Source organism: Pelodiscus sinensis, chromosome 32 (genome assembly GCF_052426305.1).
Source record: "Pelodiscus sinensis isolate ZL-2025 chromosome 32, ASM5242630v1, whole genome shotgun sequence".
NCBI lineage: Eukaryota > Metazoa > Chordata > Testudines > Trionychidae > Pelodiscus > Pelodiscus sinensis.
In genome coordinates, this window is record NC_143083.1 from 15661081 (window position 1) to 15793311 (window position 132231).

Sequence of the window (132231 nt, forward strand, 5' to 3'; positions counted from 1 at the left end):
GCAATTGCTGAAGGTGCATTACAGGGATGTGAAATCCCATGTACTCAACTAGCCACTTAAATGGGGCAGCAGGCAGGCAGGGCCATCTGCGTGGCCAGGCTGGAGTGTCCCCCGCCCACGGCAGTTAACCAGGAAAGGGTGATGCTTGCCAGTTAACCATTCACAGCCGTAGGGCATTACCCTGCAGAGCCAATATCTGAATTCACCAGTGGGAACAGAAAAAGGATTCGTCTTTATTTGTGAAGTTTGTTAACAGATGGACTATTAAATGCTAAGCCACCAACAGACTGTGTGGAGCATTGTCCGCTCACAGGTGCCTATGTCAGAGAAACACTGTGATGGCTGGAGCACAGGGAAACATGCAGTTAATCTGCTCCCAAAGAGATCTGAGCCCTGCAGCCCAACAATCACCACCCAGCTCAGCCCCCACCCCCAGTGTAGCGACATTGAAAGAGACTCACAGAACAGTGTGAAATAACTTAACTCTAGTCACATTTCCTCAGTTTGCGTCAAAGCCCTCCCCCAGGTGTCTGTTGTTGTTGAAGAGGGTAAGTAAAGCAGCCCTGCCGAGAGAGACAATGGGGCAGGAAGCCTGTGAGTAGCTCAGCATTGATCAATTGTGAGAGGGAGGAAGGGGGATTCCTGTGGATAGAGGATTTCCCACATCACTGCCACCCACCCGCTCCCCAAGGGGCAGAGCCAGACACACCTCTATTGGCGCTGGGTGGGAATGCACGCTGCCCAGCCTGGGGGAGTTTGTTCAAGGCTCAGAGCTTACAGCCAGTCCATAATTGGCTTCCCACCCCTTGGGTCAGATCAGGTCTCCTCTGGGGTGCCACAGAATCAGGGCACAGGGCTCCTGGGAAGACACGTTCAACAGGAAGGTTCCTGGCTCCCTACATGCTAGTCACTTCCATGGAGATGTCACTTCTCTCTAGCTCCTTGCAGGGCTTCCCAGTAACGTGGACCGTGGGGCAGGCACTTGGACTCTGGGGAAACGCAGCATCTGCACCCTCCAACCCCTCCTGTCCACACCACCTTCTCCCCACATTCACTTTACACACTGCGTAAAGCCAGCAAACCACCACACAGGTTCTAATTGCTCCCTGCACCCTCAGACCTGCCTGGGACAAACACAGCCAGTGACCAAAGACTACCAGCAACAAAGGGGATAAAGTTTACAGGTAGAAAACCCCTCCCACAGCTCTTTAAAAAAGTGAACATTTCAGAGGCTACAACGTAAGTTTGTTTCTTTAAAAAGTGAAGTAACTCAATTGCAAGGATGCCTGAGGACATTCTCGGTGCTACTTTGCAAAACAAAATATCCAGGTGATCTCTTCAGCTACTCGCCACCTGGCAGGAGAGAGAGAGGGAGAAGCCAGTTAGTACCCATACGGGCAGTCATATTTCAAGGGGTGTGCTGGGCCCGGAGGCTCTGCAGTGGTCTAAATGTTCTGTCCAGAGGGAAGGCGGCCTTGTGGTGAAGGCACAGGACTGGAATTCAGGACTCGACCCCGAATTCTGCCACTCTGTGCATGATGTCAGGCAAATCTCTTAGGATCAGTCTGGGAAGGTGCTTTCCAGTGAGGGCAAACAGACATGAGCAGTGCTTGAGCCAGCAGGCTAAACGCAGCGTGCTCACCGCAGCAAGGTCTGAGCCATCGAGTACAGCCCTGCACAATCGCCCGGGTATATACTGATGCGGCTAGCTGGAGTGGCCGCAGCCACCCTGCTATTGTTAGCCAGTGAGCTTAAGAGGGGCTAGCGTGTCTGGTCACCTGCACAGGGAGGCACAGACATGCCCTAAGTCTCAGCCTTGGCTCCCTCTCCAAGGGTGTGTCTAGACTACAGAGTTTTGTCGACAAAACTATACCTGTGTCTGCACTACCACTGAGTTCTGGCGACATAACATCGACAGAACTCAGCAGTTTTGTCGACGCTGGTAAACCTCATTTTACGAGGCATAACACCTTTTGTTGACAGAGTTCTGTCGACAGAAGGTGTTATTGCATCTAGGGTTGTGTCTAGACTACAGGGTTTTGTTGACAAAGCAGCTTGCTTTGTTGACAGAACTGAATGTAGTCTAGACGCTCTTTGTCGACAGAAGCTTTATCGACAGTATCTAGACAGTAGTCTAGATGTACCCCAAGATGGGGAAGATCCTCCTTCCCCCCCCGCCCCGTGTCTACTCCAATTCCTCAGGGCAGTGACTGCATTACGCTGACACTGTGCCTAGCACAGGTATTGCTACAGTCAATCCTTAGAACCTGTTTAAGGACAGAAGGAGCCACCAGATCATCTCGTCTGACCACCTGTGTGCCACAGGCCACCAGCCCTGCCCAGGACCCACACACTAACCCCTACAAGCGGGATTAGAGACTAGACGAGGACGTGCCCCAGTGCTCAAGGCCCTGCAACAGGGTGGCGTGGCTCACCCGAGAAGCCTTTTCCTAGCATTAATGATTTTATCTGCTCCTGAGAGGCCGACCATCCCTTTGATACAATGGCTCTGGATCACCAGCGCACAGACCCTCAAGCAAGAACCTTTGGCTGTTGTTGCCCGTCTGCCTCCAGCAGCTCCCAATGGGGGACTGCCAGACCCCGCAATCGGAATCTGTTACCCAGGGTTTGGGCAGCCTGTGCCCCAGGGAACAGAATTTGACACTCGGAGTAGCAGCCAGGCCTCAGCATGGGATGGGAGAGCAAACTACACCGTGTCCTGTAAATCAAAGCCAGCTGAGGGCTCACGATGTTGCCAGGATGCCTCACCTGGCTCCCCGCTCCTAGTTAGAATTTCTCTGACGGACGTTCTTGTCCTTGTGGTTTGGGGCATTGCTTTTCCTAGGAAAAGGGGAGAGAAGGCAGTGAGATAAGAGCCAAAGAAACGGCCTGGTTGCATAGCATGCTAATGAACCAACTCCTTCCCTGCTGGTGGAGCCTGGTTCGAAAGTGCCCAGATGTAAAGACAGGCACCCGGTGGGTTAAGATTGGGAGCCATGTGAACACAAAAGGAGTCTGCTAAGTTACCGTGCCCAGACACACGACTAAAGACCACACTGATGACAAGATACGGGAAGGCATTTCTGGTAGCCTGTCGGCTTGCCAGGGCAGTGGCTCTCAACCTTTCCAGACCAGATCTTTCAGGAGACTGATTTCTCTTGCATGCCCCCAAGTTCCACCTCGCTTAACTGCTGGCTACACAAGCACGCCATGGACACACTAGGACTCACTTTTACCAGGCAATTATAAACCAATTGGAATAGGAATATTGTGTTTACTTATCAGCTAATAGTGTAAAGGGCACAAACAAGCCACTGTCTGAAATTTTAGTTTGCACTGACTTCACTAGTGCTTTCTATGTAGCCTGGTGTAAGATATACAAATAGCCAGATGAGCTGGCGTACCCCAGAAGACCTGTGTGTACCACAGAGGGTACACGTACCCCTGGCTGAGAGCCACTGGCCTAGGACACTAGCCCGTTTGTTCATGGCCACAAGTGGGCCAAGCACCCCGCTGCATCTGCGGCAGCAGGTCGTGTAAGAAGAGAGCTGGTACTCACAGTGGGGCAGACCCTCCATCATCATCTTCAGGCCCAGGGTTGCATGGTAAGAAGGAAAAAGAAAGATCAGGGTGCAGCCGTTAGCAGGTATCACATCCTGTTCATCCCACCCAGCCACGGGTCCTCACGCCTTGGCAGCCAGCATGGGCTGAAATCACCCGGCAGCTGCCTTTCCATCGGGCACCACAGCTGTCACTGCAGCAGCACACAGGGGTGTGAAGCAGCAAGACAGCTGTACTGCTCCTAGCTGGTCACCTATCTTTTAGCCAGCCATGGGCTTGGCAGTCCCAAGGATGTCCCTTTCTGGGACCCCGGCGCACAGAGAGCTGCCCAGCTCCCCCAACCCGAAGGAATTCTCGCAAAGCAGAGCTCAAGGCCACACTGCTGGGGAGCCGTAAAGCAACGGCTGAGCAGCAGCTCACCAAGGCACTTCCCCAGTCGAGGCTGGAGCGCAAGCAGCGGGCTGGGCCCTCAGTCACTCCAGAGAGGAATTATTCCTCTGGCACTCAGCGGGAGTGACTGGCCCATGCTGGCAGCAGAGCCCAGCGCTGACGCGTACCGGCTGAGGGAGCAGGTGACGATTACGTTCAACTGGACAGCAGGCAGTTGGGCAGGGGGAGCTGTGCCCCGCCCTACACACACTCTGCCAAACACCACGCTCTGGCTACGTCACAAGCACTGTTGCTAGGCAAAGGCATCTCTGGCGTCATCTGACTCACTCAGACCTTTCACCAGTTCACTGGACTCCGCAGCCCTCCAGCAGGAGAGGGCTCTAAGCCACCGTTTCCATGGCCCACATTTCCCCCCTGTGCCACCTGACATCAGGCCCAGGGTGCTGCAAGGGGCACTCTGATGAGGACGTGCAGCTGGTGAAAGGACTGATGCAGAGGGCAGCTAGAGCCGTCCCTACCACTTACCATGTGAGGTGCCACCCAGCAGCAGAGGAGGGAAGAAAGTGGAAAGATAATGCCAGCAGAGACCCGGGGCACAGCCATGTTCTCTGCCTGCCAAGAACCTCCCCTCCCCCCAACACATAAACCTCCAGTGCTGACTCAGTACAAACTTCCTGCAGTTCCCTTCCTCGCAGGGCCATAGGATGAAGCACCCTTGTACAGAGGGGCTGGCTGCAGTGGCCTGCAGCTAGCATCTGGGAACTCATAAGTCCCCATTTAGAAGTTCCTGGTAATCCCTGCTCAGGGCTGCCTAGATTATCCCCCTCCAAGTCACCTAGCAATTACTCTCCGCGATTGGCTACTGCCAATGTGACATCAGCATGTGAGGAAAAGATGGGGATCCAGGTGACTGAGCAGGGACGAGTCTAGCCAGCACAGCTCCATCGAGGCTGTAGCTATCCCTGGCTGGGGCAGGAGGCTCCAAGCTGAGCAGAAATCCCCCGGGAAGCATCTCTGCAAGCAGGGGGAGCCCCCTCTGAAATCCAGGCTCTTGCACTCCCCTCCCCGCCCACATGCTCCAGAATCAGACAGGGCCCCTAAGCCCCAGAGCCAGATGGCTCCAGTGCTCCTTACCATCAAGGACCTCATCCGGCTTTCTCCTCTTTTCATAGATGAAGATGATGGTGACAAGGATCAGCACCTCGGCCACAATGCCCAGGAAGGGCCAGAGAGCTGCCAGGCGGCTGCGAACCCGCAGAGTCACCACGGTGCCATCAGAGCCCAAGTCGTTGGTGGCGTTGCAGTGGTACTCGCCTGGGTCCTTCTCGATGTCCAGGTTAGCAATGTGCAGCTTTGTCTTGTTCCCGCTGGACTCGATGAAGAACTGCTCTGTGCCATTGATGATGGGCTGGAAGCAGGGGGAAGGAAGCAAATGATCAAGGCCAACCTCTCATGGCTAGGCACTGACCACCTTACTGCTGGCAATTCCACCCCATTCGGACGACCCTTCCCCAGGAAGAGAGGTCCACCCACGATGCTCACCTCATTCATCCCATCTTTGAGCTTGTACCAGGTCCACTGACTAACAGGAGGATACGAGCTGCACTTGCAGGTCAGAATGCCTGTGTCCCCTTCGTTCCCATGCTCGGATTTCTTGTAGGCCGTCACATGTGGCTTAACTGCAGAGAAAGGCAGCTCAGACAAGAGGGGTTTGGCCAGCCTCTGTGGACAGCAACTGCTGCTGGCCTGCTACCCAGTGTCATAGGCAAGGTAGCCACACGCTTGTATGGCAATCTGAGAAACAGGCCTGGGCTCGCATCTCTAGCCCCTTTCGTAGAAGGCCAAGTATTCAAGGTGCTTCTCGAGCAGACGATGAGCTAGTCTCATGGCCAACCAATCAACTAATGGACATCATTAGCCCCTACCCGTATTTCCCCAGGGCTCATTCCCTTTGCTCAGGAAGGCAGAGGGTTGATACAACTTTGGTTTTGCTTCCTCAGGCAGGCAAACAGTTTTGTTTACAAGCTGTCAGATTCATACCCTACAAACTGCCTGGTAGGAATCTATCCCATTCCGTCCCCATTTACTACTCGAAGCAGCTCATTCCATGGAGGATAAAAGCTGCCAGAGTGGAGTGACTCGAGGGACCATACCTGCCCCCCCCCGTCAGAGAAGATACTAGAATAGTTACCTGTCACATACACCCTACTGCTCACAGGGGGGTTCATATCGAAGATGCACTCGTACACCCCGGAGCTTTCTGCATTCACGACCCCTATTCTGTAAGAAGAAAGGGATGTCACTAGGGAGACTGAGGGGTGTTACATGGGCCATCACGCTACCAGGAGCAGGCAGACCATCCCATCGTTAGCTCATAGGCTGGAAAGGAACTGCCAACTCCGGGCAGTAGGAAGCAGGGCTAATGTTCCACCTCTGGGTGAGAGAAATAGGCCACATTCCCTGCGCAGGCACCTATATGTTTAGCAGAAACCCAGAGTATGAACCTTCCCCCCTCCTGGATCTAAGAGCTGTCAATTTACAGCATTGCTCACCCAGGTCAGATTGCTTGGTTTTAAGTTCTTGCCTGTACAGAGGAACCTATAAGCCAGCTCCCCTCCCCACGCTTTATGAAAATTGGCTAACGAGTGTAAATATGCCTCTAACTCGAAGATGCTCTGGACAAAATACCTCACATAACCTACCCATTTCAATGTTACAATCTGCTGGATCGGTGTGTCCTCTTGTGGTGCAAGTATCTCTCTTATACGTAAAGTCAGAAATACAAGTATGAGATTGTTTATGGTTTTAAATGTGCTAATGAGAGCCATCAATGGGGGGGAGGGCGCTTAATGACTGGGTGATCAACAAACTTGTGAGGAGCCTTGTTTGTCTGAAGGCCAAACAGTGGTGGGTCTTAGGAAGACTCGTGACCATACGACCTGGTACTGGGATACCAGTCTGACCAGGTACATTTCCATGGAAGGGGGGATATAAATGAAAAAATTCCTGCCCAGGGGGAAGTGTATTTAAACAACAGGAAGCTATCAGTCCTTTTCTCTTCAGCTGGCTGGGGAACAAAGACAACTGGAGACCCAAGTCAGAGTAAAAGATCATCTGACTGGAAGGCTTCCCTGAAATAAACAGTGTTCTGTTTTCAGTAAGTTTTAGTGTATTGAACTGCCTATATGTTTTCCTTCCATTTTAATCCTGTCACTTTGGTCTGTATTCACTTGCAACCACTTAACTGACTGTTTGTACTTAGTGTTTACTATTAAGCCCAGTGTAAAGAACTTGCGTGTGCACCCTCCTCTTGTTGCTAAAGGCGGCTTACCTGAATGAACTTTCAACACATAAAACGCTTATTCAGCGCGAGATGTGTTTATTTGGGATTTGGATCCATTTTGGAGGTTGGTTTCCTGGGTGCTTTGGCCTAGAACTGCGTTCTCTCAGAGCTAAAGCATTTCAGTGTCTGCCTGGCTGTTCAGGGGAGCAGTTGCCAACAGACTGTCTGGTCTCCCCCAGACAAGGCAGGCCCAGCAGAACAGGGTGGTGGGGAGCCCCAGAGAGCTGGTGTCAATGGCATGATCAGCACACCAGGGAACAATCTCAAGGGGTGTTCTGTGACCACACCCCATCACCCTACCCACACCTTCCTATCCCTGCCTCCCTCACCCACCTATGGCTACTCCTACCGCACAGTTATATACCTGTGGCTGGCCTGTGCCAGGAGACTCCGACTCATGGGGCTTAGGGGCTCCGATTATGGTGTAGATATTTGGGCCTGTGTTGGAGCCCAGGCCTTAGGACCCTGTTAGGCTGGTCTAGCCCCTTACCCCAGAAAAGCAAGCCTGAATCAGCTGGCATAGCCTGTGGGTGTCTAATTGCAGTGTAGACACACCCAGCAATCAGACTGAAATGAATGTGGAGCTGTGAACAACAGGACAAAGCTAGTGAGCAAACCAAGGCCCTGAGGCACCAGATGGGAGGTTGCATCTCCATCAGCAGGCTTTTCTCTTTCAGCAAAAGCCTCAGAGGTTAACGTAAAATGAACCCAGCTGAGCAACATTATCCCAAGATGTTACTGAAAACAGTAACTCCAGAGGCACTGTCCCACCTCACGAGACACATTAACCCTTGTGACCACTGCAAATCAGACAGCCAAAGTGGCAGCAGGATGGGTTTAAAAAAGTTACTGGGGGAGTGGCTACTCAGCTCCCACTCACAAACGGCCACCAAGCAAGCGTGCCCTTTGGGTTATGCAGCAGTTTTCAAATAGTAAGAAAATCAGATCAGGGCAGAATAATCCTGCCTGGACCCAGAACCTGCTGTTTGTGTCCGGGGAGGTTTGCAGCGACAGGATGTGATGGCTTAAAGCTGCCTCAACACACACTTTATTCTGCAGTGTGGCATCCCTAGTGCGGGGGGCTGTTACTACATCCACACAATGGGCGGTTTGTTAGTTCTGCTGCACTGAGAGCTTTCCCCCCCTCAAAAGCCACTCAAGCTAAGGAATTGAGGTCACACGAGGGAGGCTGGGTTAGAAATACTTTAATCCTTGTTCAGCTCCCTGTTGCTATGGGGAGAGAGGCACGTCGGCTCTCCCGTACAAAGGGACATGATGCCTCTCCGGCTGGCTGGGCCAGAGCCAAAAGGGGCTGATGGAAATGAGACTGGAAAGCTCACTGCCCCGTTACAATGGGGCTGGTGTGCCAGTTCCTGCTCAACCGCAGCCTGGGAATAGAAAGGCTTGGGCAGTGGTGGTTTAACTAATAGGGCAGCACTCTGCGGACACTGGACAGGACCCTAAAGGGGAGGACGGTGATGGAAAAGCCTCCCCAACGCCAGTGCAGGCAAACAAAACACATCCCAGAGTCTCCTGCCCCACACGCAGCCTGCAGAAGCGGGCCAGTTCACATCCTGTGCAGAGTCTGAGTGCCTACAACCACCCCATCTCCCAGAGCTTATCATAAGGAACCTGGCTATCAGCTCTCCAAAGCCAACCCTTAGAAGGAAGGAGCATAGGCCATTAGATGCCTTTCGTCCACCGGGCTCAGTGGGTTATTCCTACTGGGCAATCCTGGTCTCTCCTGACAGGCGCCACACTGGGAACAGAAAGCAGGCTCCTCATCTCTCTGGCCCCTTGACACCACACAGCTCCTCTGTATGACGCTGTAGCACTAAAACCTCACCCAAACTCGCCCAGTCTTGCAGAGGACTGCCTGGCCTTCAGGGTAAGTTTTAGGACTCTGGGCTTCATCTGAGCACCCACTGGCTGCACTCCGCTTCAGCCCAGGAAATCCAGCAGCAGTCCTTTGAACTATTTCATGAACTCTAGCATGTTTTCCATCAGATGCACGTGGCCCCAGCAGCTACTTGCTTTGAGTGGCGTGCAGGGCATAGCAGGTGAAGAGCTTGCCCCACAATCTTTCTTGGGCGAGTGAGATCTGGCCCACGGGCCATATTTTGCCCACCTCATGCTATAGTTCCTCTCTGGGGCACACTGGCAGGGGCCTTGGGTATAATGGGGTTGACGAAAGTAAATTTCCCTGCTCAGCACTTATGGTGGCATGAGAATGGTCAAGTTTTCTGCAAACAAGAGGGCCATGAGCCTCAATGAATCTTAGTCCTGATAGACCTTAATTTTGGATCCCTCTCTGCATTGCCATCTGGGTAACCTGAAGTATCGGCTGCTTCTGACAGACCTTTTCTCAGAATAGACCAGAGCAAAAACAGTATCCTTCTCCCTCCCCCATGCCCTCAGATACCTACTTGTGGGAGGTATAAGCAGATGTTTCCTTATCTGATGCCAAGATCTTGTCTCCTTTCTTCCATTCATGGCCCAGGATGGATGACTTCGGTTCGGTTATGTTACAGGAAATCACAACGTCCATGCCAGAAGTCACATTTGGGGAGGTTTCTATAATGGGATCTGCATGCACAACAAATCTAAGTTAACATGTGGCATATATATGGGGGCATTTTAGCAGCCATTTCACCTGCCTTAGGACCTTTAGAAACAAACATCTATGATCACTCACCATCTGCATCACAGCTTTTCACTTACCCTGGCTGCTTGTTAAGAAACTGATCAATACCACCAGCAAGGGAGGTGCAGGAAGAGTCAGACAACCAAGTTAAAAAGGCAACTATGTTCTCCTCACACCCCTTAGGGCAGGGGTGGGGAACCTTTTTCAGGTTGGGGGCCACACACAAGTGACACAAAAAACCCAAAACAAATCCTCACTGATATGGCCCCCAACTGAGAAGCAGAAAGACGCTCCCTACATTCCCCTTGCACCCTATAGCCTAGGGGGAACAGGCTAGTAGACTGCGCTTCAGCCCCCATGCAGGGCTGGAACACCATTGTGGGCTCCCCAATACTGGAGGAGAGCCCTAAGCCTTGGGGGCCGGATCCAAGCAAACCAGGGGTCAGAGGCGGCCCCCAGGCCTGAGGTTGCCCACCACTGCCTTAGAGCAAGATAGAATCATTCTCCAAATCCTCCCTAGACAGTTTAGAGCCTCCTGGTCTGTCAGGAGTGGCTGTATTTAACATTCCACTCCAGCTAAGTGCCAATCAAAGAAAAACCTTCCAGGCATATTTAAGCAACTACAAGGGCACAGCTCTATAAGCAATGTTATTTCTTTTTTCTTCCATACTGATCCTGTCAGGTTTAACAGATTTAATTTCACCTGGTGATTCAGTGGAGGACCACCATCCAAAAAGGGGCTGGATAAAAACAAACAGTGCAAGTCTCTAGCACTGGAATCCAGCCAGCACACCTGAAATCTTATACTAGTTTAACAAGAGAATCAGGTCTTGGCTCTGGAGTCCGACAAGAAGGTCGATCTAATCTGCTGTCATCCAACTAAGTCGTCACTAGAGAAAAAATTCTATTCAAAGGGAGAGGAAAGAATCTCTGGGAAAAATAGCTCCATGGACACTAAGCAGCCAGTAAAAACATGAGGTCTTCCCTACTCTCCCACTCACTTCAGCCCTCTGAAGGAACAATTTGCATAGAGCTAAAAAGCACTTAAGATAAAAAAAGCTAAGAACAGGCTCCAACAATATTATCTTCCACTGGATGTCTTTGCATTACCTAGAACATACACAGCATATGCTATAACCATGTACCATCTTAAGTAGTGAGGTTACATTTGATTTCCATGCAGTAGCCCAAGTTTCAGCTACTGAGAGGGAAAAGATCTCTCCTAGCTCAAAAGTTGGACTTTCAACTCTAAGTGAGACACAGTTTGGTCACTTTCACAGTATGGATAATTACAGTCACATTATCAGTGTCACACAGAAACATAAGGCCATTTCAAAAATGGTTGCATTACCAGACACGAAAAAAATTGATGCCCACAGCACATACTGCTAGCAAGGAAGAAAGCATAAAGCAAGACTGGCCACAGGAGCAGGGGCTGGTTTGTCAGCGGCGATAAAGGCAGAGTCTACCAGCAGAATCAAGACTGAATTCTGCGAGTCAGCACTGGGACGAGGCATCTTAGAACAAGCAGCATATTCTAGTTCTTTGGACTACGGAAGGTACAGGATGGTCGTAGGGTGTTTTGGTTGGGAAGTCACAACCCTTTTTGAGCAGGGCCACTGTGGATTGAATCACGGACGGTGAAGGGGGATCACAGGAGGGTAGGAGTCTCAGTTCTACAGCCAGGATGGGAGGGTGAGGATAATTTTCAGGAAGTCACGGGACACAAGTGCGGGGGATGGGCCTAGCAAGACACTCAAGGCATTGCAGTGTCTGAGCAACTACCAAGGCCTCAGTGCGGCCACTCACGTTCGATGACAAAAACGTTAGCCTGGGAACGGATCCACTTGACTTTGGGGTTCTTCGACAAGTGGTTGCGGTCGGGGTCGTTGCTAGCCCGGCACTCATACGTGCCCGAATCGTTGACTGTGAGGTTTGCGATGTAGATGGTGCTGGTAGAGTGCAGGTTATAGGTGGCATTGATTTTGACACGGTCCTGCCGTGCGCCATCCCAGAGCTGAGTATCGGTCTCGTTCGGCTCATCTCCCTCAAACCACCATTGGATCTCAGGGATAGGATTGCCAATCGCCTCACAGTGCAACTCCACACTGTCCTCGGTCAGTTTCTTTTGAGACAGTGGTGACTTTATAAAGCCAGCTATATGAGTTGGAGAGGTATTAGTGCAAAGCGTTAGTGCAAAGAATTCAGCCACAGAGATTTTAGCTCTTTTAAGGTGCAACGTGTTATTGCTTCAGGTAAGCAAGCTTCCCCCTCCCCACCCTCCCACTCTATATCCAGCCATGCTGTTAGGATGTAGTGACCCAAAACAATGCTTTCCACCAACTCTGCTAGTCTGTATTTTATGGGCTACTCCAGAATCAGAGCCCCAAGGCCAGCAGAGAGCAGGGAGTTCAAACACACTACTCAGAGTGGCGCACTGTTCCCACACTCTAGCACCACTGTCTCAGGCACAAGTGTGCCAGGTGGGAAGTCCCTGACAACTTAATGTAAAGCTTACATTGGAATCAAGAGTTTGACCTCCTCTATGCCTCCCCAGAGGTAGGAGGTAAGAAGGAAGAGGCAGTCCCTTCCACAGCACCACAATAGCATCCTGAGTGCCAAGAGCCCTTCTCTCAAAGCTTCCAGCCATAAGGCTCCAGGCTTTTTGAAAGTGGGAAGGATGTTACCAGCCCCATTTTGCAGTTAACTTTTTTGAGGGGAGAAGCAGGTTAAGAAAGAATATGGCTAGCCATGCTCAGTAGCAGAGCTAGGAATAGGATTCTAACTTCCTGGCTTCCAGTCCTGTGCCATATCCACTGGATAGGGTGAATTCTCTTAGGCTAAGCCTACACTGGCATTTACAGCACTACCTTTCAGGCTCAGGCGTATGAAAAGAGCCACACACTCCTCTCAAATGCAGCAAGTTACAGCGCTGTAAAGTGCCAATGTCAATCAAGCTACAGCACTGGGAGCTGCACTCCCAGCGCCATTAGCTATTCCCCTCGTGGAGGCGGTTTACATAGAGCACTGGGAGAGGCTGTGCTTTAAACTTTTTAAGTGTAGCCAAAGCCTGGGTTACATTTAATTCAATTCCAAAGCAACCTCATGTTTCTGGGAGTTTACTGAAGTTGCCACGGGTGTGCAGCTGCAAGTAGTTTAAGGGGTCTGTGCTGAAAATACAGCATGCCACAAGGCTACTATGCAGCAGGATTGTTTAATACATGGGGGGGGGGGGTAGCATTTTCCAGTAGGAAAAAAACAAAAGTATTGCACTGAGTCAGGAGACTAGTTATGCCACTGCCAGCTTCCTCATTACAGCTAGCAAAACTGATGCATAAACCAAATTTCCAAAATTCTTCTCTCTGGGAGCATGATTATTCTGACAGGCAAGTGAGAGACGTTATTACGTTACCATTTTGGGGTAGAATGGGTAAGAAAATGTTGTACCTGGGCTAGTAAATTATGTGGAGATTGAAAGGATACAAAAATGCAAATCTGAGCAACTTGTTTACATTTTCTTTTTACTCTTACAGCGCATGTGCTATGACAGGGTCTCTCTTATCATGGTCTAGAGTTTTCTCCCAGCTGATCGTGCACAAAAGTCACACCCCTGTGGGACATGACTATTATGAAAGTGAGAATGGCTGCAGGATCTCAGCACCAGAAGAAGAGAGCAAACTCTGAATTAATCAAAGATTCGGAAAGTCAGAAATATGGCAGAAAAGGGGATCAGAGGCATGAGAGGTATGCACATTGAGTTTGATTTAAACAATGAAATCTTCCCCCACCTTCTTTAAGGGGAATTGGCAAGTGCTCCAAATGAGTGGAGAAATGCATCAAGCATAATTAAAAAGACACTCAATTTAGATAACAGGAAAGTGGACATGAATCAAGCTATTCCAGGTATTCACTGTTTTAGCATGTTCGGATCAAAACAAAAACCAAACATCTGTAGTGTGTTAATGATAAATTAAGAAATTAATACACAATTCTGTTAGCCACTCTGGGGATTCCCGCTGCCCATCACTTTTTAATCACTAAAAGGATCCTGAAACATAGCAAACAAGACTGTACAAGGAAGAGGGATGGACACAAGTTCCTTTAAAGCTAGAACCAATCAATATCACACCCTGATGTTAGCAGATATTGCTCTCAGTCTTATGCTGCAGTTGCACCTGTGAATTGGGCTCACATGTGCACAACTGACCCAGTAGTTCCCTGTCACACACACCCAGGGTGAGGAACACAGACAAATGAGTCATTTATAGTGTAGTAAAGAACACTTGGTAGAAAGATTTCCACGCTTTCTGTAAAGACACATCCCATGTCAGCCACGTGAGAGACGTGCAAGTTCTGGCCTTGCCTTCACTCACTCCAAAGTCAGTTGACCACAATTTACAAATGGCCAAATCCCAGCTCTCACCCCAGTCATGGTGACCGGGAAGCATTGTTCAGTGTTCCAATTATTGCATCATCTGCCAGCCTTCTCAGCGCTAGCTGGTCTGTTCTGCTTCAGAGATTCTTGCAGACTTGCTCTTAGTCACCCTTCTTAGTCTTTAAAGTGCTACATAGTCCTGTATTTTATTGCGGATAGTTTCAGATATTTCAGCTAAGAAAAAAAGCGCAATTATAATGTGAGATTTAATAACGGCTGCGTGAAGTAGTCAGGGAAATTCACTAGCCCAGGCATGACACTGACTTGCTTACTGCTCATGATACAGAAAACCAAGTAATTTTTACTCAGAACTGGAAAACTCAACTTTGTTAAAGACACATACATCAGGGCTACAGACTCCAGGAGTGGCTAGAGGGCAGGCGTCTGAACATACTTGTTTCTATTATGCTCAAGGTACCAAAGTCCAGAGGACTCACTTCTTTCACCCTTTTCACAATCTGGACATCTCAGCACCAATAGATCTGTAAATCAATAGCCTCACAGCAGTCGGAGCTGCCACATACAGCACCACTCCAGATTATCTGGCTTTAAAATGGGTTCCAGACAATCACTTAACTGTTTGGAGTCTGGAGCTACTGTCCCAGTTGAGAGGCAAGTATTGCTTAAGGGCTGGTCTGCACTTAAAGATTAGACTGACCCAGCTATGTTGCTCAGGTCAACCTAACTCCAGCTGTAGACCCAGCTAGGTTAACAGAAGTAGCTATCCCCTCCATGCCATGGTGCTAGTGTAGACACACCCCAAGTACTATGGGATATGCACCTCCTCCTAGCAAGGCCTTTGAGTCATTTTGCAGGAAATAACCTATTTCTAGAAAAGTCATTTCTGGACTGTGAAGAAACAATGACTGACATCAGCTAAGAATGACCGTGTTGAGTCAGGGGGTTTCAGGAATACTTTAAAACCCCCTCACTGTATGTGTGACATAGGCTTCCTGTACAGTCACTCCAGACTGCAGCTCTCAGGCCTGCCAATGGCAGTGCTACCAGCTACCTCAAATGCCAGGCCTCTCCACAGGAAACCAATTCACCCTTTACATAATTAGCGAACTCCTGAAGGGAGAAATAAGAAAACATCCAGCTGTATAGCTGAGAGCCCCTTTGTTCATGCTCTATCAAGAAAAACCCCTCAACATTTCTTGTGTCACTGAGGCCCAGAAGTCACTGATCTTAGCTTGTTTGGCTCAGACCCCTATTCACCCCTGAATACCTAAACAAGGGGCAACAGAACAGCAACAGTTAATGCAACGTTCTGGGGGCCGTCTGTGCAGTGCAAAGAAACTGCTGTGCTTCACAAGAGTGGGGAGGAAGGGGTGGAATCCAGATGAAGCTTTGAAAGAACAACACCATCTAAGTTTGGGTAGACAGCCAACCTGAAATGTGGAGTGATACTGGTAAACAACTCCCCTGGCAACATCATCTTATAGACACAAGGAGGTTGGGTTTTGTCTTGTTTTAATTTATTTTAGACAGGAGGAAACATTCCCAGAGTTGTTCTAACAAAAAAACAGGATCAGGTCATTCGTCTTCCACGCTGATTCTCACTCCTGCATTCCCGACTGACCCGCAGCAGCTTGCACAAAGGTGATAAAGGAATCCATACACCGTCCTCACCCTTTCCACCACCGTGCCAATTCAACAGCCAACCAGAGAAGAAAAATTTAGCTTAGCCAGGAATAATACTGAGACTTGAAAAGAGGAATAAAAGAAAGTTAAGTTTTTGTTATCTTAATGGATAGCTATTTGTTTTGGTTGTCCCAAATAAAAGGGGCTTTTTGAAGGCAAGGTGGGAAAGGAAAATGTTTAGCTACAAACAATGATACAGTAAGACACCACTCTTTTTGAAGAGTTAATTTGTTTATTCTCAAATTAGATACTAGATGGGTAAAAAATGTGTCTGGTAATATAGTACTATTTTATATGCCAAAACATCCAAGTTTTAATATTAAGAGTATTTTCTTGAATGTACTGTTCTCAGTGATTTGAACAGGGGTTTTAGAGTCTGTCTCTAATCTGATTTCCATATGCAATTTCTGTAATAATTTTTGCTGCCCTTACATTTTTTATGCCTGAATGTGAGTACAGTGAAGTTCTCCCCAGCCCCAAAAGCACTCTACAAAATGCACATCTAGCAAAGGCACCAGAGGATATTACTGTTTTCAAACACCAAGCTTTGCATACTTCTAGCACTAAGGAACTGATGAAAATTCCCATCTATTAAATAATTGAGTATAATTTACTAGCTTTGCAAGGTTTTATTCGCCTGGTCACAAGGGGCAAGTACGTTCCTGTGTCGTGGTTGGCAAACACTTTGGATTTTGCAAGACTGCTTCTTTTTGAATCACAAGCCTGTGATTAAACATTCTTAACTACCTAATTTTGAAGAGTCAAGGAAGTGAGCACCATTCCTGTAAGAGCCTGTCACATTTTAACTACAGCCTGGATAAAGGAGGCCATTAAAATAAAGGTTGCTGCTACACATACAAGTTGACTATAGAGTGTTCAACAAAATAAGTTACTCCAAAATTATTACTTTTAAGTCAGGGGGCCTCTGATTCTTAATTCAAAACAGGCTAGAAACTCAGTAGGTCTGAGGTGTGTCCTCATATGACACCGTTAAGTACTCGCAGTAAGGAAATAATCACCCTTATTTCTTATGGAAGTAACAAAATCCCCTTTGAGCATTAATCTTGGCAAACTGGATGAATTAGAACATAAGATAGCAATCAACAGGGCATATGGCATTCTCTAGAGCTGATAAGAGTTCCTGCTGTCACAGAACATACAGGTACAACTGGCTTCAACTCAATGTTAACTGCTTGGTTTTTATTGGCCCTGGACTAGGAGGGGTAACAAGCAAGCCAAAGAACAGGACATTCTCTGACAAGTAAGAGCTCAAAGTATTGGAGACTGTCATTTTACAGCCTGTTCAATCTCTGCTGTGCCCTACAGAAAAAAGACACATGACCTGCTAAATAACGTTTCTACATGAAAGTCACCTTCATCTAAAAACAGACACTCCCTCTGAGCTGAGGGAGGAGCTGCTGCATTATAACAGCGTCTGCCACACGTAACTGACTCTCTGCCTTCCTTTGGCTAAGCCTCACAGACAGCTGCCTCCTCTCCCAAAGCAGTATATTGACTGTTCAGTACAGAAGATCTCTCTGCTTATAGGGCTGATGCTTGTTCCACAGTTCAAGTGATGTGTGAAGTTTGAGACAATCCAGCTACTGGTGGAGGCTCTGGATACAGTCTCCATACCTCAAAGCCTAGAAGGAGGTTTTACATATATAAAGTCAGGCAGAATCAATGAGTAACTAGGTAAGAGAACTTCAGGGAGTCAGAATTGCTCAGTCTTCCCCATCAATCTGGCAAAAAAGCAGGTTCCAAACGTGCTCACAGGATACTTGTGAGGGATTAGCATGGCCCAGATTTTAGGAGACCACCAATTGTTCCCTCTTATAAGAATAACCAAAAAATTATTTCTTGGCACTGCAAATTTAATGGCGACTTCATATAACAGACAAAAAACTCATTTATCTAAATCTGTTTTAAGACCATGTTACCCATGATGAAGAGATTAGAGAGGAAAAAACACAGAACTGGAGGGACCCTTTAGGACAGTCATCAAGTCCAGTTCCCTGCATTCATGGCAGGACCAAGCACCATCTCAACCACATCAGCTTCTCCTTCCACCCTCATTTTCTTTAGGCTGTGTTTACAATGGCAATCAGCAACAAAACTTTTGTCATTCAGAAATGCTAACCCTTCCTCACCCCCACCCCAAAGACAAAGATTTGCAGGGATCAACTGTCAATGCAAACATCGCTCATGCGGAAGCTAGACTACACTGCCCCACTTTTAGCAACATGGCTGTGACAACAGGGCAATGTCGCTAAAAGCTGTAGGGTACAGTGTAGACCAGTGGTCCCCAACAGTGCCCGCAGGTGCCATGGCGCCCGCCGGGCCATTTCTGTGCGCCCGCCGAGTGATCGGGGCCAGCCCCGCCCCTGGGTGCGCAGTGCATGGGCTGTGCTGACCCCGAGCACACGGTGTATGGGCGTCCCCGCCCCGGGCACACAGCACAAGAGCAGTGCCAGCCCCAGGCGCACAACGCATGGGTGATGCCGGCTCCTGGGCGTGCAGCACCGGCCCCGGGAATGCAGCGCATGGGTGGCACCGGCACTGGGCACGCAGCCTATGGGTGGCCCTGCCCCCGGGTGCGTGTGCAGCCCCGCCCCCAGGCGCCCGGCAGCCCCAAAAGGTTGGGGACCACTGGTGTAGACCAGTGGTCACCAACCAGACCTTGGAGCCTCTGACAAGAGATTCTGACAGGTTTGGCTCTGAAGGCTATCAAGTGCTAGCACTTCAACTGCCTCTCCCTGCTGCTCCTGCCCAGAATCTCAGAGCTGCCCCCTGGGAGCCTCCTGCATGCTGTGCAGGGTGGGAGAGAGGTAGGGGGGCACTGATGTCACTCTGAAGATGGGGGACAGTGTGAGGAAGGTGGGACCTCGGAGAAGTGGCGGGAACAGGGGTATTTGGGTTTGAGGTAGATCCTGGACTGACAAATTCAAAAAGTGATCTTGTGCTTAAAAAGGTTAGAGACCTCTGGTGTAGACAAAGCCTTGCTTGGTGTATTTGATACACCCTTTATTTGTCTATATGTGGGTTTATCACAGCAAAAAAGGAGGGAAAAGATGGGGGAAAAAGGCTGGTTGGAAAAGCCAGATATTGTCATCAGTACAGTATCCAACACTTTTTTTAAAAAGTTAACACACTTGCAAAATGTTTAAAGCTTAGTTGTATTCAATAAGGTAAGGGGGAAAGAGCTATTCATACAGAATCAAAAAAGGAACTGAATAGGGAGAAGAAGAAAATAGCTTGTAACCATTTGCCAAGATGTACTACTGGAATTTGTAAGAGAAGCTAAATCCATGTCCTCAATGAAATCAAGATCATTTTTGACCATTTTTGAGAGAATCAATGTTAGACCCAAGGATTTCAAGTCACTTCTCTTACCTACGCACTCATCAGTATAAACCAGCATGTAAGGCATTTCTATATTAGCTGCTTTAACATTAAGGATTTTTCATCTCAGTCCCATTAACGGAATCAAGCCATAAGAGGAAGGCTGCTGAGATCCATTTAAAGGTTTTGTTTCAAACCAGAGTCACTCTGTAACCTTTGAAGTCCTAATAAAAGAAGCCAGGATATAACTATACTGACATACCACACAGTTCTCAGAGCAACAAGCTACTGAGCTGCCCAAACGATGGCCAGAACTACCCAACATGATTTTTTCCAGGGCTTTGCCTAGCGCCAGCACCCTAACACATGAGACACTGCAATTTCATTCCTTGGGAAAGGAGTTGAAAACACAAAGCTCAGGAAAATCCACATCATTGCAGAAACCCACCATAGCTAAGGGGGCACTGCAGAACTGAATGGTTTATTAAGGAGTCCCCCTCAATGCCTTCCTGATGTAAAGATGTTATCTTCAGCAAGCAGCTTTGACAAAGGAAGGAAGGAAAGTGGCATGTACAGAGACCCCTCTGTTTAAGCAAAAACAAAACAAAAACAGCTGCCCAGACAAAGCTTAATAGTAGGCTAACAAATTTACAGTAAGACCAATGCCTGACAAACTACATCATAGAACAACATTGGCATCAAAAGCCAGATGTAAACTGACCAAAGGACAGACGTGTGACTACAGGGGGCCAACTGGGAATGTTCCCACAAGTTGCTTAGATAGCCCTGTGGCTTGCCAGGCCATTGTTTTTCATGTGTTTCAAAGCACAAATTCATCTGCAGGAGAGAGGCTATACACTAGCCAAAACCTACTGCTTTGTTTGGAGGGGTGGGGGGATTGTGTCTCAAGTCCGATTTCTGAAGCCTCACATGGGAAGTGAGGCTTTTACATACAGCACAAACATTAGCCGTGACATACTGCACTTGGACGACAGACTAGCTTAATTTTGAGAAGCAGTGCACAGTATTAAAATGGAGGGTTAGTGTCAGGCTTTTCTAGAAGAATGCAAGCTCACTACAGATGCATACAGCAAGGGAAGGGAGGAATACAAGTTCCAATTTAATTTGTTGAATAGTGTGTCACAGTCCTCTGGATAGGAAAGACTTGTGGGGGACAAACGAATGCCATTTTCGGTCTTTAATCCTGCTGTATAAACAAGATGCAGTTTGCTCCTAGGCAAGAGCCATTTTATTACTATCCATGCATTTCTCTCCCTCGTGTACTTGCCTCCTCTGAGTTTTCATGAGGTACCAAATATGACTCAGAAAAACCACAAAGATCCCACCCACCGCTACACAACTCGAAATAGGGCAAGACCCAATAACTGCAGAGGACATCCCACTGCTCTGAGCAAGTATTAGGATTGAATTAGAGTCCTGGGTCTTATTTGTTTTCTCAGATTCCCTATGGCCTAAGGCACACCCATAGCCCTGTGTAAATAAATCCAGCAGGCTTCTTTGAGAACAGCACAGAAGGTGGGGAAACTGAAATGTCACAAAGCTTCAGGGAATGCCAAATCCTGGTTCATTTGCAGTCATATTTCTGTCCATGCCCAAAGACCATGCTGTTGCACATCTTCGAAATGGCCACCACACAGGAGTTTCGAGGTACTACTGGTACATTACGAACACCTAAGAAATACATAGGGCAGCACTGTTCCTCCATTAGCAGATTACCAACTGAAGCCCTATATGCACATTTTTTGAAGCCTGCAAATTAGTTAGTACTGACAGACCTTGTGAGATGATGAACTCATGCTCTGATAACTAGATTGGTAAGAGCCACCTTAGTTTTCATTCTTTATTGATTGCTTTATACACACACACACACATGAACATACACACAGAAATGTGAGTGTCAAACCAGCTTCACATTAAAAACAGAAAATGCTAATTAGAGACGAACCTTTTAATGGAGTTTCCATCTGCAAGCAGACTCATGGTCCCCAGGGGGAGGCTGAGAAATGGCTTATAGCATGTCTGGAGTGAGCGGAACATAACTACCCAGCCCATCTAGGATTTCCTTCACAGCTTACTGTGGGGACAGTCTGCAGATGGAGAGCTCACCCTGGAGGAATTATGCACCTCTGCCTCCCCACACTCCTTCAGCCCAGAGCCAGTCTCCTCCACATTCTTAATCCCACCATCACCCTCTTATCCTGGGAAATGGTGGCACACGCTCTCAGGGAAAGAGGATACCCACCCCAGATCTCCCTGTGCTTGGACACACCCCACCCCCTGGGGTGGAGGTAAGGAACAGTCCCACATACATCGGTGCCCCCTGGACACATGCAACACCCAGCTGCACCTCCCCCATTCCGCTCCTCCAGGTCCCTCACCCAGGGACTGCATGGGCCATGCCCCAGGAGGGCTCCCTCTGTTCCCACCGGCCCTGCCCCAGACACCCCCCCACCTCCCACCGCACCCTACCAAGGAGAGGAGTCGCTGAAGCCTGCGGCCCCCAGAGCAGCCCCAGGCCCCCCGCACCAGGGGGTCCCCGGCAGAGCCCTGGGCCCCCCCAACCCTGCTGGGCCTCAGACTCTCCCCCCTCCCGCTGCAGGGTCCCCCATGAGCCCACCCCATGGGACGCCCCACAGGAAGATCCCCCCCTGTCCCGAGAGGGGCCCCCCCCCCAGGCCCGGCCCCCCCCCCGCCCGAGAGGGCCCCCCCCAGGCCCGGCCCCCCCCCGTCCCGAGAGGGCCCCCCCCCAGGCCCGGCCCCCCCCCGCCCCGAGAGGGCCCCCCCCCCAGGCCCGGCCCCCCCCCGCCCCGAGAGGGCCCCCCACAGGCCCGGCCCCCCCCCGTCCCGAGAGGGCCCCCCCCCCACAGGCCCGGCCCCCCCCCGTCCCGAGAGGGCCCCCACAGGCCCGGCCCCCCCCCCCCAGGGGCCCGGCCCGGCCCCCCCCCGTCCCGAGAGGGCCCCCACAGGCCCGGCCCCCCCCCCCCCCCCCCACAGGCCCGGCCCCCCCCCGTCCCGAGAGGGCCCCCACAGGCCCGGCCCCCCCCCCCCCCCCCCACAGGCCCGGCCCCCCCCCGTCCCGAGAGGGCCCCCCCACAGGCCCGGCCCCCCCCCCCAGAGGCCCGGCCCCCCCCCCCGTCCCGAGAGGGGCCCCCCCAGGCCCGCCCCCCCCCCCGTCCCGAGAGGGCCCCCACAGGCCCGGCCCCCCCCCGCCCCCCCCCCACAGGCCCGGCCCCCCCCCGCCCCGAGAGGGCCCCCACAGGCCCGGCCCCCCCCCCCGGCCCGAGAGGCCCCCCCCCGGCCCGGCCCCCCCCAGGCCCGGCCCCCCCCCCCACAGGCCCGGCCCCCCCCGTCCCGAGAGGGCCCCCCCACAGGCCCGGCCCCCCCCCCCGTCCCGAGAGGCCCCCCCCCCCAGAGGCCCGGCCCCCCCCCCCCCCGTCCCGAGAGGGCCCCCCCCCCACAGGCCCGGCCCCCCCCCGTCCCGAGAGGGCCCCCCCCCCACAGGCCCGGCCCCCCCCCGTCCCGAGAGGGCCCCCCCCACAGGCCCGGCCCCCCCCCGTCCCGAGAGGGCCCCCCCCACAGGCCCGGCCCCCCCCCGTCCCGAGAGGGCCCCCCACAGGCCCGGCCCCCCCCCGTCCCGAGAGGGCCCCCCCCACAGGCCCGGCCCCCCCCCGTCCCGAGAGGGCCCCCCCCACAGGCCCGGCCCCCCCCCGTCCCGAGAGGGCCCAGCCCGCTGCAGCGCCCCGGGTCCCGGCCCTACCTGCGGCGGAGGCGCCCGTCACGGCGCCCAGCAGCGCGCCCAGCAGCACCAGCGCCCCGGCCCCGCGCGCCCCCATGGTCGCCGCTCGCTGCCGCTAACCCGCCAAGAGCCGGCGCGCGCCGCCGCCGAGCCAAGTCACCTCGCGCCCGGCCCCGCCCCGCCCCGCCCTTGCGCGCCCCACGGCGGCCAATCAGAGCGCCGCGGACTGGGCGGGGCCCACAAAGCGCCCCGCCCCTCCTGGCGACCGGAGCTCGCCGGGCCAGATCGAGGCAGCGCCCCGCCCACTGACCTTCGACGGCGGGGAAGGACGGAATCCGGGAGGGGACATGTGACCCGCAGGGTCGTGTCCTCGGGGCGCAGGGCGGGGCCGAGCTGAGCGAGGAAAGTCACGTGCGCGTGTGCGCACGAGAGAGGGGGACTATGCAAATGAGGAGGCAGGGCGTGGGGGGAGGGTATAGGAGGGGTACCAAGGGGGGAAGGGGAGAGGGAGGGGCGGGGCCAAGGGGGGAAGGGCAGTGGGGGGGGGCTGAGGCAGGGGGGGGGAGGGGTACCAAGGGGGGAAGGGGAGAGGGAGAGGGTTGAGGCTGGTGGGGGAAGGGCAGTGGGGGGGAGGGGTACCAAGGGGGGAAGGGTATAGGAGGGAGGGGGTTGAGGCAGGTGGGGGGAAGGGCAGTGGGGGGAGGGCTACCAAGGGGGGGCAGGAAGGAGGAGTACCAAGGGGGGGAAGGGCGGAGGGGGAAGGGTATAGGAGGGAGGGGGTTGAGGCAGGTGGGGGGAAGGGCAGAGGGAACAAGGATTTTGGGGGGGGCAGGGAAAGAGCAGACACCCATGTCTGGGCCTGTCTGCCCCTGCCCCAAATCACTTAGAGGCAGCTCAAGTCACAGCAAGGCCCCTAACGAGGCTGACTCAGGACTCCACGCAGCACGGCCTCCATCCCCTGCTGCGGATGAGCCAGACAGAACATGTGGGGGGAGAGCAGAGACTGGCCTTCCTGGTCAGTTTCTGCTGTAGGTCACCCAGCCCCTCTGGGACTAGTGGAGCCATTCCTCCGAACCCCTGGGAGAAGTTCCCTGCCAAAGGGGCAGCTCTGTGCTTCCCCTTTCTGGCAGCAGCTAGCAAGGGGGCGTGAAGCTGAGGGCAGGGGTGGCGTGGAAATACATTTGGTGCCTTGGCAATGGGGAGCCTATAGCTTGACCTCCTCAGGCACTCAGTGTAGCAGATCACTGGTTCCCTTCGCACTGGCAGTCTCATGCCACTTTGCCGACATTGAATGAAGAAGGCATCCCAAATCTTCTGTGATGCTTTTGAGGCACAATGTCCCTGTGTTATAGAAAGGGGAACTGAGGCACAGAGTAGTCAGTACATTGCCTGAGGTCGCACAGCAAATCATCAGCAGAGCTGGGTGCAGATTAAGAAAACTGCAGGAGTCCTGCTGTCCCTCCTCCAGCTCACTATACACAATACTTCCTACACTTCACTGCTGCAATAAACAGTGCTGGCCTTACCATGAGGCAACACCCGAAGCAGCCGCCTCAGGTGTCAGACTGGGGGTGGGGAGGGACACCACTAGTTCACACTTTTTGAACAAGGCATTTTAAGTTGTTAGTTCTCCTTTATTGGGGTAGGTAGCAGAGCAGTTCCATGAGAGGAGTAGAACAGGAAGGAGGCAGAATTGAGACCTTTCAAAGTTTTGGCCCAAGCAAGGGGGCCTGGGGGCGTCATTTGAGCTCCCCTCAGGTGCCAAAATGTTGTGGGCTGGCCCTGGCAATAAAGTACACAGTACAGCCCTTAGCTCCAGACTTGCTTATTGGATGGATTCTTGGGCAGTGATCCATTCATCAGGCATATACAGCAAGGGGGCTTAAAATCCAGGAGCTGTTCTCAACTCTGATCATTTCATTTTTGTACCTTCCCTTGTCTGTTTTAATAATAGGAATGAAGAATCCCTTCAAGAGAGGCTCTGCTTTGGTTTGGAAACACTCTACCCCCAGGGTCTGAAAGTGACACCAGCAATACATGAAGGAGCAAGATTGCCATCTTTCTCCAGGAACGCCCTGACAAAGGCACTCCTGCATTGCTTTTCCATCTGGGATGTTAGAGAGTGTTTATTTTAGTAATCACACACCTCAGAAAGGCAGTAAACTTGAGGAAAGCAAAAGCACCATCAGCTTTCTGTGTAACAAGGCCTGTTGAAGCCGGGTACTCGCCCTTTGTTCCAACCCAGAAAACCAGCTTTGAATTAAAAGACACATAGAAGGAATAAAGATGCTAATTATCTTACCCATTACAAAGATAGCTTCCCCAATTATCACCTCTAATATCATTAGCTCACAGACATTTACCTCCCTCCCTTCCCACCCCCCCGCATCCCCCTTCTGTTCTGAAATGTGATTTGTCCTTTTCATATGTGTTCATTTTTTTAAATTGTCTCCTTTGGTATATATGGTTGTGACTGTTTTCTTCCACTATTTGATCTGAGGAAGTGGGTCTGGCCCACGAAAGCTCATCACCTATTAAACCATCTTGTTAGTCTGTAAAGTGCTACACAGTCCTGTGTTTTGTGTGAGAAGGATTTGTGTGTGGTTTCAAGATTTCCAGCCCCACTACACCTGCCATTTTTAAAGCCAGACTATCAGCCTCCACCCCAGCGTTTATTCTGTCAATTGCTGCCAGCCAGGGGCGGCCTGTGGATGTAAGCAACCTCAGCAGTTGCATTTTACGTGGCGCCCAATGATGACATCACGCCATTGAGGGCTATGGAAGCGGGGGCGCCAATCGCGCATTCCGCCCAGGGCGCCAGATGCCGGCAGCTCTCCTCGAGCCGCTCCTGCTGCCAGCGTGCATGGGGCTGAGCAAGTCAGGGCAGCTAAGCAGATGGATAACACAGCGAGTGGCCCAGGGATGGAGTCTGTCAGAGTGAGACTAACCTCATCTTCTCCAGTAGGCTCAGTGCCAAAAATTCCAACTGTCTTTAAGTTGAATGACAAAGCATTTCAGATGCTCCAGAGCAGCAGCAGCAATTGTTCCTCTTGCTGATCAGCCACCAGCTCCTGGGAGAAGACCTATTCTTTCCCTCCCCACACCCTCCGTGCACCATGTATTTACTGAGGGATCCCTCTATGGCCTTGGTTTGTTCTGTTTTACTGCCTACAGAAGTCTGGAACGCACTGCCACTTTAATTGCTGGTTGCTCGAGGTGGAAGACCACGTGATCCATAGCTAGGATGTTGCTTGTGGCAGGCCAGGATGGGTTCCTAGTGGGGGTTGCCTCAGCAGTGCTTAGCTGTTACTGTAAAAATCCTATGGGAAGCCACATGGATTCTGTGGGCGGTTGAGAAGGAGATCAGACAGATACAACCTCCACTGTGACAGTGTCTGCACCAGCCACGGCTGGGTGGGGAGAGGTTGCTGTAATAGCCTTAAAAACAACCCCCGCCCCCTCCCCAGGTCAAAACCCAAGTAAAGCTAGGTATAGAGGCTGGTGCTCCATGTCACTGGACTTTGGCCGGGTCTGTGTTTGCAGACACCACACGCTTCCTAGGCCTCCTTACAGATTCGCATTCCAGCCAAATTCCAGCTCGTGCCCATTACAATGTTTCTGCCTCCTCCTGTTTTTTTCCATTCATCACTGCCAGCAACACTGTCCTCCCCATACTGATGCTGAATATTAATTGGATCAAGATCAGCCAAAAAGGCGGAACAAGAGTTCTGGAGCCAGCACCTTGGCTCCTAACAGCTGCTCTGGCGCTTTGCTTTTTATCCTCTGCTAGCTGGCCTGCTCTGTAAGTAGCTCTGGGCAGTCCCTCTTGTCTTTGATCCCAGAAGTGGCTGCGTTTTGGTGGGGGAAGGGAGCAAGGGAGCATGCCGGAGGTGCACTTCACCCGTATATCCCCACCCTCATTTTAATGGCTAAATGGGGTGCCCCCACATGTCCCGGCCCCTTGGGCGGTCCTCCTTCCACCCCTTCCCCCCTGCAGGCACTGGTCGCCCCTGGCAGGGAGAGAGGAGATTCTTGTATAGCAAAGTCTGGAACCTGCAGGGTTTGTGGTCGTTGGGAGGGGCACATGCGGGATCAGGACCAGTCATGCCATGTTAAAGGCAAAGCTGTTAGAATACAAGGTCTGGTTTGCAGCAGGAAAAACCTCCCATTAACGGCTAATTTCCCCCCGCACCACCACCACCATCCTGCCTCTCCCCAAAAGTCTCATGCCTGGGGATCTGGTATCCCAGGTCAACAACAAGTCCGACTCCTTTGCATGTCATCTCCAGCGGTGTCTCCTACAGACACGTGTTAAACTTTCGTTTTCCTAGGTCAGTGTGTGCCTCGTCCCCTCAAGAAGAGGCTTTAAGAGATGGGCGCGGCCCTGAACGCGTTTCTCAGCCATGCTCCGTGCCCGGTCTTTTCCCCTGGGGCACCCCACTGGCATCAGAAGATCGCCTGGAAGCCACACTAGATCGTGTCCTTAGAGAATCCAGCCCCGACTCTTCCTCAGGCACTTGGGCACCGCCTGACCGCACACGGCTAACCTGCTGGGCATCGGGGAGCAGAGCCAGCCCAGCTTGAGAACTCTGCCCCAGGGAGTGTGGGCTATAAAAAGCAACATGCACATTCGAGTTCCTTGGCAGGCGAGGGACGCGAGAAGCAAGGGCAGCGCGACACTGGCACTTGATCCAGTCGCCGCTGCTTGACAGGCAGCCCTGGGCGGTGAATGCGCGTGGGAATGCCGGTAAAGCGAGCCCCCCCTTGTAGGGGGTGGAAGTATTTGATCAGCACCAGCATTCCCCAGGGATGTAACGTCCCAGTTAATCAGTTAACCGGGCAAGTGTTGGGTTAACGGCCGTACGGGGCCAGCCCAAAGGTCCATCCAGCCCAGTAGCTGGAATGCTCTTAGCTAACCTGCTGGGCCTCGGGGAGCAGCGCTCTCCTCATGTTTAATTGGTTAACCAGCTAAGCAGGATCTGGGGAGGGCTGCTCCAGGCTCCCAGCCGCCACCAGAGCAGCCCTTGTCGGCAGCAGGCCCAGCTCCTAGCCCCCACCAGGTATCGGTTAACCGGAACCCGTAAGAATCCCCTGCGTAGGGTGATCTTACTGGTGACCTGGTTACCCTTTCTCAGCCCAGGTGTTCCCACATGGTGACCTTCATTTTAACATGACAGTGTCGAGACGGCCTTGTTGCTACACATGAGAACATAAGAACGGCCGTACTGGGTCAGACCAAAGGGCCATCTAGCCCAGTAGCCTGTCTGCCGACAGTGGCCAGCACCAGGTGCCCCAGAGAGGGTGGACCAAAGACAATGATCAAGCGATTTGTCTCCTGCCATCCCTCTCCAGCCTCTGACAAACAGAGGCCAAAGACACCATTTTATCCCCTGGCTAATAGCCTTTTATGGACCTAACCTCCATAAAGCTTTTTATCTAGCTTCTCTTTAAACTCTATTATAGTTCCAGCCTTCACAGCCTCCCCCAGCAAGGAGTTCCACAGGTTGACTATGCGCTGTGTAAAGAAGAACTCTCTTTTATTAGATTTAAACCTGCTACACGCTGCCTTAGGTAGCCATGCCCTCAGATAAGCTAATTATACCAGTGTGATGATGGGCTCATTGAAGAGCTAGGGGCTTTCAGTGCAGTGAAGGATGCTTGTCTTTCAGATCATTCTCATTCCTCCACTTCCTCAGCGACCCTTTCCTTGGTCCTCAGAGCTGCTCTGGTCTTGGCATTATCTGTCTGCCCAGGAGAGAATATTTAAACCGGGGAGGGGGGAGGGAGCACTCTGGTGGGGAGAGTAGAGGGAGCGAAGAGAACAATGCACTGGCCACATAACAAAGTAAAAGGCAGGAGCAAGTTGACTTCAAAGTCTGAAGCCGTCCCTTGGGTTTAGGTCAATTGATCTCATTCCCACCACCCTGGGAAGTTCACGTTGTTTCTGCAGCCAGAGGGCAGGATCAGGACGGATGTAGCCCCCCTGTCAGCGTGGTTATCCCACCAAGCACACAGCCAGGTGCATTATCTGAGGAGAGGCGTTAACTTTCCGCTGAAGCAGACCCCGGCGGGGGCAGGATATGGGAAGCATCGGTCTGCTCCCTGGTTGTATTTCCTGAGACTCAACTCCTGGGTTTGACAGGAACATGCTACAGCAGTTGGCCCTTGAGTTCAACTGTTGAGAGTCAAGCCACGATAAAATCATTAGATCTTAAAAAACAATCGAAGCCGGGGTCTTTTCCTTTGCCTTCCAGTGTTGGGGTGTCCTCACGGTTATGTTTTAGGCCTTTCTCTCTTACCACGAGCCTTAGAAACTGGAACTGGTTTTAAACAAACCAAAAATTGCATCCTATGTGAAATTCTGAGATTTTCCAATTTCATTTCATCCTGCCTTGGGTCTAAGTAGAAGTGCTGAATGTGTCATGACACAGAGCATTCCAGAACATGTTGCCGAGGTCAAAACATGTGTCTGACTTCCATATTTAAATTAGAAGACTAAATGAAACATTTCAGCCTCATCAGAAGAATTGCTTTTATAATTTCCTTTTGAGACTTTCAGAACCAAAAAAAATCCCAAGATGATGCCACCATATTTTGAATTCATTCACACCAGCTTTTGCCAACAGACACGAGTTCCATCGAAAAATCTGCCCAGCTCAGTTAGAATCCTACTTTTCAAAAAAGAAAGGCCAAGATTCTCACGGAGAGTACGTCTACACTGCAGGGGCACCAGAGGAATCCCAGAAAACCCACCGCATCCAAGGAACATGTTTGCACTTTCACTTTTTTTTTGCAGAAGAGCAAACGCTCTTTCGGGGAGTCCTGTGTGCCTCGTTCTATGAGAGATAAGAGCTTCGCTGCAAGAGGAGGGTTTTCCACCATTTGGCCCTGTCTAGAGTGGGCCAAATGGCGGAAAAGCCTCTTCTGGAAAAGCAACTGGAAAAAGCTTCGCAAATTGCCAAGCACAATTGTGTAGCTTTTTCCAAAAAAAACCCTCTGGTGTGGACCTAGCCTGAGACACATGATTCCTAGGGGCTGAGGCTTTAAGGGAAACCCCACAACACACACACGCTACGGCTACACTGTAGCCTTCTTCTAGAAAAGCTTATGCAAATGAAGCGTGACGTGGAATATCACCACGCTTCATTTGCATAATTAATTAGCAACTGCTTTTGCACAAAAAAGAGCTGTGAAAAAATGAGGAAGAATGGCTCTTGTGCAAAAAGGGGTTTTTGCGCAAAAAGAAGCGGTCTACACAGCTCCTTTTTGTGCCAAAGCGTCTACTAATGAATTATGCAAATGAAGCGCAGCAATATTCCACGCCACACTTCATTTGCATAAGCTTTTCCAGAAGAAGGCTCCAGTGTAGCTGTAGCCCTAGTGTGGCCCATGGTAAAATCCTGGGAGTGGGCGACCCAATGTCTCTAGAACTGTGGCTGAACTAGATGTGGAGAGAGAGAAAAGTTAATAATAGGTCTCGAAACCTGGATATTTGCAAAGGTTCTGGATAGAAGTTTTTAAAAATTCATAAGATAACGTCTGTAAAAATAAAGCAAGAAAAAATCCCAGCTGAGAAGGCATCCCAGTCTCAATCCACCTTTCATGAGGTGGGCGAAGAAAGAATGACCAAGGGAAAGAAAAACAAGATAATTCTTGAGCATTTCAAGGGCAGATCTCCAAGCATTTTACAACCAAACTACGTGCCTCAGTTTCCCATTTCTTCACTGCTATTTTGTGGTTTTGATGCATGACTTTCTGAACCTCCCCCTCAAGCGTTTAGGGATTGGATTATCTATTTCTCACCGAACTAAAGGCTCACAGGACAGGACAGCGTCCATCCGTCCCTCCGGAAGGATTCTAGAGTTTCACAGACAATACACATGCAGCACACAGCTGAAATGCAGCCACCTTTGGGGTGGCATGCAGGAGCCAGTTGTACAGCTCCTAGTGAAAAGTCCAGATCAAGGCCCCTGCCCGTGTGAGAGGAAATGTAGGGTCCGGTGCCCCTTCATAGCAAACGGGACCTGGTTTTTTTGTAAAGGATCTCTGAAAAACAAGAGCAGGGATCGTCTTCTGGGTCTGTTTGTACAACCCCTCGCACTGCGGGGCCACGGTCCATGAGCCAGGGCTCCTAGGCACTGTCATTGTAGAAGCAATGGCCGACACACGGGGCAGGCCGAGCTGAGCCGACCCAGCGGTGATTGACAGTGGTTGCATTAACAGGAGCGTTGTGAACGAGACAGAAGTCATTCTTCCACTCTTCTCTGCGCTGATGAGGCCTCAATTGGAGCCTTGTGTCCAGGTCTGGGCACCACATTTCAGGAAAGATGTGGAGAAATTGGAGAAGGGCTGCAGAAGAGCAACAAGGATGATGCAAGGTCTAGAGAACATGAGCTAGGAGGAAAGGCTGAAGGAACTGGGCTTATGTAGCTTAGAAGAGAGAAGACAGAGGGGACGTGAGAGCGGTTTTCAAGTGTCTAAAAGGGCGTCACAAGGAGGAAGGAGACAAATTGTTCCCCTTGGCTCTGAGGGCAGGACAAGAAGCAAGGGGCTGAAACTGCAGCCAGGGGGGCTGAGGTTGGACTTTAGGAAAAACTTCCTGTCAGGGGTGAAACACGGGACTAAACAGCCCAGGGGGGTTGTGGAATCCCCGTCACGGGATATTTCAGAGCAGGTTAGACAGACACCTGGCAGGGACGGGCAAAAGCTTCTTAGTGGGCCAGACCCGGCCCGTCTAGGGCTTTGATCCCGCCCACAAGGCATTTCCAGGCCCTGCCCCCAGTGGGCGTGCCCATCCTGTGGCACCTGTGCCGTGGCCGTGGGCGAAGGAGCTCAGCTCCGCCCCTCGCCCCCACGCAGCCGCTGGAGAGCGCTCTCGCCTGCAGCAGGTGAAGCTGCGCTGGGAGGAGGCAGTGCAGGGGCCGAGGCTCCTCAGCGGCGCCTTGGCCACGTGGTCCGGGGCCGGCCCTGGAAGCTGGAGGCGCTGCTGCCTCACCACGTGGCCACGGCACCTCCAACCTCCGGGGCCGGCCCTGGACCGCGTGGCTGTAGCAGCAGGGCCTCGGGCCGGGATGGGGCTGGGTTGCCGCGGTAGTGGTGCCTCCGGGGCTGGCCCGGGGCTGTGAGCCTGCAGCTGCGGAGCCTCCCTCTGGTTCCCCCTCGTGCCCGGGCCCCCCCCCCCCAAGACCTGGCACCCCCAGCTTGCTCTAACTCCCTCCCTTATTCCTGCTCCCTCCATTTGGCGAGACACCCTACTCCCAGCCTGCTTCTGCACCCCAGCTCCCTCCCAGACCCTGCACCCCATCCCTAGCCTACTTGCGGGCAGCCCTGGCTCACACACTGTACCCCTCAGTTTTGTCCCTACCCCAGAGTCTAAGTAGATCCATAAAATCCACTAACTCCAGAACCCCAGAAAAGTAAAGCTGGTCTAGGGGAAGCCCTGAACCTCATTCCCCCCTTCTCTTCAGCAGGCTGGGGGAGTGGGGTCTAGGCAGGAGGTGGGGTGCAGCAGGGGGCAGGGGTGAAGGTGCAGGGTCCGGGCAGGAGGTGGGGTGCAGCAGGGGGCAGGGGTGAGGGTGCAGGGTCTGGACAGGAGGTGGGGTGCAGCGGGGGGCAGGGGGCAGGGTGCAGGGTGCAGGAGGGGGGGGGCAGGGGGGCAGGGTCTGGGCAGGAGGTGGGGCGGGGGCAGGGGGGCAGGAGGTGGGGTGCAGCAGGGGGCAGGGGGCAGGGTGGGGGCAGGGGGGCAGGGTGGGGTGGGGCAGCAGGGGGCAGGGTCTGGGCAGGAGGTGGGGTGCAGCAGGGGGCAGGGGGCAGGGTCTGGGCAGGAGGTGGGGTGCAGCGGGGGCAGGGTGCAGGGTCTGGGCAGGAGGTGGGGTGCAGCAGGGGGCAGGGGGCAGGGTCTGGGCAGGAGGTGGGGTGCAGCAGGGGGGCAGGGTTTGGGCAGGAGGTGGGGTGCAGCGGGGGCAGGGGGCAGGGTCTGGGCAGGAGGTGGGGTGCAGCGGGGGCAGGGGGCAGGGTCTGGCAGGAGGTGGGGTGCAGCAGGGGCAGGGGGCAGGGTCTGGCAGGAGGTGGGGTGCAGCGGGGGCAGGGTGCAGGGTCTGGGCAGGAGGTGGGGTGCAGCAGGGGGCAGGGGGCAGGGTCTGGGCAGGAGGTGGGGTGCAGCGGGGGCAGGGGGCAGGGTCTGGCAGGAGGTGGGGTGCAGCAGGGGCAGGGGGCAGGGTCTGGCAGGAGGTGGGGTGCAGCAGGGGGCAGGGGGCAGGGTCTGGCAGGAGGTGGGGTGCAGCGGGGGCAGGGGGCAGGGTCTGGGCAGGAGGTGGGGTGCAGCGGGGGCAGGGGGCAGGGTCTGGCAGGAGGTGGGGTGCAGCAGGGGCAGGGGGCAGGGTCTGGCAGGAGGTGGGGTGCAGCGGGGGCAGGGTGCAGGGTCTGGGCAGGAGGTGGGGTGCAGCGGGGGCAGGGGGCAGGGTCTGGCAGGAGGTGAGGTGCAGCAGGGGCAGGGGGCAGGGTCTGGCAGGAGGTGGGGTGCAGCAGGGGGCAGGGGGCAGGGTCTGGCAGGAGGTGGGGTGCAGCGGGGGCAGGGGGCAGGGTCTGGGCAGGAGGTGGGGCGCAGCAGGGGCAGGGGGCAGGGTCTGGCAGGAGGTGGGGTGCAGCAGGGGGCAGGGGGCAGGGTCTGGCAGGAGGTGGGGTGCAGCAGGGGCCTGGGGGTGCAGGGTCTGAGGGGGGTGGGGTGCAGCGGGGGCCTGGGGGTGCAGGGTCTGAGGGGGGTGTCTGTGGGAAAGGGGTGCTTACCTGGTGCAGATCCTGTGGGGGCAGGGGGTTCCAAACAGCCCTCTGCTTGCAGGCACCACCCCCACTATTCCCACTGGTGCAATTCCCAGCCAATGGGGGGGGCGCCTGCTGACAAGTGCTGCTAGCCACCGTGCACAGGGCTGCAGCGGGGCGGGGGTGAGGGTTAATGGCAGCGCACGGAGCCACTTTCCCCTGCAGCCTGAGCCCCACCCCACAGCCTGGGGGCCTGGGCTGCAGCCCCTAAAAAGCCCCTTTCATAATCTGGCCCCATAATAGCCAAGGAAAGAAACGTCCTCCAGCCCCAGCTCACCTGTCCAGCCCCTGTTTCAAGAGCCCAGGCACTAGGGCCTGGTGGATGCTGCCACCCGCAGGGCGGCCCCAGGCCCCCTGAGTTCTGTAGCAACCTGCTCTGCGGACAGGACTGAGCCCGGACCGACCCTGCACGCTCCCGGCCAGCCTCTGCGCCAGGCATGTCACACAAAGCCTGCGGCGGCCACACAAATGAAAGCCGATAGCTCTCAGGGCCACCCAAGGAAATGTCCTTCTATCGGAAAGTCGGAATTATTATCGATTACATCTTAGGGATATTCTGTGGGGTTTTTTCAGGTCTTGTTTGACTAGAATACAAGGACGTGATGTGTAAAATGGCTGTTTGCATCCATGAAGGCTTTAAGGTGCTTCAGCCCCCCCAGTGCTAACCCAGTCGCCCTCCCCCAGAGCCAGGCATCCCCCTCCCGGCCCCCCAGAACCAGGCACCCCCTGCCCCCTCCCCGCTCTAACCCAATCCCCCTCCCCTCCCCCAGAGCCAGGTATCTCCAGCTCCCCCTGTCCTAACCTAATGCCTGGGTCCTGGAGCTGCTGCCGCCATGCGCTTCTCCCTCCAGGCGCCGGGACAGGTGCGCAGAGCGGGCGGCCGTGAGCAGTCCGGGCACGCGGCTCAGAAGCAGCAGGAGCCGCATTTCCTTAATCGAAGAGCCACATGCAGCTCGAGTGCCGCGGGTCGGCCGCCCCCGTTACAAACGTCGTAACCAGGCGGCCGCACTCGGTTCGTTTATAAAGACGTAGTCGTGGGCCGCATGTGTGACACGGCTGCTCTATCCCTTCAAGCCAAGACCCCACTTCCCCCCGCACGCTCAGTCTGGGCTGCGAGAGACACCGAAATGGCTCTGCCCATCAGCCCCAGCCTGGGAGGCAGCGTGTTTTGCTGGGGACTTGGGCACAACAGAATCCAGTTTGATCTTCCACAGCCGACTGTGCTCTGCAGCAACCCGAGGCCATGACCCTGCTCAGCTGTGTCTTCAGCCCAAGAATCTGTAACCTAAGGCCTTTCTCCGCAGCGCATGCCTGGTCCCGCTGGCAGCTAGAATTACTGAGGCACAGACACCAGCCTGGCATAGGAACCAAGCACAGTGGAGTTCAGGTTGTTGTGGGGATCCTGACTAAGACCATCCTTATGAGCTCACACAGCACATCAGGGCCTGTGCATGTAAAATCAATAGTGGGAGTGAAGTGGTAAAAACTAGGCTTAGGGAAAGATTTCTGGGTTTCCTGTAAGTGGTAGGCTTGGACAGGCACCCAGCACAGATTCAAATGCCTCTCAGCCCATTAGCAGAGTACTTACGGCCGGCAGCATGTGTTTCTACTGGTGGTGCACACCCCGCACTGGCCTCAGCACACACAATTTATTCTGCACGTGGATGGAAAAAGCAGGAACGCTGCCCACAAACCCCACATGCAACCACGCATTTGCAAGCAGCAGTCACAGAAGTGACTCAGCGCTTTGTGAATAACCCTCACACGCCCATGCTGGAACAGCTCGGATCCTGTTGATGCACGGGAAACCTGTGCGTTGTCGCCCAGTGAAACTTGGCTGTCAGTAAAATGGAACCCGTGACTCAGCTCCCAGCCCCCTGCGTTCCCGCCCCAAACCCTTTGTTACAGGCACCCTGGAGCACCAGGGCTGCCAAGTGAAGATCGGCAAAAAGCAGAAGTTAAGAGAGGAAGAGCAGGGTGGGGTTAGCAGCCAGACCCAGACACCTCGCTCCAAACACCAGCGGCTGCCCTCTGGAGTCTGGCGAGCTGTGGACTGTAGCTTGTGCTGAGTGCGTGGGGTCCCAGAAAGGGGGGGGAGTGGTGAAGCCACGTGGAGGAGGGGTTAAAAGGGGGAAACAGGAAGGACTGTCCATTAGTGAGGACACTAGACTAATACTTGGGCGACCCAGCATCAACTCCCCACTCGTCTGGGCCTGGGTTCATGGTCGTCCTCAGCCAGCAACATGCCACGTCCTGGGTAACTTTCCACAGAGCCGACCGATTGCCACTGATTCACACCAGGCGACAGCTCCCAGCTGTCAAGAGCTCCAAACAGAAGGGTGGAACTTTCAAAAGGCTGGCTGGGAAAAGTACCTGGAAGCGCTGGAGCCTGCGCACACGCCAGTGGACTTAGTCCTGGTGAAATGGAGCAGGCAGCCCTCCCGACTCACCGCCTCCTATTTACTGAGGCCCACCAGCAAGGCACATCCACTCCTGTTGTCTGGGCCTGGGACCCACTCAATCCTGGGGCTCGGACTTCTACCAGAGCCCCAGGGAGCCAACAGCCTCACCAGGCCCGTGCTCAGGAGGGGCAGGGCTGGTGTTTTATATAGTTGGGATTGTTTTCCAGGGCATTACTTAACTCTGATCAATAGCGAATGTTGCCGAGTCAGCCAGTCCTGGGAGACGGCTTCATAACGCATTGCAGGCAGCTTGGTCTGAACAGGCTCGCCTGACTGTGGAGCTGTTGCATTTTGCCATCTCACCGTTCGTCCCCTTTCGAGATCTAGGAATATGTTGAGCAATAGAGGGCCCAGTCTTGGGGGGCCTCCCCCCTCTCCATTGTGAAAACTGTCCATCCAGGCGGAACCGCCCTCTCTGGAGAGATTTCAGAGCAGGTTGAACAGGCATCTATCAGGGATGCTCTAGAGCAGGGCTACGCAACCTTGGAAGCTCTGGGGGGCCACAATGGTACTCACAGCACGTGCCGGGGGCCGCAAGGTAAGTGTGCTTGCATAGACATGCAAATAGCTTCTTTCACACTGCCGGGCATGAATACAAGGATTAAGGCAAAACTACACAACACGCAGTTCTGCTGCTATTTACCGGATTTCCACCCCGACAGCACTTTTAACGAGCAATGACAGTCCAGGAATTTTACTGCAGAAAACCATTCTATGGACTCGCCCTTATGGAGGGGTTCCCAGTGGAGGCCATGTTCAAAGGATTCCACCCGTGGGCTGCACGTTTAGCCCCCCCGTAAACCCAAACTGCACCATGCGCCACAAACAGGTTGAGTAGCCCTGGTCTAGACGGTGCTTGGTCCTGCTGTGAGGGGACTGGACTTGACCTCTCAAGGTCCCTTCCAGTTCCAGGGAAGAGAAAAGTGTAGGAATCCTATTTTAAACCAGTTAGTGATCCGCAAGAGGAGCTGTCCTCTTCTGCCATGACTGCTGAAGGGACAGGAGCAGAGAACAGGCAAGGGGTTGGATCTCTTGCTGTTCACCTGTACTGCTCATTCCCTCTGAAGCACCTGGCATTGATCACAGCTGGAAGACAGGCTCCTGGGCTAGCTAGTCCATGTTGGTGTTCCTAGGAGGAGGAAGCTGGTCAAGGTTTTCTGAAAGCCCAGATGCAGCACTGTATGAGTGGCAGACAGCCTGTGACCTGAGGGCCACAGGTGGCCCGGCCGGTTCTACATGCGACCTGCAAGACATGTTGTTTACCATTGCTCATGTACAGGCTCCCAGACCCTGCTGGTTTCTGGCACCACAGTGTTTTTTCCTACCCATATTACTAAAGTGACAGAGCATAAAGCAAGGACGCACAAAATGAGGTGTGTGCGGATTGTACGCAACACTGGTGTTCCCCCTGCATCCAATCAAAGCTTTGCTACTGTTCAGTCGGCACACACTGCAAATTGTAGGGACGCAAGCAGAGTTAGCTGTCCCAGAAGACCATCTTGGTTATGACAATTTTGTGGCTGCTGAGAGGGAGGGCTGCTTATCCAGCCCACTCGCTAGCCGAGGATGCCCATTGTCAAGCGTCCTGATTGCACTCACCCAAAGAATTCCAGGAGATTGGGGAGCTGACTTCTCTAATTTAGTGCATTCGACATGGCCTGAGGATTCAGTTCTTCACGCCAGTTCCAACCAACGTGCCTGGTACTGAAGTTAGATTTACCAGCTTGTAATCGTGAGGATGGCTCTTGGAGCATTTTAAAAAAATCCGCATTGTCTATCCTCTAGCTGTCCCATGCGACACAGCTACACCCACAGAGCCTGTACCGAGGCCGCCAGGCTCCAGAAGAGGCCTTGTGTGTGGAAGTGGCTTTCTTACACACTGCATCTCCACCAGGGCCTCTGCAGTCAGAGCTGAGTCAACACCACTCTGTGGCACAGGCTCTGTAGTGTCGAGTAGGGCTGTTAAACAGTGAACTGGGAAGCAGGAGGCTTATTGGTATGCTTGCCAGTTAGTCAGCCCTTGGCAGCCAGCTGCACTGGGCTGGAGCAATCTCCAGCATAGAGGGGCTGGCAGCTAGGCAGTGGGACCTCACTGCTGCGATGGACGGGGAAGCGGGCCGGGCAGTGGGCCCGGAGTTACACAGTGAAGTGTTTTAACATCCTTAGTTGTTGAAGTGCAGAGATAGCCGGCCAGCCCGCCCAGCAGCCTGAGAGCCCCATGGCCACGATCCTGCTAGGGAGATGGGCGAAGGCCTTGGCCCTGCATGGGCGCAGTGCTAGGGGATCTAGTCTGTTCTTATCATTGTAGGCCAGACCATGCAGTCACCAGACAGCAGGGACCTGCTTAGTGGCTGCTCTGTGTCCCCCCCACACCCTAACGCCTTCTCTCATTCACTCAGGGCAGCGTGCACCATGCGCTGCAGAGAAGCCCCTTCCCCTGTCACAGTCACCAAAGGGGTAAAGATAAACACAGTGCTCAGGGCCCACAGGCAAATCACCAAAGCTCAGCAGCAGATTCCCAGAGTGCGCGGCAGCAGCACACCCTAGTGGCCACGTGGCACACAGCCAGTCCCTTAAAGTACTTTATTAAATACTTTGCAAAAAAAAAACCAGAAGCAAAAAGATTGGAAATTAACCCCCCTCCCACCCAGTTAAGAACTAACACCCCCCCCTTGCCTGCAGCCTGGATGTTCTGCCCTGGAACACTTCTCCCCACCCCTGCTAGCTTCACACAATGCTCTGCTGCCCAAAGCGTGGCAACTGCCAGAGAGAGGCTCCGCAGAGCGGCAGAAAGGCCCTAGAGTAAGTGAGCTAGGGAACTAGACTAATGCTGGCTTGGCAGCTTGCTAAGCCCACTGCCCTCAGATGACCCGGATTGGTTCTGCAGAGCCGCACCTGCATGGAAAAACTGAAACTAACAACGAAGCACAGGGGAGGGACCGGTGACCACTCTGATCAATCCCATATCGATTAATTCATCACCAGCTGCAAACTAGCCGTAAGCACACGCATTCCCCAATCTCGCCACCTCTCCCCAACCTCCCAGAAACCTTTAAGACAAAGAGACCCCCTCCAAGCCCCACACATGATTTGCCAGGTTGTCTGTGGCTGTCTCCTTAGTGTAACCAGGCTTGCTGGGTTCCCAGCTCAAGGTGGATTTGTAAACACTCTGCATCTCACCCCCCCTCCCCCCGAAGTTTATAAAACAGGGTTTTTACAAAGACAGTTGTGGTTTTTCCTTTACAGCAGAACAGTCTCCCTGTGAGGTAGAGAGTTAATTTCAGGGCTGACAGATCCTAAATTCAAGCCAGTTTGTGTCCTAGTTGAGGTAAAATTCAATAGTTTATGATAAGTTTTGCAATTGCCAGAAGGGCGTCAGGATTCCTCGTTGCCAGAATCATCCTCATCGCCATAGCAACTGTCTGCCTCCTCCTCCATCTCATCATCCTCGTAGTAGTCGTCGTAGAAGAGGTCTGAGCCTTCATCTGGGGTGGGAGTCTTGGTCTTCACACAGTACTCGGCCAGCGTGGTGGGGACCTTCACACCATCCCGCTCAGCATCCACCTTGGTGCCCAGGACCTGCTTCCTGAAAGGGGCAAGGAGCAGATGAGAACATAGCAAAGACATGGAGCAGTTACTCACTCAAGGTGGCAGGCCAAGAAGTGCCAGTCCACTAGCCCTGCAGGCTAACGTCCATGTTTCACTCGTTCTGCCAACGGGCACTGATGCACACCCACAACTCTAGGGATCAGAAAGCACATTGGGTTCTATGCTCTACAAAGGCACGAGATGGGCGTGGAGAGGCCCAGGAGTCATTTGCTACTCTGTCAGCAGCTCGTCAGGCCTGACATTCGTATTACCCCTAACACACAGTTGTCACAATCAGCACCTGAACTGTCTCCTGTAAGATATCGTTCGAAAGCTAGTTGCTCACTGATCATTACTCTTCCGCGGTGTATGTACAGGGTCCGTGCAAAGCCACAAACAGGTCACAGAAGGAGGATTGGCAAGCTCTACATAAGCCAACTGCCTTTGTCAAAGGAACTGTTTTTGTTCATCTGACCAGCCTAGTGTTCAGGCAAAGGCAATAGAGGTACATTTACATAAAAGGTCAAGCTCCACCCTGAATGATAAGTAAATCAGTTGATTTAATTACAAGACACTTCTATTGTCTACAAAACATAGCAAAGTCTTACGAAAGCTAATGACTGGCGATGTCACGGTGAACTCTATGAGGTAACACTGAGTAAATATCAATACAAAATAATATCACACCTTAAAAACTGGCCAAACAGAGGAAGAAAGATTTTCCCTCTCCACATGCCTGAGGGAAGACAGCTACTTACCAGTCTCTACTGAAACTAAGCAAGGTGTGACCAACAACAGAGCAAGCCCAATTTACACATGAATCAGCAGGGAGATGGGAAGTCCACAGGCATGGAGTTTGGGAAAATACAAAGGAGAGAAGAAGCCATCTTAGCCCAAGGGGCCAGCCTAGAGCTCTTGCAATCTCCTCAAGATGGGTCTTTCAACCAGGGGGAAATGAAGTTGCTAGGAACTGAATCTAAGAAAGAAACCTGCTTAGGCAAAGATCTTTCTGCTAGGAACACAAGGGAAACCAGCATCTTGTATGTCTGGAAGAAATCCACCTGGAACCAAGACTGCTTTGTTAAGCCTTAGTCACTGTAAACGTTTTTCGTTTTTGCTTGTAACCGTTCTACAGCCCTGCACAGACACAAATGTCTACCAATGGATGTGGATATCCACAGACAGGAAACTGGTATCCACAGATCAGGCCTCTACTCTCAGGCGTGTAGTCTAGTGCCGCCACTCCCAGGAGCCAGTGCCCTGTGCCAGCAGCTCCTCCTGGCCATGCAGCTGTACCTCCCCAGCCCTACCACCAGTGGGGCTGTACAACCCCAGACAAGAGATGCAGCTCGGGGGTAAATACAGCCACAGGGCTGAGAGAAGCTGCCAGCACCGGGTGCTGGTTCCTGGAGCGGTGGCACTACATCCTTCACCTTTGGCTGAAAGTATCAGAGGGGTAGCCGTGATAGTCTGAATCTGCAAAAGCGACGAGGAGTCCTGTGGCACCTTACAGACTAACTGAAGTGTAGGAGCATAAGCTTTCGTGGGCAAAGACCCACTTCGTCAGATGCATCTGACTCCTCGTCGCTTTGGCTGAAGTGTCTCCAAGGAACAGGATCAGCGGATACCGATTTCTATCCCCATTTCCGGGTATATATATATTTGTATCTGCGCAGGGCTCTAACCATCTCTACCCTTTTACTTGGTGTCACTAAAGTCATGCCCCGTTAACAAACTCGTTTTGCTGTAATCTAAACCAGCCTAGTGCTGACTTTGGACAGACTCAGCACATGCTTGTCTGCTGCTCCAGCCAGCAGACAAGGGGGAAGACAGCAGCAGCGTGTTTCAAGGCTCCTGAGGTTGTAGGGCAGCGGTGACAAGCTCTCACTGCTCTGGGTCGCACTCTGAACATTCCAGTGGGGCACAGCGTGAAGTAGGGATGTTAAATATCGGTTAATTGAACAGCTGATTAACCTCACGAATTCTTATCAGTGAGTCAACTTTCTATAGGCAGCCCGTCTGGGCGGGGAGGGTTTGAGCCCCCGGACCCGGCAGGAGCAGAAACTGAGTCAGGCTGCCTGCCCACCTGGCTCCTAGTACACTTTAAATGCAGAGCCACATCGGAGGTAGGTCCAGGACCCAGTGCAAGTCGGGGCTGAGCTGGGCTGCTGGCCACCCTGCTAAAAAACTTACTGGCAAGGGGTGGGGAGGAAATGCATGTCATCTATAGCATTAACCTGTAAGCTTTTGCTTATCGGTTCATCGACTCCACTATTACATCCCTAGTGTGAAGGTGTCTGCCTGCCAAAACCAGACTCACTCGACATGTCACTGAGTGAGGCATTACCATCAGTACCATGGCAAGTCTCATGGTGTGAGGGGCCCAGAGCAGGCCTGCCTGTTTGCGCAGAGCTCTGATCCACATCTCTATCTAGTGTGGAAACAAAAACAGCCCAGCCCAGATACTAAGTGTGTGACTCAGATAAAATCTTTCCATTACCATCCTGCCCCTACCACCTCCAAGTTGAGAGCTCTTATTGGTGCTCCCCTAGCACCTTTCAGAGGCCAGCCTCACAACATCCCTCCCATTTTGACCTGAGGTACAGGGAAGGAGAAGAGACTTGCTACAGGCCTCATACTAAGTCAAAGGGCTGAGCAAGGCCTAGATCCTAGGCTTGCAGGGTTTAACAGCAGTTTCTGCTCCAGACCAGCACCTCCCACCTGGCTAGGTCCTTTGTCATGCTTTTGCTAGGCTGCATGCAGGGCAGACTCTGCATCTGAGATCTCTGCATGCTTTCTTCTCTGCAAAACTTCTCATCTTCTGTTACCCCAACCTTGCTGGTAGCAGTGGGCTTTCATGATGTTAACCACAGCGTGCACTACAGCAGGACTATAGCAACAGTGGAACAAGAATCCCTCCTGCATTCAGCCACCTCACAGGTGTTCACCCCAAAATCTGTGCGGGGCCGCTTAGACTCCCAAATAAGGCAGTCTAAAAGCAAGATACTCCTGCCCCTCTTGCTCAAATGCAAGTTCTGACAAGCCACGCACCTGATGATGTCTGTGTACTCCCGATCCTTCCCTTTGCTGTCCTTCCATTTCCTGTACATCACAGAGGCATCCACGTTTGCTGGTGAGAAGGTGTTGGGCTCATTGAGCAGCGAGATCACGCTCAGAAGGATGGTCCTGAAAGAGTTAATAAGTGGTAAGAGCCAAGACAGGAGATTGGCTAACCTGCACCACCCAGATCTGACAGGGACTGGAAATCACAGTATCTTCTGCATGGCCAGGAGTTTAATAGAACACGGACAGTTTGCAAGAGCAGCAGCCACTTCCCTTGTGTATTTCAACAGTGGACACATCCTAACTCCCAGGAGCAGGTCAGACACCATGGCCTTCATAAGCTGAAGGAGTAACTGAATACCAATCAGAAGCCAAGCTGGTCTCAAACCCTTTGCCAGCTTAGGCTGCCTTTCAACAGTGCTGGTATCCAGTCTGTAAGGAACTGATTTGCCTTTGAATTTCAAAAGAAATTAAGTCTAGGTATTTCCCATGACCTCTGGGATTAGGAGCACTTTTCCCAGCTGCTGCCTTTGGGCACCTCCTCCAACCTCTGCATCAGAGCATCTTGCCTCCAGCGCATGCCTCCCTTCCACACACAATCTTACCGTACATTCTGGGTTGGGTTCCATCGCTCGGAAGGTAGCTCCCCGCTCTGCGGGTCATCCACCGGAGGGTGAAGAATTGAAATACAGACATCACCAGTCTGAAAGCACAGAGAAAATCTGTTTGCACAGGCACTGATGTCCCAAATCCGAACACTGCAAACCATCTACAAGCTGTAGGATTTATTTTGCATGTTGTTCCTGATTGCTTGCCTCCCCCTTCTGCTCTTAGGGCTGTGAGGAAAATGCTACCCAGTGACTTGACAAATACCAGAGAACTGAGAGCAACCACTGTCACCAGTGCCCAGAGAATCAGCCATCCTATCTTCAGACCAATCTCCTGGCCTCCCGTAAGCCAGCAGCTCAGGCAGATTTCAGTTAGCCTGAAAGGCCTCACAGAGCAGCTGAACTGTACCGAGATGTGCCTGTAGTCTGAGCCAGTACAGATATGACACCGTGCAGAGAGTCTGTAGGGAGAAGTTCACTTCAGTCATCCTGGCTGTGATGATTTAAAGCACTGATCTAAATCACACCCACTGCCCACCTGCCACCTGCCAGCCCTTAAAGCACTGGAGAGAGCCAGAGTTACTGCACACAGGTAGGGCAGGTAATGGATGGAATGCCCGTGAGTAATTTGTGCAAAACACTGATCTTCTGGGACACTTGTTGAGAAGCTTCCTGCCTGCATGGCCATATCCCCCAGGCTCTGAATGAGGCAAGTACACACAGAACACTGTGAACTCTAAATACTTTCTGCACTTAGCCACAGCAGTTGTCTGTCCATGGAGCTAACAAAGCATGATCACATTCCAGCCAGGTGCTGTGGGCAAACAAGACAAGCATCGGAGACAGCAAGATTGGACAGACTGACTACTTCTGGAACGGATTCCAAAAGAGGTGATCTGTCCGAGACAAGGACCAGCCTGAGCTGGCTGCTGTGTTTTCAGCACTCAACGAGATCGGTACAAAACACCCCAGGAGATCATTCACTTAACCTCACCCCCCAATACAAGCCCCAGGACATCTCAATACAGGTTGGTGTTTGACACAGCATTGAGGTCAATACTCAAAAGTCATCCAGAGGGCTTGGTGCCACTGCGGCAGCTAACTAGAAATCTAATCTGTCCTGGGGAGCACGAGAAGATACTCTGTGTGACGTACCTCATAGATGTTAGGGTGCCACATTTTGGTCAGGAACCTAAAGGCAGGAGGCGAATAGGGATAATCAATAGGAAACCGGAGGCGAGCCTGGGAAGAAAAGCATTCATTAGTAGCAGCTGTGGGGCGAGTGACAGACATGCTGATGCTTCTGGGGGAATTGAAGAACTCAAGTCAAGTCTGTACACAACACCAGATGAGTTGTGAGTACATGCAGCCCAGGTATGCCCCACTGGCGCTCTGCACACAGAGAGGAGACACATTCCTCCCCACTGCACCTCCAGCAAGTAGTGACTAAGAAGTGGGCTGTGCCCACGAAAGCGGATACCACCATCGACATGTTTTGTTAGTCTTAAAGTGCTACCAGACCATTTGTTGTTTTTTTAAGTTAAGCCTTGTCCAGTGGGAGCACCAGCACCATTTTGCACCGCGTAGCTAAATCCAAAGCTACCAGATTCTCTTTACTGCATCAGGGTGGGTGGGGGAGGAAGCATAGTTGAATGGTTAGAGAAAAGGCACAGAAAATTAAAATACTATTCCGAGATGAGTCATAGCAAATCACTAGCTCTGCCTCTTTCCATACCTGTGAAAGGAGGATAATAGCTTCCCTGGGGAAGGGTGTATAATTGGAAGGATATGACCATGCTCATGAGACGCACTGGCAGACAGTGCTATGGAAGGTCAGGCAGAAACCAGCTCTTTCAACTGCCTCAGGTGTTAACAGACCCCAAGAAATCCCTCCCCTTGGAGCACTGCAGCTCAATCCCTGCAGCTTTGCATTGTTGGATGGAGCCAGGTAATCCCCTAGCAAGGGGAGCGCCTTGCTACTCAGCAATACTGGCTTCAATACAGTGATAAGGCCTCCATATACCCCCCATCCCACCACCAACCCCCCCTTCTCCCTCTTCAGGAGAGTTCAGCAGACTACCAGTTCCCTACCATTTCCCCACCACAGGTTTCCCTATGACACCTACTGTTTCCTCCCAGAAGAGGGATGAGTCACTGCTCAAGAGGCCAGCCAGGTATGAGGGAAAAAAAACAAAACAAAACCAAACCACAAGACTCTTGTGGTGATGGAAAGAAATGCTAAGAAGGCCCCAGAAAATTGTGACCCTCCAGACAGTACTTTTGTCATTCAGGCATTAGGGGACTGCCCACAGATCAAATTTTCGCCTTCAATCTATGGAGGTGCGCCTTTGGACATCCACACAGCTTGACAACTAGGTCAGGTTTGCTGGCAGTCACTGTGTTTACTGGAGACATTGCAAGTGGCAAACTTTATTCTTACGGTATTATAATAGCTTAAGGCAAGAACTTCAGGCTTTCTGCCTAACAAGTTCTTCAGGGTTAATTCCTTAGAGACCGGAAATAGCTAACATGGGTTGAGCCTCTCCCCTGCATCTAAAAAAATGGACTCGGTTTAGGTGAGAATTAGGGATGTAAAATCCTTTTTCACCAGTTAGCTGATTAAGCAGGCCAGTGTGGCTGAGGCTGCTCCAGCCAGGACGGGCCTGCTGCACCATGCTATGGGGGCTACTCCAGCTGGGTCCACTGCATCATGGGCAGGGAGCAGCTCCAGTGAGAATCTTCAACTCTGGACGTTGTTCCACAGACTGAAGTGAAGCCAGGTCAACGTGCAGACGAAGAAACAAACAAGAGATCAGCAGAACTGGCACAATAAAACCCAGAATGGCTTGTTCACGGTTGACAGGACTACAGACGTGGGTATAGAAGTTGCTTAGTTTCAAAAGATGATTTCAGTTTGGGGCCTAGACACTAATATAGTCAGGACTAGATAACAGCAAGCACAATTTAGACATTAGGAAGAGCTTACTAACTGTTGGGCAGGTTAAGCCCTGAAAAACTGCCTAGGGAGGTTGTGGAATCTCCATCATTGGAGGTTTCTAAAAGCAGGTTAGACAGACACCTGTCAGGGACATTCTCATGGCAGGACTTGGTCCTGCCATGAGTCCAGAGAACTGGACTTGATAACCACTGGAGTTTTCTTCCTGTTCTATATTTAAAACAATACTATAAACCTAGACTCTGTCTAAAAGTTTCAACTGCTATCACTACAGGTGACAAGAGAACGGAACTAAGAGTAGAGAGCTTTGCTTACCCTTTGCAGAACGTCAAGAAACATTCTGCACTTTTAGAGCAATTCACATTACAGGCTTAAAAGCTCTTAATAAAGATTAAGTCTCTTGGCAAGCAGGTAAGTTTCACCATTTTACAGACATAACAGTCAAGGTTAAATAACTCGCCAAGTTAGTGGATTGTGACAGGAACACAACTCAGGAATCCTAAACCCAGTCATGGTTTCCAACCACATTCCCTCCCAAATGCCAGTAACAGCATAAAGAAAAGATCTGAGGATATTACAGAATGGTGTTGAATAAACTGCTAATCCATGTCAGCAGCAGCTTTAGAAGATAAATGCAGAAGTCAGGGAGCCGGACAATTTAAGAGCTGCTTTGAAGTAAGATCTTAACTTGATTCAATCCTAGGAATATTGGCCCATCCTGGGACAGGTGCTCCCATAGTGTTGTTGTAGCTGTGTCAGTCCCAGGATCTTAGCGAGACCAGAAAGTATCTTTTATTGGACCAAGTTCTGTTGTTAATAGGGATGTTAAATATCGGTTAACTGAATAGTCAATTAACCTCATGAATTCTTATTGGTTACTCAACTACTCTATAGTCCCTGGGGGTGGGACTGGCAGACAGTGTGTTCCAGCCCCACTCCAGAGGAGCCTCCTGCCACTCTGTGCTGCGGCTGCTTCTGTATAAGACACAGCACCATGGGGCAACAAGCAGCCAGTCTTCTAGAGGAGCTGGTTTTTAAACTGCCTTCCCTCATGGATCAGCTCCTGCGTGGCACCCCATACTACTGCCTCTGCTATGGTGGCAGCAGCCCCTGTCCAGGGAGGATTCTGGACCCATTGTGAGCCAAAACTGAGTCGGGGGAATGCCTGCCTTCCTGGCTCCTAATATACTTTTAATACAGAGCAGCAGAAGAGTAGGTCCCAGACTCAGTGCAAGCCGGGACTGAGCTGGGCTGCTGGCCAGCCTGCTAAATAATTTACTGGCAAGGTGGGGGAATGCATGTAGTCTATAGCATTAACCAATAAGTTTTTGCTATCGGTTAATCAGCTATACTATTACATCCCTAGTTGGTATCAGAAAGAAGCTTTGAGCTTTAACAGAGCTCAGGTCTGGGAAACTTTGTCACAGATAAATATAAAAGACATAACAGATTGTTTAGCATAAGTAGTTAACACATTTCAAAGGACTATTCAGGGTGGAGTAGCCCATTAACCTCTATCTAGTAATAAGATTCAGAAGGGTAGCCAAGTTAGTCTAACTAGAAAAACTTAGATAGTCTAGTAGCACCTTAAAGACTAACAAAACACACAGATGGTATCACGAGCTTTTGTGGGTATAACCTACTTCTTCAGATGACATCTACATGTTTTGTTAGTCTTTAAGGTGCTAATCTGAAGAAATGGGTTGTAAGCACGAAGGCTCATGATACCATCAACATGTTTTGTTAGTCTTTAAGGTGTTACTAGACTATTAATTGTTTACGTTTTTCTAGTAATAAGAGAAAGGCATGGGGGGAAGCAGTGGTGGAGAGCGGGTTGTTGGGGATTATAGATTGTTGATCCATGCTCCTTGCACCCCCCCCCCCCCCACAAAAGTAGATGAATGAAACATACTGGCCTTAGATACCATGTTACACTTGAACACAATCAGCTAAACCTCATAGGACATTCTGAAATTAATGCTACTGCTCCCAATCCAAATGATTAACATGAAACAAACAAACAAACCCCCAACAGCCTTAGCTCCACTAGGGATGTTAAGGACTAGCTGACTATCCGATAAGTATTTGCTTATTGGATAGTCAACAGGATAGTTGACTAGTTGCTTCCTCACCACTTGCTGCCGCTGTCAGATAGAGGTAGCAGGGGCGGGGGGGGGAAGGGTCCTGGACTCCATGTGGCGCTGCTGCTTTGAAATGCTGCAGCAGTGTTTCAAAGCAGCAGCACTGCATGGAGCCCGGGGTCAGCTGGGGAGTCCCCAGTTGATCCCAGGCTCCATGCGGCGCTTCCCCTTTGAAACACCGTGGCGGTGTTACAAAGGGGGCAGTGCCACCCTATTGACTAAACAGTCGATGCAAAAATGCATTGACTATTCAATTAGCCAGTTACATGATATTTAACATCCTTAAGCTCCACTGTGATAGTGCTCAGACAAAAACAGCTCAAAGCACTACATTCAAGTGAGCAGTTCTAACATGTCTGCACAAAATCATCACCTCATACCAAAGCTGGTTTTGAAACCCAAACATCTGTTAGGTCTATTGGTCAAAGCTGAAGCTAGAAGAGCTGAGTTTTAGCATAACTATCAGACTTCCTGTGTGACTATAAGCAACTGGCTCAACCTATGTGCCTCAGTCCTCATCTACAAAATGGGACAGGGCCATAGCTGTCTGTAAGCTTGCAGATCCTCAGCTGTTGTGGAGAATTGGAACTTTGTGGCTAATGCAGGTTGACTTAATCCCTAAGAATAGCCGGTCCCCACTGAGAAAGTCCAAGCAAAAAACTGGCAAAGGTACATACTTCAGATGCTAAATATAAATCCTTATGAATTTTGTACATCAGTCCAGCTCTCTAGCAAACTGAACCATCACAATGGGGTCCCGCTTGTAGGCAGAAGCAACAGGGAATCCAAGGATTCAAGTGGACCAGAGACAGGCTTTCACTCAGCTTTCTGATTCGAGGTGAAATCACATGCAGAGTGGTGTGTGGGAAGCCAAGCTGTACCTTTCCTTGCAGAGCCAGAACTCCCATCTGTCAGCATGCAGACCTTCTGTGTACATTAAAGCCATACAGAAAGATGCACAGCTTCAGCAATGTCACTGTACACGTGGGGGTGATACCCTCGCCCTGTGGAGGTTTCCAGAGGCAGGTAGAGGAATGCTAGCACTCCACTCTTGGAAAGGACAGCACAACCACCACAGAAGAAATGGTAAGATTAAGGGTTGCAGCAGACTCTCTGGGGTCCTGGTAAAGCTTGGAAAGTGACCTTTAACAAGCTTTAATGTCAACTAAAATGCTTCTGGCTCCATCAAATAATCCTGTTTCACTGCATGGCATATTCTCACCCCACCCTACCTCGGTGGTTCCAGACCCACAATCCCAACACAGAACCTATTCAGGAAGGCAATCACAGATGAGGTTTAGGACCCTTCTGTAATTACAAACACCACAGGATGCTGCCTTGCTGGGCCATGGGTAACAGCTATTAAAAGATTAGTGTAAAACAGACACATCTGCTTTGCTGCACTGAATTCAGACAAGCTTCCTGTCTCACCCTTCCCAAAATGGGCCTGAATTTGAGCTACAGTTTAATGTCTTCCTTCTCCATTACCCACCACTGTTCTCTGCCAAAGTCAATCCTCAGTCACAAATTTGGTCTTGGGTCAAAGACCTCTGCACAACCACGAGGAAGGGGGATTATTCCCAGGTCTACTGTCCCTTTAAATATGGTACCAACTTGACCTTCATCACAGCTCTTTGTTTGACTATCCTTTTTTGCTTCCCCAGAAAATGAGGGATGAAAATAAGAAGTTGGGGGCTTAGAAACAAGATCCCCCCCCCCGGCTGGCTATTCCCCTCCCCACAGACAGACAAGGCCACGCAGCAAGCTCTGGTCTGGAATAATCCCCTTTATTGTGCTAGAGAGGATCAGAACAAAACCTTCCAGAGACAGAAAGTTCACAAGGGGATCCTTGAAAACAACACTGCTTTGCTAAGAACCATGCACTGTGACATTTACACAAGTTCAAGGAGAAGTTGTCCCTCCCCACACACATGTATCAAAGTGTTGGTCTAGAAGACTCATGTAAAAAGGGGAAGACAAAAGCTGTTGAGGGGATACATGTAAGAACTGTGTTTCCTAGGAGAGACATCAGTCTCTCACACTGACAACCTGGGTACAGAAAGACAAGTCCCACCCCAGCATGAAAGACCAGGTCAGGGAGAAGACTCATCAACAGTTTAGATTGCACATCTGGTATTGCAGTGGCAGATCTGCCTGCTCAGGTACAGGGCAGAGGAGCCTGTCTGGTTCTTGGGCACAGCAGACCTTAGGCTGACTCACTCCTTGGGCTCTTTTCCACCAAGCCATGCCCAGAATTGAGAGAAGGGGGAAGGAAGGAAGGAATCGGAGCAGTTCCCAAATTTCAAAACAGACTCAATATTTATATGCACACCTGAACACGGCACCCAACATACACACTCAGCATAAACCTCCCCATAATGACATCCCCTCCTCCCCCTGGGAGAAGGACCTACATCTATCACCAAGGGCTCGCTAGGCCTGAACAACTCTTCTCCACAGAGAGAGCCGGAGTCCTTTGCCTACATCTTGGAGAAGGGCTGTAGGGGCCGTGACATCGCTAGGAGACCCCAGCAACCCTCCAAACACAGAAGGGAAAGCAGCTTCCAGGGGGCACTTAAGGGGCTTCTTCCAATGGTGTCTCCTCTAGCCAGGGAGCAGGTGGGGAGCAGCCTCCAGAGCTACTGGGAATTAAGACCCAGCCCAGCAGAAATGACAGGGAAAGCGACACCCACCCAAACTGGATCCCTCAGCCCCCCCCAGCTCACTGGCACCCCCCCCGCAGGAAACACCCCCCTCCCCGCCACAGCCCCCCAGAAGAAACCGCCTCACAAGAGCCCCTCAAGTCTCCCGGACACCCCGTGAGCCCGGCCTGAAGGGGGCCCGGAGCACAGGAACCCCTCAGCGCCCAGGGGGCCCCACCCGCCGGCCGGCCCCTCCCAGGAGCAGTATCCCACAGACCCCCCGCAGCCCCCCCCGCAGGCCCCCCCCCACCGGACCCCCAGGGGCAGTGTCCCCCCGCAGGCCCCCCCCCACCGGACCCCCAGGGGCAGTGTCCCCCCGCAGGCCCCCCCCCACCGGACCCCCAGGGGCAGTGTCCCCCCGCAGGCCCCCCCCCACCGGACCCCCAGGGGCAGTGTCCCCCCGCAGGCCCCCCCCCACCGGACCCCCAGGGGCAGCGTCCCCCCGCAGGCCCCCCCCCACCGGACCCCAAGGAGCAGTGTCCCCCCGCAGGCCCCCCCCACCGGACCCCCAGGGGCAGTGTCCCCCCGCAGCCCCCCCCCACCGGACCCCCAGGGGCAGCGTCCCCCCCGCAGGCCCCCCCCCCCCCACCGGACCCCAAGGAGCAGTGTCCCCCCGCAGGCCCCCCCCCCACCGGACCCCCAGGGGCAGCGTCCCCCCGCAGCCCCCCCCCCCCCCCCACCGGACCCCAAGGAGCAGTGTCCCCCCGCAGGCCCCCCCCACCGGACCCCCAGGGGCAGCGTCCCCCCGCAGCCCCCCCCCACCGGACCCCAAGGAGCAGTGTCCCCCCGCAGGCCCCCCCCCACCGGACCCCCAGGGGCAGCGTCCCCCCGCAGGCCCCCCCCCACCGGACCCCAAGGAGCAGTGTCCCCCCGCAGGCCCCCCCCACCGGACCCCCAGGGGCAGCGTCCCCCACCGGGCCCCCCCCACCGGACCCCCAGGGGCAGCGTCCCCCCCCACCGGACCCCCAGGGGCAGCGTCCCCCACCGGGCCCCCCCCCACCGGACCCCCAGGGGCAGTGTCCCCCCCCGCCCCAGGCCCCCCCCACCGGACCCCCAGGGGCAGCGTCCCCCCCCCCCCCCACCCCCCCCCCACCGGACCCCCAGGGGTAGCGTCCCCCACCGGGCCCCCCCCACCGGACCCCAAGGAGCAGTGTCCCCCCCCCCCCACCGGACCCCCAGCGGTCCCCACCTTGAAGTAGCCGCCCTCGTAGTGGGTGTTGGGGGGCCCGAAGATGGCCACCTCCCAGTTGTACAGGTCGCCCTCGTCGGCCAGCGTGACCCGGAAGCCCTCGACGGGCTCCTCCTGCAGCCCCTTCAGCTCCAGCAGCAGCGCCTTGTGCGAGCTGGGCACAGGCCGCGCCATCCCGCCGCCTCGCCTCACGGCCGCTCTGCCGCGCGGGGCACGCCGGGAACGGCTCCGCACCGCTCGCGGGAGGCGGGGCCACACTCCGCCCCAGCGCGCTCGCGCTAACCTATGGCAGGCTGCGGCTCTGCGCGCGGGGGGCGTGGCCGGAGGCGGAGGACTCCAGCTCCCAGCAGCCTTTGCGAGGGAGGCGGGGATTTGTGACTTCATGAAGGGCGGGGGTAGAGGCGGCGCTGGCGCCCCCTGGCGGAGGCGGGGAGATGGCGCCCATTGGGGAGCAGGGGCGCTGTGGGGTCTGCTATGGGGCGGGCTGGGCGCTGGTAGCTGTGACTGGCAGGAGCCAGTATTCGCCCTGGGAGTGGTATTTTTTATAACCAAGCTTCTTGCTCTTCCAGCAGGTACGACCCCCATTTAGCATAGACTGCAATTCAGTGGCTTTAGCATCCTCTGGGCTGCACCAGCCTTCCACCAGCACACTCCCCGGGCCTGCTGCTCTCTGCCATGTCAGCTAGGCCTGGGAACCTCATCGCCCCTGTGCTAACACAGACAGGGGCTGCCCACACTGCAGATGAGGGCCTGCAGGGGCGGGACCTGGAAGTGATGCTGGTGTCAAGATGGGATGTGAAAGTTTAACCAGGTGAGGCTAACTGGTGGGGCTGGAACAGCTCCCTGCCTGTCACAGGCAAAGGCTGCTCTAGCCCCACAGGGGGTCTGTTGCAGGCAGGGGAGGAGCAGCCCCTTCCTGTAGCGGGGTGGGCATTCCACCCCCACGTCCTCCCTTTTAATTAACTAGTTACATATATTTAACTCATTAGCCAATTAAACAGGATTTTACATCCCTAGTGTCACATATGAAGAAGCATTCCTCCCTTTATCTATGAAACAAATGGCTGTGCACAATGCCAGAGGGCAAGAAGGGTACCTGAAACTAGCAGTACCGTCTTTCACTTGCCCTGTGAGACCATGATATTGAGCACCTGTTGCTATTGGAGACCTCCATCCCATTTTTTTGTTGACGCTACAGCAGTCTGGCCAAATACATCTTTAGATAATTATTTACTACCAAGGCCTAAACTGTCATTAGGAACTGTGACCATTCTGTCCCACAGCAGGCTGCATTTCACTAATTGGCAGGGGCATCCTATCTGTATAGAGTTTATAGATAAAGCAGTGGGGAATTTGGATAAAAGATAATAAAATGCCACTCACATCACATAGATGACGATAGCTCTGTATATTCCCCGGCTGTTTGTAATACAGTCACTCTACTGCAGGACAGGGTTTATCAAAAGCAAATGTTTTCAGTTGTGCTGGATTATATACTTGTCAGTTAAGTGGAGCCATTGTTTAGGATTATGACATTTCAATGTCTAACCGTAATGTATTATGAGGGGGTATAATTCAGTGCTCAAGTATACTTTCTAAGTATAGGAAATTGTCCACAACGGAGGACTAGCACAGTAGATATTTACTTTTAAGATCTATCTACCGTAAGAATATAAAAAACTTGATGAGACTGCAGCTAATTTTAGTTGCTACAGTCTACTGAGAGACAAGAAGCTTGTGCTACCCTACTGAATTTGATACTACTTTGTTTGGGTACCTAAAGGAAGTCACTTGAATTCTAGGGTCTCTGCTTCTCCAACTATTAAAATGGATGTTGTACAAATACTCTCTCACCATTTATTGTGAGGTGTAATGACCAAGATTAGCAGACAGCTAGAGAATTTGAGTCTCATCCTGATTTTCAGGAGGCTGGAACTCAGCACTTCCTGAAAATCAGCTCTCTTGGGTGTCCAAATTCACTGGTCACTTTTGAAATTCTTGAGCAATGTTTCTAAATCCCTTGGATAAAAGGGATTAGAGTAGGACAAAGCATCTCTTGGAAACAGCAGCTACATAACAATGTGTTCTATATCAGTACCATATTCAGAGTAGGCTCTTCTCACAACTGAGCACATTGAAACAAGGAACATGTCTGATGGATGAAGGATTTGTGTATATTTCAAGTGGCCTACTTTTTACTCTGACAAAAGGTAGGCAGATAAGCTCCAGTGCTCACAATTCTGTAATATGCAGCGAGAACAACTCAAAACAAACATCTCCTAAAGACCACACCACCTTCCTGGCACCCATCTCACAATAACTCTGTTTCACTAGGAAGAACAGTAAACCCAACTGGAAAATAGGCCTGAGGCATCGCATGCAAGTCAAGAAAAGTGGCCTCTAATTTTGGATGCCCAAATTCTAAGATAAAAAGCCTGATTTGCAGAGCTCCTGTTGGAATTGCTGGTGCTTAGCATCTCTGAAAAAAATGATGCCCGAGATGTTAAACATTGAGCACCCGAAATTAGAAGCCTATTTTCAAAGTCTCCCTTTATTTCTCCCCCTGCTGCCCTTTCCTACAACACAGGGATATTTTTTTAATTCACACAGGGGGCACCTAGAGAAAGCTATAAAATGTAGCACTGTTAGCAATAAAGGCTACCATAGAATAAAAATGTGTATAGCAAAACTAACAGAGATTAAACAGTTTAATGGCCTCTAATACACCAATAATTGAATGACATGAATAATCATAGTTCTAAACTCACAAATAGATATGGTATGGTCCAACCAACAACAATAGTTGAAGGGCTAAGTAAACATAGCAAGGTATATTAGCATAAGGGAATTAGAATTTAGCCTGGTTTTGCTCAAATTCCAGACTTACTAGCAAATCTGTATAATACCAATTTTGCTGTATAGCTTACTAGTCATGTACGATCTCTGCTTGTGAAAGTTCAAGTGACAGGATGCAGTTTAGTAAACTGTGATATGATGAAAAACCCCAGAATAGTTTAATGCTAATACAGGTGTCTGAAATTCAGCCACTGGCCAAATGCAGAACTAGCAAGTGTTTTTGCTGAAATCTCAATTCTTGCCAGATGTGCGTCATCTTGTGTATTTAATGTATTACTTCACATTACTAACAATACTTAAATAGCACTTTAGATCCTCCCAAAGCTGCATTTATTTGTTATACCTCACCACAACTCTCTGAGGTACGTATTACTCCCATTTTAAAGACAGGGAATACACAACTTAAGTGATTTGTCCAAAAAAAAAAAAAAAAAAAATCACAAAATATATCAGTAGCAAAGCCAGGACAACAGCTCAGTAGTCCCTAACTTCTAGTAATGTGCTCAGGCTATAAGGCCTCACTTTTAGCTGGTTTCCTGGATGTTCCCCAAGCTATAACCTCAGCAGAGGTTTACAATAGCTGTAGAAAATAAACAGGCATTTTAAATAGGAGGTTCTTATATACAAGTTCTGATATACAAGCCAGCAGATCAAATGCTACAGTTGGTTGGCATTTAGGTGTTCAGGATGGAGCCAGGAGGTGAATGAGAAATTTAAGATAAGCATTCTTTAGTCAAGTAGATCCTATCCTTTAGGATAGGAACTGGCAGGCCCACTTTGCTCCCTCTGTGGCCTACTCTGGCCACCCAAAGTCGCAGGATTTGATGTATTCCCAGGGTAACGTGCTTCATTTGAAGTCATAGGAAAACACAGCGAGTGTTGTCCCAACTGCAAGGTGTCAGTCAATAGGTTTTACTTTTGCAATGAATAGGGCTGTGGCTCTCTTTAGAAACTCTTCCCTGTTCATGGAGGAGCAAATCTTCCTGTCTAGCAATGCTTTGTCCATGGCCAAAGCCAAACAGTCTGGTCCAAGCTTAGATCCAGCCTCCAAGTAACGGATGGGTACCGAGAAGTCGGTGGCTCCGAGAGCTTCTTCCAGAGTGTCCAGGACTGCCTGGCAAACACTTTCATCTGCTATGCCAGAGCCATCATCCAGTACGTCGTATAAGGTATCAGCTTTTGCCACAAACTCCAGAAGCACAAAACAGCTGAGTACTCCATAGCGGAAGACATCAAAAGGTACTGCCTCGTGGTCCCGACACTGGATCTTCCTCAGCAAAGAAGAAACAACCTCTTCAGGGGCTTCTCCATCTTGGCAGATCTTCTTGAGCAACTCACTGTAGAGTCTTCCATTGACACCTGACTTCTTCCTTCTGCCCCTGGCACTCAGGCACTCATAAGCCATGCTGACGTTGTTGTTAAAAGCAGTCCTGCCACGACACACAATCAAAGAACATATTAGCACACAGGACTGGGGCGGGGAGTGGGGCGGAAGATCCAAGTTACATATCCCTCGCTAAAGCAACTGCTACTAAAACAAAATTGGCTCAAGTTTCAGCATTCCAGACAACAGGGGCACATTTTCTTGCCATGCAAGATGACTTATACTGAACAACATTAAACCCCACCCCCTCTCTCTCTGCCTCTGCTCCATCCTCTTTAATCCAGCTCTGGACAGCAAAGCAGGGTACACAGGTTCACTTACTACTCAGAGTTATAGATACCAACTCTGAAAGTTTGTCCTAGAGTAGTGGCGTAGCCACAAGTGGCCCTGAGCGGGTTGTGGCCCATCCATTTTTTCATGCAGGCCCACCCCCGCAGGTTGGGTAGTCTGGGCAGCCCCTGCTGTGCCTGGCACTCTGGCCAGGAGTGGGGCTGGTGTGCAGTAGTTAGTAGTTAGTCCTGAGCTGCTGACGCTCCAACCTGTGAGCGTGGCTAGGATGTGGTAGCGGACCCCATGCCACTCAGCACTCCAGCCAGGAAGGGGGGCTGGGACATGGGCGCTGACCCCGCTCTGCCGGCGCTCCGACACCTCACTGCTCAGAGTTCTGGCTGGGGAGAGATGCCATGGTGTGGGGCTGACACCCACCCACCCAAAGTCATAGCCCACCCAACTGGGCTCTTTTGGGTATGCGACTGTCCTGCATTTGCCAGGACATGCTCTTTGCTTGAAGATTAATTTTTATATTAGGTGACAGAGCCTCCAGGAATAGCAGCCCTCCCATCAAACTGGTGACCCTACCCAAGGCAGATAAGCATCTCTGGACCCTCACACCCAGTCCCCTGCACCTGCAGCAGTGCCTGCGAGACCAAGGGCAGAAAGGCAAAGGATGACCCAGCCAAAGCTGCTGCAAGCACCCCTGAATCTGCTTCCAGCAGCCCCTACAGGCTGCCACCACCAGGTGTGCGCTCCGGATTTATCAGGATCAGGAAAAGACCAGTGTGAACGCAGCCATGGAGCCTACATGTCCCAGCATGCATTGCGTGCCCGTCACAGACTACGACTCCCAGAATGCTCCACGCGCTCGCCCAGAGACAGAGGGCTGGGGCCTGGCTCGAAGCATGCCGGGAGTTGTAGTCCCGCACCTGTGCGAATGGTGGGCCAGGCGCGCGTACCACAGCGCCCGGCCGAGGCGCTGCTGCTGCCTGTGCAGGTCCCCGGCGCCGCCGGCCCGCGGGCCGCTCAGCACCAGCTTCTCGAAGTAAGTGGCCAGGAAGGAGACGGGCTCCTCGGGCCGGGCCTCCAGCACCTTCAGCAGCGCCTCCCGCACCATGGCCGTCACCCCGGCCTGGAGCAGGAACTCGGCCTCGCTCTCCGGCTCGCGGCCTGCGGCACCCGCCCGAACCGGCTCCACGAGCCCGCTCCCGGTTACCGGGGCTGGCGCTGAGCGCCGCTTCTCGCAGGCCGCCATCTTGGTTGTGGGCAGGGAAGCCACTCTGCCGCCATCTTGACTGTGGGCTACCAATCAGTTGGTGAGGAACCCGCCTGTCCGCCGTATCGCTTACTCGCAGCCAATCAGAGGGTGAAGAAGACCGTTGGTCGCCATCTTGCCCCCTGCATCCAATCAACGGTCGAGGGAGCCTCTGGCGGCCGCCATCTTGTACAATAGCCGGATGATCCGAGAAAGCGCGGGTGCCGCCATCTTGGCTGTGGGCAACGAAGCCTGGTCGCCTCCATCTTAGTTCTGGGACCTTCGCTTCCTGCCTCCCTGGGCCCTCGGGGTCGCCATCCGGCCCCGCCCCGCGTCCGCTCGGCTGCCATAGCGACTGCGGGCAGGCCCCGCCTAGCAACCGGTCCCTATGGACGCTGACCTTTGACCTGGGCTTCTGCATCCGGGGCTCTTTGACCTCTTCCCTCGCGGAGAGCGGGTGGGGCCGAGCAGTCTGGGGAGCCGCGGTGAGTGGGGGGGGCGGTGAGTGAGGGGGGGCGCAGGGAATGGGGGGGCGGTGAGTGAGGGGGGGCCGGGAATGGGGGGGCGCAGGGAAGGGGGGGCGGTGAGTGAGGGGGGGCCGGGAATGGGGGGGCGCAGGGAAGGGGGGGCGGTGAGTGAGGGGGGGGCGGTGGCGGTGAGTGGGGGTGGCCGGGAATGGGGGGGGCGCTGGAAATGCCGGAGTAGCCCCCCCCCCCCCGCGGTCCGAGGCGCCCTGGGCTCCTGTAACTGGCCGTGCCCGGGCCCCAAGGCGGGAGCTGTGGGGGAGGGGAATTGGGGCGAGTCACCGGGCCCTGCCCCCCCCCCGCCGGACGTAGGGCCCCCCCGGAGGGAGGGGGAGGGGCCACCCCGCAGCCAGGGCACCGCCCCTCCCCCCAGCTGAAACTGCCCGGCTCCCAGCCAGGCTCCTCCCGCCTTTGTCTCGCTTCCCGGGCACAAGGTGTCACCTGGTCCCCCCCCCCGCCCCCCCCCCCCCCAGGTTCCAAAGGGAATCGGCCATGGGGGGGGGGCTGTGGCAGCACAGTCCCATCGCCATGGAAACTGAGGCACACACGGGTTACTGTAGGCCGGCAGGACTCCCGTGCAGCAATAAGAGCAATAAAATCCCCTCTTCCCTACAGATTTGCACAAGGGAGTGGGTGTGGCTCCCCCCCCCCCCCCAGGGTACTAGAGACTGTGCCATGTGGCTAATCATAAAGTCCATACTCACAGTCCCTCCTCCTGCTCCGTGGCCCCTTTCCCCATGTCCCTTTGTTTCCCTTCTTTCATGCTGCCTCCTGCGGTTAGACCAGCTCAGTCTGCCTGTGCCCTCCTTTAAAGCTGCATCTGCCATTAGGCCTCTAGCATTGATCACTGGCATTTCTAATCGCCTGAACTGATGCCCCTTCATTGCCTGCGCTAGAATCAGGGGAGGCCCTAGACTAGCTGCCAGCAACTGGTGCCCTAGGCTACCCCTGCCCCCACCTCCAAACCCCTCAACGATATTGAGCCACCATTTGGTGCCCCATTTAACTTGGCGTTCTAGGCGACCGCCTAGTTCGCCTCTATGGATGGGCTGCCCCGGCTAGAACGGAAGGCCCTCGAGGTGGGGAGCTTTCTTTCTTTCATGCTTTATAAAGTGCAGAGTGAGTGCACATGGGGTGCTCTAAACCCCTGCTTTTCCAGGTTGTCTCCAACTCCATGGAAGCAGTGAAAAGTTCTCCAAATTCCCCAGTTAGGAGAAAGCGGAAACGATCTCACCGGCTCCTCAGCCGTGTGCCCGTCCCCCTGGAGTGCTACCGCTGCAACATCTGCAAGAAGGACATCAAGCACCTCTCCAACTTCCAGGAGCACCAGCGCATCCACACGGGCGAGCGGCCCTACCGCTGCGAGACCTGCCAGAAGGACTTCATCCGCTGTGCTGACCTCATCAAGCACCGCCTGGTCCACTCGGACAAGCGGCCCCACCGCTGCCATGCCTGTGGCAAGCACTTCAAGCTGGCTGGGGACCTGGCCAAGCACAGCAAGGTCCATTCGGACGAAGCACCCTTCCAATGCGACGTGTGTGCCAAGAGCTTCAAGCGCACCTCCTGCCTCATCAAGCATCTCCGCATCCACACAGAGGAGAAGCCTTTCAAGTGCCCCCAGTGCAGCAAGAGGTTCAAATGGGAAGCCTCTGTCAAGGAGCATCAGCGCATCCACACGGGTGAGAGGCCCTTCAAGTGTGAGCACTGCACCAAGAGCTTTACCCACTTCTCCACCTTCCTGCAGCACAAGAGAACTCATCAGAACCAGAAGCAGTTCAGCTGCAAACACTGCTCCAGGTCCTTCAACCACAAGTCCAACCTGCTGAAGCACCAGCGCACAGTGCATAGCTAGGGGCATGCAAGTTCTCTGCTCCCGTGCGGCTGTGATCTGTCTGACTCGCTTAGACTGCCCCTGTCTTGGAGTCTGTCCCTACTCTGGGGAAGGCTGGGAATGTGCTGAGAGCCAATACAGAGGCTAGGCCTTCAGGGAGGGAGGCAGAATCTTGACTACATGTGATAAGGAGACTGGGCTTGGGAGCAGCTCAGGTGCCGTGCCGGTTACAGAGCTTCCCGAGGAATGGGATGCTGTGGCAGGGGCTGCTCACCAGGATTTCAGTGGTGCTGTCAGCTGGCTGGACTCCGGTTTACAGTCTGACCAAAGGTTCCTTTGTGATCCCACTTCTACTCCCTTCTGGCTGGTGACACTGTCCAGTTTAGCCCAGGACAGAGATCTTCAGTGCTCCAATCTCAGACCCGAGCAGAGCGCTGTCAGTGATGCTGCATTCTGTCCCGCAGAGGCAACTGATCTTTCCCATTCTACACTACAAATCGCCCTGGGCATCTTTGCTTTTGGTGCTTCTGTTTAGCCCCCCGCCCTTCGTCCCCTCCTCTTGGTTCCAATGCTGTAGGAATGGGTTTGGTGCATCGGGGGTTTTGGTGAAGGGAAGGGGGCCGATAGGGCCTGGTGTGCCCCACTCCTGGCAGTGGAGAAAAATCCCAAAGAGGAAGCAGCCACGTAGTCTGTTTGGTAAGTGTTCCTGTGGCCATAACGCTGCCTGTCGGCGGCTTTAAATCACAAGCTTGTCACTGTCATGTTTCTTATCGCTCACCTACCTCAGCGTGGCAGAGGCCATTGGGGTGAGTTCTGGGAGGCTGTGCAGTAATTGCCTTACTGTGTTCGCCGGTGCCGGGCAAACCATGCAAGCGGGGTGGGGGGTGGAGCTCCGCTCCCCAACAGAAGGGCTGGAGAGCAGAGCTGAGATTGGAGGCATGTGAAGTGCTGGAGACTTTCCCTTCCCCCAATACACGCAGCTGCCAAGGAGAGGTGGGCTCCACCCTAAGGCCGTGTTCCACTGGAAAGTCTTCTCAGGATGTTCCCATGGTCATTAATAAATAAGCTCTGAGTTAGATCTGCAGAATGGGGACTGCACAGCTCATTCCACCTCTGCAGAGCTGGGGGTGAGGGCCACTCAAGGGGGTTTTAATCTAGGGCTGTAAATAACCATTAATGGGTTAAATGATCACAATTATAACATTTAACTGTCAGTGGGCAGACTGGGGCTGGGTCCCTACCCACCACCTGGAGTGATTGGGAGTAGCTGACCCGCCCCCCCACACACACACACCTCTGCCTGGTTGCTCCAGCAACACCAGGGCCCGCCTACCATCTCCACATGGCTGTGGTCAGCTGGTTCATCCAGGCCAAGTTGGAGCACAGCCATGGCCAGAGCCAAGGGCCTGCTGGTCCACAAGGGCCAAGTCAGAGCAGCTGGGGCCCTGCCTGCCACCTTCACATGGCTGGGGTCCCATTGGCCAAGTCAGAGCAGCTGGGGCCCTGCCTGCCACCTTCACATGGCTGGGGTCCCATCGGCCAAGTCAGAGCAGCTGGGGCCCTGCCTGCCACCTTCACATGGCTGGGGTCCCATCGGCCAAGTCAGAGCAGCTGGGGCCCTGCCTGCCACCTTCACATGGCTGGGGTCCCATTGGCCAAGTCAGAGCAGCTGGGGCCCTGCCTGCCACCTTCACATGGCTGGGGTCCCATCGGCTCGATGTTGGGGCCCTGCCTGGCACCCCACACAGCTGGCCAGACTCAGCAAGGGCTGCTCCAGTCTGCTGTCCCAGTAAGAAGTCTAGTAAGCCTAATGTTTATTGGATAACCCTGCAACCTTTTACAGCCTTATTTTAAACAATGGCATTTAAGGTTTGTTTGTTACTTGCCCAGAAGCTAAAGCAATTGGGGGTGGGGAGCCTGACTTGTAAACATGCAGCTGGTTTCTGTTGACTGGGGTGTTAGCGCTTTAGCAATTAGGAAAGTGGGGGATTCTTCTGGAAGCAAACGCTGCTCTGAACTAAACAGTGTCGGTGCAGAGAAAAAGGGGATTTTGGCTTCACCAAAAGGACAGGGAAGGAAATTCCATTGTCTGCACCACAGCATGACTGGGTGGCCATTCCTCCGTTAATCATGGCTGAAAGTGGGTGCTTCCTCTTTAAAGAATAGTTATGAATTTCAGGGTTAAAACTTGTCAGGCTGGCGGGGTTCCCAGAAGGCCTGGCCTCTTCAGCCACAGAAGACTGGCCTTTTGGCTCAGGGCAGCAGGGCCAGTCAGAACCGTACAATAATCTTAGTCCAGTTTCTGGTGGATCACACAGAGGCTGCTCCGCAACATGCCGCTGGGCGGGTGACCTGCCCTCTGCCTGAGAACATAACAGAGGCCATGCTGGGTCAGACCAAAGGTCCATCCAGCTCAGTATCCTGTCTGCCCACAGTGGCCAATGCCAGGTGCCCCAGAGGGAGGGAATCGAACAGGTAAGGAATGATCAAGCCATCTCTCTCCTACCATCCACCTCCACCCTCTGACAGACAGAGGCTAGGGACACCCAGCCTGGCTAATAGCCAAGTTTATCTAGTTCTCTTTTAAACCCTGTTAACTGCCCCCAGTGTGGTCGCTGAGCCCACAAAGTGAGGGGCAGTAGCCTCGCCTCGCTTCCAACAGGGGTCACTATTGGCCCCTGCCTGCTGGATGTGCAGAGGGTCTTCTCCTTTTCTGTGAGTGGGGGTGTGTGGTTGCTGCTCTGAGCTCTGCTGAGTTGTATTTGCTCAAGCTGGGAGGTCAGAGGGTGGAAGGAGCTTGCTGGGCCGGCCCCAGTGCCCGCAGGGTTTCTGAGAGCTCAGTCCAGAGAGTTCTTGGCACAAGGAACAGAGGCTGGAATTGTGGGCTTCATTCCAGGCCCAAGCTGCCACGTTTCCTGCACAACTCAGAACTAGCACTGAGATGGGCTGCAGCCAAGTTGTCCCTTTCTCCTAGGGCCCCAGCCGTCAGCTAGCTCCTGACCTTACTAGGGAGGGAAGCAGTTCTGTTCCGGTTCCCCTTCTGCAGCCCTGGCCCCAACCGGTGCATGCCGGCCGGCAGCCACAAGGAGAAACAGGACCAGGCCTGCCACGTCCAGTGTCCCAGCTGAGTTTTCTGTGCTCTCCTGGCTTCCCCAAGGTGGCTTGTGGGGCTTCATAAAACACCACAGCTCTCCCTGCAGGGACGGGTCAGGCTCACCTTGCTTGGCAGCTGCTTCAGCCACAGCTGTCCTTGGCTGGGCACAGATACTAGGCCGCCTGCAGGAGTAAGAATGTGGGAGGACTGGCCTGTTGAGCCCCAGGGCTGTTCCTCCCTGCCAAGCAGGACAGATGTGTTACTAAAGCCCCTATTGACCGAGTAGGACTAAATGGGCTTTTCTGCTGGCTGCTTCACCTCCACCCTTGCTAGTCAGGGGCACAGGGAGTAACGCCTTGCAGGGCTTACGCCACGCAGCAGGAAGCCGGGTGCAGACTGGCAGAGTTTCCCCAGGGGCCATACATGGGGAATTTCCTTGCCAAGAGGATTATGCGGGAACTAGGGTAGAGAGAAGAGCTGTTGGCCAGGAACCAGCAGGAGAGAATGGGAGTGTAGAGCACAGCTCTGCCCGGTTGCTCCAGCACCAAGAAGAACCTGGGGTTTCTTGAAGGTATTTCTAGGGTTCCCATCTTTCTCCGATCGAGTGAGCAATGCTTCTGTACCAGCCATGACAGCCGGCTTTTCTGTTTGAGCCATCAAGGGGGCATCGAATTGGCAAGCTGCAATTCAGAGCCTCTTGCAAACGCTGAGGGCACCATCGTACCCAGCAGAGGTCAAAATGCCCACAGCAGTGTATTCAGTGGGGCTGTTCTTAAGAGGCCTCCTGCCCCCTCTCCAGCATACGACAGCCCAGTGACAGGCAGACGGTAGGGCCAGAGCAGAGAGAAGTGATACATGCCAAGAAAACCACACCAGGGATGTAAAAACGGCCCCTTTATTCACGTAGCCATTCTCCCTGTACAACAAACGCCGTACGCACAGCAGGTCTCCTGCTGCCTCAGCCTTCAATACGGATTATTCACCAGCAGCCGCGGGAGGGGTTTCTTAGGACATTTGTTTTAAATACACAGATTAACCGACTTCCGTTTCCATCCCGTTTTTGAGATGGGGCTGGCGTGGAAGGAACCAGACAGCGACCCCACAGCCCTCTCCAGGAGGCCTGCAATCCCGTCTCGGAGGGAGAGGCTGTAGCTGCAGCAGATCCAGCGCCTGGAGATGGCTGTAGGGAGCAGCACAGCGCTCCACTGAGCGTTTGTAACTTGTGCATTTGCGAAGCCTCCACTCCGTTCCAAGGGTCTAAGCTGCGGGGTGGGAGCCTATGGCTTGCAGCTTGCCGTGTTCCAGGTCACCCCTCGCTCACTGGTGCTGGTGGGGAGGTGCCATGGCTGGAGCACCAGCTCCCTGCTGTGGGGGCATGGGGGAGCCTAGGAGACCCAATTAAGGCAAGCCATGGGCACAAGTCATCTGCTCCCTGTCCCAGGAACTGCACCAGATAGGTGCCTCCATCCTGCACCTCTCCTCCCACCCAGACTGCACACCCCCACCCTGCGCCTGCACCCTGCCTTCTGCCCAGACCCCTCATCCCGCTCCTGCACCTCCAGCTGCTCCCTGACAGCCCATTGCTGCACACTGAACCCCTCATGTTTGGCCTGGCCCCAGAGTCTGGTCTAGTCCCAGCCCCCCAGAGGAGTGAATCCGGCCCTGAGCCTCAGTGCCTCCCGCCTCCCAAGACGAGCTTGGGGGTAGTGAGGTGACTGTCGAGGCCACGTCTGTGAGGGTTTCTCTCACTCAGTGCAGGTTGGGTTTTTTTGCCTCATTTGTGTGTGGCCTTGGCTGATTTTTCTGCAGGTTATTGGGCCCCAACCCAAGGGGTCTAACCCTGACCCTTGCTCATCCCCAGCCCGTCCTTGGTGCACCTGGAATTCCCTCCTCCCCCCGGAAGCTTGCAGCATATTGGAAACAAAACCAGGAGCAACTGACCCCAGGGACTGTCCGACTGAGAAGCCAGCATAAGGAGGAAGGAGGCAGAATTTCAGACCAGCCCTCTGGACACCGCACCAGCCTCTCACGAGCTGGAAGCTTCAATGAAGAAAGTTTTAAATATACCGTGAGGGGAAAGTCCATCGGTCTGCTTTGGAATCTGCCGTACCCTGACACCGCCGCCTGCTTCAGGTGCCACGTCCCAGCACCAGGCTGGAGAGGAAACCAGGCTGTCAAGGAGTGAAGTGGAGGAAAGGAAAGAGAGCGATCAGCCGAGGGGCTGCTCAGCTCTGCTTTCCCAGATCCTCTGCTTCCGTCCTTGGACAGGTGCAGCCCCAGGGGCCTGGCTGGGTCTAATACTGTACCAGGTGTTCCATAACGACCAGCAAGCTCACCAGTGAAAGGAGTCACGTCGGTCGTCATAATCAGTATTGACCAGCGCCCGGTGACTAAGGGGCGACTCCGGTACCTAGCAGAGGTGTCAGGCAGTCACTAATAATGCAGGTAGGAATTTCGAAGAGGAAAAGAGGGTTTCTCGCTCTGTTTCTCCCAAGCACTGACGAGATGGGAGACGCTTCTCCCCCCAAGAACGGACTGGTCAGCACTCCTGAGTATGACATGGGTGGAGCCGCCTCCACAGGCGCCGTGAGGCAAAGGCCGTGACGATCAGTCCCAGGAGGGAGCCTGCTGTCCCGACGACAATGGCCGAGTCGGTGCCGAAGGTGGCTGCAAAGAGAAGACAAGTTGTCAGTTGCCGAGCTTGAGCCCTTAGTGTAGCTTGGCCTCTACACCTGCCTGGCTAAACCTCACAGCCCAGGTCTCGGTACCGCTGGGCGCTTCCTGGCACTTGAGTAATGCAGCTACTTCCTCTGGGCCTCAAGTTCCCCAGCCTGCGCCCCTGCACTGTGCAGGCAGAGTGAAACCGGCCCTGGGCACCGATTACGTGACAGAGCCTAGGGATCCGGCCCCGGCCAGAGAGCATAAGAGCGGCCATACTGGGTCAGCCTTGGGGTTAATGGAATAGTCGAGTAACCTCATGAATTCTTATCGCTTAGTCGACCATCTATCGTCCCTAGGGCGGGGCCGGCAGCCAGTGCATCTCACTCCCAAGGAGTCCCCTGCCACTGTATCAGAGGCAGCAGGGCAGGGTGCCAGGTGGGAGCTGGTCCGTGAGGGGAGCTCCCCTTGCGGACCGGCTGCCTGTGGCTACCGGTGAGAGTCCGGCTCGGAGGAGACACACACGATCCCAGGGAGCCCCCTCTCTCCGGGGCTGGCCCAGCTGCCCCTGAACACAACGCGCTGTGCATGACTCACCGGCAGACACCGTGATGTGCAGGCTTGCCAGCTGGAGGCTCCTGCTCGGCACGATGCACTTATAGACCCCTTGGTAGGTGAGATCTACGTGGTCAACCGTCAGGGTGGACTTGCCCTCGGACGCCTCCTCCTGGTACTGAGACAGCGCCACGGGGGTTTCCTGCCACCTGACGGCAACACTCTCACCGCACTCTGCCTCGCACGTGATCTTCAGGGCTTCCCCCGTGGTCCCTTCGGGAGGGTCAGGCCTGATCCGAAGGCTGCAGACAGATGCTGTTGCGGGGCTCCTGCCACCTGTGGTCTGCTCGGGCCAGGGGCTCCCTGTCGTAGCCACGCCCGCTGTGGGGCTTGCTGGAGCAGAGCTGGTGTCACTGCGGCGGCTCCAGGGGGTGGCGCTGGGGCGCTGCGGGGCGGTGCTGGACTCGGTGGCGAGGGTCTCGGTGGTCTCCAGGCGGTGGTCAGGGGTGGCTTTGAGACTGGGCTTGTGGGAGGTGACCGTGAGCTCCACAGAGGGGCTCTCTGCAGAAGTCCAGTCTGTGGTTGGGTTCCCTGCAGTAGCCACTAGCCCAGCGATGGGGTTCTCTGTAGTAGCCAGGGACTCGGTGCCAGGATTCTCTTGGCCAGGGACTGACTCAGTTGTGGGCTCCTCTGCCACAGCTGTAAACAGAAGGTTTCGATTACGCTCTTGACACTTGGCTACCAGTGCTCTGTGGCCTGGTCCTTAAGGAGCTGCAGCTATACAAGTCAGGGAAATGGCCCCCTGAACTCTGCTGTTATTGAACACGCTCCAGCTGCTGGTTCATTCCACCCCTCTGAGCCCAGCTCCAGAGAGATGGCTGCATCAGAAATCTCAAGCCCTACCCACTGCTTAGTTGTTCCCTTCATATAATGCAGTGTTTTCACGCAGCAAACAGCCAACCTGTGGAACTCCTTGCTGGAGGATGCGGGGAAGGCCAGGACTTTAACAGAGTTCAAAAAAAGAGCTAGATAAGTTCCTGGAGGAGAATCCATCAATGGCTATTAGCCAGGATGGGCAGGAATCGTGTCCCTGGCCTCTGTTTGCCAGAAGCTGAGAATGGGCCACAGGGGAGGAATCCCGGGATGATTCCCTTTGGTCCGACTCAGTGTGGCTGTTCTCATGTTCACTAAGCATCAGACCCCTCACAGGCATCTCTCATGCCACCAGTGACATCTGGGATTAGGGCCCTCGACAGCAAAAAGGACCAGCACGTACAGGGCCCCTTTCCTTGATCCCTAACTGCACAGGGTGGTTTCCAAGAGGACTCGGGGGCAGAGCCGTCTGGGGCTGGGAGGAAGGCTGCGGGGGGTGGGCTGGAGCCAGGCCCCAGGAGCTGGGGGACTCCTGGAGAGCGGGAAGGGGTTAGGAAAAGGTCTCCACACAGGTGGATTCAGGCCTATCCAGCCTGGCCCCCCTGCTGCCTGGGCATCACAGGCCAGAGTTCACATGGGCAGTAGGGACGTGAATGGTCAACCGGTGCCTGGGAGCAGCAGGACCATTCCCAGGGCTGGAGCTGCTCCTCACTACAGGCAGCCCCCCCCCCCCTTTCATCAGTTAACTAGATCAACGCTGGTTAATGAATTAAATGGGATTTTCACATCCCTAATGAGCAGCCTGGCAGCAGGAGATCCTCACGGCGAGATGGCTGGGGCAGGCTTTGGCAAGGGGCGTTGCCCACCCACCAGACGTACCTTCTGTGCTCACAGTCACTGCTCTCACCCGCTGGAAAGGCCTCTCTGCGCCTGGCGGCAGCAACGCCACCTCACACCTGAACGCCGAGCCCACCGTCACCTTCTCCCCGGGCACCTCCAGCTCCGAGTGGTAACTGAACAGCTCCTCCTCGTCGCTCTCTTCTTTGGCCTCTGTGCCATGCAGCCTCTGGTCCCCCTGATACCAGCTCAGAGTCAAGCTGCTGGGTGGGTACACCTTGCTAATTGAGCAGCGGAGATGGGCCGGCTGCCCCGCCACCAGCGCCCTGGGCTGGGTTTCCAGCTGCAGCGTGTCTGGCAGAGCTGAGGGGAGAATGGCATGTGAGGAAGGGCAGGCTGCCTAGCCACACTATCGACCCTGGGTCGGGGCCCCGGGTGCTGGGCCAGGAGTGGCCACTGGGGAGGGGAGTGAGTGGGACGTTCAATTCCTGCCCCCTCCCCCGAGGAGTCTTCTCCGATCTGTCCAGGGACCAGCGGCCAATTTCACTCCAGAAGCCACAAAACCACCTTTCTGGCGGTTGTTCCAGTGGCTTGGCCAGCCAGGCTGCAGGGTTACAATACAGCCAGTCCCCGAGCTACGAACGCATCGACTTACGACCGTTCGCATTTACGACCAACCTCCTATATGGCCGGAACCCAAGTTACGAACAAAATCCGACTTACGCACAGCACGGCCGTATGTTGGGGAACGGAACCCGACTTACAAGCAGCGCGCGGCCGTACGTCGGGGAACGGAACCTGACTTACGAACAGCGCGGCCGTACGTCGGGGAACGGAACCCGACTTACGAACAGCACGGCCGTGTGTTGGGGAACGGAACCCGACTTACGAGCAGCGCGCGGCCGTACGTCGGGGAACGGAACCTGACTTACGAACAGCGCGGCCGTACGTCGGGGAACGGAACCCGACTTACGAACAGCGCGGCCGTACGTAGGGGAACGGAACCCGACTTACAAACAGCGCGGCCGTACGTCGGGGAACGGAACCCGACTCACGAACAGCGCGAGGCCGTACGTCGGGGAACGGAACCTGACTTACGAACAGCGCGGCCGTACGTCGGGGAACGGAACCCGACTTACGAACAGCGCGGCCGTACGTCGGGGAACAGAACCCGACTCACGAACAGCGCGGCCGTACGTCGGGGAACGGAACCCGACTTACGAACAGCGCGGCCGTACGTCGGGGAACGGAACCCGACTTACGAACAGCGCGGCCGTACGTCGGGGAACGGAACCCGACTTACGAACAGCGCGGCCGTACGTCGGGGAACGGAACCCGACTTACGAACAGCGCGGCCGTACGTCGGGGAACGGAACCCGACTTACGAACAGCGCGGCCGTACGTCGGGGAACGGAACCCGACTTACGAACAGCACGGCCGTACGTCGGGGAACGGAACCCGACTTACGAACAGCACGGCCGTACGTCGGGGAACGGAACCCGACTTACGAACAGCGCGGCCGTACGTCGGGGAACGGAACCCGACTCACGAACAGATCGAGTTACCACCTACTGTCTGTACGTAACTCGTTCGTAAGTCGGGGACTGGCTGTACTTGGCCTGCCTGGAATTCAGGTTCAAACCTTCGGCCAGTCAGCTCAGCCTTTCCTCTTTCCGCGGCAGTGGCAAGGCAGGGAGGCAAAAGCGGGGGCTGGGGCTCGGTAGAGCTCAGCGTGGCCTGGCGCTCCAGCAGTAATTTACAGGGCCTGTGGCTACAGCTGCCCAGGAACTCCAGGCCCTTTTGCATCGCCAGGCCCCCCGGAGCAGTTGCCCCCTTAGGCCTGTCGGGGTCTGCTAGGTAGCCAGAGGTCCATGCAGTGGGGAGGGCCTTTCAAGTTAGACCTTAAACTCCAGGATCTGGTTTTCAGAGGGGCGGGTACTAACAGCTCCCATTCTTTCAGTGGCTGCTGCAGGTGCCCCTCACCTCTGAGAGCCAGGCCTCCTGCCATCCTCCACCCCAGAAGGGCTGCATTTTAGTCATCAGTCCTCATGCTTCAGGACACATAGTGAGCACAGGCACCCCCGGGTGTTGGAGGGCACAACGTGAGGGGTAGGAAGGCTGGATACTTTCCTCTAAGCATCCCGCCTTGGTCAGGGTCAGGATGGCCGCAGAGTTGGGCCACTGGGTTGTAAGTTCCGACATTAGCTGGATTCTGTGAATTGGGCAGGGCGGGTGATACAGGATCAGGCCCCCAAGAGGGACACAGCCGCCCAGTGACCCTGATGTGCCATTTGTTGCACTTCACCCCGGAAGCAGCCCTGCTGGACAGGGATGAGCAGGGGTCTGGCTTTCCTTCCGCTCCAAAGCCTTTGGCAGCACTGTCTGTGCAGGGTCCGTTTGGCTTGTTCCCCAGCACGCTCGGCCATTCCCTCCTGTTTGCCTGGGTCAGGCCTATGGGGCGGTAACAGGCTGTGGCTCAGATGGACTGTCCCCCCGCTGGGCTCCAGTGCGTTTGGCGTCTGGGGTGTGTCAGGCCACAGGGGCTACCTGCACCGAAGCAGGGCACTTACCGTACACTTGAAGATCGACCTGTTCCTGAAGGGAACTCCCTTGGCAATGCCCTATGCAGATCCACGTGCCCTCCATGGCTACGGTGGCATGCGTCACGCTCAGGAGGCTGTAGCTGGGGGTGGAGAGGATGTTCCCCAGACTGGTGTCCAGCCCCTTCCATTGGACCTTCCCATTCGGACAGTCCAGGGAGCAGTTCAACTGAATGGAGCCTCCAACCTCCACCAGCGGCTCCTGGGGCAGCACGGTCAGTTGGCCTGGGTGGGGGGAGAAAAGCGGGAAGCAGCAAGTGGTGAAAACAAGGCTCCTGTGGGGAAGAGCAGTGAGCGCCCAGGGGGAGCTAAGGCAGCTGTTGCCAAGGGAAAGGGAGGCAGAGAGAGTTTGGGTTCAGTTTTCTGCTTTCTGAGCCACTGCGCTCGGGTCACCGTATCAAGCTTGTCTCCACAATCGTTTCCTGTGCCAGAATCCCGGCACTGAGACACCCCCAGAATCCCGGCGCTGAGACACCCCCAGAATCCCGGCACTCCTGGCGCTGAGACACCCCCAGAATCCCGGCACTCCTGGCGCTGAGACATCCCCAGAATCCCGGCACTGAGACACCCCCAGAATCCCGGCACTCCTGGCGCTGAGACACCCCCAGAATCCCGGCACTCCTGGCGCTGAGACACCCCCAGAATCCCGGCACTGAGACACCCCCAGAATCCCGGCACTCCTGGCGCTGAGACACCCCCAGAATCCCGGCACTGAGACACCCCCAGAATCCCGGCACTCCTGGTGCTGAGACACCCCCAGAATCCTAGGACTTCCCGGGTGTGAGCTTTAAAAACCACCAAATGTCACCCAAGTGCACTATAGTGGGCGTGTCGGGAACGCTGCAGATGCAGCCGCTCTGAGGTTAAATTCCGGCCTCAGTGGAGTCAAGGGTGATTTTGCCTTCGTCTTCAAAAGAGGCAGGATTTCTCCCTTCAGCTTCACTTCCCCTCCAGCGGGCTCCGTGGTGGTGACCTCAGCCAGCGGCAAGCGCACAAACAGCCCCTCAGGCCTCCCAGGACAGCAGGGTTGGCTCCTGGGCTGCAGGCTCCGATTCCCCCTCCCCACAACTGGCCTGAGAAGCCGCAGCAGGTTCCTTGCATGCCGAGGGGGCAGCCCGGCAGCGCTGGGCCTCGGGACCCTTCACACGGGACAGACCCCGAGTCTCTACTCCCCACAAAGATTTTACAGGTGGTGATTCAAAAACGATCCCAAACACCGGTCACCCATCACCGGTTAGCCCCCTGCTGGGAGCCAGGCAGCCAGCGTGGAGCAGGAACGGCCAGCCAGAGGCGAGCCATGTGAATGCCACATGCTGATTACATTTATCTCAAGATGCCGAGCCAACCCCACTGCTGCAACGCAGCCACGTCTGGGCGGCACAGCAGCGGTGGAAACTTTGAGCCACGACAACCCTTGACTGTTCTGGAAAGGACCAAGAGGGCAGCAGTCTGCTGTTGACTGACTCCCTGGAGAGCTCAGTGCACAAGATGAAGGTTCCATTTTTTGCAGCAGGCTGTGCGCTTTTGAGTGACAGTGATTCAGAGCAGCTGAGGATCTGGCTTTTAACTCTGCAAGGGCACTTCCCAGGGCTGGGGGGCTCGGAGCACTGAACGCTGGTTTCATGGTTCCAATGTCCAGCTGCTGGACGGCATCACGAGTCACTTAAACTATCGCCAGGGCACAGGGGTCAGAGACACCGAGAGCCAGCAGCTCCCGCAGCATCAGCTGATGGGAATGGGGACTCCGCACTGGAAACTTTCAGGATCAGGAAAGGGAGGTGTCATGTGGGCCGCGGCACATGGGCGAGGAGCGGGTCTGTGAGACCAGCCGTCTATTTCAGCATGACAAGGAGAGCAGCCCGGCTCAGTAGCTCTGTGGGGTGCGGTCTGTATGGATTGCCTCCGGAATGCAGCAACCTCATTGGGACTTTCTAACAAATACCAGCCCTAGCCCTGAATGTGGCTGAGGGCACCGCTACTCACAACCACCGATTCCTTAGGTGCTGAGCTACTGGCACTGTTCTAAGAACTAAGCCAGCTGTTCCCGGAGATTCAGGTGTGTAATCCCATTTGAGATGCAGCCAGAATCTGGGGGTGCAGGTGACGTGTTTTTTCCTCCCTTTCTGAGCCAGTTTTAATAGTCTAAGCTCACAGGGGAACAATCAGGGTCTGAAAGCTCCATGTGCAGTGAAGAGAAAAGGAAGTGGGATTATTGTTTATATTAGCTGCCTGCCTAACACTCCTAGCCACGGACCAGGACCCCACTGTGCCACACCCTGAATAACTGCAGGCCACGTGCACAAGGCTGGAGACAGTCCTGTGAGAGAGTCCCCTCTTCAGCACCCCTATCACAGCCAATCTGGAGCAGGCAAAGAGATCCCTGGGAGCCCTGTGCTCAGATCACTGGGACACAGCTGCACCAGGAGGCAGAGCTGCTGTGGCTGTACCGACAGAGCAGTACCATACAGCAAAGAGGAAGAATTCAAAGCAGGACCCAGGGCCAGAATAGAAGAGCAGGGAACCCCGATCTCTCCAGCCCAGAGAACCTGTGAGCTGCTGTGGTCTCTAGGGAACTTACCTCTGCAGGTCCAGCCCAGGCTGAGAAGCAGGAGGAGAGAAGCTGGTTCCATTGCTTGCCTAGAGGGAAATGTCTTCACTCCAGCTAATCCCTTTGTAACAGGGGTTGGCAGGCAGCTGTTTCCTTCCCTCCCTTCCCAGCAGCTGGCTGGCTGGGCACTGCCTGGGGCCGATCTCTTTCTGAGGAGACATCCCACCCTCAAGCACCTATTTAAGACCGAAATTGGAACCACCCCCCGATAGTAAGAACCAGCCCTCTCATAGCAGGTTCTCAAGGGTCAGCTGGGTATTTCCAGAGGGGGAATTTTAGTCTTACGACATCAGCAAATGGCTTTAACCCCTGAATTCCTGGTTGTGCAGGCTAAGCATTCTGTTCTGTCAGAGATTCCCCCAACATCCCAGCCGCCTCCTACAGGGAAACAAAGGCAAGCTTGCCCAGGTAGGATGGGGGAATTGCAGGACATGGTAAGTTGCCTGATGTCTCCCAAACAAGCTCCCAGATCCTATATAAACATTGCCCTACACAACCCATCCACGCACCGAACCCCTTACATGCCCTCCCCATTCATCCCCCTCCCTAACACATCACCTGATAGGTTGTGTTTTGTCCCTGCCTGCTGCCTAGCTGTGTACACACCTGCCGACAGACATGCGGGTGAAGGGATGAAAATCCCATCCATGCAGTGGATGAGCACTGCGCTGGAGTCAGGAGACCTAGGGCCTATGTCCTGCTTTCCCAGTGACCTTAGGGGAGTCTCCGTGCCTCAGTTTTCTAATCTGTAAAATAGGGGCAATGGTACTGCCCCATCTTTGTGCCGGGCATTGGGAGCCGTAGTTAATAACACGGATCCAAAATGCTGGTGTCCAAAGAGCAGACAGTCACATTTCCCCACCTACCTCAATTTCACAAGAGCACAGAGCATCTGCAAGACTTTAGTGACACTGAGGTGTCTCTATAATAAACAACAGACATTTACAGACACCAGTCGAACTGGTTACAGATGGGACCCCCAGGAATTGCTTTGCTCAGCCCTGAAATGCAGACACCTCTGGGGAAGAATGTCAGCTCTGCATAAAGCAGCTAGGGGCAGAAATTAAAGAACTCGTCCAGCTCATTATAAATCAGTGGCATAAGAAGGGGTGAGCCCTTAAAATAAAGGGCAGCAGGTCACCCGTAAGTTCCTTCTGCAGGAGGCGCTTGAGGAGGTGGGATATCAGAGTTCAGCCCAAGACTCTGGGAATGAAATCCCTTCACATTAGTATCTGGAACCCATTTTCACTGTTGCTCCGAGTTCTGAGCCGTGGCAGGCAGGGTGACGTGTCTGGGAAGAGATTCTGCGAGGACTGAGACGTGAACACTCAGACCTGCCGCGCCCCCGGAGCACCAGGGACTGCAGGAAACTGACTTGATGCTTTTCATGTTTTCAATCATTTCTGAGCAACATAACGAAGGGGGATTGTGAATCTCCCCCAGCCGAGGGGCAGAAGGGAGAACCCAGGGATGCAACCCTGGCCTCTCTGACGTCAATAGGGGTTTTGCAATGGCCTTCAGTGGGGAAGGGAAGACAAATCAGATCTGCTGAGGAAGTGCAAAGCCATTGCTAACTCCTTTTTTGAGTGGCACTCAAAAGCACCTGCCAGTAACAAGGCGGATGGACCCTGTGGCACAGCAAGGCTTAAAGCTGGAAGGCAAAGCTCTGTGCCGTCCGTGGGAGTTACACAGCTACCCTCCCTATGTTCTTGTACCAACGTGTCCCAGACTCTTGGAGGAATGCGATCTGCCAAGTCTGCCAAAGAACGTCTCATTTCCCAGCACATTTTTCCTTGTCAGTTTCACAGAGTCCATGCAACACTAACTCCTCCATCCAGAACACACTGAATCCACTTAAACAACAGTTCTTACTGGGCTGGTCCAGCGCTTGGGCACAAGAGTAGGACACTGAGTTCCATTCCCAGCTCTGTCACGGACACGCTGCGTGGCCCAAGGCCAATCACGTTCCTTTTCTGTGCCTCGGTTTCCCCATCTGCCCAATGATTAACTCGCCTTTGTGGCCTACAGGAAGGCTCTCAATACACAGGGGCTACGTCTACACTGGCATGATTTTCCGAAAATGCTTTTAACGGAAAAGTTTTCCGTTAAAAGCATTTTCAGAAAAGTGCATCTAGATTGGCAGGACGCTTTTCTGGAAAAGCACTTTTTGCGGAAAAGCGTCCGTGGTCAATCTAGACGCGCTTTTCCGCAAAAAAGCCCCAATCGCCATTTTTGCCATCGGGGCTTTTTTGTGGAAAACAGTACTGTGCTGTCTACACTGGCCCTTTTGCGCAAAAGTCTTTCGGAAAAAAACTTTTGCCCGAATGGGAACAGCACAGTATTTCCGGAAAAGCACGGACAATCTTACATGAGATCATCAGTGCTTTTCCGGAAATTCAAGCGGCCAGTGTAGACAACTGGCAAGTTTTTCCGCAAAAGCAGATGATTTTGCGGAAAAACTTGCCAGTCTAGAGACAGTCAGGAAGGATGATCACTGGTATGCAGAGTTTGCCGTCCAGCTGATGCAGAAGCCATGAGGTGAACTCCCGCAGGGCTGCACTAAGAGGGCAGGAGCCAAGGTCTGGCAAGTCTGATCAAGTCCACCCCTTTGGCCAATGCCCGCCTGCGGCCTATCCAACATTCGTACCTTTGCTCATTCTTGTTTTGAATGGGCGAGCAGTGGTGAAGCTGCAAGACTCCAATGCCAGACCTGAAGTAAAAGCCGTTTTCAGGGAATCTGTCATCCCAGTTTGCTACCTCACCTGGTTTTATCACAAATCTTGCAGTATTGGGGGTTTTATGTAAAACCCCAGCACCTGGAGGATGAGCGCCCTCCAGGAGAGGAGCTCAACTTTTATAAAAACGAGTTAATTCTAGATTGCAGGGTTGGGGACAATAGCTTGACAATGCGATCTGAGAGAGACCTAAAGCCTCCAAAACTAGAGGGCAAATGGAAACAGCCGAGCTCCAGGCATACGGTAACTCCTTACACCCCCATCTCTATCTGCAACAGCTCATGTTACTCACAACAGGATTGGCACGTGGGGTTTTGCATGAATGGCTAGAAGAGATCATCTTGGATAGATGTCGGCGGAGGAGAGGGAAGCAATGCTCAGAACATACACTCAGAGAGATGCAGGGCTGGAAGGGTCCACAGGAAGTCATCTAGTGTCCATCTCCTTATTCTAAACCATCCCTGACAGGTGTCTGTCTAACCTGCTCTTAAATATCTCCAGAGATGGAGATTCCACGGCCTCCCTAGGCAACTTATTCCAGTGTTTCGCCACCCGGACAGGAAGTTTTTCCTAAAATCCAACCTAAACCTCCCTTGCTGCAGTTTAAGCCCAAGGAGAACAATTTTTCTGCCTCCTGCTTGATGCACCATAATCCTGAATTCTTTTGACATTTAGCCCCTTAGGAATAAGATACAAAAATTGGGTGGACTTAATGCTGGAGCACTTATGTCAGCCTCACTTCCAATATAAGTTTTGCCCTAGCATGTATGGGGGATCAACTCCTATCTAGTATCCAGACTTTTTGACTTTTCAGTGTGGGCATCAGAGATATTGGGGACAAAACCACCAGTAGGCTGAAATGATACATATCTGCATCATGAATGTCAGTGGTACACGCACACCCGGTAAACAACCGTGATACAACTAGTGCAGAGTCCCATGCCTGGTGAGTCTCACCAGGACCTAGACCTTGGAGGATTCTCCCAGCTGGAGTCATGTCGACTATAGCCCTTGAAGCGAGGATCAGGGCCGGGACCCCCCGCGGTAGAAGGGACGGAAGCATTCTGAGTGCCTTTTACTCTTATATGCGTTGCTCCGCAGTGCTTGCTGATGTGTGCTCTGTAATAGCTGCATAACCACCATTCAGCAACATTAGTAGCACTGATGCCATGAGACTAATAAAGCAAGAGTGTCCCTAATCGACTCTGTTGAAGTGAATCCATAACCCTGTTTGTCCGTGGCCCTGTGAGCTGACATGTAGTAGCACTCTGTATTACTGAAATATGGACACCGATTGGTAAATGTGTTAAAGTCTGTGATCAAACTCAAGGGGAAACAGGTTCTCTCTCGGACGAGAGGGAAGACAAACGGCAGCATGGGCATGCACAGCTCAGACACGCAGCCAAACAGAACCGCTTTCACATGATGCACATTTGGCTGCTCTGTCGTGCATTCAGGGTATGGGCGGAGATGCAGCGCCCTCCTGGATTCCGGTGGCATGTCTGAGCTTCTGCGGGAAGCTGGAAAGCTTGGAGCCCCTATGCAGGGCTAGCAGACCAGGGGAAGGCAGGAAGTGAGGCCCATATGCTGTACTTACTCTGTATTCTCCAAGAGTAAAAGCTCCAAAGTAAAGCAAGCATGGAATCCAAATCAGAAAGCTCCATCTGCATGTGAATTAGCAGGAGGGGATGGGATGCTAGCAGGAAGGGAAGAGCAGGAATCTTCCTGCCTCCTGAAGGAAGCTCAAGGACCTTTGGGAAGGCACTCTGACCCAGGCCTTTGCTGGCCTGGGCTGAAGCCCATAACAGCACAGGGAGCGTTACCTCTGCAGGTGGCTGTGACCACCCCTCCCCACTAGTTCTGGAGGGAGGCCAGGCCCTGCCCTCTCAGGCCCCACCAAGGAAACAGCTGTTGGGGAATTAGCAATCTCTGAGGCACTGGCCCTCTAGGCATCGCCAAGGGCCCACAGTCCAGAGCCCTGGCCCCAGGCAGGGCAGAGCACCACGAGTCTCCTGGCCTCCTAACTCAGGCAGGCGGCTGACAGACACAGACCCTCTTGGCCTAAGGTGGGGCAGCTTTAGGGGATGGGGGACCTGGGCCTATCCTACTCCACTAGCTCCCAGCCCAGGGCCCTACCAGCGCAGATGGGTCCACCAGCGGGTCAGCAGGGAACCAGCCAAACCGTGCTGAATTGAGTTTTGGACACAAAATCAGACTAATATCTGGGGTCCATGAGCCACTCACTTCCTACAAGTCCTTCACGACATACCTCCGTCTATGGGGTCCCTTCATCTCCCCCGGGCACACGGCCAAGGGCAGGCGCAGTGACTCTTCAGTGCCCTCATCAGCTGGCTGTCCTGGCAGCTCCTCCCCTGGAGTCGCAGAGGTCCTCTCTGTGCTCCTGGTCCAGCCATAGGTGGAGGCAGCTGTCTCCTCACCTGCTCCAGGCCAAGTGAGTGGCAAGGCCAGCTTCCTAGTCTTCTTGTCCCACTCCTCTCTTCTGGTCGGGTGGGTGTGGCTTGCCGGGCTCCAGGGGAGGGGTGGGGTTTCCTTCCCATCTGTCTCAGTGGGGGGCCATGCCCTCTCACTGCATCTCCTGGGGCTTCCATACAGGGCTCTACAGCCCAGAATTATATTAGCCTTTTTGACAAGTGCTTTACGCTGCTGAGCAACTTCAGTTTGTGAGGCACCAGGCTTGCCCCCCATCCCGCCTGTCTCTCTTCCCCTGCCCCTCCATTCTTGTCCACCCACCCAAAGCTGGGGCCTACCCAAGTGGGCCCTTCTAGCCATGCCCCTGTTCCCTGGTCTCCTTTCTATGCTTGGCCTTCTCCAGTCCTCTGAGACCTCACCCATCCACCACAGAGAAACGCTAATGGTTCAGATACGGCTTCCCTTAGTTCATGGCCCTAGGCTGAACTTCCTCAGGCTCTAACCTGAATCCATCGAACTTATCTAACCAGTATGTCAAGAGTTCTCTCTCCGGGCTGGCGCTCCTTGCCCCTTGCAGTTCATATGAGTTGTTAAGTATCTAGTCACCATTTGTTGTTGTTCGTCCATCGTATTCGAAGAGGACCTTGACATCTAACGGGTTATGGACTGTTCATGGTGTGTCCGCAAATGGCTGATAAGGCCGATACGGGCACGGAATGTTCTACCACATGTCGGGCAGACGTGTGGGCACCACTGTTGCAGCTTTTGCAACTCTGGCTTTACGGAGTGCTCGCTTCTCTTGTGCTATGGTTGTCCTTCTGGCTTCAGATGTTTGGCAGCCTTGGTAGATCAGCGTGTGCCATGTTGATCGGTCTTGTGCCAGGGTCTCCCAGGAGGTCGTGTCAATATCCAGGGACTTGAGAGAGGCTTTAAGCGTATCTTTGTATCGCTTCTTTTGTCCCCCGTGCGATCGCTTCCCTTGAAACAGCTCACCATAGAAGAGCTGTTTAGGGATGCGATGATCTGGCATCCTTGCAACATGGCCTGCCCAGCGTGTCTGAGCTTTCATCAGCAGGGTGTAAACTGACGGCAGGCCTGCTCTAGAAAGGACTTCTGTGTCTGGCACCTTATCCTGCCACCGGATCCTCAGAAGTCTGCGGAGGCAAATCGTGTGGAAGTGGTTCAGTTGCCTAGCGTGCCTCCTGTATACAGTCCAAGTCTCACTGGTGTACATCAGGGTAGTTAACACTACTGCTCGATAGACTTTAAGCTTTGTAGCAAGGCTTATTCCACGGCGGTCCCACACTTTGGTCAGCAGTCTGCCGAATGCAGAGCTTGCCTTGGCGACTCTGCAGTTGACCTCGATGTCAATTGTCACTGAGCAGGAGAGGGTGCTGCCAAGATATGTAAATTGGTCCACTGCTTGCAGCTTTTGTCCCTTCACTGTGATAGTGGGCACTTGATGCTGAGCTTTTGGAGCTGGCTGGTGCATCACTTCGGTTTTCTTTGTGTTGATGAGAAGGCCGAAGTTGTCGCATGCTGCTGCAAATTTGTCCATGCTGGCTTGCATTTCCTGCTCTGATCCAGCATTCAGGGCGCAGTCATCAGCAAAAAGGAGATCTCGTAACACAGTCTCCTTTATCTTGGTGACAGCCTGGAGTCTTCGCAGGTTAAACAGTTTCCCATTGGTCCTGTATCTCAGTCTGATTCCCAGGGAACTGTTCTGAAAGGCGTCTGACAGCATGGCTGAAAACATTATGCTGAACAGGGTCGGTGCCAGCACACACCCTTGCTTGACGCCGTTTGTGACGGGAAAGGCCTCTGAAGCTTCTCCATCATCCAAAACACCATTTATCTTCCGAGTGAAAACTGGTGCAAAATAGGCATTAAACAGCTCCGCCTTCTTGCTGTTGTCCATTAGCTCTTCTTCCTTGCTAAGCACTTTCCTGCGTCTTCCTCCTGCACCTAAAGAGCCTCTCCTTGTGGATTTTTCTGATCCTTGCTCAGTTTCTCATTTTGTGCCTTATCCCTTCGGAGTTCGTTCCTATACGCTTGTGCTATACTTTTGTAGCAATTCCTTCCTCTGCGCTGCCACGTGTTGTAGGAGTCCTTTTCGAGTTGCAGGGCATTAAAGAGCCCGATGGAGCCATAGTAGCTTTTCACTATTCTTGTCTTTCCTTTGCATCAGAACAGTTTGCTGTTGCACTTTTAATACTTGAGAAACTGCTAGCTTTCCTGAATTCTTTGGACTCCCATGTAGGCCCCTTGGGAAGAAAATGCGCCAGTTCTGATTTAATTACAATCTGCTTTTTTGAAGTCCATTGTCTTTATTCCACCGCTCTCTCCTCAGAATCAAGTAATTATCATTTTATGATCACATTCATTCTAATTGCTTTCGATCTTCAGGTTCAAACCAATTCCTTCCTGTTGGAACCAAGTCTTAAATTGCTGTCCCCTGTTCCTTCCTTCACCTTCTGAAATGTGAAGTAATTGGAGATTTTGGGCTTTGCTCTATTACCTTTTCCAGCAACTCTCTGGGTGGTTACAGTCCCCCGTTGCTACCAGGCCTTGGCAATCGGGTATTTCAATTACTCTAGAAATGCACCACCCACCTCCTCCTCCCAACTGGGTAGGTCCCTATCAAACCTCTACCACAACATGGCCTATTTTGTCCCCCTTTGCTCTCCACCTAGAGATGTAGCAGGGGGATTCCTGGGGGAGCGCTCCTTTCTCCATCACTCTTGGTACAAGGAGTTGCTCCTGGCCAGGGCAGAGATGACTGAATGAGCCTGGATCCACTAAACATCCAGGGCCTCCAATCTAGATCCCTGGAAGATCTTAGTTCCTGGCAGTGGAGACAGGGAGGGCAGCGTTCCTACAGTCCCTTAATGCCACAGTTTGTGCTGTCCAAGTTCACGTTCATCCCTTAGAAAGGTGCCCGGTGGCGTGGACATCACCATGCATTCAGTTCTCTTCTCTGCCACAGGCCCGAGGGGAGTTTCTTCCCCGCCGTAAAGTCCCTTATCCACAGGCCTGGTGCAGTGTAACTGAGATAAACAGTTGTCTAGCTGGATAAACGTGCGTTTCCCAGCTATAGACACTGGGGGGCTCAGAGAGCTTTCCCCAGATGGCCTTCAGGATCACTTCTGCAAGATCCTGACTGGCGGTCCAGTCGCCCCTCAGGGGCTGCCTGCTGTTTCCTGCCTCCATGCTGCCCTCTTTCCATTACCCGACGGGCGTGATGCTGTTTGCCCACAGGAACGTCCAAAGAAGCCTTTGGAAGCTACCAAGGCTTGAGAAGCCTGTGAGTCAGCGACCAGGGAGCTTGCGAACAGGAGCGGCTAACAGGGAGTTTGGAGAGGGAGGTTAGAGGGCGCTAGTGACTCCTGACCTTCTTTAAAACATAACTCTTAGAATAATCTATATTCCAGAGATTTAATAAGCCCAGTTTGTACTTAAACTTATTCATAAAAAAATGGAGACAGAAGCCCAGCAGCAGAGTGGGAGTGTCACATGTATGATTACCTGCCCTATGGGCGGGTGGCATATGTGTACACCCGTTGCAAGGAGCTCCTGACCCTCAGAGACCGAGTTCGGGCTTTGGAGGACAGGGTGGCTGAACTGGAGGAGCTAAGGGAGGTAGAGAGCGAGGTGGATGAGACTTTCTGGGACACTGTAGTACTGTCCCACCTCCTGTCTGAGAGCCCCAGTGCTCTTAAGGAGGATGAAAGTCTCAAGGGAACAGAGCATTCAATGGGAGCAGAGGGAAAGCATCCCGTAGTTGGGACCCTCCTCCCAGAGGATGTTGCAGTATCCTCTCGCACCAAAGGCTCTTGTGTAAATTACATGGCCACGGGATAAGAGGGAAGGTCCCTTCTTGGATTGAGAACTGGTTAAAAGACAGGAAACAAAGGGTAGGAATAAATGGTAAATTTTCAGAATGGAGAGGGGTAACTAGTGGTGTCCCCTAAGGGTCAGTCCTAGGACCAATCCTTTTCAACTTATTCATAAATGATCTGGAGAAAGGGGTAAGCAGTGAGGGTATGTCTACACTACCCCGCTAGTTCGAACTAGCGGGGTAATGTAGGCATACCGCACTTGCAAATGAAGCCCGGGATTTGAATTTCCCGGGCTTCATTTGCATAAGCGGGGAGCCGCCCTTTTTAAAACCCCGCTGGTTCGAACTCCGTGCAGCGCGGCTACATGGGGCTCGAACTAGGTAGTTCGGACTAGGCTTCCTATTCCGAACTACTGGTACACCTAGTCCGAACTACCTAGTTCGAGCCCCATGTAGCCGCGCTGCACGGGGTTCGAACCAGCGGGGTTTTAAAAATGGCGGCTCCCCGCTTATGCAAATGAAGCTCAGGAAATTCAAATCCCGGGCTTCATTTGCAAGTGCGGTATGTCTACATTACCCCGCTAGTTCGAACTAGCGGGGTAGTGTAGACATACCCTGAGGTGGTAAAGTTTGCAGATGATACAAAACTGTTTAGGATAGTCAAGACAGAAGCAGACTGTGAGGGACTCCAAGAAGATCTCACCAAACTGAGTGATTGGGCAACAAAATGGCAAATGAAATTTAATGTGGATAACTGTAAAGTAATGCACATCGGGAAAAATAACCCCAACTATACGTACAGTATGAGGGGGGCTAATTTGGCTATGACAAATCAGGAAAGATCTTGGAGTTATCGTGGATAGTTCTCTGAAAACTTCCACGCAGTGTGCAGCGGCAGTCAAAAAGGCAAATAGGATGCTAGGAATTGTTAAGCAAGGGATAGAAAATAAGACCCAGAATATCTTACTGCCCCTGTATAAAACTATGGGACGCCCACATCTTGAATACTGTGTACAGATGTGGTCTCCTCACCTCAAAAAAGATATTTTGGCCTTGGAAAGGGTTCAGAAAAGGGCAACTAAAATGATTAGGGGTTTGGAATGGGTTCCATATGAGGAGAGGTTAAAGCGACTGGGACTTTTCAGAGGAGACTGAGCGGGGATATGATAGAGGTATATAAAATCATGAGTGGTGTGGAGAGGGCGGATAAAAAAAAAGTTATTTATTAGTTCCCATAATAGAAGAACTAGAGGACACCAAATGAAATTAATGGGTAGCAGGTTTAAAACTAATAAAAAGCTCTTCTTCACACAGCGTATAGTCAACCTGTGGAACTCCTCACCGGAGGAGGCTGTGAAGGCTAGGACTATAACAGAGTTTAAAGAGAAGCTAGATAATTTCATGGAGGTTAGGTCCATAAAAGGCTATTAGCCAGGGGACAGAATTGGTGTCCCTGGCCTCTGTTTGTCAGAGGCTGGAGAGAGATGGCAGGAGACAAATCTCTTGATCATTGTCTTCTGTCCACCCTCTCTGTGGCATCTGGTGCTGGCCTCTGTCGGCAGACAGGCTACTGGGCTAGATGGACCTTTGGTCTGGACCAGTACGGCCGTTCTTATGAAGCATTTACCAAAAAGGCACAATTCCTCCAAAGGAAAATCATCTCCTTTTGGACAATTGTCTTCCCTGACACCCACTTCTGTTTGGACGGGACATGGGGGTTTGCGGACCCCACCCTGAGCGTGCTCTGCCTGTGAGAGGCAGCCTGCGGGTCTGGCAGCTTTATCCCAAAGTGCTTCCAGAAAGCAGAGCTAGGAACCAGCACAGGAGCCAGAGATCAAAACCAGAGCTACAGGTGCTTCCCCGACAACACTGCACTCATGTCTGTACCCTTCAGAGCAGCCTGCAGACGAGACCTGAAGCCTTGTCTGTGCATGCCGCCGTGGGTCAGAGTTCACTGTTGCCATTGCACACTCGAGGTTTGGATCAGGTCACAAGAGGACCTGCCTGCCTTGAATGCTTCAACAGCTCAGCTAGGCAGAAGAAGAAACCAAACTGAGTGAGAGGCTCCAGTCTTGGTACCTGTCGTGAGGCTCTTTCGGGGCACCTGGAACCGTATGCCATTGAGTTACCCCTCTGCCTCAGCAAGAGGGGGATTTGCTGGAGCTTGAACAGGGCAGCCCCTAGCACAGCCTGCAACACACCAGGGCTCCCCCAGTGATTTCAAGGCCAGGGGCTCCAGCTATTGCAGTAGCCCTTTTTGAGTCACTGAGTCCCTAGGCAGTTGCCCTTTCCCTGCCCCCCGTCAGGGGGCCTGTGTGGATGTGGCCCCATAACTGAGCTGCGTATGTGGCCCACAGTGGCAGAGGCTGAGCCACTGAGTGGTACCAGCTCGAGCATCTGAATGCATCTCCCAAGCAAACAAATGCAGCTTTATCCCCGAGCTCTCACTTCCTGTCAGTCTGGCTATCAAAAGAGCAACACAGGGAGCAGGCGATAAGGAACCTGAAGGTGACCTTCCCATTGTCGCGGCTGAGGAGGTGGCCTTGGGCAGGAAGAATTGGTCCGGTCACTCAAGTATGCAACTCTCCAGAAGTGCTGAGGCTGCAAAGATGCATCCTTAAGGCAGGAAGGGAAAGGGACCAAACAGGATCTCAGTTCCCTGTGGGCAAGCAAAGAGCATTTATATACAGGACAGTAGCTGCTCGTGGATAGGGCCCTACCAAATTCATGATCTACTTTGGTCAATTTTATGGTCATGGGATTTAAAAAATGGTAAATGCCATTATTTCAGATATCTGAATATGAAATTTCACGGTGCTGTAATTGTAGGGGTCCTGACGTAAGGAGGAGTTGTGGGGGGGGGGGGGAGAAGGGGAGAGAGAGAAGATGGGAAAATCACATGACTATTGTATGGAGGTTGTGGAACTGCTACTCTTACTTCTGGGCAGCTGGAGAGCAGCAGCTGCTGGCCAGGAATCCAGCTCTGAAGGCAGAGCTACCGCCAGCAGCTGCACAGAAGGATGGCTTGGGATGCTGTTGCCTCCCTTTACTTCTGCACTGCTGCCTGCAGAGCTGGGCCCTCAGTCAGCAACCTGCACTCTGTGGCCACTCTGAAAGCAGCAGTAGAGAAGTAAGGGTGACACAGGTATTTCCACCCCTACTTCTGTTGGCATGGTGCTGCCTTCAGAGCTGAGAAGCCAGCGAACATTACAACCGATCTCTAGTTGCCCAGCTCTGAAGGCAGCACAAAAGGGTGACAATACCATCACCCTCCTAAAATAACTTTGGGACCCTTTTGCAACTCCCTGTTGAGTCAATTTGAGAAACACTGGTCTCCCCCCGAAATCTGTACAGTGCAGGGTAAAAGCATGCACAAGGCCAGATTTCACACCCCGGGACACTTTTGGCATGGCTGTGAAGTTGGTAGGGCCCTACTCATCGAGGAAGGAGGGGGTAGCAGGCAAGAGTTTTTATGAAGGTCAGTAATGAGCTATGGGTGGGAGGTGTCTGGAGTTGGCAACATTACGAGGAATTTCCCTTGACCTCCTCACACACAACCATGCACAGAGATGGTCCTAGCCTCAGTCCCTGTCCTCAGTGCTGATGCTTGGTCTTGTGACCGCTTGGAACTCAGAATCCTAGAACTGGAAGGGACCTCGAGTTCAGTCCAGTCCCTGCCCTCATGGTAGGACTAAGCACCATCCAAATTAACCCTGATAACTATTTAAGAGTAGCTAGATAAACACCTCCACTAATGACGATTCCACAGCCAATTTATTCCAGTGCTTAACCAAGTTAGGAACCTAAGTCTCCCTTGCTACAATTTAAGCCCATTGCTTTTTGTCCTATCATCAGAAGTCAAGGAGAATAATTTTTCTCCCTCACCCCGTAACACCCATTTAGGTACTTGAAAGCTGTTATGTCCCCTCTCTTCTCTTTTCCAAACAAACCCAATTCTTTCAGTCTTCCCTCACAGATCACGTTTTCAAGCAATCATTCTTGTTGATCTTCTCCGGACCCTCTCCAATTTCTTCACATTTTTCTTGAAATGCGGTGTCCAGACCTGGACACAATACTGCAGTTGAGACCCAATCAGCGCAGAGTAGAGCGGAAGAATGACTCCTCCTGTCTTGCTCACAACACTCCTGTTAATGCAGCCCAGAATCGTTTGGGGTTTTTGGGGATGGGGGGGGGGGGGGGGAAAGGGGAGTGTCACACAGCTGACATTTAATTTGTGGTCTAAATGACCCCTAGATCCCTTTCTGCAGTACTCCTTCCCAGTCACGTCCCATTTTGTGTCTGAGACACTGACTGTTCCTTCTTAAGTGGAGGACTTTGCATTTGTCCTTATTAAACGTTATCCTATTTACCTCCGACCATTTCTCCAGTGTGTCAAGATCATCTTGAATGACGACTCTGTCCTCTAAAGTAGTTGCAACTCCTCCCAGGTTGGTATCTTCTGCAAACTTCATAAGCGTACTCTCTCTGCCATCATCTACGTTGCTGATGAAGCTATTGAACAGAATCAGACCCAAAACTGATCCCCGTGGGACCCCACTTGTTCTGTCCTTCCAGCATGACTGTGAACCATTGATCACTATTCCGGGACCTTGGGTGCTCCGAGAGCTGCAGTCCAGTCACTGCAGTAGCTCCAGGAAGCAACAGGGAGTGGCTCTCTATGGAGGCCTCCCCAGAAGGAATATTTCCCCATCACAAAGCTCGACAGCAGAAGGAGACTCTTGGCCCAGAGGGTTCTTATAGAGACTGGAAAGGGCTGTAGTGACTTCCCAGCAGAGAACTCTCAATGCAGGGGGCTTTTGGCAGATAAGATTATTCTTTTCTATTGGCTGGTTGCATAATAATAGACCTTTGACAGTTTACTTTTCTCCTGATGGCAAAGGAAGGCCTCTGTAAACAGCCTGGAATTGGATTGTGTGCAGAATGATTAATGGCTTTTAATGTTCCCTTCCATCCTGTGTTAGCAAATCCATTTCCCGGCTCGCTGTTGCTACTTCTGGGAGATGCAAGGACAGATTCCTATTTATCCTCAGAGCTCTTTGGAATGCCTAGTGCCGTCACCCACCGTGCTGGGGATGAGAAATCACTAATAGGAAACACAGGTCTGTAATCTCAAGGCCAACACCCACTACACTCTTCCCTTGCCCAGCCCTGCTAAGTAGCCTTTCCTGCCATAACACTTGAGATCTTGTCATACCTCAGCTACAGTAAATGCCTCTTTGCTAGCCCGACATCCGCTCCACCTGCCTCAGTCCATTCAAAATGGCTGCTACAATCACTGTCCATGAACATGTCCGTGAGCGCATCACCACTCCCCTTTGAATACCTCCACCAGGTCCCCGTCACATCTAGCCACTTGCCCTCATCTTCATAGCCCTTCACACCTCTGCTCCTCTCTTCATTAGGTCGCCCCCCAATGCTGCTTAGGAGAGGACACCAGCGTTGCTCACGCACTTGGCAGCTGTCCTCACAAGTACATCCGTGCCACGGTCCATGCTGCACTCTGGGTGCGAAACTCCTACCGAGCAGCACAATGTGGCCCTGGACCTCACCCAGGCCTCGTGGTGCTACTGCATTACAGAGACGATGCACCTGGCTTGAATAGTTGTAGGTCTTGGTTAGAGAGCGCAGTTTAATAGCTTCTGCACCCAGGACATTTTCTGTTCTCTGACCTGTGGCTTCAGGTTTCACACAGAGGTTGAATTCAGAAAGCAGAAGTGACGGAATCTGTAATAGGGCAGCTCAGTGTCCCAGCTGGCCTGGGCTCTGCATGTGGAACCTCAAAGCTTGAGAGAAACCCAACAGACTAACCCCAGTTAGCTGAAATGTCAGCTCGATCGCAAGTCAAAACCACGCAGAGAAAATCAGAGGGTATTTGTCACTTTTAATACTCACTGCAGGGAAGATTAATGACAAGCAGAAGCTCAAACAGCCGTGGAATCTTCTCTCTAATCTGGGATTTACATTGTAGTTGAAAATAAGGGTAATTGGACTTTCACATACCACACTTCCTGGAGTCAGTCTAGACTCCCTTAAAGGGCAGAGCCTGGCTGTTAGAGCGGGAATTAACAGAAGAAACTAGGGAATTTCCAGCTCCAGGGTTCCTGGCTGGAATCACTCTAGAACAGGGAGCAAGCAGGGGTAAAAGGTTGCAGTGACATGCCCAAGGTCACAGAGTCAGTGGCACAACTATTAATAGGCCCTCTCTCAACACTTATGTCTGTGCAGTAGCCCCACCACTCTCTCCTCTTCCACGCTAGCCCATGCTGTGCGGGCCCAGTGCTACTCTGACGCAATGTGGTCGGACAGTTGCTTCTATGGTGCTTGTCCATATGGGAAGGTAAGTGTAAGACTTCATCTGCTGTGCATGAACCTCGTTTGTCATTTTCACTTCCAGGTCAGGGGCCCTGTGTTTCCATCGGCATGATACCTCTCCCAAAGTACCCCAGAGAGGTTATGTGCTTAAGGGATGCTATGGTTCGGATTCAGCTGCTCTTGAGTTAAGCAAGCCCAGCCTCTAATTCAGGGCAGGGTGGGGATCAATCACCCCCATACTACATAGGATAGAGGGGTGTGGGTCAGGGAACAGAAGAGGGCTCCCAAATCATGTTGCCTCGAATCTTCTCCATTCATGGGGGGATTTTTTTCCCATCCGTGGGTGGAATACATTGGATGTGCACTGAGGGCTGTACAAATGTCCATCGCTGGTAGAAGACCTAGTTCTGCTAATCAGCTGGGTGGCATTTGAATCTTTGCTGAGTAATCGCACACTGCTCCCAAAGCAAGAAGAGAGGAGAAAGAGGGAGCCTATCAGGGAGGGCGACTAGGTCAGGAGGAAGTGGCAGATGCTGCTGCCAGACTCCAAGGAGCAAGACACTCTTGGGATTACAACCAAGGGACTGCTGATTTTTTAAAGCTAGTTTCAAAGCTTGTTTTCTTGGAAACTGATGACCCTCATCTTTCCAATTGCCCAGAGCAGCAGGGCTCTTGCTGGAAACCAAACTCAAGACAACCCGAACAGGAAGAGGTGAAGAGGCAAATCCACAGTGAAGAGACTATTAGATTGCAATCTGCGATGCTCAGACACCACTGGCACCCAGCTGGAGTGCTGGCAGCCCCAAGGAACTGGAACACTGGTAGGAGAACTGTTAGGCCTTGTCATTGACCTAAGCTACACAACTTCAGCTCCGTGAATAACATAGTTGTAGATCTGCTTACTGGGTATCTTCACAGTGGTAAGTCGACAGCGGATGCTCTGCCATTGACTCCGCTGACTCTTCTCGTTTTGGTGGAGAACTGGAGTATACAGGAGAGCACTTGGTGGTTGATTCATCATATCTGTACTAGATGTGCTAAATCAACCCCCACTGGATCGACTGCTGCCCATCAATCCAGTCCGTAGTGAAGACATGCTCTTATTACCTCTACTGCAGTCAGTCTCTTGTGAAGGTTTGCATAGCAAAGATCTTAGCACAATAGAAAAGGGTGTTCACAATTCCCACATAGACCCTTAATGAGGACCAGCCAGATTGGGTACAAGATAAAAAGCTGATGGGTTGTAATGCTACTTCCCACAATAGGGCTGAGGTTGCCCGGGACTCAGGCCCACATGCCAGTGTGTCACTGGGGGGGGGGGGGGGGGGGTCTCACGTCCTTTTCTTTGGATTCAGGTCACTCTGGGTTTGTTGCCCCCAACCATTTTGCTTTTTTGTGTTTTCCAGCAGATTAAGACCTCAAAAGACAGTGGAAATGGCCACAAATCAGAAGCCACCTACTGGCCCGGGGTGTCCCAACACATCATCCAAAGCAAACCAGTGTCCAGGTGCGCTGGGAAACTTCTTACCCAGCTCTAAGTTGGGAGGTGAATGGCTAGTTCCAGATATCTTGGGATTTCACACAGCTTACTAGTAGCAGCAAAGCAACCTTCAGTGTTGGTTTTGCAACAGATTTGTATTCTCAGCTGAGACAGCTTGAATGGAGTCCCCTGCTTGTTGGCCATGATGGAACACAACTGTTCCTGCCGTAAGAGAGCAGGGTAGCACAAACCCACCTACACCTCATTCTTTTTGGTATGTTACTGAATCTGCTCTCACAAAGCAGCTCTGTACTGCTTTGAACAGTGGTTATTTAAGGGTTTGATTTCTCCTTTAAATGTGTGTTACTGAGGAATAGCACAGAAAGGAGAAGGCTTACTAGGAGAGAGAAAATGGGGTCAACAACATAAATCCTCTCTCGAAGGAAAGGCAAGGGGCAATGTTGCTGTAAGGGAATTCAAAATATTAATAACCTTGCTTGAGAACAATGAGGCTGTAGACATGAAACCACTTACCACTTTAAGTTTTGATCTGAAGGTGGAAAGGAATTTCCTCCCCAGGAAACAAAGTTTCTCCTCCCCAACAATCATGTAGGATTATATCAGGTCTTATCTTACTCCCTTTTAATATTACCATTCCCTACCTTAAGCCCAACCAGGCAGCCCCTCTAGTATCTATCCCTGTAGCTCTAATGTCAGCCAAATAAGCTGAAAGCCAATATAATCGCCTGTATCGTTCAGCATATTGCTTCTGCCAAGCCATCAGCCCTTAGGTCTCGTCTTCACTTAGAGTTAGAATTCAACCTTGAGGGGTTACATCAACTTATCAACTGGTGTTTTGCCAGGAGCCCAAAGTCGTGATCAACTCTGTTAAGAGTCCTTAAGGAAAGGAGCAATTTTCTAGTAAAGATAAAGCCATTTCTGTCCAGGAATGAGCAATGGTCTACAAGAGATTCACACAAGGTTGCCATCTGGCAACTTGATTTTAGGTCAAAGAGACAAGACATTTTCACTAGAAAGGGTTTAAAAAAAAAAGTGGATGGCCGTAAGCATTTTTGTTAAGGTTAGAATTTTCATCGGAAAATAAGGAAGTTTGTTATCTAACTGCCATGAAATTGAAGGGATTTAGGTAGCCACATACCTCAGTCTTTTTAAAATCTCAGTCTAAACTCACTCAACTGGGATTTTGAGAATTTTTCCCCAGTCCAATCATATGTGTGTGGAGCATCTGGTTCTTTCTCTGAGGATACTGCAAAGTAATTTCAGGAGATTAGCACAAAAGTGCAAGCAGCTGCACATCCTGTAAAATATGACCTGCCTTTCCTGCCCATTATGGGACCCCACTCATCATTCAGTTTCAAATCAAGAGCATGTTACTATTGCTCAGGATTATATTGTTTGCTTTAGCACCAGCATCAAATACTCTGAAAAAGATTATTTGAAGGGACATGATCTAAATTAAGCCTGGTGAAAAAAGAACATGATATGGGAGTTTGGAAAGCTGGTGACTTCACATGCCTTGACCACCTGGTCACAGAAACAGGCTCCTGGTAGGTGGATCTAGTGTAGGCAAAAGCAGGAATGATGGATGCTTACATAAATATACTTAACTGCCAATGAGGCCTGTAAAGTACAGGAGAATCTTAGTGAATGCAAATTTGAGGCAATTCACAAGTCATACTAATCAGGATAGGACACTTGATAATTGCAGCATTTCTGCACTGCCCACAGCTACCATTGCTATATCAAACCTTATGTGGTTTCTTGTACTTGTAGGCTGCGTCTAGACTGGCATGATTTTGTAGAAAAGTTTCTGTTAAAAGTATTTCCGCAAAAGCGCGTCTAGATTGGCACAGATGCTTTTGCGCAAAAGCATCCGTGGCCAGTCTAGACGCGATTTTGCACAAGAAAGCCCCGATTGCCATTTTAGCCATCAGGGCTTTTTTGCGCAAAACAGTTCTTCCCTGTCTACACTGGCCCTCGTATTCTTGCGTAAGAGGGCTTTTTCCCCCGAGCGGGAGCGTGAAAGTATTTGAGCAAGAAGCACTGATTTTGTACATTACAAAGTCAGTGCTCTTGCGCAAATTCAAGTGGCCAATGTAGACAGCTGGCAAGTTTTTGCGCAACATCTTGCCAGTCTAGACGCACCCGTAGTGCGGATCTCAGTTATTAAGTAGCAGTACTTCTACACTGAGTACGGCAGCACTTTTCATTCGAGGACTGTAAAACACTTTTCCGTTTTTCTTAGCCTCACGATAGTTGTGGCAAGGCAGGAAAGGGGTAGAAGAAAGGCAGGGCACATTCACTCAAGAGGACAGCAGCTCAGGGCTGATTTACATGCAAACGGTAGGGATACAGATTGTCTGGACACTTTGAGGATCAAAGTTAGTTACTGACCTTAGCTGACCACCCACTTAACTAATAGAACTACACAGACTTGCCCTGAAATAACTAAGTCTGTTTTAGGAAGCTTGGATAGTTCAATTTATGCAAGTGTGTGTGTAGATCAGCCCTCAGTAAGAGCAAGGAGGAAAGAGGCTAGGAGAGCTGATGTGCAGTTCTCCGTTCTAATTCCTAAAGCACACCTCAAAGGATCAAGAAGTTTAGAAGTGAAGCACAGCCACTTCAAAAGCATCACAGGGACAGATTTTTAAAGCCATCTTGTTTCACATGGGTTAGGAGAAGAGTGAGAGTGCAAAGAGGATTTTACTGCAACAGGAAAGTAGCAGTTTAATAAATAACCCATGAGTGGGAGAGATTAGCCAGCTCTAAACACAATTGAAATAAACAAAATACATTTCTTCATTAGCTAAGAACACAAACCAAAGTCACACACAATAGCAAACTCCATTCATTTAAAAAGTGGAGGTGCTGCCATTCTTTATTAAAACTTGCTGTTCCACATGCCTGATCATCAAGAACATTTGCAGCCATCCAGTGCAGAGAAAGACAGAATGAAATAGTAGTGTTTTTGTTTCTAAATTGTAAAACTAAAGCAGAGTGGGAAGGTACTGGTTCTAATGCATTTTAACCCAACAAAATCAGTTTTTAAATTCAAACCCCTGCATCAATGCAGGAGCTGCAGAAGGCCACCTTTCCCTTAACCAGCAGGGGCACTGAAGTGAAAGGTTTTCAGCCACAATTGAGTTTCACCACTGTTACTCATGTGTTTTATGACAATAAGCTGACAAACTTGGGAAACAGTGATGCTGGACAGCCAGTGTCTGGGATCACGCTGCAGGGGTGTTTTTTTTTTTTTAAAAAGGTACTTTTAAAAATATGCAGCTTTTCATATAAAGTAACAAAATTGAGAAAACTAGTTGAAAAATGAATGTTCTCTACAGATTTTTCCAGTTTCTATGGGGAGTGCGACAGAATTATCGGCCCTTCAGAATAACAACATTCTTCATTTGGGTCCTGTAATTCTAGCTCCTTTACAGGCTGGCCAAATCCTTCTCAGTCAAAAGGCAGAATAGGGGATCATCTCCCTACATGTCCAGGGGAAGGAGTCTGTGGGTGAAGTTAAACCATCCCCAGTTTCCTGACAAGGTAGGTGTAATTTTAAAGGATTTTCAAACAAATTTCTATCTGCTGCACTTTTAATAATTAATGGAGTCTCCCATGAAATTCAAATATCCCTGCCACTAGGCTGCATTCAAGCTTCCAGAGTGTATAATTCAGCAGCATTGCCACTTTGGACTTGTGTAGACAAGACTGGATTTAACTATGCCACAGTGATTTCTCCCCATACAGAAAGGGAAATTATAACAGCACAGCACTTTTATAGCAGTACAGCTGTGCCCCACAATGACAATAGTTATACTGGTACCATTTTCAATTTTAGACCAAGCCTTCGAAACTAGTTGCTTCAGGGATTTGCTTGTAAACAGACAGATTTAGGCCAAGAAATATAGTTTGAAGTAACATATCATTTGGGTCCAAGATTTAGTATTATATGTTGTTACATACTCAGTTATAAAAATGTATTGAATTTGTCAGTACAGACTCTGGAGGAATGTAAGTGCTTTGCTGCAGTGCTGAAAACTCAAATCATCACAACATTGTGCTACTAAGGACCAAGAAGTGGAACTAGCCAGAGCAGTTTCCCTATTTAAATCGAGTGAAGGATCAATAAAAAGTCACAGGCAGCAATTATAGTTAAAAGGAAATTAGATTCAGAACATGTCAGTTTTAATAAGCTATTAAATAAAGGGAAATATTTTTTTAAAAATATATAATTTATAATATATATTAAGTTTACAGTTTATTTTGTGGTGTTTCATCAATTATATTTTCCCTCAGTGCCTCAGTATGACCAGTGTTACTTTCATTTTTATGTGGGGGGAGAAAAGCACCTCAGCCAATTTTAAAACAAAATGTATGAATGGGCAGTAGTTTTACCTTGTCCTCAATTTTTTTTTTAAAAAGAAATCTGTAGCTTCACTATACTTCAGAGTGAGGATTTTTTAGATGGGGGGGGGAAGCGAAGGAATTTAAATGGGGTGATTTCCTGTAAGACCTGGTTTTGCTGTGCATGGACAGTACCAGATCTTCCTGATTGTGATTAGGAGACTCTTGAGGCACCGCCAAGATAAGCCTTGAGAAAACTGGAGCCATCATGTTCAGGGAAGCTTTCTGCTAGTTTATTCCCTAACCCTGCAATCGGATTCATGTGGGCAAACTCTTGCTTCCGTATATTGTTCCTCTAAGTTCACTAGTCTTTGCACAACATAAGAGGATGGATCCAGCTGCAGGATTGGAGCCTTGGGTGATACAATTCACAATTAACATTGCCATTTCTTACAGTGGCTAAATCAGGAGAATGAATACTAGGTCACTAGCTCTAACCCTGTCTAGGGGAACAGTGACTCTGAGCTGTTACTGACCAACAGCTATTCAATCGCATGAATTTTGTTTTGTAGAGCTCAGTCCACATCAAACTGTTGACACCATTGACATTAACTGGTCCCACATTGGTAGCCTCACAAGAGGCCATAAAGCGAATAAGCTCTGGAACCTGAACTCCCCACCTCCCTAGCAGCAGTCCCTCCAGGACAGGGTGAGGTACACTAGCGGGGCTAAGTAGAGACGTTCCCCGTACTGTATCTGTGTGGGGTCAGAGGACTTCAGTTGCCAGGGCTGCCCATCTGGCATGTCTCACCAGCTTTAAAATTCATTTAGAAGTAAATGGCACGTCTGAGCCTTGCTGCAAGTTTGATTTGTGACACCAACATCCTAGCAGTTATGCCCTTAGCAGGTTAGCTGTGATTTCCAGTTCCCAATGAATGGGGAGCTAAGTTACCTACTACAAATCTGTGCCAGCTGTAAACTATCCCAAACCACAGCCACTGGACAGAAGACTTCCCTTCATAGAACAATGATTTACCACATCACATCTGCTCTAGTTCAAGCCTCGACTATTTCCAGTGGAGGAATCCACAGCCCCTTTCATTAGCTCTATTGCTTTTGTGTCCACTGGCTTACTGGTTTCTCCTCCTATTTGATTTACATTTTCCCTGTAAGTGCTTAAGCCTATTTCTTCTGACTGATCTCCCAGACTGATGCGAACAATTGTTTCTGCTCCTCTGAATGCCCCCTTATCTATCTGTATATCACTAAGCAACCCTCAAACAAACATGCACGTTTCTCTTGATTATTCCCACACTACTCAGTATCTGAGCCTTTGCTTGGCTTCACTGCTCGTCTCTAAATTAACTCAACCCTAGAGTGGAGGACACCAAGATGTCATTTTTCAGTAAGATGGCTGTCCCCGGTAGACGGTCCAGAAATGCCAAGTGGAATTCAAATCTATAGTCCACTATAATGTAAGTGTTTGTGCTGCAGCCTTTCAGACTGATGGATTGAGCAGAATGGCTGAGCTGTGACTTCTAGACAGCCATTATCAGATAGCAGCAGTCTAGGGGAACTAATATGGTTTTATAAAAGGGCATAACAGGGATGACGCCATTTCTCTGAACTCTGAGAAGTACGTTTTCTAATCTTCCAGTTCCATGAAAGGTTTCTTTGGAAACCTCTCAATCCACTTCCAGAAGAGGGAACTGCAGACAAAACGCTACAAGTAACTGTAGTTGTTCCAAAACAGGAAATTCAAGCTTACTGAGTTCATAACTCACAACTGCCTTTTCACCACCTCGACACTCCTGTGTGAGTTAAGGGCAGAGTGACAGCTGAACCTTTACTTTTGCCACCTCTTTTAGAACAGTGCTAAAACACAATTGCCTGATTTATTATATGGGCTGGAATAGGCAAATTCATCAGACCCTCAAGTAGTAAGAATATATTCAGATGCAGACTGACTAGTCTATTCTACACACTCATTATTCTGTATTCGTGTACCAGACCATCTTGTATTTTCAAGATGAGCTGAATATACAGGCTTGGGCTGCGATTTCTATACCTGCCCAGTCCTCAGCCTGAAGTAGTTTAGCCTATCAAGTACAGGCAGGCCAGAGGCTAGCACTGATTATATTGGGGGAAAAAGACATGTAACTGATGCCTCGGTTCTCTCGCTGTCAGCTCATTCAGTGTATATGAAAAAAGAGGGATAGAATTCTGGCTCCTCACTTTCATTGGCAGATGAATATATGGCAGGTGACACTGAAGTTCACCATTCACATACAAAAGCAGGTTTTCCTTAAGAACTATTCCTTCACATGGTGCAGTCTCTCTTCTTCCTTCAGCACCAAATGGTACAATCTCATTATTTTTTTGCACCATCTGGATGTATTTGGCTTTGAAGGACAATTTTTCCCTCCCTCATTAGCTGTTAGTGGCACAGTCCATTATGTCCCCCGATTCTCACCCCAACTCCAGTCGATACAGTCCATCCTTGGCTTGGAGCTGAAATGCAAGAGATTCACGTTCTCCCCTCCATACTCATACACTACTGTCCTCCAGTAGGGGCTCCTTGCCATCTGATCCTCCAGCCTGTGGGCTGTGGGTGTGGGTCTGGGCTCCATTGCTGTGTTTCTTATGGCTGCCCGATCTCAATGCAAGATTGTGTTCCGGAATGAACAAGGCCACTAGGAGCGACAGCAGGACCGAGCATGCTCCAAAGAGGAAAGGGGGCCCCGGGATAATGCTACTCTGTAAAGCAAAGTACAGGAATGATTAATGCTGTAAGTTGCACTGAAGTGAGAATACAGACAAACAAATATAGTGATGAAGCTGGATAGGATACCTCATCAGTAGGGTTGACCATGACCTTCGTGGCCTTACCCAGGGTTTCTACTTCAGCCATTTCATTCAATTCCACATGGAACAGATAGAAGACAAAGCCATAGAGAGCTGGCCCTAGCCCATTACAGAGCCCCCGAATTCCAGTGATCATCCCCTGAACCACACCTGAGAGAAAAAGTGAAGACAGGGAAGATGTAAGCCTCTGGCTGTCTCAAGAGCATGTCTTTTATAGGCAAAACATCTGTATGCCCAAGAACAGGGTTATGTCCATATCCAGAAGATCTAGTGAACACACACAAATCAATGAATCTTGAAAACAGATCTCAGCTCCTGTGCAGCTGTATCTCCCCACAAACTAAAGAGTCAAGCTGCCATTTCCCAGAGCATGAGTACAGGTAAGTGATGACTTCTTATAGCTGAGCACAGGAGGATGAATTAGAGGCAATATGATCTCATGATTCAGGGCATAAACTCAAAGCAGGTAGATGGTTAAAGAACTTCCTACCTCAAACACACAGATGTTCAGTGTTGCACTTAAGCACTATGGAATGTTATAAAACCCTCTCAAACGTCAGGTATCGATAAAGGCAAATACCAGTCTTGATAGGCTGATGGTGTGAACTAGTTCCTGGAAACCAGTACAGCATACAGGTGCCCATTAAAAGTTCTCATGTTGTCCACATCAGACAATTAACGTCAAGTGATTGACATACATACAACTTCGAAGCCATACCAGAATTCTGCACAGAGAGCACTCAGATGTTCACTGAATTCCACAGGGGTATTCCCTACAGCACCACTAGCATTCCTTCCCCACCATGCAGAAGAGCTAGAAAACTTGCCAGGATAACTGCTGGATAAATTTTAATCCAAACATTAGACAAACGCAACAAGAGTGACATACCCTGCTGGTCGGGATCTGCATTCCTAGATACCATGGCACTGATGGCTGGAAAAGTGATGCTAGACATGGCAGCTACAGCTCCTGCTGCCCACATCATCCTGCAAGAGAGAAAGAAAGCCGCCCTTTAAACCAGTGCTCTTCAATCTTTTTTCGTTTGTGGACCTCTAAAAAAATGTTGCATGGAGATGAAGACGCTTTGGAAGTCTTAACTAGTCTGCAGACCCCCAGGGGTCCGTGAATCACATTAAAAACAGCTGCATTAAGCAGAAAGGAGGAGAGCTTTCCACAGAGATGGAGTATCACAAGCTAAGGCTGGAATCACAGACAAATATCTCCCTCTGGTGGCAAAATGAAAACTGCCTTGGACACAAGCAGCTACCTAAGGAGGGGAGGGGTGAGAAACATGCCAACTGTTTATTTGATATTGCCAATCTTACCAAGGCTGAGACCCAAAGCCATACCAGGCGAGCTGTAGAATCTGGAAGCCTAAGCCCAAGAGGATGGTATTTTTGTTTCCTATTGAACGCATGAGAATCCCCAACACGACTGTCTGGAAAGAGGAAAGGAGGGGATGTTACCAAACTACAATTGGGAGAAAGGAGGCAACATGACTGCACAAGAAAGTGATGTAGAAGAATGAGGCAACTCTCCTTACAGCCAGGTTCATCACACCCGTGAGCCGTCCTGCAGCATGTAACATGCATAGGTAAGGCTTTGCAATGGGATTCTGGCAGTTGCCAATACAATCCTCAAGGACACAAATATTGGTGTATCTTCATGACCAGTGGGCGTGCGAGTAGTACCCAGAGAACGGGGCAGAAAATGGGTTCTCACCTGAGCCAATATGGAGAGGATTCCAACCACACCAATAAAGGCTGCCACAGTCTCTGAGGAAAATCCAATGACCTGCAAAGATACCAGAAGGGGACACTATTTCAGACACAGGGTTTTGTACTGCACGTGAGAAAAGCCACACTATGAGAATAATCTCTAGTCTTACTAATATGTAGTACCAGTAGCTCACACATTAAACTTCTGTACCCTCCACCTCCTCACGGGAAAATGAACATTAAAGCCTCCACAGAGACAAGATGGAGAATGTTCCTTGAGCTAACGAGGTAACTAAGTGAATGGCCACCCTGTCCCAGGTGGGTAAGCATAGAGGGCAGGTGCTAGTGATTAGCCTGGGGACTGCATTCACAAGATACATTAGGGTTGCACAGTTAACCAGCATTCATGGAAATACTGCATTGTCCACAAGAGACAATGGGTTACTGATACAGTTTCACCCTTACTGGGAACTAGCTTCTGGTCAGCACCAGCAACCCAGGACTGCTCGTGTGCAGCCAAGCTGCAAACTCCCACAGCCTAGGATCTCTGGGCAGAAGCTGCCTCCCCCAGGAAGGAAATAGAAGAAATGCTTGAGTACAATGTGCATTACAACCCTTTGATTTCAAAATGTGTATCCTAACCCCACTGACTGACCTGTCGGAGGTACAGAAAGAAACTGGAGTACTGGCCGGCTTCAGGCAGGTAGGAGAGAAAGACAGTAATGCAGATGAGAAGCACAGTGGAATCCTGACCCACTTTGCGGAGAGACTGGAAGAGAAAACACAAACTGGACATTTAATGAGTTAACTAATTAAATGGGATTTTACATCCCTAGACCCAAGCAGCACTTCCCCAGGCTAACAGAAGCAGTGACAAGGTAGGTGTTTTTCCTGACTACACAGAGTATATCTGGAAAGCAATAGGATTTACATTCAAACCATCAGTCACTTCAACCAAAATATTATCTTTATTCAGGGACACAAAGAGCAGTTTTTAGGGCTTATCTCTACTTACCAGGAGAGCTACTCTGCAGAAATCAATTTCCAGAGTTCTAATTAGCAGGTTTAGTAAAGACTCACTAAATCAACTGCTAATCCGACTCTTGTCAGTGCTAGTACTTCACTGGGTTACAAGGAGTAAGGGAAGTTGACAAGAGTTTCCCCCAAAGACCTCCTGCAGTAGGGATGCCGCAGAAATTCGACCTAAGGTAGGTTGACTCCAGCCACACTATTCACTTACCTGGAGTTACGTATCTTAGATTGACTTCCCTCCCCAAATTTAGACCTGGCCTGAGACATTATTTAGCCATGTCCACTGAGAACTGATTTTCCAGCACAGGCGAACTGCTGGACACAGGCAGACATCATCCTTGCACCCGATACAATTATGTTTTAATTCACATCCTTTGTCTCTTGCATGGTGATTCCCTTTATTTTCACCCTCCTATTAGAAGAGCCAACATGGAACTTGGGGAAATCGCTCTAGAAATTAAACTAGAGTGAAAAAACAGCAAGTAGCAAATACTTACTGCAAATGGATCTGCTTGTTCCCAAGAGATGGGAGCTCCCCAAGACACAGGGCGCATCTCTTCTGGCAGAGATTCTGGTACAGCTAGCAGAATGAAGCCAATATCCAGTAGAGCAACCCCTGAAGCCAGCACCACCACCAGTGTGTCACCATAGGTTTGGGACAGGTATGCACCAATTGCTGGACTTGTGACCAGGCTGGCTGCAAAAGTGGCTGACACCTGCAGTGTAAATACAAGTGTTATTAGCATCTTCTTGCCAGTACCTACTCTTTTCTACTCCAAGGCCATCAGCTCCACTAACTCTAGAAGAGCCAAACCACATCAACACAGAAATGTGCTACTATTTCCTGATAGTTCAGGCTAGGCCATGACAATGGGTGATAGAGGCATCTCAGCCAATGCTTAAGGAGTTTTCAGTAATCCTATTATAATACTATGCAAGAATAGTTCAGCAGAAGCCTCAGGTGCACAACCGTTGTTCTATTTGTGTTTGCATGGAGCCAACATGCCACCAGTAACTGGGTCAGGAAATGTACACGAGTTCACAAAAAGCATGGACTAGAGCCACGAGCTGGAGAAAGGGCTATAAAGGACAATACAGCTGGATTTCAGATTTCACAGCACCAGGCTCTGGGGTTGGTTTCTAAACATGTTGCTCCACCTGGAGTTAGGAATGGGATCAGCCATGGACTCAATGCATTGTGAGCAGAGCAAAAGTACAATACACATGGGCCCCTCTTATGAAAGCTCCCCCACCCACCTCTCCAACTCTCTGGATTCTGGAGAGCTGGAGTAATTCTTTAGGGAATAAACTGCTGCAGCATGTCCTTACCAAGCCATAAGCTGTACTGCGTTCATGTTCCTGTGTAATATCAGCAACATAGGCAAAAATCACAGAGAAGGTGACAGCAAAGACTCCAGACATGGAAATGACTGCAAAATACCACCTGAAAGATAGTCCCAGGGTCAGAATTAGAGGGAACCACACGACCAACACAGGAGCTTAATGCTGCTGAACTACAGTCTTCTCCACACCCCTGCTTCAATTTATTTTATTTTACTTCATCCTGACGTGCTCAGAAACACATCTGGGCTCTTTTCTGCTCACACTTCATGGCTTGCAAATCCAGTCCAGACCCATTTTCGGTTGGTCTCGCACAGAAAGGGAATATCAATGTGACTCAGTACTGACACAGTGTTTAGTAATGGGAGAAGGCATTTTTTACGGGCGTTAGAATCCAATGGCGGGACAACGTGGGAAGGAAGCTCGGGGGGAGGGGTCAAGGAAAGGGTGCCTCTTTAGGCTCCTTTTCTTCATCATACAAGCACTTTCAGTCTTCTCCACAGTCACTGACCTTCTAGATCCTCCTAACTCCACCCTCTTAAATGACTACACCTCCAAATTCCCTCTCTTCACATGCTTGCTCATCTTCTGGGTCGATCCCTCCCATATCACTGCATCGTCACATCATCTCCATTACAGGCACAGACTAACCATGGGCTGATCTTCATGAGAGGTATTGGTGCACAAGTGAAGAACACAGTGAGGAGAAGAAAGGACTTCCTGCCCCAGACATCAGAGAGAGCACCAATCAGTGGGGCACTTAAAAAGGACAGCAGACCCTAGAAGAAGAAAGATGGGTTCATATCAGGTACAAATTACACTGCCATCTTCTCTGGTTGTCAATAGGAAAGTAAGAACTGCAATGTAACCAGTACAAATGACAAGAGTAGGTCATACACGGTGCTGGTTTTCTAAGAAAAGCCAAGGTTATCAAAACATGGCATTCATTAGATGGCTGAGTTAAAACGGCTAGATGCTCAGAAATTATTTCTCTTTTCTCTAAGTGCTCAGGTCTTCCTATGCCTGTCTGCACAGCAGGGAGTTGCCCATGCCACAATGCAAAGATGCTGGCAAAGCTCCAAAATGTCAACATTTGCTGCAGTCCAAGGAAAGTTCTGGCTTTACATTGAGACCTGCTGGATGTGAAGAGAGTAGGGATGTAGTCAAATAGTGACTCGACTAGTCGCTTCCCCCCCTTTGCTGCCTCTATCAGAAGAGAGATCAAGTCCATTCAGACCCTGTGATTCCCCATATCTAGAAGTCTCTCAGGCCCATGACAAAACAGGAGAATGAGCTCCTTAAGGTGTACGTGTAATTGTCAGTGCTGCCCTATTCCTGAGGGGGGAAAAAAAAAATCAACGACAGTCATGCTCCTTTTATTGGCATGCTCCTGCTAAAATTGATGCCCAGCTCAAAGATCAGTTCTGCCATGTTAACAAGCAAATTATAATATGATTGTGTCTCAGTGCTTGCCAGCTTCTGTAAATCCCCCATAGGTGTTGGGCAATTCTAACATTTCACCAGATGCTACATGACTCTAATCACTAATTTCCACTGAGAGGGTATGTCTACACTACCCTCCTAGTTCGAACTAGGAGGGTAATGTATGCATACCGCACTTGCTAATGAAGCCTGGGATTTGAATTTCCCGGGCTTCATTAGCATAAGCGGGGAGCCGCCATTTTTAAATCCCCGCTGCTTCGAACCCCGTGCAGCGCGGCTACACGGGGCTCGAACTAGGTAGTTCGGACTAGGGTGCCTATTCCGAACTACCGGTACACCTCGTTTCACGAGGAGTAACGGTAGTTCGGAATAGGAACCTAGTCCGAACTACCTAGTTCGAGCCCCGTGTAGCCGCGCTGCACGGGGTTCGAAGCAGCGGGGATTTAAAAATGGCGGCTCCCCGCTTATGCTAATGAAGCCCGGGAAATTCAAATCCCGGGCTTCATTAGCAAGTGCGGTATGCATACATTACCCCGCTAGTTCGAACTAGCGGGGTAGTGTAGACATACCCTGAGAGAGCTGAGTTTCTATGCTTACATTGTTTTTAATTCCATTACTCGAGTTAACTACCAGTTTTTTGTTTTCTTATGGGCTAGAACAGGGGTAGGCAAATTTTGATGGGGGAACCACCTCAAGTAGTCACAGGCTGCATTTTTCTGTGGAGGGCGTGCAGGGTCTCGTTGATGCAGTAGGGAGCTTGGGGTAGGGGACTGGGATGCGGGGAGGGGGGTCAGAGGGAGTTTGGGTGAAGGAGGGGGTTGTGACCTGGAGGAAGGTAGGAGGGAAGGTAGAGGGGGTTTTGGTGGGGTCCTGGGGCAGGAAGTTAGGATGCAGGGAGAGGATGGATGCCAGAGGCAGGCTCTGGCCAGGAGGACCTTACCAACGCTGCTCCTGGCATGCAGCCCTGCAGGACCCTAAGGCAGGTTCAATGCCTGACAGCAGCCCTAAATCACTCAAAAGGGCTCTCTACAAGGGGGGGAGAGACTTTGCACATGCTCCCATCCCCCAGCAAAATCTCTCAGCTCCTATTGGCTGAAAACAGGCACCCAGAACAGAGAGTCATAAGGAGCAGCTTGCGCCACTCAAAGTGGCATGGGCTGCTTTGTGCCCGTGGGTCCCAGTGGAGTGGTCTGCATATTGGCCTGCAGGCCGTATCTTGCCCACCCCTATCTAGAATCTGGTCACGAGGGTATTTGTGCTGTTTTGGAATGTTATTAGCTGCAAGCACAGTAAGGGGTTTAGGTTTCTTGAGCTATCCAGCAAACTATTAGTTCTATTCAGGAAGAAAATACCTAAATGGGTGAGCATACAGAATCAACTGGGCATGAAAACAGGACTGCCCATCTGCTGTGCTTGCCAATAATGTGTCCACTTGCTCACTGTAGATTAGACTAACCACACTAAACCGCACTCTGATTAGGATGACTTTCCATTGCTCAGATTGGAACAAAGCCCAATGGTAAATGGCCTGGCCACCGTGGTTCTACAGCATTGGTTCTTTAACATGGAAGGAAAGAATTCCTTACCTTAACCCCATGGATCAGGCCATTCATCAGGAATGTATGCTGAGGAAAAGTCCGGTGTAACACCTGTGGAGACCAAGTCAACTATTTTACAGATCTGTCACGATGGTCTGCTGTTCAAGGCCAAGAGATGAAATAAGCCTGCAGCCTAAGTTTGCCCACAGCACTGACACTCCTATTCCCGGGCCACAGTCACCACAGATGCATGCTTTGCTAACAAAGTATATGGAGCCCTACTGTTATTTATGCCATCAGCAGCCACTTCTCCTTGGTACACACTATGAGTGACTGTGTTGGATTTGGGGAGGCAGTGAGCTTGTGGCCACGTTTCTCTAACACTATGAGACCATTTTCAGACAAACATTTCTCCACCACTGCTCCATCTGCCTAATCCCCATTTCTCCTCAACAAGTACTCACCATCTTCCTGTTTTTGTATCCCTCATCTACTTGACTTACTTTTCATACTATTAAACGTACTTCTTTTGAGAACAAGAACTTCTTTGTAACAGATTACTTAGATCCCAGAAATGAGCACGGTACATTAAATTCTAATGTGACTAGTCATACCAGCTGCTGAAAATAAGTTCTGAAAACTGAGAAACCCTCTTGAAGCTGCCAACTTGGAGGTTTCCAGTCACTTAAGTCAAATTCAGGACAAATAACTGAATTGGGAATTCTAGTTTTTGATAAATCTACCCCTTAGTTCTTGGTTTTGTTGTAACATTTCCTTTGTCACCTATATCGGTCATCACAGGAACAAGATAGGTGAGGTAATATATTTTATTTTCACCAACTGAAGTTGGTGAAAGAGAAAAACTTTCAAGCTTACATACAGCTCTTCTAGGCCAGATATGAAGAACAGCTGAGCATAAGCTCTGTCTTCTACCAGAGGTTTGTCCAGCAAGTCATTTTATCTTGTCTCTCACCTTGTCTCAGATCCTAGGACCAACATGGCTACATCACAGTCTGTCACTCCAAACTGAGATCTTGGCAAGGTTCCAGATCAGAAAGATTGTCAAATTGTTGGAAGGGCTCAAAGCAGGGAGTGGTGCTGATAATTCAGAGACAATGCTATCTCTACATCAATATTAAACCAATGTCTCAGCACAGGTGCAAAAGTTGGTCATTGGATCCTCCATTCCATTTCAAATAATATATTCTTCGGTATCTGTCCTAAATTGTTAAGCAATGTTCTTACATGCTTTTAAATAATTGCCATGTTCCAATCAAGATGTGGCTGCAGCAATTCCCATATATAAAGTACTTTCCAAGAAGGAGTTCTACAACTAGAATACTGTAGTTTATAGATTCTGCTTCAGACCCAAACTGCACACAGATCTTCACAGAAATCCTCAATCTCAGCAATGTTAGCCTCAGCACAAGTCAGTAACTCACCGTTAACATTGGGGTCGTGAGTAACCCCCAGGCAAAAAATTCCAGGAAAATAACCACCACTGCATGGTACACACTGGGCTCTCCAATCCCCTGTCGCTGAAAGAAAAAAAATGTGTTAATACCCTGAAAGATGGTTTTGAGCACAAACTGATAACACTATAGCAGGAGATTTTCAAAGGCATAAAGGACAGGTAGATTCCCAAATTATGATTTTCAATGGGAGTGGGGCAGCTAAATGCCCTTTGTGCCTCTGAAAGTCTTCCCTTTAGTTCTTGAGGGACAACCAATTTCCCTGCAAATGCTAACACTGGAATTAGTTACAGAATAAACATCTCCTTGAGTACTAAATCTCAGCTACTGACCCAGGTTTTCCTTTGTTGTGTAGGGTGTATCTGCAAGGTCATAGGCTTGTGGAGAACAGGAGTCACAAGGGATAATAGAAAGCACACAGAGCTGCACTCAGCTATGTCTGGGAACTGCACAGGCCAATCACTCCAAGGCACAGTGTTCCTTTCACAAGAGGGGATTTCTTTTCAGTGCACCTTGCACACACCACAAAGCTCTGCTATCACCAAGACCAGCCCTGATGCACTATAAAATACATCTGTGATTAAACCAAGCTGTTTAAAGTGTTCAAAAGCACCTAAGAAGTTTAGATGCAATTTCTATTCAACTTCATGGGAGATGCAAGTCAGAATCTCCTGTCAGCTGTGGAAAATGTCAGTCCTTGTATGTTTTTTCTAGAGTAGGGATGTTAAATATCAGTTAATTGAATAATTGAGTAACCTCATGAATTCTTCTCGGATAGTCCCTGGGGATGGGTCCGGCAGTCACTGTGCTCTGGCTTCATTCCCAAGGAGCCCCTTGCCACTCCGCACTGCTGCCTCTGTTTCAGAGGCAGCAACATGGAGTGCCAGGCAGGGCTGGTCCATGAGAGGAGCCAGGTTAAAAACAGCTCTCCCCTCATGGACTGGCTCCCTCATGCTTTGCTGCTGCCTCTGATATAGGAGTGGCAGCAGCCCCTGTTAGGGGGGGGTGCGATGGTCTGAGTTCCTGGACCCAGTGTGAGTTGGAACTGAGCCAAGCTGTTTGCCCGTCTACCTCCTAGCAACACTTTAAATGCAGAGCTGCAGCGGGAATAGGTCCTGGGCCCATTGCAAGCCAGGACTGAGACAGGCTGTTGAGAGGGAGGGGGAAGATACATGTAGTCTATAGCATTAACCTATAAGCTTTTGCTTATTGGTTAATCTACTACACTAGTGCATCCCTATTCTACAGTAGACTAACATGCTTCCTAAGTTCCCATTTAGTTTATTTGTGGAATAGTGTGAAAAGTATGCTGGAATTTATAGCATACTGTTACCCAAACATGAGGTAGAATTATTTTAAGAGAGCTACAGCTTAATATAGCTGTAAACACAGCAAGAGAAGACAAGTATATTGAAACCCTGGTTGTTCTGTCAGTTTCAGAACTTTCTTTAACTAGGTTGTAAATCTCATTCAAAGACAAATATCCTTCAAAACTGGGAATACCTAAGGACAATATGGTCATTAAGTGAAGTTATTTTTATTCTGCACAAACTGGACAAACCTTTCTTCTGTTGCTACAAAATGTGAAGGTAGCATTATGCCAACAACGTTGGAGAAAAGTGCTAGTTGCATGGCTATTTAACTCCCCTATCCCATCACGCTGTCTTGGTAGGAAGAGAGAGATACTTTTGTCACAGAAAGTGTTCTCTCTCTCTCTCCCCCCCCTCCCCCTCCCCCTCTCCCTCTCTCCCCTTTCCCCCTCACATCCTTTCCTTATACCTGTCCAACCAAAACGCTGCATGTGGATCTTTTTGACCCTCAGATCTAAACAAAAACCATGTATTCTCCCAATTCATGCAGAGGTTATGCACTCCAGGCAACAGGTAAGCCGTTTCAGGCAGTATGCAACTCTCTGTAACAAGAATTTGTATAGGGCCCAGTGTATAATGCTTGCACAGTCCATGCTGTAACTACCATGTTGGAAAAATGGCAATTAACCACAATTAACTATTGTCCCAATATGATTGTTGCAAGCCCCTTTTTTCTGTCTAGCACTAAATTACAAAATTATTTTAAAACCATATTACTGTAACGAGTTCTGGCCAAATAAATCACCGTTGTGAGTGGGGGCATTGAACTTGGGACATTCAGCACCAAAAGCATAAACCCCAACATCCAAGTTCAAACCATATAGATTTGAAAGAACACAAGTAAAGTTCAGGTTTGAGTTGTTTCCAACTTAAATATTTTCTGTTTTGGCTAGCCCAAACCAGTTTAGCAACTCTGATGACATAGGAAAATGGTTAATCTGCTTCAAATATATTGCGAGATCACTGTACTCAAACAGACTGTCCCCCAGGACAGTGCTATAACTGCCATTTGAAACATTTTGATGGGTGCCTCAGAAACAAGGATTCACTTTATGGAAATGACTGCTTGGTTCCCATGAGAACCAGCATGGGAGAGAAGACCACAACTTAATATCTTGGCCTCTATGAGGGCCAGCATGATGGGAAAGAGATCCCTATTTCAAAAACACTTCTTAATGGAAGGTCCAAAATCCAGAAGACCATCTACAAATGCCAACCAAAGTGTCAACCTACACAGCAATCAGCTGGATTGGGTGCATGTCATTCCACTGGAACCACCACATTGGTGACATCCAAGGTTCAGATCTTCATAGAATGGCTCCAAATTAGATCATAGCTGTGCCTTCCCACATTTAAGATGGCCCCAGAGTGAAAAGTGCAAGAAGCACTCTTGGCTCCCACCTGCATCTCCACACCAGACTGATGCTGTCCAGAGCACAGCTGCAATCTGGGATTCACACCCTGCACAGCAGAAACTAGGCCAGGGCTGCTTATTACTTGCCCATCACTTAGGGCACAAATGGGGAACTTATGGTCTTCAGCTTGCCTGGATCTGGCCAGCTCAGAGTGGGGTCAGGAGGTGGCTCTGAGCCTTGTAGCCTAGATCAAGGTAAACTGCAGGCTGTGTCGGGCCTGCAGGCTATGCCTACCAAGGAGGAAAAGGGCAGAGCTCTGGGAACTTCAGTGAAGAGATGCTCTGTCCCTGTGCTCATTTACAGGCTCCATCCCCGTTGCTCCCACTGACCTGGAATTGTGGCCAGTGAGGGGGAGGGAGCAGTGCCCACAAGTGCAAGGCCACATGGAGCCACCTGCGCCTCTCTCAGGAGCTGTGACAGACCCACACTCCCACCCTGCTTTTGTACCCTACCTCCTGGCCAGATCCCACAACCTAGCAGTCCCCTCCTGCACACTGAACCTCAGTTTTGGCTCCAACCTAGAGCTTACAGGACTCCACAAAAATCTACTAATCCCAGTTCCCCAGAAGTGTTCCTCCAGTTCTGGGGGTGAGCCCTGAGCCTCACTGCCCTCCAAGTAGGGGCTGGGGCGCGAGGTGAGCAAAGCCAGTACCTCTCTTTTCCCCTCCCCCTCACGTAGGGGCCAGGCCAGCGGATTCCCCCCCCCCCCTGCTTCTCACAGGTACGTGCCCCCCCCCCCCCCCCGACTGATTTTTCTGTGGGTCAATGGCCCCCAACCCAAAATAGTTTCCCTGGCACAGACACAGGGATCAACGACACCTGGGGCGCGGGGGCGATTGCACCAGCCAGCAAGAGGAATGCCGCGCAAATGGGCCTGGCAAATCAGCTAGCGCAAATGCCTCCCCCCCAGCCCCCCCCGTGCCCGGCGCCCCTCTCCCACCCGCCCCCCCCCCCCCCCCCCGTGCCCGGCGCCCCTCTCCCACCCGCCCCCCCAGCCCCCCCCCCCGGCGCCGCCCCCCAGCCCCCCCCGTGCCCGGCGCCCCTCTCCCCCCCCCCCAGCCGGTGCCCTGTCCGCTCCCCCCACTCCTCCGCTCGCCCCCCCCGCCGGTGTCCCCCCCGGGCGCACTCACGCTGGCCCCGTCGCGGATGATGATTTTCTTGGCCAGCAGGACGCTGCGGTTGAGCCGCTTCTTCTTCTTCTTCTCGCCGGTCATGGTGCGGCCGGGCCCCTGCTGCTGCCGCCCGGGTTCCGCCGCTGCCCCATCCTCCCCCCGGGGGCCGGGCCGGGCCGGACGGAGCCCGGGGGGGAAGGACTCAGGGCCTCCGGGACCTGCTCCCGCCGGCGGCGGCCCGCTCCGTCCGCTCAGCTCAGCTCCCACGGGCCCGGCCCGACGCCGCCTGTCAGCGCCTCCGCCTCACAGCCGCGCCCGCTGCGCGCGCAGCCGCCTCACCCCATCGCGAGCGACTGAGCCCGCCCCCGGCTGCTTCTGATTCCGGCCCGTTCGCCGTTGGCCACGCCCACCACGACTCAGACGCGCTATTTGATTGTCCTGGCCGTCGATCATTTCGGACTGCCTATCGCAGAGCTCCGCGCCAGCTTTCGCTCTGCCCCATTCGGCGAGCGGGATGGGAGGGCTCCCAGCACAGCCTCGTTTTCTCCACCCCCTCTCAGGATTGGCTCAGCCTCACCGGCGCGTCAGGCAGCCTTGGGCCTCTGATTGGACTAGACTATAGATAGGCGGGGGGGAAAGTGGAATTATCGGATAACCGTCAATAACGGTCGCTCAGATTAGACAGTTTTCTCGGGCTGTTCCACTAACCTACTGGGGAGGTTGTAGGGACGGGAAGGATTGTACCACTGACCCGAAGCGGGGTTAGCTGTACTGTGTCACTGATGTGTTAGGCATGGGAAGACTGTACCACTTATGGGTGGGGGTGTTATAGGCTGTACCACTGAGACCAGTTGTGCCAGTGACCTGGATGAGGGATTTGAGGCGGGAGAGGGAACTGGAGCAGTGCATGCTGGGAACGGCAGCTACTATGGCAGCCCCAAAGGCTGGAGAGATGCATGCTGGGAGCCCTGTAGGCCGTACATGATCACCCTGGTGGCGTACAGCAGTGCATGCTGGGAGCTATCCGTGGAATTGATGGAGCAGTGCATGCTGGGAGCTATCCGTGGAATTGATGGAGCGGTGCATGCTGGGAGCTGTACATACAGCTGCTGATGGAGCAGTGCATGCTGGGAACTGTACATACAGCTGCTGATGGAGCGGTGCATGCTGGGAGCTATCCGTGGAATTGATGGAGCGGTGCATGCTGGGAACTGTACATACAGCTGCTGATGGAGCAGTGCATGCTGGGAGCTGTACATACAGCTGATGGAGCAGTGCATGCTGGGAGCTGTACATAACAGCTGCTGATGGAGCGGTGCATGCTGGGAGCTATACATACAGCTGCTGATGGAGCAGTGCATGCTGGGAGCTGTACATACAGCTGCTGATGGAGCGGTGCATGCTGGGAGGTGTATGTAAAGCTGCTGATGGAGCAGTGCATGCTGGGAGCTGTACATACAGCTGCTGATGGAGCGGTGCATGCTGGGAGCTGTACATAACAGCTGCTGATGGAGCGGTGCATGCTGGGAGCTGTACATATAGCTGCTGATGGAGCGGTGCATGCTGGGAGCTGTACATAACAGCTGCTGATGGAGCAGTGCAGGGCAGGGCTGCTCAACTTGGAAGCTTCAGGCGCCACAATGATACTCACAGCACATGCCGAGAGCGCAACTTAAGTGTGGTTGCATATACATGCAAATATATGCAAATAGCTTCTTTCACACTGCATGAATACAAAGATTAAAGCACGACAACACACAGGTGCCATTTAAGTCAGTTCTGCTGATATTAATCAAATGCAATATTTACCCGATTCCCACCCCATGACCATACTTTTAATTAGCAATGACAGTCTAGGAATTTAACTACTAAAATGCATGTCAAGAGAAGCCCATGATATTGACTACTTTTTTTGTTTTGGCTCCCACCCGTGGGCCACGTGTTGAGACCCACATAAACCCAAACTGCACCATGGGCTGCGGGTTGAGAAGCCCTGGAGCAGTGCACGCTGGGAGCTGCCCATGGAGTTGATGATGGAACAGTGCATGCTGGGAGCCCTAATTTTAATGTGCCACAAAAGGGGATCAGTACAGAGCAGTGCATGTTGTGTGCTGTATATGGAGATAATGATGGAACAATGCTTGCTGGGAGGCCATCCTTATAGGCTATTGGTCCAGCCCACTTGGGTCAAGATGAAGCATTGCAAACTGTGAGCAGTCCTCTAAGTTGTAGTCTTCTCCATTAAATACTGTTTATTTTAGTTATACCATGTAGGCTCTGGAGGATACCAGTGTGCAACCCGCATCTGTGCAGGAGTCAGGGAGCTGCTGCGTGGCTTCTCTTGGTACAAACATAAAGGGGCTAATTGATAGAACTCCTCAGAGTAGGTAAGATGGCTTCTTCCAGACAGCTACCTCAGCTTTTCACTTTAAGCTCCACCTGATCCCTCCTGGCTTTAGTTAGTTCAGTTCTTCTCTCTGCACTACAGTATGATGTATGGTGCTGCCCCCTTCCATGCGGAAATGACTTGTGGGCTGTACAGAACCTCTTGCTTGGTCTGAGGCCAGTTACGTATGTGCCATGGTCTCCCACTTGTTGCCCATCAAACTCCCTCCCCCGCCAGCTTCCGTAAATCCTTCATCAGTTCTTACTGGGTCTTCAGATCTTCCCTTCCGCGAACCTGTTGTTCTCCAATTGTGAATATAGTGACCCTGTTTGAGCTGACAGGAGGGTATTTCACTTGTGACTTTCAGCATTAAAAAGCACAAGCTTGAGCTAAAGGAGTAACGAATAGCTGGCAGCTGTAATTGGCTCTTAACTTCTGCACCATCTGGTAGAGTGGGACAAAGACCCCCACTGTCCTAGAGAAGGTTACATAAGCTCCTCGGGACAGGGAAATATGCAGCACTCTGCCTTTTGTAAAGCAATGTGCTAGAAATGATCACAAGTAAGAGCCAACAGCAAGTCCTCCCAGCTGCCCTTCAGCCTAAACAAACACATCAACAACGAGCCTTGTGATGCAGTGGGCAAGGGGCCAGAGTGACGAAGGGAGGCATATGTGTCCCAAAGCTAATGTAGTGCAGCAAAGCTTAAAATGGTGGAGGATTTATATCCTCAAGTGGGAAGAGCAGTTAAATCTACATGTCTAGTCCTGGAACCCCTTTCATCCTCCATGTGACGTTAGCCAGACTCCTGGTGAGAAAGCTCTCATCACAGAGTCAGATTCCAATGCCGGAAGGGATTGCTGTGATCCTCCAGTAGTCTGATCTACTGTATAACAACAGGCATAGAGCTTTCAAATAATTCTTAGAGCATATACTACCACAAATCAAAAACTAGCCTTGTTAAATATTGCCACTGATGGCAAATCCAGCATAACCTTGGTAAATCATGCCAGTGGTTAATTTCTCTCAGTTAAACATGTACACCTTGTCGCCAGTGAGCATTTGTATCTTTGTCTGCTGGACTAATGAGCCCATTATCAAATAGTTGTTCCCTGTGCAGGATGCTTGTAGATTGTGATCAGTTAAAGACAACTATTATACTCATATTGGCAAGGCCTCTATCATGACTGTATCAGGCTGCCTTTAAAATGGGGTGGTTAACATTCCAAGCAAAAAAAAAAAAAGATAAATAATTGTTAATAATTTAATATTATCAATTATTAACAATGTTTTAATTGTTACATGGAAAGAAACTGTCCTCAAATACCTGCATCCTTTCACCTTTTAGGCTGATACACATCGGAGAGACATCCAGGGGTGATGCAGTCACAGGGTGGAGAAGCTGGTTGTTAGAACATTATTCTAGTTGCTTGAATGTGGACACTGGATCACCACTTACCAGAAAAGCCAAAACGTTCAGCTCTGTGTAGCCAACTTGTATATTCTGTAGAAAAAACCTAGTTTTGATTGAAATTGCTGTTGCTCTAATAATGAATGAGTATCTGGCCTGGTAGTGGAGGAAGATGCCATCTTAGTTCGTTGTGCCAAGGTGAGATAGATACAATACTAGAAACCAAATCTTAAGGGCTGATTGCTCAGTTGATGTAAATCTTATGTGATCCTAGCTCGATCTCTCAGCTTTAGGCTTTAAAGAATTAGATTCTTCTCAGTCAGTGCTGTAAATGTCAATTTCACCACACACACGCGCGCGCACACACACACACACACACACACACACACACACACACAAACAACAACAAAAAATTACACACACAAACAACAACAAAAAATTCCTTTCAGGATGATCAAAATGTACAGAGTGACAGGGTAAGAAAATGACTGCTTGAGAACTTAGAAGAGTTTGATTTAAGGAGATTTGCTCTGCATATTTTGACTTATTCGTAGTTGCTGTGGCCAAATTGTCACCTGGTGTCCAAACTTCTGGTGACAAACCTCTCTGTACTTTGCTAGGCTGGTCCTTGGGATGGTGGTGGACACAGAGTCCGCCACCGTGGGCCATACTCGAAACCCTTCTAGCTTGGTAGAACCTGCCAGAGCTTACACTCCACTGGCACAGCCTTCGATGTGCCAGCTACAGCATGTTACTATTGATGATTCTCGTGCAAGAAGTGGTCAACAATATCATCCAAGTTATGTAGTATCAGAAAAGGAGCTGGGCTGGCCATGTAGCAAGACTGAGAGGCAACAGATGGACAGCGCGTATACTCCATTGGTATCCATGAGACATAAAAAGAACAAGAGGAAGGCATGTTGGGTGGATCCTTTATGGAGGATTCATGGAAGGACATGGACAAGAATCGCACAAAACAGGACAGTGTGGAAAAGTTGCCATCTGCATTGGTGGTGAGACTATTCACATTGCTGAAAAATGTTCCAAGTATTTTGACTTGTGATGTTGCTAATTTGGGTTTTAATGTTTCTTAAGGCTTTAACTTTGCATCTCAGCATCTGCTGTCATTGAATATTTCTTGTATGTCCCCTCCCTCCATAGTCTCCTGCAACTGTGAACATTTAAATGGATAAAAACAAACTAAATGTTTAAAAATAAACATTGATCCTATCCATCGATGTAAAAAAAATTGAATCCTTTCAAAAAGCTACTCATACTGTAAACTGTGAAAGATGAAAAGGAAACCCATCCGTCAGGGCAGCTTTTCAGTTCTGGCACTTTGTTTTCTGTTGTGTTGAAATAATCAAAAAGGCAAGGGGTCTGAAAAGTTCACGCTTCCTATGAAAAGGTCCCACCTATTGAGAAGGGTTTGCAGAAGTTAAAAGTCCAGTCAATTTAAACTCAAAATGCAGGCTTTGGTAAACAAAGCATCAGAATCTAGGACTCTAAATAGAGATGCAGAGAAATTCTTTTGATTCACCTTGCAAGTGGACAGGTAGGTCTTAATACCTCCACCCCAGGGCTGTGTCTAGACTGGCAAGTTTTTCCGCAAAAACTTGCCAGCTATCTACACTGGCCGCTTGAATTTCCGGAAAAGCACTGACGATCTTATGTAAGATCGTCAGTGATTTTCCATAAATACTATGCTGCTCCCATTTGGGCAAAAGTCTTTTTCCGAAAGACTTTTGCCTGAAAGGGCCAGTGTAGACAGCACAGTACTGTTTTCCGCAAAAAAGCCCCGATCGCGAAAATGGCGATTGGCCACGGACGCTTTTCCTCAAAAAGTACTTTTGCGGAAAAGCATCCTGCCAATCTAACGGTGCTTTTCCGAAAATGCTTTTAACAGAAAACTTTTCCGTTAAAAGCATTTTCAGAAATTCATGCCAGTGTAGATGTAGCCCAGGAGTATAAAGGCTCTGGCATGCATGTCTCTGAGGCAATGAAAGCTAGTAGATAGGACATTCAAATAGAATGCAGAGATCTGGGTTCAGTTCCTGGCTCAGCTACTGAACTGCTGTGGGATATGTGGTAAGTCACATCACTTTTCTGGTCTCTGTTTTCTTTCCTCTCCTGCCCTTTGTCTGTCTTCCTATTTACACTGTCAGCATTTTGGGGGATGGATTGTCTCTTAGGGTGTGTCTACACAGCAGGATTTAACTCCAAATAAGTTATGCAAATTGAGCTACATCAATTGTGTAGTTTATTTTGAAATAATTAGGAGTGTCTACACAGCACTTGTTTCAAAATAGAGCACTCTTCCTTTGACTTCCCTTACTCCTTGTACGAGGGTTACAGGAGTCGGAGTAAGAAGTCCTCCAGCTTGACAGTATTCCTACATTATTTCAAAATAAGTGCCTCTTGTAGATGTGGACTAAGTTATTTCAAAATAATGTTAGTTGTTTAGAAATAATGTTGCTGTGTAGATGTACCCTTAGGCTGTGTCTACATTGGCGCTTTTGCGCAAAAACATGCTGCCTGCTTACACTGGCGGGGAGTACTTGCGCAAGAACACTGACGTTCTAATGTGTGAAATCAGGGCTTCTTGCGCAAGAACTATGATGCTCCCGCTCAGGAATAAGTCCTTTTGCGCAACTGTTCTTGTGCAAGAGGCCAGTGTAGACAGGCAACATGAATTTCTTGTGGAATAAAGCCCGATGGCTAAAATGGCCATCGGAGCTTTCTTGCGCAAGAGAGCGTCTACACAGCCATGGATGCTTTTGCGCAAAAGCACATCTCTTGCGCAAAGGCACATGCCAGTGTAGATGCTCTCTTGCGCAAATACTTTAACGCAAAAACTCTTGCGTTAAAAGTATTTGCGCAAAATCCTGCCAATGTAGACATAGCCTTAGAGTACATCTAAACTACATGGCTCTGTCAACAGAGCCATGTAGATTAGTTTACTCGAAAAAGGGAAATGAAGCAGCGATTTAAATAATCGCCGCTTCATTTAAATAAAAATGGCCGCCACGCTGTGCCGATCAGCTGTTTGTCAGCACAGCGCGGCAGTCTAGACGGGGATCTGCCGACCCCAGAACCCCTTGTCGGCAGATCCTGTAAGCTGCCTCAGATAGGTTCAGTTTTGCAAGGAACAAAGTGTTTCTAATTGCCAGCCTCACATGCTCAGCCTGGGATCTGTGATTCCTGCTGGTGTCTTTCCTCCTCTTGTCACATGTAACAACGTTTCTGCTAGGAATGTAAAAAACTTCTAAAAATACGAATTGAATAACCGGCCCCACCAGCCTCCAGACCCTCAGCCCACAGCAGTTTAACTGTTAACCAGAACAGATAACCTATCAACTTATTGGTTAACCGGTTAACCTTTTACATGCCAAGCTTCCACAGGCCAAATCGGACCCTCAGTGATACCCGTGCAAGTGCGCAGTCACTTCTCATAGAACTAACTAACCACTTCTGTTGAAGATGCACAGTAACCCCTTTCTCTCTCCCTTAGCCATGTTGATTCTGCACAGCAGGGGGGAGCAAAAATCAGTTTTCAGTGTGATTCGGTGAGGGTTTATAGCATGACAAGCTCTTCAAGTGTTGCCAAAGAGTAAATGTGATGGCCCCGTTGGGTGTCTGTTAGAGGCAGGTAAAATCCACCCTGCAGAGATAGGGCTTTGCAGTGGGGTTAATTCCTTTTGTCCATTTGTGATTCCTAGTCTAGTGTGCTGCTGCTTTTGCATTCAGTAAATAGGCATTTTTGTCACTGGTTGCCACCGATGGCTGTCAGTAGACACACGCAGAGGGCAGGTTTCTTGCATAAGAATGCACCAGGGTTGCTTTTCACAGTAGCCCTGCTCTGAGCAGGAAACTGGCCTTTTGGAGTTCTGCTGCTGATCTCCCCAATATCAGTGCTCGGCATCTGCATGCAGTGCCAGTCAGTGCTGTGCACAATGTGGGAAATTATCACCTAGAAACCCAACTGGGACCAGGGCCTCGTTGTGGGAGGCACTGCACAGACGCATAATGAGAGACAGGCCCTGCGCAGAAAAGTGTACAAACTAAATAGACAAGATAGGCAAAGGGTAAGGAAAGAAAGTATCTTATGGCTTAAAAACAGGCTGCTTGGCACCCTGGCTAGAAACCCTTGTGCTTTAGGAACTCTCATCCCGGCTAAAATAAATAGGGATGGGAGGGGGGGAGGAGGAAGGGGAAAAGGGGAGGAAAGTCAATCAGAGTGTTCATGTTACAGGAAGCTGTTAGAGAAGGTGCAGATTGTGCTTAAGTTCCCATTGCTTGGTTTTTTAAGTCATTAGGATGTGGGAGGTCGTGTGCTCAGCCATTAGGATGTGGGAGGTTTTGCCCCATCTCTATCAGCTCTGTGTAACATGAACACTCTAATTGACTTTCCCCCCCTTTTCCCCCTTCCTTCCCCCCCTATTTATTTTGGAACTGGACCTTTAATAACTCCATTCATCTGAAGAAGCGGGCTGTGCCCACGAAAGCTCATGCTCCCATCGACAGGTTTTGTTCGTCTTTAAGGTGCTGCAGGACTATTGGTTGTTGTTTTAAGTTTTTCCAGTTACAGACTAACTTGGCTCCCCCTCTGAAGCTTCTCACCGAGGCGTTATCCTTCTCACTCCCACTCCCCACAGCCTCCAGGATTTCCAGAGAAGTGAAAGCCACAGATAAAATGTCAGCAGCATCACGCTGAAGCGGAACCGTCTGCCTCTAGGGGGCGCCCTTCGGCCTTGCTTCCGGACCAGGGCTAGAGCAAGATGCAGGTACTTTGGGCTGGGATTTTCAGAAGTTCCTTAAGCACCCACACAACCAAGACCCCCCCATATTCAGCAAAGCTGCCGTGATGAGGGGACCACAACTGCTCAAAAGCCGGCTGGATGCTGTGCCCTTTTGAAAACCCAGTCCTTCTCAGGGAGGGCGTAACTGGGAGCTGTGGGTGCACGGAGCACTTGAAAATCTGGCCTGAAGCATTTGCGTTTGTTGTAGTGAGGCAGCATGGTCTAGCAGGTGGAGCATTGCCTGGGAGTCAGGAAACCTGGGTTCTTCTGACAAGTCGTTCCACCTCTCTGCAACTGTTCCCCCCTCCCTTTTTGCGTGTTAAAATTGCAGGCTCTTTGGTACCGAAAGTCAGTCTTGTTCTGGGTCTGCGAGGTAGCTGGCACAATGGGCCCTGATTTCAATGAGAACCTTTTGGTGCTACTGCCTTAGACATCATCGTCATTTTGGAGCATCTGGACCCTGGTTGTTTTAACAGTGTGTACTCAGCTTAGTTTATTGCACTGAGACAGGGTCTGCTCAGCGTTTGGGGCCGATTTCCACCTTGACTTCAGTGGGGTTATGTAGGAATTAGAGGGTCCCTCTGTGTCTTAGTTCTGGATCCATTTCTCCATATAATGGACCCTGCCCACCCCCGCTCCAGGACAGGAAACAGTAATAGCTCTTTCTGTTTATCATGCAGAAGGATGCCAAAGCACTTTATAGTCACCCATTAGCACAAACTACCAGGGGAGCTGTTCCGTGCCAGCAATTCAGACCCGCAGAAGCATTTTTAGATAGGGGCAATAAAGCAGAAGCTGTATTTCGAAACCATAGGGAACCTGTTAGGAAGGAGGGTGAAATTAGCCCATGCTGGAATTTGGCCTGGACACTCGCATTAAACCTCCTACAAGGTGCCATCCAATGAAGGGAGGGTGAGTGCCCTGTGGCGTTGTAACAATTAAGTCTATAACTTTTGCCTGCTTAGGGATTAACCATGAAAAGTAGGTCAAGATATTTTCAATAATGAATGTTCTAAGCAGTGCAAGGAAACCAGACGGCAAGAGTAAATAAGTCCGAAGCAAACAGTCTACTGCTCTGGTTCAAGGACTGCGTTAAGGTTAGACAAAAAAAGGTTGGAGTGAAGTCAAATGGATTTAATTGCTGGACAAAATACTGAGATGAACTAGGTCTCCCCTTTTGGGGGGCCTTAAAAGGAGACTTTGACAAATCATCTCACCTTTGTCCCAGCTCATCTCATCTTTCCTGAGCCCATGACAGCAGGAAGGGACCCATCCGAAAGACTTTCTCCCCAAGAAGCCTGGTTCTTGTTTAAGGGTCATTGTTTTTCATCTGAGTCCTGTTGTCAGCACCGCTTTTTGTGTTACTTTTTGCCCAACTGTTTGTCCTCCTATCCAATGTCCCCTCTAATTTTTTTCCATCCATGTGTGGAATAAATTTTATGTGCACTGAGGTATGTGTGGATGTGCACCACCAATGGAAACACATACTGCTGGCTGTGGGTGCTCTGCCAATGAGCTGGGTAGCCCCTAAATCTCTCCTGGGTGGCTGTCCAAGCACAGAGCTTACAGGGAACACTGCTCCTATCTCATCTCTGACTTTCTCGGCTTTTCATTGGCTCCTGAGATCAGCTGTAACTAGGCCTCAGCGCTGTCTGCAAGAGAGGATCTGGCTGGCTGACATTACTGTTACTTTAGAATCTGAGCCAGGGTGCAAGCAAGAGGTGTTGTGTCCAGCCTGCTGCCAGACTGAAGCATCCATTCATGACTTGCCAGCAGCCCACTGCTCTAAGAATATCAAGAAAAGCAGAATTCCGCCACCTTTTCTCGCCTCCACCTTGTGTCCCTCTGTGTCTTAGAACAGGTGAGGTGACTAGCATTCAAACACCAGGAACAACATTAACCCTGTCCTTTGCCCCAGAGAAAAACTGTTGGCAAAAGTAAGAGATTGAGATTTTGCCACCAAAAGGAGAGAGACTTCAATGGGGTTTAATTAAGTTTCTTTTGCTCAATTACACAATTTCAACATAAATGCTTGTTTTGATTTATTGATCAAACCACAAGAAAGAACAAAAAACTGAGGATCAAAGTTTGGGCACTTACCAAAAAACGGAATAAACCAGAATCTCTGGAGACCCCCCGCGCATTTTGGTATTTGACGGTGAAAGAGGTTATACCATCGTTAACTCTCTTGGCTCTTGATAGCAAACCAACAGTGGGTAGAGCACACCCGGGAGTCTGAAGTTCTGGGTTCTTTTAGGCATTGGGCTGCCAATTTGTAATAGTTAAAAACCAGACACTTCAGCAAGAATGCTGGAATCTCCCTGTTCCACCTCTTCCCCCTGAGAACATGGCCCTGCCTCATCTCTCTCCCCCACTCAGGGCTCTTTCTCCTCTCCCTGTCCCTGGCTGTGCGTGCATGTGCATACACCCTCCCTTCCCCATCCACAGAAATTGGACATTGGGTGTCCGGTCAGTAGTTCGGACTGGGCACTGTCAGGTCAAAATCCGGATGTCTGTCCACCCTATTTAGGCAGGGTCTGGCTCTCGCTGCGATTGGGCAAGTCACTACATCTGGGTCCTCTTGACCACTCAGAGCCCAACAATGGGGACCGCCCTCTGCTAGTGCTAACGGACACCTGGTTAGCTGGTAGCAGCAACACATAGCAGAGTGGGTGCGAGTCTGTTTTAGCCCAGGGCACTGGCACAGCCAGGTCCTTACCAAGCATGTCCTAGAGGAGTGTAGCTACTTGCAGGTCGCCTTGCACCGCTGGAGCAATGAAAACGGACTGTGACGCTGTGGAGCGGTGTGTTGGGAGCCTTCCCTGGTATAAAGCCATAGGGGGCATTACAAAATGGGGTGGGCCCAGCGTTTGCTTCTCTGCAGAGCCCCTCAGTAGCGCGAGAGGCCAGATTCCCTGCAGGCTAGCGATGCTCTTCTGAGCTGCCTCTGCCTCTCTGCGGAGAAACGAGGGGAGTGGGCTTGGGTTTTGGCTGTTGTTGGGGAAGGCTCTATTTGTGGGGAGGGGTCAGGGGGGTCGCAGCAGCATCTGAGCCACATTCCCATTGGCTGGCTGCCTGGAGTGACTAAATGTGCTGCTTTAAAATTAGCAGCTGACAATAAAGCCTGCCCGTGGGAATTGGCTGCAGGTGGTGAGTCATGCGTGGAGAGGGATGGACCTACCTGCTGCCTTGCTTCTTGCCTCCCCACCACCGAGTCCAAGCCCTGGCAATGCAGGGGACTAGTCATGCAGGCAGGCAGGCGGTCCAGCTGCAGCTCCCTGGCGGAGGGACCCCATTTCTTGGGGGAGCCCTCGGTGCCCATCCAGTCCGTGGGCCCCAGATGCGCTAATCAAGGTGGGATGTTGTTGCCATGGTTATTCGGTACTTTTGTGGTTGGGGGGAAGGGAGAGCTGCTGGAACATTCCCATTCTCCCACTGCCGCTCTCAAAGCTGTCCACAGTGAATGCAGACCCCTGCAAGACAGAAGCATTTGCATGGGGCTTTGCTGTTGTCCCTGGACGGCATGTGGAAGGCAGTCAGAGCATCATCACAAGAGCAGCTTTCCATCCACCGTCTCTCCTTAGACCACCACTAGCCCTGCTCGCGTTCTCCCCCTTTGGGCTGTCACGGCCCTCGCCTCCCTTGGGCGGAGACACGTTTCTCTCTGTCTCCCTTCTGACCAGGAAATCTCCAGGTAGAATCACTACGGAGAAAACACATTAAGCCCGATAGAAGAACCTGCCCACACACGCCACTAAGCTAACCAGAGAGCCCCTCCTCCAACGTGGACCTACTTCCAAACCCCACTCGGGGATTTTCCTCCAGTGTAAGTTCAGCAAACCCTCGTCTGAGAGCTAGCCCAGGCCAGAAGAGTTTTGTCCACCCTTCCGACGCCGGGGGCGTCTTTGAACTTCCCGTGACGAGCGGCAATGGGTCTCTGCTTCAAAAGGCTGCATTCCAGGTGGGTCATTTTCATTTCCTCCACCCCCATGTATTTCCAAGGAAATACACTTTGCTCACACTGCCCCCCCAATTCCTCTGACGTCCCTAATAGCCTCGAAGAGTTAATCATGTCCCTTCTCCTAACGAGGTGCCATAGGGTTCCACAGGCACACTGGCATTTTCACAACAATGGACTCTCAAATTCTGAACCTGCATTCCATGAGGTTTAATGTGGTTCCATAAGGTGCGGCCAGGATGCTCTTGTATCTGGCCCAGCTGCTCGTTACCTGTAGTATCTCAGTGACACTCAATTCGGGGATGCTTCAGGGGTTTTAAAATGAGCAACCGCCCTGGCATGTTGGACAGCTGGTGTCAAGCATCCGGCCTGCAGACAGGCTGCCTGGACAGCCCACACCCCAGGGCAGGATCAGATGGAATAAAACGCAGAACCAGCTGGCTGAGGCGAGCAGGGACCCTCCTGCCAGGCAGGGTCTCAGAAGCCAGGCTCCAGCACAACCCTGACTGTCTCCATGGTAATTTTGTAGCCCTGCAGTCTGATCCAGGCCGGCGGCGCAGGTCTGTGGTCGCTGCGTCACCGGGCCCTCCGTTGTGCTCTGCTCTCTGCCAGCCGCCCTTTCCCAACCTGGCCTAGGTGCCGATTCTCTTTGCTGCATCCTTGGCACACTCAGAATCAGCATTTCATCCCACTTTGCCCTGGTGCAAAGGAGCCCCGGGGCTGAGGGCAGCGGGGAGTTTGGCCCCGGGTCTTTCCCTTTGCAAGGCATTTCGCTGATGTCGTTTCAGCTGCTGGTGACACCAAAATGACCAGCAACTGCCGCGGGGGCAGAATGGAGCCCTTATTGCACCCGCATGAACTCTCCTGCCTGCGCCGTTGGCTTGGCACTCTGCTCCCCTGACATAGGGCAGGGTCTGGGGCTCCCCACCCTCAGCAATCCTGCCTGGGCAAGGGGTGCAGTGCCCACCCCACACCTCACGAAGGCAAAGGGCCAGCCTCTGCCCCAGGCACCAGCCGCTCTGACGCTTGCCAAGTCCCAGAAGCATCCAGCGGACGGCCAGCAACCTAACCCTGCTGGGCGGGTGTCGATTTCTCGGCACACCAGGCAACCCTGCCCTTGCTGGCTGTGCTCATCAGAATCTAAAGTGTCCTGACCCCCTCGGAGAGCAGCTGGGGAAGAAGAGACGTCAGGCTCCAGCGAGCAGGGAAGCGCTGTTGTCTCTGCCGTGGATCTGCGGGGTTGCTAAGTGGGCATCAATCTTGCATCACTTTCCTGGGGCTATGGTGAAGCTTGTGTGGGGGATACGTTTACAGCATCACCCACCCCGGTCCCTCCTCCACGGGTGTCTGCTTTCGGTGAGGGCTCTTTGTGTCAAGTGACCAGTGGCTGTCAGCTCGGCTGATAGACTAACGCTTCCCGCAGCAGGGCGCCAGCAGACATCTCTCGCTGTGCAATTCTGAGAACATCCCGCTGCAAAGGCCTTTTCTCGCCCGCATCAGAGCTGACAGAGATCCCCGCCTGTCCTCATGTGCACTGTGGCTCAGCAGTAGTTCCCCAGCGGGGAAAGGGAGAGCCAGGGAAGGGAGTCCAGCCCGAGAACGGATCGGTTCCGTTTGTGCCTCCGAGCTGTATCCGGGATGGCAGAGACAGGGCGCAGGAAGGCACCTGCCATTGCTGCTCAAGAAACCGGTATGTTTGCGGTGAAGCTGCAGCTCCTTCTGGTGTGGGGTGAGAGAGTCGGCAACTGGGGGCAGGCCTGTCTTTTTATGATGTGTCTGGACAGTGCTTAGCACTGCGTGGCCTTGATCTTTAGGTGCCACTGCAAACAATACATATCCTCAGAAGAACTGTCATTTCCTGAACCTTTGAACAGCCCTTAGCACAATGGGGAGATGATCTAACTGACGCAGAGGGGCTACCGTGCCTCGGTTTCCCCATCTATAAAACAGGGATAATGATTTTGACCTCCTTTGCGAAGCACCTGGAAATCTGCGGATGAACGGGGCTATATAGAAGTGAGGGATTATTCTTGTAATGACTGCAATTTACGTAATAAAATAGTGGGGGATAGCAATTGATCTCCCAGCAGGCAGCCTAGCAACCCACCTGAGAATTGCTCCTTTACAGAATCACATTGGAGGTGGGGTTGTTGTTGTTTCCAGTTATAAAGATCCTGAAATGTCTGGATATGTTTATTTCTGAGATGGGCCCAAAATAAAACCCTGCTTATGCCAAACTACAGTGTGGCTGGCCTGGGGCAAATTCCTTAACTGCTCTGTGCCTCAGTTTCCCCATTTGTGCAACGAGGGGAATATAACACTGACCTACCTCATAGCAGGGGCGGGTTATATAGTGAACCTGAAATGTCTGCTCAGAGCTGCTGGGAAGATGTCAAGTGTCCTTTAAGTGCTAAATAGTTAGAAACCACTGCCGGAAAGAGGAACTGATGAGAGGCCTTGGAGCGGTATCACGTCTGTTCATTACGCTGCTCTGAATTCAGGCAGCCCTTTCCTTAGCGCTGTCGCTTCACTTGTCTCGCACTAGGAGCCTCAGGCGTTGTGAGGAACGACTTACAAAAGGCGCTTTAGTTCTACTGCTGCTTCTGTAAGCGTGTGTGTATCCGCTGCTGGAATTCTGTCTGCCGCCTTCTGAGGGGTACCCCGTGCATCCCGACACTGCACCCTCCTTGTCTTAGAGCATGGCTATCTGGCAACACAGGGCAGGACCGCCACTCCTGCACATGGACCTGAGCTAGCTCTCCGGCAGATTTGCGTGCGCTGCACCACACACACACACTCACACACACACATCCATGGAACGGGAGCTCTCCGGCAGATTTGCGTGCGCTGCACCACACACACACACTCACACACACATTGCTCCATGGAACGGGAGCTCTCCGGCAGATTTGCGTGCGCTGCACCACACACACACACACACACACTCACACACACATTGCTCCATGGAACGGGAGCTCTCCGGCAGATTTGCGTGCGCTGCACCACACACTCACACACACACTCACACACACATTGCTCCATGGAACGGGAGCTCTCCGGCAGATTTGCGCTCTCTGTATCTTTCTTTCTTTCTTTCTTTCTTTCTTTCTTTCTTTCTTTCTTTCTTTCTTTCTTTCTTTCTTTCTTTCTTTCTTTCTTTCTTTCTTTCTTTCTTTCTTTCTTTCTTTCTTTCTTTCTTTCAGTGGCAAAGCAGCCGTGGCCCAACAGTCGGAAGTCACCTCACGGAAGTAATATAATTGTGTGGCTCTAGCACCTTTGGTGTCCGAGCCTCTTGGCGTACGTCGTGCACACTAAATCATTCCGCTGGCCAGGCCCCCGGAGGATAGGTGGTGCTCGCGGTGGCGGCGTTAGAGGTGGTGAATGGAGGCACAGCGTGGTTAACTCAGTGGTGTCCGTGGGCAGTGGCCGAGTCGGGGTAGCATGCAGGAATGCCAGGCCCTTGTTGCCTAAGCACTAGGGTGTGCTAACCGACAGCCTGGCTGTCTGACATACTAACCCACATACTTTGGGTTGGTTTGTGCCAGGCCCTGGGCCAGGACGGTACCATCTGCCTCCAACCATTGGATTTGTCAACCATGACTACACCAGATTAGCCAGCCCGGCTTACTCCTTTCACGGAAGGCTCAACGATGGTGGTAAGTTTGTGTGAACCGCTCCCCGGTGGCTAATACAACCCGGGTCAGAACAATGTCGCTCTCAACTCTTCCCAGTCCCCCTCACACAAAATTCCCTCCACTCCGGTAGCCAGAGTCACTCCGCACACCTCCCTGCCCTTCCCCAGCGCATCTTCTCAGGCACAGAGTCCAAGACCAGTCTGTGGGAGTGCACCCCCCCCCCACACCCACGTGTGTGCGCCTCTTTTCCACGTGTTGCCAGTATGTGTTTGGGTCCTGTGTTTGTGTACCCTGCTATGTGTGTGTGCCCTCCAAGTGTGGGTTTGTGTGCGCAAGCCCTCTAGTGTGTGGATTTGTGTATCTGTGTAAGGGTAATGCCCATATATGGGTTTATGTTCTCTGTGTCAGTGTGTATTGCCTATGTGGGGGTTTGTACTGGGTGTGTAACGCACATGTGTGGGTTTGTGTACGCTCCAAGTGTGGATTTGTGCCCTGTCTGTGTGCGCAATCCCTCTAGTGTGTGTAGTTGTGTATCTGTATATGGGTAATGCCCAAATATGGGTTTATGGTTTCTGTCTAGGTGTGTATTGCCTATGTGGGGGTTTGTGTTGGGTGTGTAATTCACGTGGGGGTTTGTGTCCTGTCTGGGTGCGTAATCCCTCTAGTGTGTGTATTTGTGTATCTGTATATGGGTAATGCCCATATATGGGTTTATGTTCTTTGTGTCGGTGTGTATTGCCTATGTGTGCTTGTGTTGGGTGTGTAATGCACATGTGTGGGTTTGTGTACCCCAGTGTGCAAGTGTGTACCCTCCAAGTGTGGGTTTGTGTCCTGTCTGGGTGCGTAATCCCTCCAGTGTGTGGCTTTGTGTATCTGTGTAAGGGAAATGCCCATATATGGGTTCATGTTCTCTGTGCTGGTGCGTATTGCCTATGTGTGGGTTTGTGTTGGGTGTGTATCACCTGTGTGTGGATTTGTGTCATCTCAGTGTGTGTAATGCCCGTGTGTGTGCGTCTAGGAGAGCTGCTTGTGTGCAGCTCCTTTGTGCTTTGCACTTGTGCACAGTTTTGCTGTTCCCGTGAGCTTGCAGGGACGGGGCAGCTTTGAAGTTGCATCGTCTCCTCATCTGACCAGGTTGGGAGCGCAGGGCCCACGGGACACCTGACTGCTCTTGCTTTCCAGAGCAAGCCGCCGCAGGGCGACCCAGGGAGCTAGAGCTGAGAGGCCAGAAGCGCAGCCTTCTCAGAATCAAACCTAGGGGTTGCAATTAGACCCGGACGAACGACGTCCCCTTCCCATTCTGTCAGGGCTGCTGCTGGGGCTTCTGCCACTCACTCAGAGTGTAGCTGTGCTGCTGCCCAGGCCTTGCCCCGCTGGCCTTCTCCAGCGTCCGGACACTTGGCAAAGGTGTCGCCCTCCTGGCGCGTGGGGGCTGTGACTGCTCGTGCCCAGGAGAGGTGTGGCCGCGTGCTGGGCTGGGCACTCCTCAGCTGTTGGCCTCAAAGAACGGGGCCGGAGCTTTCTCCCCAGGGGACAGCGGAGGAAACGGATTCTCTAAGATCCTGAGCAGCAGGTGCAGAGCTAGACCCCGGTCCCCTGCGTGGTGGTCCCTGACTCTTCCTGCAGCCCTAGCAAGCGCTCCATGTGGCTTGCAAGTGGTGAGAGGCCCAGCTCTCTAGATGTGCCTGTTATCCCGGTGCAATTCCCCCGGCGTGAGGGCCCTTCTTGGTTTATGCCCGTGTACACGAGTGGGACTCCAGGCAGTTTATTTACTCCAGTCACCCCTAGTCGGGCCCGGAATCTAATCTCAGGTCGGTGTACATCCCGAGTGACTCCGTGTAAATCAGCGGATTGCACCAGTGCAAGGGGTCAGAACAGGGCCTCGCAGGGATGCACAATCAAATTAAGATGGGGCCTAAAGGCCTGTGACCAAATTCATCCCGGGTACAGCCCCGCGGAAGTGACATCAGGCACGAATCCGACCCACCCCTTGCAGAAGGAGCTGTCCTCGCCTCCCAGCCACCTCGTGGCCGGATCTCCTGACGCTTTCCCCTTCTGTTGTCAGTGTACGTGAAAGATTCAAGCCCAGGTCCCTGCTATTATGTGGACCCGCAACTCACTCGATTTGGCAGAAGCGGGGGCCCGTCCTACTCCATGCTGGCGAGATCAAAGACCCCCGGTGAGTGGAAGAGCCTCAAAAGCCCCCACTGGGTGGGGGGAGGGGAGGAGCCCAGTGCGGCTGGTTTGGTAGCATCAGCCTCTCTTGGGGTTGCTTTTAAATTGAGTGTAGGGCTGGTTTGGCAGCTCCTGGGCTTCTGTTCATCCTCAGGGCAAGCTACTCCGCTAGCGGGACCCCCGGAGGGTGAGAATCCTTCCTGGTCCGTTCACCCTGGGCTGAGGCTGCTTCCAAGGGTCAACCAGAGCCAGCAATGGGCTCCGAGCAGCTGTCACCACGGGGCTGGCTTCTGCTGCTCATTGGGGCGCCTGCCCTGGTAGGGCTGCTGGCCCCTCCCTGGATCGGACACGGCTGGGCAGAGCCAAAAGGCCTTGCCTGGTGCAACAGAGTGGCCCCCCGCGCAGGCGGGAGACCCGAGCGGTAGCGCATGCTGGCCTGGGAAAGCCCAGACTCCGCACCGGCAGCAAGCCATGGCCAGCGCAGTCAGGGTGCCGTGGCGCAGAGCTGGGCGTGAGCGCCCGTTCCTGGCAGCGTCCAGCTGCAGTGATTAATGCCGTGTCTCCTTCAGCGCAGCCACAGACCCCTGGGCCAGGCAGGTACAGGCCAGAGCAAGTCCCACCTGTCACCCAGCGCAGGCCGCCGGCTTTCACCTTGGGATCTCGTACCCCGTACCGCCGGGTGGACCTCGGCCCGGCCCCCAACAGCTATGCCCTCCCCTCGCTGCTGGACTCCCGGGTCCCCAGCCAAACGTCCCGCCCTCGTGTCACCATCTCAGGGCGGGACAAACGCAGGGGCTTTTCTGAGGATCTGTCCCAAACGCCGGGCCCAGCCCATTACAACAGGACGGATCCCAACACTTACCTGCACCGGTCACCTGCCTTCTCCATGCGGGGGCGACACAGCCTGCCGGGGGCCGCTCTCCAGACCCCGGGGCCTGGGGCACACAGCCCTGAAAAGGTGACCGCCCACTGGGCCAGAGCCCCGGCTCACTCCCTGGGCGTCCGGCACTCCGACTTTGTCACGCCTCTCATTGAGGATGTTTCGCAGTGACCAGGCGGCGGAGCAGCAATTCCCTGGGTCCAGCGTGACGGGCCTTGACGTCCCTGGGTAGGCTGGCTCTCCAGGGACTCAGACTGGGAGCTCTTCTCTTTGCCCCAGGCCGTGTTGCTGTTCTGAGCCGCCCGCGCCGGCTAAGCGGCCCTGGGAGAACTTGTAAGCACGGGGTGCTCCAGCGGCGAGACGTTCCGAAGGGGCTGCAAGGCTATTTGTTGCTTTTACGTGTATTTAAATCTGGGACGGTCCAAGCCCCGTGGCAAAGCGCAGAGTTTTCCCCTCCAGCCTCTGGGGTGCTTTGATTCTGCAGCAGCCTCCGCAAACGCGGCTCCCGCCTTCCCACTCGGGCACCCGACGTCTCTTTAATAAACAGGCCAGCAAGGCGGAATTTCCAAGAGGGGTTTGTTCGCAGCCAGGCCCTGGAGACGAGCGCGGCGTGGTCTGAAAGCCCCTCTCCCCCCAGGGGTCGGGCCGAGGGAGGATGTTACCCCTCACCGTGCAGGCCGGGGAGGGGGGCTGAAAAGGAAAGAGGCGCCGCTTCCTTCTCCCGCCTGGTATTCGTCTAGGTTCAGCTGCCACATTCGCTTCCCCGTCATTTATTACAGCTGCTTCGTTCTGCCCGTCCCCCGCCTAGGGCAGTGACCCGGGGGGGTTACCCTCTGGCTGTGTCTAGTCAGGGTCCTCTCAGGTCCTAGGGCAGTGCCAGGCCCAGGGGAGCCAGCAGCCAGGCCGGGCACCTGGGCGAGGTCGGGGAGGCCAGCTCTGTGGGGGGCCCAGCTGGAAGGGGCAGGGCCGGAGGCGGCCCGTACCCCACAGCCCTTAGAGGTGCCCGGAGCGCGCTGCGCAGGGCTCAGTGTCATTGAAAGGGGCGAAGGCTCCGGTGTCACCGCTGCCTCAGTAGGGGCAGCCGCCGCCCTGGGTCCCTTAGAAGCGCTGGGCCCTGGGGCAGTTGCCCCTCTTTGCCCCTCCCCCGGTCATTGGGCCTGACCAGGCCTCTGCTTTGGGGCTTGCAGCACTGCAGGGGGGCCCTTGCCAGACAGCCCCGGTCCCTGCTGAACGAAATCGCTTCTTTTTGTAACCCCGCCCCCCCGGGGCTTGGGCCCGCGTGGTACCCGAGCAGCCACGGGGGGAGAGACGGCCGTCGGGCCCAGGATAAACACTCCCCAGTGCGAGACAACAGGGTGAAATGCAGCCGGGCAGCTCTCCGCCCGCGCCCTGGCGGTGGCCTGTCCTCTAGCCCTCCCGGAGCCGCCAAGCCCGGTGAGCACTCGGGCGCCTGTGGCCCCTGCACCGTCTGTCAATGGTGGGAGGCGGGGGGTCAGCTCCCCGGCTGGGATCAGGGACGTTGCTCCCAGGAGGCCGCGAGGCTGATGGAGCTGCTAAGGCAGCCCCGTAGACCTGCGCCGAGGAGAGTCCTGAGGGACCCTCCGAGAGGGATAATCTTCCTATCGCCGACGTGGGGCTGGCCTGCTGCTGGCCTCGCCCATAGAGCGACCAGCGCCAAAGGGGACACGAGGGGCGACCTCTGTCTGGGCAGAGCTCCGCACCTCAGGGCGGGGGTTCTGGTCGGGGAGCAGCAATAGCATCAGCAGAGGTCAGTGGTGCCCCCCCCCCCCCCCCCCGCGCGAGGAGTCAAACCCAAACCCGGGCTCTGATTCTCTCGCCTGGGACCCGTGGGTCACAGGCACAAAACCAGGAGTGGGCTGGCCCAGGGCTGCCGGCCCGAGTGAGCCCGGCCCTGGGTTCAGATCTAGGCATGTGAGAAGCACCCAGGCACTGCCTGAAAACGCCCGATCCCAGAGCCGGCCCTGAGCCTGGTGGGCAAGGGGTAGTTGGACTGGACTGATGGACCGAGGCCGGCAGTTTATCACCCCACTTGGGAACAAAGGAGGGGTGTCACGCCCCCAGGCTTAATGAAAATTGGCTTAGGAATACGAATATGCATGATTCGCAATGCATCGTGTAGCACAGTCTGCTGGATCTGTATATCCGGCGTTTTTGCACGTCCGGGACGTCAGAAATACAAGTGTGGATCTGCTTGTAATTCTAAATGTGCTGACGAGGGCCATTAGTGACACTTCCGGTACTTAATGACTCAGTGCTCAAACCAACAACCTGTGAATGGGCGTGTTTGTCCTGTAAGCCCAAACTGTGGTTGGTCCTAGAAAGACATGTGACCAGGCCACCTGCTACTGGGATCCATCTTGAACCTGGTATTTTTCCATGGAGATGGGGGAGGCAGAACTAAGGGTCCCTGCCCTGGGGGAAGCCTTTGAAACTACCTGGCCTACCCTACTGGGATACAAAGAACTCTGAAGAAGGTGTAGACCCAG

At 51.9% G+C, this 132231-nt stretch overlaps 8 protein-coding genes across 8 annotated transcripts; 2 read left to right on the plus strand and 6 right to left on the minus strand.

Moving 5' to 3' along the window:
• Nucleotides 1–213: 213 nt before the first annotated feature.
• BSG (basigin (Ok blood group)) lies at nt 214–23298 on the minus strand. Its single transcript, XM_075902590.2, has 8 exons — nt 23138–23298; nt 9721–9880; nt 6143–6231; nt 5494–5630; nt 5086–5359; nt 3560–3584; nt 2770–2841; nt 214–1353 (listed from the first exon to the last, which is right to left on the minus strand). The coding sequence occupies exons 1-7, from the start codon at nt 23211–23213 to the stop codon at nt 2784–2786; spliced, it is 819 nt and encodes a 272-aa protein (XP_075758705.1). The 5' UTR covers nt 23214–23298; the 3' UTR covers nt 214–1353; nt 2770–2783.
• Nucleotides 9887–21950, minus strand: LOC142818983 (basigin-like). Its single transcript, XM_075902591.2, has 2 exons — nt 21326–21950; nt 9887–12095 (listed from the first exon to the last, which is right to left on the minus strand). The coding sequence occupies exons 1-2, from the start codon at nt 21342–21344 to the stop codon at nt 11731–11733; spliced, it is 384 nt and encodes a 127-aa protein (XP_075758706.2). The 5' UTR covers nt 21345–21950; the 3' UTR covers nt 9887–11730.
• A 15801-nt stretch (nt 23299–39099) lies between the features above and the next one.
• CDC34 (cell division cycle 34, ubiquitin conjugating enzyme) lies at nt 39100–52968 on the minus strand. The gene is made up of 5 exons (XM_075902588.2): nt 52644–52968; nt 44811–44897; nt 43653–43750; nt 43036–43170; nt 39100–39982 (listed from the first exon to the last, which is right to left on the minus strand). Exons 1-5 carry the CDS (start codon nt 52815–52817, stop codon nt 39772–39774), a joined length of 705 nt encoding a protein of 234 aa, XP_075758703.1. The 5' UTR covers nt 52818–52968; the 3' UTR covers nt 39100–39771.
• Nucleotides 52969–55333: 2365 nt separating this feature from the next.
• On the minus strand, nt 55334–58411 carry TPGS1 (tubulin polyglutamylase complex subunit 1). Its single transcript, XM_014575471.3, has 2 exons — nt 58086–58411; nt 55334–56929 (listed from the first exon to the last, which is right to left on the minus strand). Exons 1-2 carry the CDS (start codon nt 58409–58411, stop codon nt 56398–56400), a joined length of 858 nt encoding a protein of 285 aa, XP_014430957.2. The 3' UTR covers nt 55334–56397.
• A 353-nt stretch (nt 58412–58764) lies between these two features.
• LOC102461656 (uncharacterized) lies at nt 58765–71475 on the plus strand. The gene is made up of 2 exons (XM_075902589.2): nt 58765–58896; nt 60095–71475. Exon 2 carries the CDS (start codon nt 60110–60112, stop codon nt 60785–60787), a length of 678 nt encoding a protein of 225 aa, XP_075758704.1. The 5' UTR covers nt 58765–58896; nt 60095–60109; the 3' UTR covers nt 60788–71475.
• Nucleotides 64740–74479, minus strand: MADCAM1 (mucosal vascular addressin cell adhesion molecule 1). Its single transcript, XM_075902586.2, has 5 exons — nt 73962–74479; nt 71354–71608; nt 68826–69146; nt 67116–67772; nt 64740–66527 (listed from the first exon to the last, which is right to left on the minus strand). The coding sequence occupies exons 1-5, from the start codon at nt 74011–74013 to the stop codon at nt 66400–66402; spliced, it is 1413 nt and encodes a 470-aa protein (XP_075758701.2). The 5' UTR covers nt 74014–74479; the 3' UTR covers nt 64740–66399.
• Nucleotides 74480–88879: 14400 nt separating this feature from the next.
• On the minus strand, nt 88880–110841 carry LOC102462124 (solute carrier family 71 member 1). Its single transcript, XM_075902585.2, has 12 exons — nt 110501–110841; nt 106556–106651; nt 105162–105224; nt 102784–102911; nt 102121–102235; nt 101289–101507; nt 100415–100528; nt 99764–99835; nt 99367–99479; nt 98930–99027; nt 98027–98190; nt 88880–97932 (listed from the first exon to the last, which is right to left on the minus strand). The coding sequence occupies exons 1-12, from the start codon at nt 110582–110584 to the stop codon at nt 97723–97725; spliced, it is 1476 nt and encodes a 491-aa protein (XP_075758700.1). The 5' UTR covers nt 110585–110841; the 3' UTR covers nt 88880–97722.
• Nucleotides 110842–124672: 13831 nt separating this feature from the next.
• Nucleotides 124673–130269, plus strand: CIMAP1D (CIMAP1 family member D). Its single transcript, XM_089775035.1, has 4 exons — nt 124673–124724; nt 126580–126690; nt 128735–128848; nt 129414–130269. Exons 1-4 carry the CDS (start codon nt 124673–124675, stop codon nt 129893–129895), a joined length of 759 nt encoding a protein of 252 aa, XP_089631161.1. The 3' UTR covers nt 129896–130269.
• Nucleotides 130270–132231: the final 1962 nt, after the last annotated feature.

What these genes read in the sequence shown, in the direction of transcription:
- TPGS1 (XM_014575471.3), bottom strand. Translation starts at nt 58,411, where the DNA reads ATGGCGGCCTGCGAGAAGCGGCGCTCAGCGCCAGCCCCGGTAACCGGG. An exon ending in CTGGCCCACCATTCGCACAG is followed by an intron (nt 56,930 to 58,085) that starts GTGCGGGACTAC and finishes GTGTCGTGGCAG; the next exon opens with GACTGCTTTTAACAACAACG.
- CIMAP1D (XM_089775035.1), top strand. Translation starts at nt 124,673, where the DNA reads ATGGCAGAGACAGGGCGCAGGAAGGCACCTGCCATTGCTGCTCAAGAA. An exon ending in CATTGCTGCTCAAGAAACCG is followed by an intron (nt 124,725 to 126,579) that starts GTATGTTTGCGG and finishes GGTTTGTGCCAG; the next exon opens with GCCCTGGGCCAGGACGGTAC. An exon ending in GGCGAGATCAAAGACCCCCG is followed by an intron (nt 128,849 to 129,413) that starts GTGAGTGGAAGA and finishes TGTCTCCTTCAG; the next exon opens with CGCAGCCACAGACCCCTGGG.
- LOC102462124 (XM_075902585.2), bottom strand. Translation starts at nt 110,584, where the DNA reads ATGACCGGCGAGAAGAAGAAGAAGAAGCGGCTCAACCGCAGCGTCCTG. An exon ending in TCATCCGCGACGGGGCCAGC is followed by an intron (nt 106,652 to 110,500) that starts GTGAGTGCGCCC and finishes TTTTTCTTTCAG; the next exon opens with CGACAGGGGATTGGAGAGCC. An exon ending in GCCTGATCCATGGGGTTAAG is followed by an intron (nt 102,912 to 105,161) that starts GTAAGGAATTCT and finishes TTCTTCTTCTAG; the next exon opens with GGTCTGCTGTCCTTTTTAAG.
- CDC34 (XM_075902588.2), bottom strand. Translation starts at nt 52,817, where the DNA reads ATGGCGCGGCCTGTGCCCAGCTCGCACAAGGCGCTGCTGCTGGAGCTG. An exon ending in ACGAGGGCGGCTACTTCAAG is followed by an intron (nt 44,898 to 52,643) that starts GTGGGGACCGCT and finishes TTTTCTTCCCAG; the next exon opens with GCTCGCCTCCGGTTTCCTAT. An exon ending in GAGTACACAGACATCATCAG is followed by an intron (nt 39,983 to 43,035) that starts GTGCGTGGCTTG and finishes TGCCCCTTTCAG; the next exon opens with GAAGCAGGTCCTGGGCACCA.
- LOC102461656 (XM_075902589.2), top strand. Translation starts at nt 60,110, where the DNA reads ATGGAAGCAGTGAAAAGTTCTCCAAATTCCCCAGTTAGGAGAAAGCGG.
- MADCAM1 (XM_075902586.2), bottom strand. Translation starts at nt 74,013, where the DNA reads ATGGAACCAGCTTCTCTCCTCCTGCTTCTCAGCCTGGGCTGGACCTGC. An exon ending in CCTGGGCTGGACCTGCAGAG is followed by an intron (nt 71,609 to 73,961) that starts GTAAGTTCCCTA and finishes CCCCCCACCCAG; the next exon opens with GCCAACTGACCGTGCTGCCC. An exon ending in AGTGACTGTGAGCACAGAAG is followed by an intron (nt 67,773 to 68,825) that starts GTACGTCTGGTG and finishes TTCTGTTTACAG; the next exon opens with CTGTGGCAGAGGAGCCCACA.
- BSG (XM_075902590.2), bottom strand. Translation starts at nt 23,213, where the DNA reads ATGGGGGCGCGCGGGGCCGGGGCGCTGGTGCTGCTGGGCGCGCTGCTG. An exon ending in TCTGCTTATACCTCCCACAA is followed by an intron (nt 6,232 to 9,720) that starts GTAGGTATCTGA and finishes TTCTTCTTACAG; the next exon opens with AATAGGGGTCGTGAATGCAG. An exon ending in GCCGGATGAGGTCCTTGATG is followed by an intron (nt 3,585 to 5,085) that starts GTAAGGAGCACT and finishes CTGGGCCTGAAG; the next exon opens with ATGATGATGGAGGGTCTGCC.